At 40.4% G+C, this 144,179-nt stretch overlaps 2 protein-coding genes across 2 annotated transcripts; both read left to right on the forward strand.

Annotated features, from left to right (window-relative positions):
- Window positions 1-63,051: 63,051 nt before the first annotated feature.
- On the forward strand, window positions 63,052-92,328 carry LOC141794913 (receptor-type tyrosine-protein phosphatase epsilon-like). Its single transcript, XM_074675542.1, has 21 exons — window positions 63,052-63,478; window positions 71,726-71,941; window positions 80,502-80,573; window positions 81,621-81,717; window positions 82,206-82,279; window positions 82,722-82,858; window positions 83,032-83,122; window positions 83,294-83,370; window positions 83,454-83,490; window positions 83,591-83,688; window positions 84,304-84,423; window positions 85,454-85,617; window positions 86,783-86,918; window positions 87,107-87,256; window positions 87,746-87,839; window positions 88,197-88,273; window positions 88,412-88,546; window positions 88,775-88,900; window positions 89,053-89,204; window positions 90,186-90,321; window positions 90,455-92,328. The coding sequence occupies exons 3-21, from the start codon at window positions 80,507-80,509 to the stop codon at window positions 90,527-90,529; spliced, it is 2,043 nt and encodes a 680-aa protein (XP_074531643.1). The 5' UTR covers window positions 63,052-63,478; window positions 71,726-71,941; window positions 80,502-80,506; the 3' UTR covers window positions 90,530-92,328.
- A 150-nt stretch (window positions 92,329-92,478) lies between these two features.
- Window positions 92,479-93,795, forward strand: gnrh3 (gonadotropin-releasing hormone 3). The gene is made up of 4 exons (XM_074675544.1): window positions 92,479-92,607; window positions 92,774-92,916; window positions 93,131-93,211; window positions 93,506-93,795. The coding sequence occupies exons 2-4, from the start codon at window positions 92,779-92,781 to the stop codon at window positions 93,566-93,568; spliced, it is 282 nt and encodes a 93-aa protein (XP_074531645.1). The 5' UTR covers window positions 92,479-92,607; window positions 92,774-92,778; the 3' UTR covers window positions 93,569-93,795.
- Window positions 93,796-144,179: the final 50,384 nt, after the last annotated feature.

A 144,179-nucleotide genomic window follows, 5' to 3' on the forward strand; every position in this document is an offset into this window, starting at 1 on the left:
GAGCAGCAGTTTAATATGTCCACACTCACAATCTTGTAAAAGAAAAAAAAATGCCAAACAACACAAAGAATGACTCAGTGTGACAACCAACCACCCATTCGTGTTTTTCAGTCAGCTTTTCAATGGCACTGCACAGCAGTTACTACAATGTTTTGCACATTACAGACAATATTGGCAATTATTTGAAGTCCCTGCAGCAGTGCTAGCATGCTGTCCTCAAAGCCTCGAGAGTAACAGTTTGGGAATGGGAGCTTGGGGGTTATGATTGGAAGAGTGTACCACCTCTTCATTTGCCGTCATTAAATACATAATGGCCCAGATTCTCTTTGCTCCCAGTGTGTGTCAACACCAACTGCAGGCTCTGGTCGACAACACACTTCAAAGTGAGAAGTGATCTCCAAGCCCCAGTGATGCTGGATGTGCTTGGCTTCCATTCCTCATCATCACACGCACTATTTCAAACTGCAGATGTTGTTTCCATGGCAGCTCATATTGTTGTAACTAATCAGATATTTTCAGATATGAATTAGCTTTGCAGCAGCTTTATCTCATCAAAAAGTATGCCTCTTGGAATAGCACAGAAGACCAGAACATATTATGTGGAATTAGTGGAAAGATTTGCACTGTGTGTTGCTCTGCACGAGAGATGAGCTTCGGACAATATTCAAGAGATCAGATGGTGAAAAAAAAAAAAGTCAATCACACATGTGTAGTCGGGACTTTGATATTTGCTAATACGAGAATGCCAGAACACCCCTTCCTGTGGGTCGTCATCTGTGACTCACCAAATAAGGCTTTGAAGTTTCCTCATGCGTGAAGATGTCATCTCTTCTCATCCAAATTAAATCACTGTTACTCATCAGATTTTCCATTTCAGCTTGTATGCTATCTCAGTGGTAGCTTAGCCCCATGGCCATTTAGTGAACCAGACATACTGTATACTGCTGGAGATATCAGGGGATTAACCCTTTGACACAGCATCTCTAAACCATGATTTATGAAACTTCATTTCCCAAGATGTGCAATAATTCATGATCCTAATATTACCCTAAATGTATTTAACCTTGTAGGTCACACACACTCTGAAGTATATTTACATTAGCTCTTGTATGTCACTCAAGAACAGACTGACCTGTCTGTAATATCCATACAAGTTCTCTTTCTAAAATCCAGAAAACTGGAGCCACAGCTTTGACTGGTTGTGAGAGGCTTCACTATGGCTTAGACTCAGCATATAAACGGCAATTCTGCCCTTCAATACCAATGAGCAATATAACCTACAAGTAAATCTGATGCTAACTAGGGAGGTAGAAGGTAAACCGTTGAGCCGTTTTAACAAACCCATGTCTGATTAAAAATTGTGTTCGCATCATTTTCTAGTTCAATTCCAGTACTTGTAGAGGGCTACATCATCTGCTTCTCCCATGTAATGGTCTTTTTTTTTCCACATGTATGTGCAACACACACTTGAACCCTACTGAAATGGTGTGACCTGAATCCTTGTGTTCCATACAGTACTCACTTGCCCTTTCCTTCTCTGTTGAACTTCTTCCAGCTCAGCTCAATGTCCTTCATCATCTAAAGAGGTGGCCATTGCAGGCTGAGGCTGTGCTGCAGCACTCTGGCCCTCGCTTTTTTCTTCTTTACTCAAATTGATCTGCTGGACTACATGTATGCTGAAGATTGTAGAGGCATTGCCATTGCCAGAAACTTATGTTGATTTGTGCTATTTTGAGGTCTTCCATTTTTTAGCACTTTTTTTCCTCAGCTTTTCCATTCTTTCTTTGTATATATATATATATATATATATATATATATATATATATATATATATATATATATATATATATATATATATATATATATATATATATATATATATATATATATTGTGAATTAGTATCCAAATTATCACAGTGCCAGCACTGACTTCAAAACCAATTATAAATTGATATTGAAATATTGAGTATCTTGATACTGGATATCACATAGATCAGAAGCAGGGATTCAACAAGGGTGGGGCCTGTTTGAAATCATGGATTCACAGTACTTTAACGCTATGAAATTATTGAACAAATCTCAAACTTGTGTAATTCCAGTATTTCCTGAGTTGCCTGTTTCTGATATATTTTGGGGTCAGATTTTTATAGGCTGTGTTACAGACCCACCCTACACTGTGCCGACGTATTTGACTGATACCAAAAACCAACAAGATATGATTGGACCAAAATGCTGATTCCTCATAAACATTTCTAAATCAACTTAATGCCTTTTTGTTCGCTTATTCAGGAGAACTATATTCACTTTGGGTTCTATAATGTTTGCAACATGTATGTAACAGTGTGCCTTATTTACTGCCTGCATCACTTATTGCAAAAGAGACACCATTTTAAAAGTGTTAAGTACTGTTAGCCAGGGGCCACATATCTTGGTTCACCTGTTGTTGTACATTCACATATGAGACCTCCAAAAGACATGGTATCAAAATGCCCCCTCCTAGCTTATATGCTAAACTGTTGTGTTTTGTACTTCTTGGAAAGATCTGTGCATCTGTCACTGACTTGCTAGGTGAGGACTGAAGTGTTTTCTGTCTCCCATAACTGTTTTGTAGCATCATGTGCACACAGGTATTGATCAGTCAGTAGGTTGGCCATTAATGTTGGCTCTGTCGGTGAGGTAGTCCCACAGGAGGCACCAGTGGCTGTTTCTGTTCAGTAGCACAGGATGCAGGGATATTCTTTTAGAAAATGACTTACTGTTGTCTTTGGTAGTGGAAACGTAGGACCGGTGACTCTTTCTTTCAATAGGAGCGGAGGATTGTGCTGTATAAATGTAAATGAACGACATGTACACATCTTATTGACAGTCTAACCATGGACTGTGTGACATATGGATGTAGTCTCTGGGACGTCACCCAAGTGTTCCTGATGCAGGGTAGTGAGCCCTTTCATTGGTGGGTGCATATTGGACTCTCTGTCTCAAGAGGCCGGTTTTGAGCCTCTCATTAGCTCATTGGCTTAATATCTTCTATTAAGATATAATAGACCCCCCCCCCCCCCACACACACACACACACACACACACACACACACACACACACACACACACACACACACACACACACACACACACAGTGTGTGCCAGAGACATTAGCAATTCAGACCTGAGCCGTTTTTGAAAACAGGCTGTATATTTTTTTTACTGCTGCAAAAGTCTGTTTCTTTGGCTTGATACTTATGTGGTCTCTGATCTTTCTGCAGACAGCCTCTAGAAAACAAGCGATGTTCTGCGGGGTTTAGCATTGCTGCATAAGCTTCTTTTTGTGGACTGGAGCTTGATGCTTGCCCCGCTGATACTGCCGCCTAGTGGAGAGGCAGCTCATAACGTTGGCTTTCTCCTTGACTTACAGAGCCAAATTTACCCACTTGATCACCAAATGTTAGGAAATTCTAGTACCAAACCATTTGGTAGAAAAAGTGTAATAGAATACTGGAATTTCAGTTCATCATGACACACAAATACTTGCTCTTTCTCATGAAATTGTAACCATGATAACCTCCTTCCAAATTAATACTTCTAATGCTTTTGCCACTTATTCTTAGATGTTTATTAACCCTTTTATTACCCCCCCCCCCCCCCCCCCCCCCCCAGATGAGGATTCTGTGAATGTTCACATCTTTCTCAATGTGAAAAATTGGATATGTTTTCTTACTTTAAACGTGGTTTATCTGTAGCATGTACCTGTATTGTGTTAAAATGTCACTTGATTCAACTAAAATGTACCTGTAAGTTCGTCAGTAATTCAGTTGACAGAGTGCAGAATTTCTTGTCCAAATTCCATCCTGGCTTTAATATTTTTACTATGAACTTACTGAAGGTTACTGAACCAAACTGCAACATCTAGAGCTGCAAATTCTGTGAAGCTTTGATTTTTTTTTTCACTAAGCCCCTCAAGCTCTTGTTACAAATCCCAATTACTGCTGGACTACTCACCGACATAGAGGGCCAATTATTTTGGGGCCAAATTACACTGTTAGGGAAGTTTTCTGAGCTTCTCCATTGTCTCTTGTGAAATTGAAAACAGCTTAAGTCAATGGAGTGTGTTAGGGGTGTTACACAACACCCTTTCTAGCAGCTGGTGTTCAAAAATAATAGCGACCAAATGCATGAAAACACTGTCTATGTAATTTGTGCTGAAAGTTAGAAATAATCATATGATGTCTTCACGGCTATAATAATAATGTTCAGCTCACCATATGGCTGTCTGCTTCAACTAGACACTTAATATGATGCGTGATGACCTGGAGCCAACCAAGCATTAAGACATGGTGAGCATCAGGCACAGACGCCAACATCACACAAACACATCCACATTCACCTCACAGACTGTATTAAACATCATATAATATGCACACAGGGATTCAAATGCATACACATACCTACAAATTCACATTACCTGGAACAGAACACATCACGGTTAGTGCTGCAGTAGCAGAATAGAAATTCTAATCACGCTGAAGCATGAATATATCAGCTGCTCTAGGGTTGAAACCACTTCCCCCACCACCTTTCGAGCTTGCTTGTGATTCCTTCGTTTTTTTTCAATTCTCAATCTGCCTGCATTCTTCACATCCCACAACTCAGTCATGACAAACTGTCCTACAGCACATGCAGCTGAACATTGATTTTACTCTGAAATGCTCCTTGCTCAGCCACATCAGCTGGGAGTGATTTCGGACTTTGTCTCACAGTACCTCTGTTCAGAGACAGTCCCATTGAATCGAAGCAGATTGCATTGAGGACTTAATAATGACAGCTCTGAATCGCTCCCCAAATAATCTGTCTGAATTCATACACCCTTGAGATGAAGCTGCTGCTCGGTACAGCTGAAGAGAGAAGCTGTCAGACCTGTCAGGAGCAATAGTGGAAGTGCTTACTCATCACTGGGTTTACACAGTGTGCTCTTCAACACCCATTGCTGATCTCTCTACACACTGGACATACAAACTCTACTTATTTTATTTTTAATCCAATGTCCATTGACTTTTATTGGCAAAATATGTAGACTGTATGACAGCTTACAATGTCATGCTTGAATGATTTTGTTAAAGCTGCCTTCAGTAAGTAGGCAGATGGAAATAAAAGAAAGCACACCAGTATTCCTTTGGCTTTACACTGTGTTAAAATTCAGGCAGATGTTCAAGTCTTCAAAGTAATAAACTTGTAACAAATTCATAGTAGGGTATTAAATATTAGAAAGCTGTATTACACTTGCCCATCTATTTTTCCATCACCCATTCATACTCATCTAAAGGTGACTTTCAGTTTTGAACAGCTGACTGATCTGCAAGTAAGATAACACTTGGAGCGGTCAGAAGTAGCACTAGAAGTAGCGCTGAAATGCTACAACAGAGTCTTCAAAGGAACTTTGCAAAATTGGTGTGTGGCTAAAGACAGCAGAGCTCACAGTACCAGCCTTCAGTCCTCCTTGCAGGTTGATGTCTTCATGATTGTGCTGGTTCCTCATTGCTCTGAGTGGTTATACACCAGTTTAACCAGACACAGCTGGTTATAGTCACAGTTATTAGGTACGCCATCTTTCATCTGTGCTTGTTTACATCTGGGTAGTACAGCATTGACATATTATGGCCATTGACCAACTGGTGGTGGATGGATGCACTAATGCTCGAACACAACGTTACGCTTATTTTTAGCCCACAAATAATTTGAAATGCTAATCTTGTTCTAATTGACTTATATTTCTTGAGGATTTTGACATTTAATATTTAATCTGTCGAGGGATCACCTCTGATTTGGGGGAGAAGTCCCTGTGCTCCTCAACCCATTTCCAAGACTGATCAAAGCTAGTCATCAGGAGTTTCTTTATGGATAGATGGAAAGATAGATGGATGGACGGATATTTTATTGATCTCGAGGGAAATGCAAGTAGAGGATGGTAAAGTAGCTCCATTGTTCTGGCTCAGTTCAGTTTAAACCAGAGGGTAAAGATCCACTACAACCCCATGTTACTGCTAACTCTGCACAAATCTGTCGGTTGATCTTGCCTCTTGCCCTTCCTCATGAACAAGACCCAATTATACCGTAACTCCTTTGAGCAGTATCCTCCTTATTAACCAGAGTTACCAATCCAGTGTGTTCCAGCAGAGAACATGGTCTTGAAAGGTGAAGGTGATGAACTCTTTAAGCGACTGTACGCTCAGCTGGGAAACACTCCAGCGTTTGTTGAATTTAGAGATCGCAACTCAAACACTGTCTTCCCCAGGGCTGTTCTCAGTGATCCTATACATGAAATTCACAAACTAAATCCTTGACAAGGAACAACCCAGATGGAGGCAAACACCTGCCGAGCATGATGTAATTATTCAAGGCAAGTCAAATTTGATTATGTAGCATATTAAAAACAGCATGAGAAAAGAGAACAGATGAAAAAAAATAAAACAGACTATCCATCTCAGGTGCTGTTTCTTTCTTGCTGCAGTGGACTTGTTAGCCATTAACCACCAGTTTCTTTTTTCCTGTTTTTGCTGTCCCTATAAATTTAGAGTAATAGCAGGTATTTTGTATATGCTATTCACTAATGCTGTGAGAGGTAATGATTTTTACAATAAGGCAGTGTTTCTCAATTCCGGTCCTGGGCCCCCCTGCCCTGCATGTTTTAGATGTTACCCTACTCCAACACACCTGATTCAAATGAATGGCTCGTTATCGGGCTCGAGCAGAGCTTGATGACGAGCTGATCATTTGAATCAGGTGTGTTGGATTTGGGTAACATCTAAAACATGCAGGGCAGGGGGGCCCCAGGACCGGAATTGAGAAACACTGCAATAAGGTAAGATAGGGTAAGGTAAGGTAAGATAAGAGTCCTTTTTTAATCCGCCAGTTACAGCAGAATACAAGAAAGGGTATAAGTACAAACATTGCATCAAGAATTTTTCAAATCAATGTCTATCCAGTGTTTCCTCTAGGTTTACAGCCTTAGAAGGGGCCGTTGTCGGCACTAAGGGGGGGGTGCGATGCGAACGCAGGAAAGCAAGTGTTGCATCCTCACAGAGAAGGCGCTGGGAACTTGTGGTGGTTTTCCCATTTTCCCAGCTCGCTATCCGCTATATAATGGTAGGGGAAACACACTATCAAAGACAACAGTTTTGCCATCATTTTCCTGTCAGCCACCACCTCCCAAGGTTCCAGAGGGCAGCCCAGGACATCACGGACCTTTTTCACAAGTCTGTTCACTCTTGCTGTTCACTCAGTCTGCCTACAGCAGGCGAACTCCTTCCAATTTGAGGTTTGTGTCCGGTGTTATGGTGATGTTATGTTATGACTTTGTTTTCACTTGTCAAATAAATTTTCTTTTTAACAATGGACTTGCTACAGATGTCTGCCCTCATACACATTTATATTTATAGTCCAGCTGCTGTGACTCAGCAAAAAAACTCTCAAATGTGACTTTTTAGGAGGAGCAATCCTGATGAAAAGACATAAAAATCAAAAGGGAATATCCCTGGCAAAGGAAATTCACAGAACCGGCTGCAGGCTGAACTTAAGATCTGTCTCTCTAATTGGGTAGAGGTAATTATAGCTGTGTGACACGGGTCGCAAGCAAATTGGCTGTTCTGGCATGAGAAGCAGGAGCTTTCCAATTATATAACCAAAGCAGTGTTTCCCCAGCCTTTGCCTCTCTCTTCTGCCCCCTTGTAGAGGGATGGTGATTTTACAATAAGGTGTAAAACGCTAACGTAAGACAGTGTGCCACAGAATAAGGATCAAATAAAAAAAAGAATACAGTAAACACTGTCCAGCCGTAGCAAGTTATCCTCGAGTGCTGAAAAATCCAATATTGAAAAACACCAACATCATAGATCAGAGACTTGCTACAGGGTGCTTAAGTTAAGCTTTGGTCCAACAGAAATATTGTTCTGGCAGATCCACCTGCATACTAATGTCAGTGATCCTAGGTTTTGAGAGTTTTTCCTCAGTGGTGATGGTACTTCTGTATACAGTGCTTTGCCTCTGTTGGAAAAGAGGCCAGAGAACCAGCTGAAGCTTGAATATTTAGGGGTGTGTTATTTAAATTGGGATTGTTTTCAGCCGCCAGATTTATCAATACCTGATCAGGCATAAGCTGTGATTGGCCTTGGTATGCACATTTCAAAAAGTGTTTCCACACCAGTTTTCAAGCAAAAAAAGCTTAAGATTATCCGGGAAAGCCAGGAACCAAGAAACAAGATTATGTCTTTAGAGCTTGATATTTTATTCCAGCCTTGGCTTCATAAGCTAACACATTGTAATTGGACAAGGTAAACATATCATGTGCACCATAGGTTGTGTCATTATGATATAAAACAAGGCGGTCCAACATTTAATTTGATCATCAATTGTAAATCAGCTTTTCTGGTTTAACTCTGAGTTCTGATCAATGGAAGTTAAGTCAGTATCACAAAAAAACATCCAACATTAGTGTTATCTCCAGACAAAGAAGTGAATAAAATGCATGAATGCATGCCACCTGCACTGCATTTTATAACTTTTTCAATGCTGCTATAAGTATAAAGTTCTTTCTTCTATGACTTTGAGACAGAGTAACTGAATTGTATTTTCTGTTCTATACAGTGGAATAAACATGATTACATTAGAGCATTATTTGATTTCTTCTCTGTAAGATTTAATTTAAAGAGGCTGCGAGAACTTTCTTTAGAAGCTAGTGGTTTTTGGGTTATGAGGACATGACTCTCATCAAGGTTTTTGTTTTCAATAATGAATAGAAATTGTATCTTCATTTTACCTTTTATTCTCTTTGTTCAAGACAACTTTTTACCGGAAGACAAGGTCATGTATTTATTAACAGTCACATAGTGCTATTGTTTGAGACGTGACAAAAAGCAAACTTTCTAACCCCAGTTTGTATCGTATAGTAGCTGGCTGTATCTTGCTCTCAGGCGTGTGTAACTTGTAACTTTATTGACTCCTGGTTATGTCCTACCCGTATTCATCTACCAACTCCAACCTCACTTAGTAGAGCTAACGCAACCTCACTCTTCATTTTATTTGACAATGTTCATTTTGAAATGAACATTGTCACAGAGAGCCTGAGTTTTAGCCTTTAGACTGTGTTTTAGCCTTTAGCTTGTGCTCTAACACTCTCTTGTTGAGCTTTCTTCTGCTCTTCTGTCCTTTTCTTTTTGACAGTTCAGCTCCAGTGTCCACCATTACTACAAAATATATCAAAGAAGTCATTTTCAGCAGAGTAGCACACAGATCTCTCTTCTCACTGCTAAACTTTGCTGCCCAGCATGGTGTTGTCATAGAGACTTTGGTGTGCTGTAAATCAATTCAGTCTTGTCCAATCTCACCTGGAAGCTGAGAGATAGAATTTAGAAATCACCTATTTTAAAGCTGATAATCTAATTTTAAGTTGCGGATTACAATTAGACATAGATCTAGAAGAGAGAGTTTTTCAAGATCACTTAGAAAGTGCTCACAGCCCCTTCAGGAAAAATGAATACGATGAGAAAGAAAACTGTGTTGATAGTGACAGAGACCAAACTTCACAGGAGAAAATGAAGGTATGGTACTTTTCTGAAGCTAATAGCTCCAAATCCTGCTTTAGCAAGGGGGAGTTGGATGAAACATAAAAAAGCTCCTGCTTAAACCTCTGTCTCCTCCGCTTACTGTATGCCAAAAAAATCAACGTGTGCATGGACTCCTGATGAGTTCACCTAGGTCTTTGAACTTCCTTTGCAGAGACAGGTTGCCACAATGATCAGTGTGCTACTCTTCATTCAAACCATTATACAAGCAGACATATATGCATCAACACAGGCACACAAACACATAAACATGCATCACTCCCTGGTACTCTGATTAGCTGTCAACCAATATTGTGCGGTTTTATAGGAATCTCTTCATTTATTCAGCAGATGTGGGGATGAGAGCTGCAGAAGAGTCCCTGGCTGCTGCATTTACACGTGACCTGTTAGGCCAGCCTGGAAATACTGCAGCTGCTCTAATTGCCTCCTGTGGTGTTGTCCTGTTTGTAGACTTTTATCTACCTGCACTCATTCATACAGGAATAAATACAGATGGAAATGTGCTGTATGGAAAGTATAATGGACATAGATACAGAATTCTCTGAAACTAAGAACCATCACCGTTGTGCAAGTTTTATTTTTAGTCTTTTACTTTGAAATTGTCATACCATTGCAGTTAGTATCCCTGATAAAAGGGGCCTTTTGTGCAAAACATAAAAAGACAGTCTACTGTTGTTTTTATGGTGCACAGTACTGCATGACAATTACACACATAAGCTACTACTTTTATATTTATACCACATTGTTGTTTGCATTATGTCAAGAACCCACCAACAGAATAGCTCCCAAGGAAAAAAGAGCATGTTTGTTCCAAAAAGCTTGACAGTATCATGCAAAAAAAAATACAAACACGGGGGCTATTTTAGCTCTAATAGGCTCCCCAGATGGAAACAAAGAGCATCCTTTTTCATCTCCTCTTCCACTTGCTCCCCTTGTGGCTGCATTGATGTAAATGAAAGGCAGCCTTTTCATTTAGTCTGCGTTGAGTAATAGCCCACTGAGCGTACCCTCCTAATTGTTCCTGTCAGGCTTGTAAATCATGGTAGTCTACCCTCCTCTCCATCACACGCAGCCTCTTCTTGCATAATCCTATTAGGTGCAACACTATCGGACAGAAGGGAGCAATTTTGCTTTCAGCGACTGGGATTTTTTCCATTTTTTTATTTTGTAAATATCCCCCAGTGGCAGTTGCAGCATGCCAGAAACACTTTTTCCTTTATTTTCGGAGATTGTTAAATACATAGAACTTTCAAATATGTGGATAAAGATCAGGTCCTAAAAAGTTAAACTTTTTCCTGTTTTTTCCTGTGCCTACATCAGCTTACTTTTTGGAATGCACTGATTTATCATCTTAGCATTGACATTGGTTGATACAAACTCAAGAGGCTTTTGAAGCAGTTATTATAAGTGAGGTGTCTTATCTTGACAACAGAAGGTTGAATCAAGACTGTTTTGTGCTAACCTGTTTTCAGTAAGTTTGAGAAACTGTGTAAAATGTAAACAGAAAACAAAGTGTGATGGTTTGCAAAACATGACATCTCAAATTTAATTGAAAATAGCAGAACGTTAACATGTTAAGAGATGAAAAATGTTATTGTTTTTAGCCAATCAGTTGCCCCATTTAAGAAAAAGGGTTGGAAAAGTTGTAGGTCAGTGACATGACAGGGTATCAGAAGGGTATTTCAGAAAGGCTGAATCTAACAGGAAATATGGAAAAATTCCCCACGTTCACCTGGTGCAACCATTGAAGAGTTATGTTCCTGAAAATGGTGAAACTACATTTGAAACGGCCCTGACTCTGCAGTGGAAGTTGCTGCATGGGCTCAAAATAAATTCCAAAAACCAGGGTCTGATTTACTTTTATCTCAACACCATTGTAAATGACAGAAACCCCAATTTGTATTCAAGAATCAAAAAAGGTTGATGATGATCATGGACACCGTGTCCCCCATTCCAAAGGGAGGGGGAACCATGAGACAGCGCACACTTCAATTTTTTTGGCACATATTGAGTTAAAGTGATATCTGAGTAAGGAGACCGAGCTGAAATCTTATCTGAAACCAGCATGGGGAAGCATTTTACTTTGAAAGTGACAACATTAGATTTTGATTCCTGAATGCTTTGGAATGTCTATTTTTCTAGAACTTAGTTTCTATTTTACACAGTGTCTCAAATATTTTTTTTAAACAGAGTTGTTAAATTTTTTTTATGGAACCTGAGCTTGCTTAGCTCATGTATCAAGGCCGAAATGATAATAACAATGTTTGCCTGTATCTTAATAATGGATATTATCTGGGATCCGTGTTCCAAATATGGAAGAAACAATGGTCCAATAATAAAAAAAAACACTAGAACGAGAATTTGTTATCCTTTTATTTTTTCACGATGGTAAAGATAGTTTTAGTGCAGACAGTTATTAAGCTGTAACGATTTTAAAAGTTTGAAGGTTAAATGTTTTTATTATAGCTTTGAATGATGTGGTTGATATTGGCCAGATAAGATAGAGTTAGATCAGCAGATGGCAAGAGATCCATGAAATATAAAGAGCCAAAAATAGTAAATACAGTTTGTTGTATTTCAAAGGAAGGCTCAGCAAAAATGTGGCTCCTGTACTCCTGTATCATCACTCATCAGTACTGACCACTACTGTCAGCCCCTAAATGGAAGTTTTTCTGCAGACTCACTGAGATAAAGAACAAACTCAAAACAACAACAGGATTGAATGAGGATGTTAAAACAGTCAAACTGTACAAGCGGTTAATGATTGGGTTTGCTAATATAATGACCTGTCCTGGCTCCAGATTTCTATTCTGATGACCTGCTCTGAGTCAACTTGATCCAATCCCATCCTGATCAGTAGGCAGGAAATTGCGTTAGGATATTGGCTGCCCCAGACAGTTTGTGACAGGTCAGTTTTTTCTGCTGTTAAGAACTCCAAACATTTAAACCATTAACCTTTTTTATTTAGACAGCTAAGACAGATTACACTATCTGCCAGTCTTCTCATTACATCTTCTTTTCTCAATGTGTTCTACTTTGAGTCGCCTCAAGATTGAGCCAGGCTTTTATTGTTTTATGCCAAATGGGTAGACAGTCTTAAAAATCCCCTTGAGCCATCTCCTGGAGACAGGCATGTGCTTGGACAACCGAAGAGCCAAATGACTCCATTTTGAGTCCATTTGAGCCAATTGTGGAGAAAGCTATTGGATGCCTGTGCTGATGTTGTTGCAGTGGGTTTGTGTTTTAGCTCCTGGGCTCAAACTAATCACTGATTGTGGAGTTTCAGGGGAAAGCAAACACCAACTAAGGCTTGGGTTCATCTGATACTCTCTAATACTACTTTCTGTAAAAGATCTTGTCTTTTCTGCTTTGTTGTGTCTAAAAGTGCTTTGTAATTAAAATGGATAAGAAAAAGTAGTTTGTAATGATGCTCTGGGGTCTCTTAAAAGCAGTGATGGTACTATGACTCTCCCTGTGAGAGGTATTTTCATCATTTGCACCAGTAACATTTCCTCCAGCCACGAAATCTCAAGGAAACGAGCGGTTTCTTTTGAAGACTGAACAAAGACATTTCTTTGAAATGAAAATCAAAACAGGGAGAAGGCTACTTACTTCATCATTAAAGTCCATTATTCAAACCTCAGTTCTTTCAAATGTGCACCATACCATGATTACATTGCATATTATTGCTGTGATGTTATTGACTTTGCATAAACCAAGATGTGACAGGTATTCCATTTCATAATAACCTGTTTAATCCACTATGAGCAGGAGTTCAGTAAACCATGATGAATTTTTTACTTTGCTTTCATTATTCACAGGGCAAGAAAATCAATGAATACACTTATTACATTCAGCACCACTTTGTAGCACCTGTAAAGTGATATTCTGATGAAATAGTTCTGTTTATGCATTAACTGGTTTTGACCGCTCAAGGTTACAACCTGTTCATCAATATGGAGTTTTTTAGTACCTTTCATCATGAAAAGTTCTGTTGATCTCCTTCATAATTTCATCAACACAAACAAAGAGAAGGCTGGCTATATTAACTGGTCTTTTGCATCTCTGACACTATATTCTGAAAGAAATCAATCATGCATGTCTTTGATATTGGAAAAAACATTACTTCTGAGGCATCTCATTTGCTATTCCGTTGTAAAATGGTATATTAAACCAAGTCTTACTTAATCATTTATGAATAGGGAACACTTCTACTGTTCAGTGTCACAAACAACCACCTGCAATATGAACAGATACCTTATATTGGGGTTATAAGGGCAAAGATTTTGTGAAAATTAGGATCAATACTAGTCCCCTGGGTTATGCACATTCACGTCTTGGAGTAGGGTGCTGAAATTCATATTGATGGATCAGTAGAACGAAGTGTTAGAACCACATGGCCCTTCAAACAGAGATTTGTCTCGGGCACACTCCAGTGTTATGAGTGTTACAGCTGTGGCTACATCACTCCATGTGTGCATGAATAACCTCATCAAGTAGTAGTGTATGTGCATGGTGGCTGAACAAGTGAGGTTGGGCGAAGGCCCTCAGGTTGGGCCTTCGCTTTCTGCTGCAAACAACGGGAGCTGATAGGCTAACGATCTATATCAGCTGCACCAATCACAGAGAAGTACTTCTTTCAAGACTCCAGTGTCCTATGGAGTCGTTTAAGACCCATAATAATGAGAGGCACAAACGAACACAGGCATCCTCCACTCTCATGTTTTATTTGTGTTATGAATTATACAGTGCGAGTACTCAAAAGTAGAATTGTGAACTGTGGTGCTAGTGAACATTTATTGCAGTGTGTTTGAGTTATAAAGACTGTTCAACACGTTGCATTCAGTGAACCAAGCAGCTCTTCAGTAAGCAGCCATGCTTATCTGATGTGCTTGCACTGATGAGTAAAAGTTTATTATAAAACTGATTCATGGCTGTAAGTTCCCTTCCTCTGCCCAAGTGGCTTGGTGCCTTGTTAAAGATCATTTGTTGGAAATATATAGAGCTGAAACTGTGATTATTTTGTTCCTGGGCTGGACCAGGATTGCTTTGATTTTCTACAGGGTTTTGCTTCTGTTACTCATGCAAGGTCAGGGGTGCTGTTCATTTGATGTTTTTCAGGTAGATGGGTTCATCAGTACAGTTTTGTTTCCACTTTTGCTCAGGTTTAGATGGATAAGTGGCTTTTTCTCATTTAAAGTCCAGAGGCCTCATTTGATCATTATTTGTGTTTTGGACAAAACTTAACAGTCCTCTCTTAATTACATTTCTTTGTTTACTTCTTTTCACTAGATACTTTTCTTGGATGAAATCAATATGTTTTTTTCCTTCTTTTTTCTCTTGCTGAGCTGGGTTGCAACTCTAAAAAATATCAGAATGCCCTCAAACCATCTGCAAGATGGCTGCTCAAGCTACCAAAAAACATCTAAATGTTATTATTTTTTTAACAAGATTTTTTAAACTGATAACTATTTTATTGTCTTGGTCCAATGTTAATAACGTCTCTATAAAAAGCAAGTTAACCAAAGTTGTAACTGTATACACAATTAGCTTTGACATATTGGGGCCTCGAAGGGCTGAAATTAAAAAAAAACAAAACAAAAAACAAAACAAAAAAAAACATGTTCTCCTCACCTCCTTTCAACTCTGTGCTGGGGGCTAAGAAGTGAATGAGAGGTGTAGGCGTAACAACGAGAAATGGGATTAAGCTAAGGATGTTAGATAAAATTACGGCTTTCCTTCAACACCAGCAGCTCTGTCTGCTTTCCTTTATTTTTTTTTATGGTCCATGTGTTTACCTCATGCTCCTTGTATTGCTATTATACTAGCCAGTGAGTCCTATCAGTGTGCTGATGGACTGTTTGTTTGTGGTTTGATGCTCCCTCTATGGAAGGCACCAGATGGTGTATACTGGTATGAATGCAGCCACTCAAATGCATTTCTTGAGCTCACACTGGTGATACAGAATTGATGATTGCCATATTGTGTTCGACCGCATCCAAGGGCACTTGCAAGGACATTACATCTGTAGAGCCTTTCACAAAAAAAAGCCTATATGTGGGAAATGATGGATGTAAGGCAAGACTTGAATATTAAGTAACATTAAATTGAAAACATTGTCAGCTTGGAGATGTGCAAAAAGCCTGTAAGGGTATTCATGCAACCTGCAACATGCAGCACTGTGATAAAAGCTATTTACTTACCAAAGTAGGATTTCTTATAAATACTAAATAACTCCTGCATATTTCTCTTAGGAGCACTCACATGACTAACACACATCATTTGATTCTCATACAAAAATAAAACTCTATTAACTGCTCAATGAGGACTTTTCTTTGACTGCATTTGCCTTTCCCTGATAAATTTTGCTGTACAGATTAGTTAGACTGTAAAATAGCTCTGTTGGTCTGATTCTCAATTACTCAGTAATGAAGTGAACTCCATGGATAGCACAGGGTTAATTATGTTTGTCTATCAAATTGTTCAGTGTATTGTTGAAGCCAATAATGGAATGCAAGTCTATTACTCTATACTGTATTCTCCTCTTAGTCCCCTTTTTTGCAATTATGGTGCAAAAATATGGAAAAGGTTGTGTACAAGTTAATTTGATCAGCCATAACATAATTGTCAGCACACACACACACACACACACACACACACACACACACACACACACACACACACACACACACACACACACACACACACACACACACACAAACAAGCTGGTATGTGCTCTGATGGTGTACATATGGCACATTCTACCTAAACAAAATCTGAAGCCTACATTTCCCACAATGCACATAAACCACACACATAAGAGTCACCAACAAAATTTAACATGTGATGGCAAACCAGTGGAGAGAGCAGCAGCACTAGTGTGATGTGGTTTCTACCTTCCAGTCTTGAGTCAAGCAGCAGCTATGATAGGATTTTTTTTTTTTTTTTTTTACAATTTTTCTGTTATGCGTCTTGTCGTATTACAGTTGGAGAAGCACCTGAGTAAATTATTTTTATTTCAGGGAGATATGAGTTGAGTTTTCATGGTCAGGAAAATAAAAATGTGAAATGATTTGATTGTAAAACTGACTAATCGAAATGACAGAGGACAGTTTAAGGAAAGTATTTATGTGTAACAAGATTCACAACTCTCCATAGGTAAAAGAGCTTTACTAGATTTTTGAGGAGGTGGATATGTTGTATGTTGTAGTTTTACAGGAATAATCTGTGCTTGATGTTGCCCCATAGAAGTTAAGCTCTTGCTGAAATTTGAAGAAAATAAAGAGTCACACTGAAATCCAAAATGGACTTTTGTTATGCCATGAGTGGCTCAGCAGCTTATGCTAACCTTAGCAGTTAATGCTCAACTGCTTATGATGGTCCTTTTGGTTTATGCCTATTACTAAAACAGCGGTAGGTGGTAAGTCACTGGTTATTCTACAGTTTGTGGTGCTCTGTAGTGGCATGTGCATGACATAAAGCTCATAAATAAAGGAATGTATACTTTTTTTTGTTTGTTTGTTTGGCCTGCCCCTTCTGATGTAGCTAAAGCTAACCAAAAAGACAGTTGAGCTACTAATGGCATACCAAAAGCCAATTTTGGATCCGTGTACTACTAGAAAATTCTGTCCAAATAAAGGGCATATGCAGATCGAACGAACCCAATGTGCTGAATTATCTGAAACATCTTGTTTATCCAGAGATCCTTGGTTGCATTGCTATGGTTTGTTTTTTCATCCTCTGGCTGTTGAGGTTGGGTCAATTTCAAAGTATTCCTGAATATAGCAGACTTTGTGAGTTGTGCTGTTTGGATGAAGTAAAAACCAAGGCCAGGCACATAAATGTATGCACACAATTGTAGAAAAAAGACCCATCTTGGAGTTGGTCCTCAAATAGATGAAATATAACAGCAAACTTTCACAAATGGTTTATCATAGTCAGCTAACTCTGTCATTAGTTTTGGAACAGAACTCAAATCTCAGTCCAAAGCTGAGTGAGAGCTACTTTATGATTTTGAACAACACTTCTTCACATCGCCCAGTTTAGGAAGTAAATTACACAGATCCGACTACACATTTTTTCATCGCTGTAATCTGCAAAAAGTCAGGCTTTAATCTGCCTTTCACAGTTGGGTACAGCATATTGAAAGTCTTTGAGGTTGTTGGAGGATTTACTATGTGATTGTGAAAGAGAAATATGAGAGGAAGGCAGAGGGCCGTGCTGGAACAGTGTCTGCGGGTGAAGAGTGAAGGGTGGCTCAGCCAGGCAGCAGGCACAGCTGCAGGTTATCAGGTTGATTAGCAGCCTGATAAATAGCAGCCTGATAAATAGGCTTTCTCTTGGCTGGAGCTGCAGGCACACACACTCTCTCACACACACACACACACACACACACACAGATATATAAACACAAACACACACATAATGACGAGCAAGAAGGGAAAGGATGAATCTAAGCATTGCATTTCATGTTGTTTAGTCAGTGATTGAATAAAGTCTGTGTATGCGTATTACCCTTTATGAGTCTCGAGCTCATAGATCACCTCATGTTAGACCTGTTGCATAGTTCAGCATGTTACAACACCATAAAACAAAGCAGTGGTTTTTATTTTCTGGCTTTCGACTGCTACAGAATGTTGAGTCCCAAATCCATAACATCAAAAGGCCTACTTAGATTTGAAAAGTAAGACGAGGACAAATAATCACAATTTAATTTCCTTTTTTTCCAAGTTTTTATAATCAGCTGAGGCTGAGAGGTTGGGCGCTTGTTGCGACTTAGTACATTAAAAACAGTCTTGGCATATAAATCAAGAGTTTTTTGGAGCATGCAACTTAAATGTCCTATCAGGCTTTTATCCACTCAAGAGAAAAGATTGCATATGAAAACTGTTGAGTAGACTCTTTATACATTGACTTTTTTTTTGACATCATTACAGGGTAAACCCTTGACTGTGTGAAAATTCTTACAGTACTCTCAATACAACCTAGGTTTAGCTAATGTACACTGTCATTTTTTTTTTTATTTACAATTTAAATTTAAATCTTACAGGTGTCAAAATTAACTCAAAATCCTGGTCTCAGGGCCATGATCTGTTAGGATCTAGCCATTAGCTCTTGGTTAGCATGTTGCCTTTGCAGGAGCAGGAAAAGATCTGATGTTGCACATCTTCTCATTTTTATCCTCTTGAACCACACATCTACAATAATGTGCATAACTACAACTCCACTTTGCCACTGTTGTTCTCCTTTTTTAAGGTCCTGACACACCACATGTGTGAAGGTGTTGTGTGAGCACACATGAAAAGGGGTGTTTGATTTGGTTTTCTGTCCTCCTGTGAAGCAGATACTTGAAGAACTTAATCTGGAGTAGGGAATGAGATTGTTGCTTTATTAGTAACAGTAATGTAATGACCAAAGTAGCAACAGTACTGCCACAGGTGTTGTCCAATCATAGTAAAGTGAATCTACAGTAAATCTAAACTTCTCTGAAATGTGAACATCTGGTATTTAATCTGCAATAAAAACCTTTTAAGACAGACAACCTGTTCATGAGCAGAGTTTTTTTTTCTTCCAGACCAGCATGTGTGAAAGAAAGCTATGCTGAGAGACAGGGTTTGTGTGTGCCAAATGCTGCAAAAACCAGAAATCAATGTAGTGGCCACTGCATCAAGGGCGATAGCCTCTAAGCTGAGCCAGCACCCTAAGAAAATACTTCATGATTCACTCTTTATTTATACAGTTGACCTTTGTCCCACCTGTCTATATGGAGAAGATGGGGTTTATAACCCATGGTGCAGCTAATCTTGAGGAGTGGCTTTAAAACTTGTGGCTTCACTTTTGAGAAGCTGTTGTGTCAGTCATCATTATACAGTCTATTACGTATCTAGTGTTCTGTGTTTCACTGAGTTTATATTTTTGTAAATATTTTACTATATTTTTAAATATTTTTGAGGTATCTAACCAGAACAAAAAGTTAACAATATAACCATGCATTTTACCACTAAAGCTCACATGCTTTTATGATTTCTTCTTCTGGTGTTCCGGGGAGGGTCTATAAATATATTACATTTACATGTAACGTTGACTATAGTGAGCCACTGAACTGACTTTAACATCCCTACAAAAGGAAAAATGCAAAACTTGTTGTCCAAAAATAAATAAACAATAAATCTATTAATAAGTGTTCCTTCCTCTTCTTGAGGGTGAGGGATTATATTTTATACAGATTCTAGGGCTTTTAACTTCACACTGTTTCAGCAGAAGTTGTTGTTTATAAACCAAGAGCCAGTGTCTAGCCTGAGTTACAATTGCACTAAAAACACACATCAGTGTATTTAAGTAAAAGGTAATCGAAGGCAGAAAGGTATTTGTATGTTAGTAGGTGTTGAGCCATATGAACGAATCCAGATAGTGACCTTTATCTCAGAGGTTCTTCTGTTGGCTGTGATAGCCCAGAGTAGTGGACTTTCAAATGTCACGGAGGACTCTGCACTTCATATAAACTAAGTCCTCTTCATTACTTGAGTTTGAGCTTGTAGAGCAAGCTCAGATGAACCAACCTGTCATGTTTTTGTTCTTGTCGCTGGGTTATTTAGTTCCCAACAGTCGATTTTAATAGATTTTTACTGCACAAGTGATGAAAATCAATAATCATATTCAAAGATAAGTATTGATTTATCCCTGGCTTGACTGTCACTGCTTTGACTCCATCAGTTAACACATGAGCAGACTGCTAGTCACTGACATTTATCCTGCATCATAAGACAATGAGGTGTATACGGTCTCACAAACAATCAACACTTCACTCAAGACTTCAAAGTCGTGGCAGCTGAGAGTGTTTCACTTCTGAGGTACGAATGTTTTACAACCTCGGCTGGCATAGCAAGGGATCAGATTTGTCCCTTTATCTTTGCAGTTCAAGGCTGGATTCTCTGTCAAATGCAGACAGGCAGTAAATTGAACACTCAGAGCACTGTACAGAGAGAACAAAGAGAGGAAACAAAAGTGGGAGAGTGGAAATGATGCTAAAGTTTAGTTTACTTTTGATCTGTTTGTCAAGAACATTGATACCACTGTCACTGAGGTAAGTGTATCTCAGAATTCATGGGGCAAAAAGACCCATTCATGTCTGTGGTCTTGGCAGTTCTATGCAACAAGATTATTTGGCACTGCCAGATATGTTGAGCCTGAAGCTGGAGTTTTCAGTGTCATGAAGTGTGCTCTTTTTTAACCAGGTGGAACTGCAGTGACAGTGTGAACATGTAACCTGGTGGGGAGGAGGTTATGGTCCTAGTTTTAGATTTTATTCGGCTCTATGGTGCAGGCCTTTAACAATTTCTTTTCTGGCAAAAGTAACTGGGATTCAAAGATCCCTGGCTGAGGAGTAAATGTTAAATATAAAAACTTGTTGAACTGTTTTATTAAGGTTAGTAAAGCCACAGGTTAAAGCCAGGCACTGGTGGAAAATCTTTTTTTTCCTCCTTTTTTTTTCTATTAGACGAGTGGGGTCTATAAATCAAAGTATGTCTTGATTTGAATTGTCTTGGTTTTAAAATTCCAACAAGATACTTTAGAGATCTTAGAGAGATCTTGTGAGTTTTTTTTTTTTTTTTATCTGAGCTGTTCTCTGTCAGTCCTATGCATGACCTTTCATGTGCAGGAAACCAGTGACAACTGTAGAAAAGATACAACAGATGTAGGCCTGAGTTTAAAGTTGTATTTACTGTTGCACTTCACTGCTGTTTGGTATCTCCAGGAACTTTTATCACCCAAAGCAACTGCTAGCATTTTATTTTCACAAGCTGGATAAGAGGAGGAGGAGGACAGTGATTTTATGGTTAGGGTCTCCTCAGTTGCCGAGTCGTTCACACTACACCACGCAGCAATTTCACACTGCACAACTCCGTGCCTGTGATAATCTGTGTTTTGAAATGTCCAGCAGAATATTTGTTGCCCCTGTATTAGTTTTGCTTCCAAACCCAAGATCCCGTGAGAGAAAAGTTTTAGACATGCATTGTAAAACAAATGTGCATTGCATTCAACAACTGTCAAAGCTGATGCTACACAACCTCAGATCCACTGTCTTTATTTTTTGTGTCTGAAACTGAGAAGACCCGGACTGACTTCTTACTTCAAGTCAAATCTGATACCATGCAGTTTGTCCATGCAGTGTTTGTTATAACTCCCCATCAGCCATGACCAGAGCTTTTATTTTGTGTTAATTTTTTTGTTTTTTCAAACACTGCCCCAGTCTTTTGTAACTTTTTTTTCTTACTGTCAATCCTGCAGCTTTAGATATCCAGTGAAAGAGATCAATTGCACAACAGTCTGATCCCTCTCCTAAGCCAGCCACTCTCTCTCTGACTGCAGCAAAAGCAGAGCTTAGCAGAAAGCAACACTGCAGCTCCTCTTCTGGGCTGCAAGGTGCCTCACTTTTCACACTTAAATGCAAATACATAATCGTAGACAATACACACCGTATTCATAATGTTAATGTTCACAAAATATCATCTCGTCATAAAAGTGACCTAGACTTAACAGTGTAGATCAGGTGTACTCAGTTACCATCAAACTCAGGGCATTTTGCCTTTTGGCAGGGACTGGTCCTTTTTTTATTTATTTTTTATTTTTATTTTTTTGTCGATATTTTTGGAAGCTCTATAGATGCAGTTTTTGAATTTCTGTTTCCTTCAATGTAATGCATGGTTCAAAGGTTTTCTGCCACTAGAAAAACATTTATATTCAGTTAAACCAGCACTTTTTGTGCAGACTGAAATGTTGATAAAAAATGCTGGACTGACTGATGCACCTGTAAATCCCCCATCCTGTTAACCTGCCATAAAAATATAAATGCAAAAAAAGGAGGGTCTATGGTGAGATCTCTGTACTAGACATCTAAGAAAACAGCACAGTTCTCGTGGTACAAAGGATAACTCAATACTGTAACTGTTCATTTTCTGCACTGTAACTGCTGTAACACACATTTGCATACCAAATTTGTACTTGTTTACACTGCCTATGAACCAGTAAATTAACATTTGATCACTGTTGTGCACATTTCTGAATTCTTTTGCAAATGTGTTAACTTTATGTCTTGAATTTATCTGCATGTTTGTATACCGTAATGCTGAATTCAACGCTGTAATATGCACTTGTATACTATGTACATGTGTAAACTCTGTTTGCACATGTACATTTGATTTTTTCATTTGTACACTTTAATGCAAATCCCAAATTCTTTGCAAATTTATAAAAAGTCTTTTACAGTTTTATTTTCTTGGCACATTCATATACATCATTTGCACATTTGTGCACCCAAATCCACATGTGTACACTGAAACAGCACATTTGTAATTTGTATTGAATATTTGTAGACTGCTTCTGTTTTTCAATCTGCACTTGCACATTTGCACATTTGTATTTGTGAACTCTTTGCCCATTTGTGAACAATATGTTTACACATATACTTTTTATTTTACACATTTGTACACTTTGTTGCCCTTTTGAACACTGCTGCTCAAAAACCATAAAAGCAGTGTCTATCTTGCAATTAGTTAAGTCCACCTCTCTGTCTCTCCATCTATCCATCCATGTCTAAAAGCTTACATTTTCTCTTGTGCTACAAGCAGCAAAAGCTTTTTTCTTCTCAGGGAATATCTCAACAGTACATACATTCAGTATGTATATCTGTCAAGTACATATAATGTGCCCTTGCACAAGTATAAAAGCCCATTAAAGAAATGTTAGACAACACAAAAATTGCGTTCTTCCTCATCTTTACAGAAAAACTACAGTCGCCAGACACTCAGGCTAGTTGAAGGAGCACCACAGCAGTTATGAGGCTGTTTTTGAATAATCTGTTGTATGGACAGATTTCCGTGCTTTGCTTTGCTGCCATTTCAGAGAGCCCAGGAATTGAAAAGGGACACATCTCCCTCTCTGTTCATACATGAGGACACCATCTTTGTCTTTTCAATTCTCCTTGACATTTAGAAAAATACCTCGTCTAAGCTGTATATCAGGGGCGATAGACCTCTTATAGAATTTCTAGGTAATGACAACTCATCACCTTCTCAGTGGAACCAACTGTAACATATGCACACCCCTTTCAAGAATATTCAAATGAGTCCATCACATGATTTAATGATTTTTAGATCAGGTCCTCCTCTGTTGACACACCAGAGGAAAGAGAGATGGAGTTATTTTCATATGTACGCGTTCATGGTGAATTATACCAAGTAATCTATTAAAGCATTTGACAAGACTTGCAGATTGTGTTACAATACATAAATCACTCACTCCAACTCCAAGGGCTTCCCTATCAACAGAACAGCTGATGAATTATACAGCATGTTGCTTTGTGAATGCATGAGGAATTCTGAAAGAGCCGGCCAGGCTTAGCTTCTGGCTGTGGTTGACACAAAGGATGTTTATAAAGTACTACGGGTGTGCCAGCATCTTTAGCCCTGGAAATGTTCCATTATTCAATCAATGCAAGAGTTAAAAATGCTGCCTGCCTCTCTTTCTCTATGGAAGATGTTGTGTTATCTTTTAAAAACATCGAAAGATGGCACACATGATACTGCACATGTCAGCTGTTTCTCAGAACTGTAGGTAGCTGCTATTTTAAATGTGTCTTAAGATATCTTTGGTTATTTGAATAACTTTGGCAGCTATATAAATGAAAATCTATTTATTGATTGGTGAAGCTGCTATCCGAGATCAATGCCAAAGATGAATTAGTCAACAGGTAAGGTCTTATGAGTGAAGTTTTTGTGTTCACTTTTAAATTTTGCCACAATGTGAAAGCACAACAATTCACTTTAGTTCTCAAGGATATAATGGACTTAGTTGAAATGAGCTCAGCTATCCCTGATCCCCTTCGAATATATTATCTGAAAATGATAAACATTACAAAAAGACTGTTCCAAAGAGCATTGTTTCAATTTGAAAGAACTTTTAGCTGTGAACTGTTTCCAAAAACTCATCTAAAATATGTGGCTCTTTTCTCTTTTTCAGTGATAAAAATGTTGTCCAACAACAAAATTTTGATTTATTAGTGTATAAAAAAAGATTATTAATTGTAGACCAAGAGAGGTTGGTGCTCATTTCATTATTGTTTATATTGTTTTTAACAGAGAGCATTTAAAACATGTGATGTAGCTCTACTGTAGCTTAGAAGCACTAGTTCACAGCCAATGGATCACATGGGATATCTGTGATAAAATGATTAATGTTGCAGGGAAGAACTAAAATGAAGCTCAGCTATAGAAGTCTGTTTTCATTTTTTTGTTCTTGGTTCTAATCATTGCTTTTTTAAAATGATGGATAATATGACCTTTTGGAGTATCAGACTGGAAGAAAGAAAATGTCTCCTTGTTTGAACTGCTAATAACTCATAGAAAGTGTAGAAGTTGGCTGTTTTTTTTTGCCAGAAATGGAGGAAACAAATATTTAAACATGTCATGTGCTGTGCAGCACTAACTGTCAGATTAGTATGTGTAGTATTTCTCCTAAAAAGGTAACAGAGCTCTTTACAAACAGTTTTGCAGGTTGATACATAGACAAACAAACATGAAGGGGATCATGAAACACTTGAGGATGTTGGAAAGGTTTTATAAAGTAGGATTATGAAGCATACAAACAAGTCATTCAAAATGCTCTCCCATAACAAACTTTGAAAGGACATGATTATTGTAGCCAGTGTCAGATAGCAGAGGACTCGTGTCCTCAAATGTCTCTTAGGAAGCACCAGCAAGAGAGAGATGGAGTAAAGGAGTTCTGAGTGATACATCTATAAAAAACTTGAGATTGTTTCAGAAAAGGAAAAGTGTGTTTGACCTGTAGTACATCTTTGTTTTTGAGTTTTTCTTTCGCTCGAAAATGTCTTACTTAAAAACTTGCCTCCGTGGGACCCCAAAACAGAGTTGTGCAGCAAATACTACATCAAAATTCCCCCACAGTAGGCTTCAGACTTTACAGAAGAAACTGAAATATCTCAAAGATATATATAAAACTACCTGGATCGAGCTGATAGAATTTTTGGACCTTAGTATATGACCTTGAGTAAAGTCCTGGGACATACAAATAACATTAAAACTACAAAGAGAGGCAAACTGCAGAGTAAAATTTTTAAGGAGTGCAATAACAGAGTTTAATTCAATCAATTAAATAGGAGGAAGGAACACATTAACCAAAAACAACAGTGAGCCATGACAAGAGGAACACCAGAGTTAAAATGATTACGGTGGGACTTCGACTTGACCCAAGTAACTTAAGAATGGTGAAAACAATCCAAACATGAATCATTTTTAAGCCCATTCCCTAACCCTTATTTATGTTAAGGCACAATGGCTGAAATGTAAAATCCCTTTAGCTCTTGACAAATCCTGCACACATGCATTGGAAAGACAGAAGGATTTATTCACCAGAAAGGGGATTTAGTAATTGGGTAATTTGTCTGTCAAACATGTCTGAAATTAATGTGAGTCTTCCTCATGCTTCATTCATTAGATTAATTTCCCTCTGTACTGTACCGTACCCTTTGATTCGTCAAGCATATAAAATGTTAAAATGTTAAAATGTTAAAATAAATTAAAAAATGGGGAAACTCAAGAGAGAGATGTTCGTAACTTAAGGGGCAAATGGAAAACGAGCAGTCCAGACAAATGAGGGAGAAGAGACCTCAGCCCACAGTCTGGGGCTGAGGTCACACAGACCACAGAGGTTCCTCAAGTCTGTCTCTGTGTCTGGAGTTTAAATAAAAGTCAATTTCTCTTTCCCCATTGCAAATTCATTACTTTCTATTTAGAGTGCCAGTTCCCCAGCTTACACTTTGCTCAGCAGGTGTCTACCTCATAGCTGCTATAAAGTGGCACCTTTTATCGATCATTGAGAGAGTCTCAAACTTCCAGCTGCGGGTACAAAGGGCAGGAGTGTCTGCAACAGTCAAAAAGAAATAACAAAAGGGCATGCTAAATCTTTTCCTCACTTTTCTTATTTCCTTGGGTTTGGATGTGGGGTGTTTGCATTTGAAACAGTGGCAGTATTTGGCTCGTGCAGTCCTTGAAATGTAAATGGTACAATCTGCAACACCTTTTGAAAGTAGAAATTTATGATGATTGAACACCACACCTCTAAACTCACTTACTCTGCCTGTAGCTTGCTATCATCTGACATTCTATTTGCAAGTCATTGTGCTAAATCAGGATATGACAAATGTTAAACATTACCTGCATCTGAACAGAAAAATGTAGCTTTGGGTTTAAGGAGAATGGCTAGTTGGCTAGGTTGTCTTAATGTTAGACAAAAATAGTGACATTGATTCAATCTGAGGGAGTATTTTTGACCTTTATCATATGGCTATCTTATTCAGTGTGAGAAGTACTACACTCCATTTGGTTCTGTCCTCATAACAATGAAATACCTCTCAGCAACATAGGGACAACGCGGTCACATACATTAGATCAAATCAGTTCCCGGAGATAGCAGGCACGTTTCCCATCTGCCTGTTGACACTGTGGTTCAAAATGTTACTCTCTGTCTCAGGCTGGTCTTAAGGGTCAGAATCATAGGCTGTATAAAACATGGACAAAGCATCCGTGAAGTCACCTGTCTGTTTCTGAAGCCAATCCGCAGACGCAGCCACAGCCACAGCTATGACCCTGGCTGTTAGTTTTTCTTCAAGCAGCTACAGAGTGCCTGACGGTCATGTGACCTGAGCTGTGCCTCTGATTGGAAAATCAAACAATCCTAAAAACTTCTAAACCGCAGAGTTAGAAAAAAAATCACTCACCATACAGTGTGTGCCAATAGTGAAGTCGGCGTTTTTGACCCAAGCTGTTTTTTCTAACCAGGCTGTAAATAAGCTTTTTAATGCCGTAAAAGTCCGATTTTATGGCTGGCTGTGTAAGTGGCTTCTGGTCTTTCTGCAGCCAGCCTCAAGCGGATTCTCGGTGAACAGCGACTTTTAGCACTTCTGCATAGGCCAGATGTTGCCCCTTCGTCAGAATTTGAGAGCACTTTGAGGAGATAGTGGACCTCAACCATCGCAGTAAGGAAAGAGATAGTGGAGATAGAACCAAGTTGCTGCCTCATGTTGGTTTTATTGAAGATAGAGCATACAATAAAGCTTTAAACAACTCTCAACAGACGGACCCAGACCAAACTTTCTTCCTCTCTTTACAACCTTTCAGCGATGCAATTGTTTTCTGTTTGGCCCAGTTCATCACTATAGTGACAAATTGTCATCCCTACATATCATATTTGTCCTTGGTATGATTTTTAGTTCATACTCTCCATATTTTTCCCTTAGATTCAGTTTGCTCCTTGTTTTTCACAAATCATTTGGCTGTAACTGTCTGAGTTGTGTCAAAGTCAGTCCAGTCAAAGTTTTAAAGGCCTCTCTAATAAATTAATAAAAAAAAACTGAGTGGGCATGTGACCTGTAGTTATACACAGCTGCAATTTTTGGTTGCAGGCTAAAAGAAACTTTGGTCGAACTTTGGGTGTTTCAATTAGATCAAAATAACCAGAGTCGTCTTCTATGCCCTTCACTCGAACATCTAACGGTTTCTAAGCAGTTTGGTTAAATAAATAGCCCTGAAGAAGAGTTGGCTGCCATCTTCGATACACTTAAGAGGTGGTACAATTTACAGTGTCTCTTCTTCCAAACACTGTGTTTTAGTTTTGTAAGAGACTGGAGTTTCGTTATTTTTGAAAGCCGGCTAGCTCTGTTGGGGAAAATTCCATCAGACACATTTCCTTATAGTTTATCATGAATTCCCCAAGTCTAGCTCTATTTCAGTAACGTCTAAATGAGGCTATTTTTCCATGAGACCTTGTGGCATTGGGCCTGCAATCGCTTGCAGAGGTGCGCACAAACAAATCAGCAGCTCAGTGAAATACACAGGGTAATTTAGAACCTGCATTTTCAGGACTAAATTGATTCAGATATGAAGCAGTTTGTCATTAAAAAAGAGAAGATCTGTTTCATAATATGCAACAGGAACACAATGAGGAGACAGTCCCTGAGGTGAGATATTGCACTCACAGTTATCAGGTAATAGAATAAATCCTAGGATGTCGATAGAGAAAATAAAAACCTGACTGATTGTGGGGATTTAGGGGACACTTGTGCAAACTCAGGGTCTGTGCATTTAATTCCTCTGGTCCTCGTTAAAAACGCATGTGACCTTTACAGAATTATGTTAAAGGTGGATTTTGCATCAATAATTAAGAATCTGCAAACCTTGATCTACATTGAAATAATGCAAAAAGTGGTCTGCAATCTGCACTAATTTCCTCCTATTTCTGGAAATAGGACAGGGATAACACCCAATGACTGCTAGAGCATCATTATAGCTCATTCTGGAACAGAATCATGTTTACCAAGCAAGCAATGAATGCATGGCTGAGCTGCAAATATGTTCCAAGGATATTAGATGAAGAGATCTTGTTCCATTTTCTAATTCATAATGATACATCTTGTAAACTGGGATGCAACCAAGCATGGAGTGTTTAATGGTTAGTGAGGGAAATAAGCAAGCAAGACTCAGTCATGGGTGTGTTGAGAGCCAGCGTGCGGGGTCGATACACAGCACAGTCCCAGTGGAAATACACAGCACTACAGATCTCGGCAGCTCATAGTCAGCCCTTATTAAAAACCAGGGCCAGGGAAGTCTCTGTTGAATATCATAACCCTTTATCTTCTGCTGTGCTGTCTGAGCAATATACAGCATTTAGCCAGTCCAGCCAAAAATGCAGAGTCTAATTTTAATTATGCCATTTTATTTATTTCTCCTTTTATTCGAGGAAACCTTATCACTAGTAAACACAGGACTGCTGAATCCTCACATTACAAGCTGTTTATTTATTTCAAAACGAAAGCTCCTGGTGGGGAATTGCAACAGTATGAACAGCTAAACATTGGTATTTCAGATGCCACCTGTGTTTTAAATGATTGTGGCTTCTTCTGAGTGTTGGATAGGATTAGATTGCCAATATAAACTGTCGACCATTACAAACACTGCCACTGAAAATGTGAAAACACAGATGCAGAAGAGCTAAGAGTGTCACACTTAGAGCTCTGCACCATTTGTGTTAAAAAAGGGAAATTGTGAACTACAGGTTTGTTAATGGATTGTTGAAGCACTTGTAAGTCATTTCAGCGTAGCAGTCAATGACTTGCATTATCATCTTGGTAACTCGTGTCTTTTATTGAAGAAGGTAAGTGAGCATCACTTGCAAGTGCAAATTTTCTATCTAGATCTTCTTTAACTGAAACCCATATTCAGTGCATACAACATGTATGCAATCATAAACTGTTCTTATTTAAACACTATCTATCAAGTATGTTTTTAATACTTACCACTGTTGTACTTTTGTGGATTCAGTTCACTTTGCTTTAAAGTCAGACCCACAACAGGCCTTTCATTAAGCAGCCAGGCATCAGACAGAGGAAATAACTGTCAGGACCATGATTCAAATGACATGTGAGCAGTGTTGGCTGTCTCAGTTCTTTCAAGCTTCAGAGCCAATGGCTCGCCTGTGTCCATGACATCTTTAAACTGCCATCAGAGTGCTCTCTTCATTATAACCACCAGTAACTCCCTCATGCCACATTGGAGAGCAGCCACATTATATATGACTAGTACTCAACAAACGCCTGGTGACTGCCGTGAAGTAATAGATAGGAGCTAATGTGGAAGTCATTTGAATGTCACTGGTGTGGAGGTTATGTTTATTTACAACAACAATGAAATAGGGATAGACTGATATGGATTTTTCCAGGCTGATACAGATACAGATTATTTGTAGTCAAGGAAGCTGATAACCGATATTTGAAGCCGATATTAATTTGCAGTCAAAGTGCAAATATTGGTGTCAAAACTTTGAGCAATACAAACTCCAACACTTAACTTCATTCAAATACCTTTAAGCATGAGTTTATCAAACAGCGTCCAGGCTTAGCAGCATGTTCTATAAAGTTAAATGAAAACTTAAAAAAAAAAAAAAAGCTAAATTTTTCTACTGCAAATAAAGTTTTCCAAAATTCCAATGTAACTGCAATAACTGTTATATCTGCACTGCTGGTTGGCTGTTTCCCAAGCCATAGGTCTGCTTGTAACCAATCAGATGGTACTGTGAGTGGGACAGTCCTGGGAACTGATTAGTGACTGCAGACAGCAGAGCGGCTGCATTAGAGCCACAACAATGCAGTTTTAAATTTGTTTCTCATCAGGCATCACATTAAAAAAAAGGCTGATGCCTATATGCCTGAAAATGCCAAATATCAGCCCAGCCGATCGGTCTATCCCTACAATTAAACAGCAATATCCAAGCTGCATTTCTTCCAAAGTTCAAACTTCCAGGTTTTCTTTTGCTTGAGGTCAAGGAAAAGAGGAAATAAGATAGACAGCATGACACAACCAAAGGAAGTAAATGATTGAATTGTACAGTTTGCAGCTATGCATTTATTGTGATGCCATGGACGGTGGCATATTATGGACATCTTGACTGGTAGCTGCCACATGTTTCATACAGATTAATAGTTCTATTCAAGGTCAGATTTCATTTTTAACATTATAATATGGCATTTAATATTAGTATATTGACAAGCAAAACACATTGAAGCTTATAGTGCAACCTACGAAGCCTTAACATGCAGCTATATCTTTTAACTTACTTTTTCTAAAATTATTGAAGCCTAGCATACTTTCTTTGAGCCTTGGGGTTTTCTTAGAGTGATAAACTTTAACTGTAAGCATGTTAAACATAGGATAGATGCATTCTGAGAGTTTTCATTTAAGCAGTCTTCACCTCTCAAAAGAGAACTTGTTAAGCCTAGTTTAGATTAGGGCTGCAGGATATGGCCAAAATCCAATATCTCGATATTTGTAGGCCATATCTCGATAAACGATATAAATCTCGATATCCTGATTTCTCCTCTAAATCACTGTATTAATGTTAAATCGAACCCTTTGATGCATAAAATGACATCAGTATAATGATTTAAGCAGACCTTTTAGTTGGATTTTTGAAATTTTAATGCAAATGGGCAGACTGCGCAGAAAAGCGAAAGTGAGAGTTAAAAACATTCTGCGTTTCTCGTTGTGGAGAGTTGGGAGATAATCAGGGATCATACAGGCAGCAAAGCAAACCTAAATAAGCAACTACTGCACTCTTGAAAACAAGCCCCAGGAACCCACAACAACAGCGACTACGACGTGTAAGTGACTTTCTTCTCTCCTCTCCTAATACCAAAACTCGCATGCGCAGGAGAATTTTTCTGAGTGGGCGGGGGAGCGTGGTGAAACGAGTGAATCACCAAAGAGATTTACGTTATGACGTCTGAAAACATTTAGGTTACTGGTACACGATGGTTGTGATATAGTCATTTTATATATCTCACATGCAAAAACACGCGATACATTGAGTATATTCAATATATCCCCCAGCCCTAGTTTAGATATAAGAACATTAATATTGATAGTAATTTAAGAGTACAGTATGATATGGTGTGATGACACACAAAACAATATGAGGTGTTAAAATACAGAACAATACAATAAAGTACAGTAAAATATGATACAATACCATACAATATAATAGGGTACAGTGTCATACAGTATGTAAGGATATGATACAGTATGCAAAGATGCAACACATTACAGTATGATACAGTGCACTATGATTAAGTCCTAAGCATTATGGTAGAACACATCATGATAGAACATAATTAAATGCAGTATAACACAGTACAGAACATTATGCAACAATACAGCACAACATTATACAGTATACAGTTCAAACAATATGATATGACAGAATGTAATACATGAAACATGATGCAATAGCATGAAAATGCCATAAAATGAATTGTTTGCTCCCTGAGGAAAAATTTGCCATAGATATTGGTGTGGGGAGGTATGCCGCATAAAATATTCAAGGATGTGAATGAGCTAGCCTCACATATGTTCAAATGTTTGTGGAAACTGTCCAGTTTTACTGAGTTGGTTGTATACTCAAAAGCAGTGTCTCATGTAAAAGACTTTTAAAATGAAAAATTCAAACACTTTTCAGATAAAGGGCAGAACATCCACAAGAAGTTAAGTTGCTTTTTGGATTAAACTTTTTACTACCATGAAATGGATAATTCAGAAACTTCATTGAGAGCAGATTAGTGACCAATATAAAAAGCCATGTACAGAATATTAGTCAAGAGAAGGCCTTGTAAATTTTGCATTAATAACATCAAAGATAACAGCACTGTGCGCAGCAAAGAGAGTTGTAATGCTTTAGCCTCATGTCAAGCCATTTTTGAGACAGATGCAAAACACTAGCACTAAATGTCATGCTCTCTGAATGGCCTGTGTGTAGACTTTATTACTGTCTCAGTTACAGTGAGCACAAGCTGACACAATCCATCCCCATCCGCTAGGCTGAGGTTGGGTGATGTTTATTTGAAGTCTCAGTACCTGGGGGGACTTGCTAATGGAGAATAATCCCTTTACAACTTCCTGTGAAAATCAGAAAATGAATAAGGCTTTTTTTTCCCCTCATCCAGAGTGTCCTGATATTAATAACTCAGTCGACCCATATGAGAATGAAATATGTCTTCTGAGTGCAATCATGAAATGACAGGGTGCATCGTAATCCGTTCCAATTTGGGCTTTCTAAACCTTCAATCTCTGAATGCAAGGTTGTGTGTGTGTGTGTGTGTGTGTGTGTGTGTGTGTGTGTGTGTGTGTGTGTGTGTGTGTGTGTGTGTGTGTGTGTGCGCGTGTGTGTGCGCGTGCGTGCGTGCGTGCGTGCGTGCGTGCGTGCGTGTGTGTGTGAGAAAGAGAGAGATTGGTCTGCTTTTTCCTCTTATTTAATATTCTATAGAAAGGACTCACTGCAGCTTTGCAGAACATCCAGGCAACCTAAAGCCCCCTACTGTTTATATATCAGTTCAGTGCGTTTAGCCCTGTAAGTATCCATCTCCTTTCTCCATGTCTAATTCCCCCACACTGTGATCACACCCTGCATTCAGAGGCAGCCTAACATGAACCACTGCTTGAATAATGTCTGCTGCTTTGCATGAAGTCAGACAAATTGTACATGTGTGTGTGTGTGCGTGTAAACAGGGGGGAGGGGGTCACACCTGGAAATTCCAGCACTCTGCTGAGCCCCCTTCAATCTCACAGCTTTGTAAAGGGAGGTGTGTCTGACAGGGGCATTGTTGGTGCATTACTGTCCATTGATTCAAGATGATCCATGCTGGCTGAAGAGCAAGGGTCTGAATACAGATTAGAGGAAAAGCAGGCAACTGGTTGTTGATTTGTTTTTGCATCCAGCGCGTCGGTTGCATATTAGATTCTCTGTTCAGTGCTTCATTTTCTTTATGCTGCAGTTAAAAGACACGTGCAGCTACCTCCTGGGATAAATCCTTGGTTGTCCTATTGTATCTACTACAAAATCTGTGCAGTCGATAAGTAACAGTAAGTGTGAAATATGCTTTTTTTTTTTTTTTTGCAGAGGCATAGTAACATATCAGCCTCATACTTCCTCATAAGATGTATTCCATTGCTGAGGGACTCTTTCTTTTTAAATCAGTAAAATAGATACTGCTAAGGCAGGTAGAGTTCGTTTTAACATGCAAGCTCCTATCCAACCCCCCACCCTCCTGCTCCTCCTCATCCCCGCTCTTCATGATGAAGAATGGAAACAGAGGACATGTGTAATGGTGTTCTCGCTATCACTGAAGATCATTCACAGAGTAAGAGAGTCTATTAACTGGAGGTTTGTGGTGCATTTCGGTCTCACACTTTATCTTTAGGTTCTCCTCGCTGTGTTCCCTGAAATACCATTAAATGTTTACACAGTGTGATAGAAGTAATAATCCTTCTATTTCAAAATCCTGCATACTGGATTTGGTTTGGTTTGTCTAATAAAAACCTGCATTTTACTTTTTGTAAAATGTCCTTGCTGCTTTCTCTTAAACAGCCTGCTTGATAGTAAGAGATAGAAATCAGTTCATTTCATTTTTGTCACACCAAAGATGTACTGAGTGCTTTACAGGGCAGTCCCCTTTATATTTAATTCAGATTTTATGCTCTCCTGCTGCTGGTTGACTTGATATCCCATGAGGTGCAAAAAAAGAGAGTTCTGACTGTAACATTTGCTTTCTTTTTACTTTAACTGCATCAAATTAGTGACTGATATCTGTAAGCATAAAAGCACTTTAAGAGGAGGATCATCCTGCTGGGTCGTCTTGATTAGATTTATGCATTATGCTGTACAGGATGGATTAGCAATACTAATCTGTCATGTAGGTTGTTATGTTGCTTGGAAATAATATGCTGGTGATTTCTGTCTTAAATAGGTCATTCTGTGTAGCGGTCTGATTACCATTTAATGCATTACACTGCTCTGATGAACAATAAATTACACTTTTCAATAAAAGCAAATGTATTTTTTTTATTATTCAAATGAGCCAGAGAGTGGCTTTATATGAAACAAACTTTAAATGACTTGAAAACTTGTTTGAAATTTGAATTTGGATGATAGTCAAAATGCAGCATTCTCTTTTGAATTGGCACCAGCACTGGACAGATGTTGAAATTTGGTTTGGTGTCAGAATGTGGTGTTTGCCAAAACTGAACAGAAAGGTGTCTGAAAACACCGTGACACATTAAAAAAAAACTGATTACAATCTGAAACTTTGTTACTCCTTCTTCCCTTCATGGTTTTTATCTCTATTTTTCGCTGCTTTATTAAATTCCTTCTTTCTTCAGAGACTCAGAGCTGATAGAAGTGCTAATGTAACATTTTGGGATTCCACTTGAATCCTGGAGTCATTCCCCGTTGATCTTTGCAGTAACTGCAATGCATGGGCAATGATGCAGGCCGGGTTTAAAAGAAGTGGTTGCGGGTGGTGTGGCCAAGGGATCGGTAAGAATTAGCCCACTAAAGTGATGTGCCCAGGGTGTATAATGAACGAGTATAGAGCTGTGGGAAGTCACACAATTGGGAAAAAGATTCCTGATTGCCTCTGTCGGTCATCATTTAAGTGCTGACCTTCTGTTCAAGTGCGAGCTCTCTCAACTCTGCAGTGCTGAATCAATGCCATGTGGCTTCTTAGTTAACATAAGGCTCGTTTTCAACATGCCATGTGAGCGTGTTTGGTTTATTAAAACTGTTTGACCTAGCAGTATCTTATGCCCTTGCCAGTTGCTGTTTCAAGTTAACTTAAACTGCACTTAAATATACATTAAGAGAAGTGAAGAGGTTAAACTTGTGTGTTTTGTGAGTACCACCCTAGAAAAGAAGAGTGGGATTGGTGCAAATTGAGCTCCAGCATGCCATGAATTCCCACTGTGCAGGTAAAAGGGCCAGATGTATTGAGATGCGAAAATGTTATGCATAATGTGATTACTGTCTCACCAGAGCGAGCAATGGAAACCCATCTCATGCCATTATTAGACTCCCCATTCAATACACCCAGTGAGAATTATTTGTTCGCTGCATGGCAGAGTGTTGATTGTTTTCTTTTTTGCAGCATTTCCATGCTGCTGACGAGCTCTTGAGGGAGCAGCAGGTGCTTCTTGATCCCAGCTCTGCTGCTCCTGTTCCTCAGCGTGCTCCCTGCCAGAATGACACCTACCCCTGCTACTTGTTCTCTCTTCAGCAGTCTGTTTACCTGACAACAACTAAATAAGGCCTCACTGAGGTATCTGCACACCTGCTCTGGAAGTCTGTGGTTAAGCCTAATGCAGGGGGAGTTTTACCTCCCTTATAATAGATTTACAGTAGAGAAATTAAATATCCTCAAGCGCATTACATCTCACCATAATTTATACACCCTTAATTCAGGCAAATTAATTTGTATCATAAAGTTCACTATGAGGCACTGATTGAAAGTTAAACTGAAAGCCAAAAAATAAATAAGTAAATAAATCAAGGCAATTCAAGCCACTGGATGTTTGCTCAGCTCCTTCAGTGAAGAGCAATTGTCCAGTCAAAACTCAGCAACTTCAGGTTAGACTGGGCATTGCCATGTCCATAAGCTGAGGTAGTTCCCCTTTACATAAAGCTTTGAAAAGGAGGTTCCCTTTTAGGTTTAAAACAAACATACAAAAGCAAAATTAATAAACCCCCTACTGGCTGAATTAGTTTACAATTATATAAGAATATCATCAATGTGTGGTTTTGAATTCTGTCAGATGCTAAATTCAGTAGAGCTTGTGATTTTGAATGTAGCAGATACAATATATATACCATAATTTCCAGACGATAAGCCGCTACTTTTTTCCCACGTTTCTACTCTGAAGCTTATACAAAGGTGCGGCTAATTTATAGATGATTTACAGCAGCCAGGGGACAATCTTTAGGTTTGTACTTATTCAGCAACAGTTATCTCCTATGATCTTCGAAGAAGTGCAACAAACAGCGTCCCGTGGTGAGGAGAAGAAACACAGGAAGGGACAGGTGAGGTCAGAGCACACGGTCACAAATTTTTATTAATAAATAAGCAAAAACAAAAATTTGCACAATTTTACCTTTAATCTTACAAATGATGTAATTTTATGCAAAACTAACATGCTCTGACAGTTGTAATCCAGCACCCAGGTTACAAAGGTTACAGCATAATTTTTTTAGATAATTAACAGTACACTTGTGGACTTGGTCAGAGAGAGTAGGTTTCCAACATATACAGCTTGGAAGAACAACGGTTAAAGCTGCACCAACTATGAGTAGGCCTTGATACAGTTACATACTTAGAAGTACAATTTGAAGAAATATTAGATGTGCAGTATTTACAGATATCTCTGGGTCCTAAATAGTATAAAGCCTGTGAAATTACAGAAGGGCTACTTCTTAGTCTCTGGCTACAATTCTGTAACCTTGCAGAGCAGACGGACCTGCCTGATTCAGTTTCTGAACTCCCGCAGGTCCATCTTGCCAGGCTTCAATGACCAACGATTTCACTCGGCTAAATTCTGACTGGCCCAATCAGGGAAGAGAGGCGGGAGCTGTGGGAGCAGACATGACGTCAGCAGACTTTCGTACTTGTCGGCGTTCCTTTGATTCTTAAGTTAAATTTATAAAAATGGAAGCTGTCGTCCAACGCCTTTTTCACAGCTGTTTCTCGTGATTCAGTAGTTGTTCATCTATTGTTTCTTAGAAGCATCGGCTCACATAAGCTACATCATACCGTGGCTTGATGTGGATTGGTCCGTGGTGAGTGTGTTAATCAGAACGGTCGTCCAATCACCAGCTGCGGATTTTTTTTTAAAGTCCCGCCTCTGAAAACAAATCGGAAGAGCTGCTACCCAAATGGACTTGTGAAATAATTCCATGGCGGATATATGAAACTGTCCGTCTGGCGTGTCAGGTTAACAATTCTGGTAGAAAACCACTAAATGCAAATACACTGCATTTAACCTGCACTCGCTTGGCCATTCTGTTCCACCGGAGTAACACAGCGATGCAGAGCGGCAGCCTCCGTGGATAGGGTCCCACTCTTTAGAAAAAAATACTTATTGCAAATCAACAAAATAGCAAAATGTACCTGTACATTCTCTTTCTACCAGGTCTTTAAATACTTCAAACTGTACCTTCAAGACCTTATGGTGTGCTGATATGATTGTTGAGTGATTGCAGGGGCTGATAAGGGGCTTCCAGGGGGTTTTATTCACAGCATGGCTCTGACATTGCCTAGCTTGTACAGGTGGATGCAATTTTGACAATCAGACACACACTACAGGCCACTGCGACTATTCCAGTAGTAGTATGGCTGCGGAGGATAAACAAAGCCGTTTGTTGTTCTAAGTTTTTTTTTTTCTTCAGTTCCGCCAATCAAATACTGGATATACTCTATAATGCAGATACCTTTCGTGATTTTGGTTTATAGCTAATGAAGAAAAGACTAGCTGATGCAGCTCATGAGCTACAACTGAGGAATCATCAGTTAGTGACTACAGAAAGGGAATTTTTTTGAAAAAAGCCTTAAATTATGTAACCTTTGACTAAAATCAAGGACACTCATCGCAAAGTGGCTGTTGCACAAACAGTCTGATACATAATATATGCAGTAAATGAGGCTTTATAGGCACATCAATAAGAAGTAAGAAGGGTAAAGCTTAGCATACTAAACTGACACAGAAATAAGTTTAAGATGTCCTTGTCAAACATCATTCTCGGGACCTTGAACCTTTATGAAAGTAGTGCAGTTAATGGTGTGGATATAAAATATAACAAGACAGGAAAATAAAGCTTTTTTGGATGTGTCACTGGCCAGTTACCAAATACTTGGCCCAATATTAGGGCTTATTACACACTTTTAGAGCACTTTAAGATGGTGGAGACGTGCTTTTACGTCAAAAACCTGGCAATGGACCAAACCATGGGTTATTTATAGGGAAACAAATCTCAAGACATCCACTGATGGTCAGACATATTTAATTATGTATGACCTGATAAAAAGACATGCAGCATTCACCTGTAAGTTTTGTTCTGATGACTGCAGGCAACCGCATCAATCTCCTCTTGGTAAAGTTCAATCAATATTGAATTGCCTTTCTGTTTTGTGTGAGATATTTTACATCCACCTTAAGTGTATACCAAGGAGTTTTGTCTGGATACAAGATCACATCTCTCTGGAGTGATGAGCTCAAACATTTAGTCTGAACAGTCAATCATTAAGGTTTGAACAGACTTCACTGGGGGCTTGTGATTTCAGTGGAAAAAGAATACAGTGATTCAGCATTAAAAATCAAAATAAGAAATTTCCTTCCTAGATGCTTTAGTTTCAAAAACTGGCAAATAAAATTTTATGTGCAGAACTCTCCTGTGTTGTTTGTGAGGCAGCTCCGGTTGACCAGTGCAATGTCATCAAACTACAACAGCAATCCAAGTAACAGCCCTGTGATCAATAAAGCACATATTGTAGCTGAAGGGGAAAAGGGTTACGGGTGGGCGGGGGAGGCGGCTTTCACTTTAATGGACACGTGTTTTGAAAAACACACTGGCTTACAAGGAGGACTGAGAGAGGGGTTGTACAGTTAAATCTCAGAAGATTTCAGTGATTCTAAAAACAATCTTTTTTCTTTAACAGAGCACTCAAGCAGTATTATATTTTTTATCCGGAGCCCTCACATGTCCATCATTATTTCAATACTTTGCTGACCTCTAGCCTCAAAACATGTTCACTTTACATGACACGACTCACACACTTGACCTTCACCAGCAGGTTCATGTTACATTTTTGATACACAGTAGCAGAAAGCTTTTTGATACTGTTCTCTGAGAGCATTAGTTGCCTTTAATTTACCTCAAAAAGGACTGCACAGATGGCTAACTAAATAAATAATCTTGAATATTTTAATTTAGAAAATGTTCTGTGAAGTCACCCTCTACTGCCAAATAAGGGCTCACTGTTGTGACAGACACGATGCCATGCTTTGGCAAAACTATCAACTCTGTGTCAGTAACGAAGCTCCAAGAAAAAGTCATTGGCGCTGCATAGTGAAGTGATTTCAGAGGCAATATGAGATGTTCAAAAAAAGGCTGTAGGTGACATTTAAAAAAGGAATTTAAGTTTGCATTGGCTAGAAACATGGATGAAACATTGACTAAAAGAATAAGCAGGACCACACAGTGACCAATAACTAAGTGATTTTTGTAACAAATATCTCTTTGCCAATGCCAAAATGTACTTCCGATTGTGTCATACATACTTGTCCTCTGCACAGTCAGTCACAGATTTAACTCTATTAAATGTGAACCCCTTAACAAAGATGTTTAACTCAATAATAGTTAATCCACTAATTATTTCTAAAACTTCCTGCTGTACCAGAAGGATCCCCACGATCCAAGTCTTGTCGAAAAAGATTTACGGATTTACCCAAACAGGGTCACCCCTATGTTCCCAGGGTTCTGACTAAAGCAGAGCTTGTAAATGCCAAACACTTGTTTTTGTTTCCTTGAGTCAGACAAACAAAACTTGGTTTTGGAACAAAATCTTGGAATTGTGGGAACATAGGGCTGTGGAACAAAGGCACGCTCCCTTTCAAACCTACCTATCCATCTAACCATGTAAAAGCTTGGATTTGGATCTTTCTTCCATCCTTCTTAGGTAAATGGCCTTAACATGGCCTCTAGAGATGGGAATTCTAGCTCTTCTAGTGATCCAGGTCAACTAGAACAGGCTCCTTCAGCTCCCAAACAGCTCTTAGCTCATAGCACCATTTTTTGCTAATGATCCAACTCTCAGAGCCAAGTCATTCTCTGCCAACACAAAGGCTTCTCGTCATAAGTTTAGATGATGTCTACTGCCACAGCCACTGCCCCTAACTATGAGGGTGGGCTGAAAAGTTCATAGCCAGACTAGGAAGGGGTTATGCCATAGTGATGAAACTTGGCATGCATGAAATTCAACATTTTCTGACACTTATGGCATGATTTATTTTTCAACATGGTTGATGTTTTCTTGGGTTGTTGCTGTGGCAGGACGTCCGAACTTTAAGTCATCTTCAAGGCTCTTTCTGCCCCTCTTGAATTTAGTTGCACACTTTTTCACAGTTGGTGAAGCTGGAGCATCATCTCCTAAGATCCTACAGACTGTGTAAGTATCAGTGAACCTGAAAATAATAGCAGAACTCCTTCCTAGTCAGGCTACAAACTTTTCAGCTCTGCCTCGTATAACCTTAACCTGATTGACAACAGCAACCACAGGAAAAACCTGTTAAGAAAAAAAACAACATGACAAAGTCTGTAGTGAGCCAAGCCTACCTCTTATCGACTCCTCAGCACTAGAATCAAAATATATTTAACTTCGATGTAGAACCACTCTCTTATGAATGTAGAGACCCAACAGGGCACTGATTTATGCTGGGGTGACACTACACATTATCTTCACCCCACAGGTTGTAGTGCACTCAATTGTCATTGTGTGAGTTTCTCAAATGTTATTGTTTCCCCTTAAATTACAACAATCCTTTCCTTCTCTTTTGAAATTTCGAAATTGCACTTGTTCATCACCTCAGGTGAAACACCAGAATTTTGAAAATTGTTATTAAAAGAGTTGAGTTTTCTCACCCACAACATGTTTTTCAGAGGCGTCACCTTAAGTGAGAATTTGTTGTAGCTCCTTATTTGGGAGGCTCTTAGCTGCATCGTGTTGAGAAAAAGGTGAATTATTTTTGCTGTGGTGGGACAGAGTTTTGCCCTAACTGTGGTAGAGTCACACTTGAAATCCTGCTATGCTGATGAGGGTTTAAGGGAGAATAGCTCATATAATGGGGTGATCCTGGGTGACTTATCCAAATCCCTCACTCATCTTCTTTTATTGCTGCTTCCTTGGTCCCCTGTGGCCGTGTACCACACGGTGGCTGAGCAATGCTAGGGAATTCCTCGGTGTACTGCCTGTTAATTTGATCTGCTCAGGTTATGTCTCACTGGGATAGACAGGCAGTTACTAAGAACATCATTTGGAGTGCAAGTGTGATGATAACCCCAAAAATTGTTAAATAAAGAAAGATTCTTTCAGACATGTTTAAAGCCTGTAAGGTCCATCAATCATCAGATAATTCTTATTTCCTTAAGTCCCCACAGGGATATTAGTTCAACCATAAATGACAGTTGAATTATTTAAATCAAATATTTCATGCTTTTATTAGTCTGCTGACAATCTGAAACACTCAATGAGCATACATCTTAGTAAAATGTTGTCTGTGCTTCTTGAAAGAGGAATATTTTGAAGTTGAATATCAAACAACTTTCTTTTCAAACTCCATATCAAACTATGAATTTGGTCCAACTGCATTTCAAATAAAAATTATGAAGACGATCTTACTGTTAAACCATATTAACCAGAATAGCATCTCTTAGATTAACTGTGTGTTAAAGGTATAATACATTTTAATACATTGGAACATTTACTCACACTGAGAATAGTGCTTTGGTTGGAGTTTCTTTAGTTTAACTAAGTTTAACAGGTTGATCTGACCCTGTCTGCAGCTGTTTATAGCCTACATTATGATTTCTTTACATTAATAACAATTTTCTATTCTTTCTTTCTATCCTCTCAGTTTAAAAACCACAACTTAGTGATACCACAAACAGGGTAAGCCATGCACTTAAAACATAATTTCCAGGGCTGCCAGGTGTCACAAACCGTGTCATGACAGCTCTTCTTCTCTTTATTTTGCAGCTAAATTGGCTAAAATGTGCCAGGCCTTGGCATGAGTGACAGTGTTTGTCTTTCCTCAACAGGCAAACAGACTCATTGCTCTGATCACAGTTTGATGTTCTGAAAGTCATATCCCCGTGGATTAAATATTCATTCCAGCGATGGCAAATAGTTTGGAATGACAGACAAACGCTCACAGTTAATGTTCTGAGTCTGATTGTTATGTTTGTGTAATCACACTTTGCAGGCGTTTACCAAGCATGGGATGGTGTTTCTTTGTATCTCATTATCTGCTGTAATTTCATGAATTAATCATTTTTGCAACATATCTGCCTGATCCAATTACATTATTCTTTGCATGACCAGTATTCAATTTCTCATCCTAGCCTACCTCAAAATTAGGGCATATGGTCCTGAATGATGGCTCAGCAAGTTTGTAGAGGATTAAAATAGCTCTAAAGTGTTCATCAGATTTATGCTTTATACAGAACCCTCAGGAGAAATTCAATGTCTGAAAATGTAATCTTAACAACTTTTAAATCTTTAACAAAGTTGCTGTTACACCCACAGTAACAGGAGCTGACCTTTTCTTTGAAAAAGCACTTACTGAGTTAAGAGGCGTTTCAACGGTACATTTTTGCTTTTTAAAGAATAGTTTTCACATGAAGTTGAGCTGTTCAAGTTTCCTCAAGATTTTTTTTTCAGGTCAAGGTGTTGCTCGCCCTATCTTGAATCCCCCATAAACCCCCATAACCACCCATTCACTATTCATGATCCCTTAAATGACCGAGATACACCTACTATGTTTGTGGTCTAAGTTATTTTTTAGCAGTCATCATTTTAGAGACTCATTTAAACAAACAAACAAACATGTCACTTACTGTGAATACTTGTTACCTCCGCCAGGGAGGTTATGTTTTTGGGAGTTTTGGTCCATCTGTTTGTTTATCTGGGAACAACATTACTCAAAAAGTAACAAACAGATCTTGATGAAATTTTCAGGAAATGTTCAAAATGGGATAAGGAAAAAGTAATTAAATTTTAGAGGTGATCCGGATTACTGCCTGGATCCTGAATTTTTTAAAGGATTCTTTATCATTGTGAGACAGGGCCATTTTTACCATATGTGTATGTAACCCCACGATAAATACTTGGATTGCTTTGCAAAACAATACAAGACAAGGTCACCATCATTTCTGACAGATGTTAAAGTACGATCCAGATCCTGCCAGTATTCTGGATACTAAGATCCGGAATATGAAATATGTACTAGGTCATCACAATTTTCAACACTGTCAGGTAACAAATTATGGTACAAACCTGCAACTAACACAAACTTGAAGCAGACAGCCTGCTGAAAGGGAGTATAACATTAAAGTAGGACTAAAGTGCTGCATGACAATCCCAAAATGCTTGGCGGATGTCTGCGCTCTCTGAGTGCTTTTCTAGTACAAGCACATGCAACAAAAAAAAAAAAAAAAACATTGCTTCTGTAACAAACTGCAGCTCACTTTGTCTGACACCCATATGGCAGTGATTTCAGGCATTAAATATTACACCACAGAGACAATCAGTTCTGTTTCTAATGGTCCTGTTTGGTTCCATAGCTCACACAGAAGCATCTGTATAAATATCCTTACTCCATGGGTTGGGTATTCGTGTGCATGGGGGTTGACGGGTTGACTGTTTGAATGCAAGTTGTATTGTGCATGCACTGATGCTCTGCACAAATGAAGTTCCTAACGGATAAATAAAGTTTTTTGAATTGAATTGAATTGAATCCTTATAGTAGCTTTAATTTGTGTTGTTGTCTGCTTTGATTATAATGGATTCACACATTATTGGCCGTTGTGTGAGAAGCACATTTTAACTTTTCTGCAGCATTTTAACGATAAACATTTTTTCTTTAGTGACAAGTCTTTACATGGTGCTGTAGTGAGTTGGTTGTGCTTTGGCCACCCAGCTGTGCTGATTATTGTTTTCCGGTCAATGGCTTTCACCAATCCATCATGTAATGTGTTTCTTATTGGAAATGTTGACCTCAGCAACAATAAACCTAAAGAAATATACTGTATCATTTTTCCCTTTAGCAAAAAATGCTGATCTCTTTCTGCTCTCTCACTTTTGGCAAAATCTCAATTTTAAATCATTAAGAGTGTTGTTTTTCTGTAAAATATAGCTGCAGTAGAAACAACGCAAGGGTTTTAATCTGCTGTTTTTACATAATAAAGATGATGGAAAGCCCCAATCCAATAAATGTAATCCTCTCAGGGTCATCAGAGTTAGCAAATAACAAAAATAAGTTAAAGTGAGCTGAGAGTAAAACAAAATGGATGAAAAAAGGATATAAGGATTAAAGCATCTATTTGAGGGGATTACATGGGATGACGTAGCCGCTCAATTACCATGTTTAAATTTATAGTAGCTCACAGACGATACAGTAGCAGATTGCTGCTTTGATTGTCTATGTGAATGTTTGAGTGTGTTTGTGTTAACTTTAAGTTTGATTGGCATGAAAAAAAGGCGCTAAACCTATAGGATGTGGTTGGATCTTAAAGAACATATCCCTTCTGATTAAAAGTTAACCCTTAGCTTTTTTTTTTTTTTCAAGAAGACGGGGTTGTGCATATTCAAGTTTTTGTGTGAATCATGCTGGTGTCTGTGCATTGTCTTACTGTAAAGATCTCTATTTATAGAAGTTATTCCACAGCTGGATTGAGCAGAAAAACTCTGCCAAATCGGTTATAACTGACATGTTTGCGTGTAAACAAACCAGTAAAGATCAAAACCTTTTCCCCTTCAGACATACAATCAGAACCAGACTGAGTCTTTAACTCTCATGGGTACCTTGGTGGTTTGATTCTGACCCTCCGCCCCCATTTTTCCCACCAGTCAAGTCTCTTGCTGGGAGAATGTGAGTGGGAGGCACATTGAATGGGATGCTCTCACACACCAAGTGTCAGACTGGAAGTGATACTGACACATATGCTGCAGGATTCTCTCTTGTTCGTCTTCTGTTTGAGCATATTCGCTGACACATCCTTTACATGAGTCATGCATTGCCTGATAGTTACTTTATGGGGTTTAACACCTACCCTGGTGTTATTAGATGTGAAATCCATTCAATATTTAAACAGACTCTAAAGCAATCCTGGATCTGGCTGACAAATATGTTAGTGATGAATAATTTAAAGGGAACAATTTACAAAGGCTAGCCACAGCAAAGGTTATGGTGACCTCTTTTCAGTGTCTTTCCTGTTAAATCTGAGTGAAAGGAAGAAGAGGAGGGTGTGCATGGTTGCTTGTGTGATTTTCTGTGTGCACATGCTTTAAACTGTATGCTTACATGTCTGTGTGTGCAGGAAAAATGTCTTATGTGGCATTAAGGGAATAAAGGGAAACCCTGCTGTTTGCTATGATGGCAATTCTATAATGTGTTGGTGTTGTGCATCAGTGATTCCCTGTTTTGTTTCTGTACAAATATTGATGAAAGCAAAAATGCTCTGTTTTGTTATAAAAAAAAAACAGTGTTTTATATTTTTTGCATCTTTATGAAGTCGAATGAAAACTGTCATAACTGTGTAATCAACACTTTTTATGCAGGGATGATACAGCCAAACATTTTCCAAGGTGAAATGCAAAATGCTGTTCCTCACAGCGGGAGTACGAGCTCAGCCAGGAAGACAGTTGCTTACCTGTAAAATTTATATTTGTCTCATTACATGCCAGGATTTCTCGCTTGTAAAGTTCCCAGTAAAAGCAATCCCAGTGATGGAGGGAGTCATGGGCCAGTGGATTTATAAGAGACAAAAACAGGCACAAGGTGGGAAGAGAGGGAGATCCTCGTGTCTATTTCTCATGCCATTGATTCGTTCACACATGGAAATGGGGGCGAAACAGTATTTCATCAGAGTGATTAAAACTCAAGAGGAAGATTGAGCCCGTGTGTCTTTGGACGTCGTTGCATATTCATTTAGTTTCACATCGAAAGAATAATTACACATTGATTATCCATGGCGACACTGTGGACCAATCGTTACCATGTGAGAAGAAGGGCATCTCTTTGAGCCAGTATCTGCAGACTCTGAAAGAAAATTACATCCTCATCTGTGGGAAAAAAAGGCATGTGATGTATTCCATGTTGTAGACGGTAATAATGGTTTTCTAATGATTAATTATTGATGATTTATTCATATGCGCAGTCTCAAAAAAGGACACTAACATAGAATATTCCCAAAACATTAAGTAATATGATGTAGATTTGTAGCTTCTCAAAAAGAAAAATTAAATCAAAGTGAATATTGTGTGTTCAAATAACAAAAGCTGTATTCAGTGTTTTCAATGGCCTGAGTATACGTTTCACCATCTTTTTGGCAAGGTGACCCATTTAGTAATGCAAACAGAGCGCTGATGTAAAATGCAAACTTCAGACACTGGTCACACTTCAGGCACTTGCAATTAAAAAGTTGTTTATCACAGCTCCCAGTCATTGTATTGAAAAGCATAGCAATGAGCTGTGGAGCTTTAATCAGACTTAGGCAGCACTAAGAATTAAACTATCCAGGGTGAAAGATGATAGCCGCTGCAGCTTTTTACTATTAGCTTTATGACATGGGCTGAATAATTAAGAGGTTTGCTAATTACCCTGAAAAAGCTTATCCCATCAGTGATATAGAAGAGAATTCACCTCTGATCTTATTTAGAGTGATCAACAAAGAGTGTGTTTTGTTTGCACAAGTGATAAAGTAATGGAGACCAGCAGAATAAGCCAAGAGAGGCAGTAGTTAAGAGGTCAATGAGGCAAAGACTTAATATGGTGCCTCCGTAAAGATAGCTTAATGATTTGGAGTTAATCGCCATTAGAGGCAAAGCTATGATATGTTGAACACTTAAAGGGTCTAACACATTTATTGTGCACATTTTTTAGTGTAGATAGGAGAGGGGTAGCGCACTATTTGGAAAAACTTGCTCATTTACTGAGAAGAACCAGATGAGTTGAGTGATACCTTTCTAATATGGAAGCAAGCGCTAACAGCTTGTTGACTGAGTCAAGCCTAGCATAGTGGCTGAAAGCAAGATGAAACCAGTGTTTGTTCAAAGTTTGCAAAAATCATTATATAAGATCAGTTTTTATTCTTGTTTTTTGTCAATGAAACTTCAGCTAAGATGCAAAATTTTAATTAGAGGCTACAGCTAATAGTGGGTTAGCATCTGAATCCATAGCTGCCAACACTGCGGGAGTCACATGTTTTTTAACCCTCTCTCCCGCTGAACTCCCGATTTCTGATTTTTTCATGATTTTCTCATGAAAATTCACATTGACGGACTGGATAATGGGAGCGTTACTGTTAAGATGCTTTATTTTGTGTTTGAGAATTACAAGGATTAGTGAATGCATCACCCGAGCTCAGCAGTTCAGCAGCCAACGTTTGTGCGTTGTGTGTGTGTTTTCTGAAAGAATTGTGGGACGCACTCGTCAAAGAATTAAATGGTTAGAATGGTTTACCAAAAGGGTTCTCTTGAAAAGTGTGCTTGTTTGATAGCTGTAGAAATATTGAATGAGTAGAGTGATGCTATGCAGCTAGAGGAAGCCACAACGTAGCCAGCTAGTTAGCTTAACTAGCAAAGCCTAGCATAGTGACTAAGAGTAAGGTGGCACAGCAAACTATTTTTGTTTTCTTTTTTTTAAACAGATTTCCTTACATGAAGTCCAAAAATTATTTTTCAAAGTTTGTGTTAAATCAACTAAATGTAAAATTATGATAAAGTCTCATGCTTTTTAATAGTTAGCTTAGTTAACTGAGTGGAGTGCAACAGCTGAAAAAAGAGTAAATAGCTAAAATGTCTGTTTAAAAGGGACAAAAAGAGCACTACAGTGTTAGGGTTTTTTTTATGCTCCATTTTTTTAGTGCTAAACTTCTAAAATATTTCCTCATAAACAAAGGAGATTTTGTTCTTGGGGCTAGGTTAAGTTAACAGATTGACTCTGATTCATAAGGAAGTTTAAAAACCAATCTATTGTTCATCAAGCTGCTAATTTTATCTAGCTTATAACTTACTTTTCAGTATTTCAGTGTTCTATTGAAGTACTGCAGTTGCTGTATTTTACAGAAAGAATCTCAAGATGCTACATTCTGGTGTTTAAAAACATTTTCTGCCTTTCATCTTCATTTCTACCTTTCACAGATTTATCATTTAACTCCAGATCTTTGTGCAACACTCTGACTTGCAGCATTCTTAGTTTCCCATTCTTTCGTCAAGGACACATACATCATCTGATGTGTCTGTGTGAGTGTGAGGTGAGGTGGGGTTGCGAGGGGAGGGAAGGGTATGCAAAAGTCACTTAATCGCTCTCATTTTGTTTATCTGCCTACATTTTGGGATTTCTATTTTTAGCCTGTTGCCACCTCACTTTGTCATGACACTCAGCAGGGTTTTTCTCTCAGCCAATATTCTTCATTACTTCTCCTCTCCCCTGCTGTTTTTGCCCTGCAGATATCTTTTTCTTCTTACCTGGCTCTCCTTGTATTGCTCACCCTTTCCTTTTCCAGCACAGAACTTTCACCTGCACGGCTCAAAGCTTCGACAAAATGACTGAAGAGGGAGCCATTTATAACTGAGCTCTGCAGAGCAAAAGGCAAATCGTCATCTGTCACTGATTTTCATTTGAAGTTAATTGACATTGTCAAGAATATTTTGCTGTGATTGGCTGAAGTCCGGATTGTAACGACAAATTAATCTATTTTCAAAGCAAGCTGTAAATTGTTTTGTAAGAAACACAAATTCCTCAGTTAAAGATGATTATTTTACCCCTTTCCCTGCTGTCTATATAGTCCTGCAGTTGATGTTTTGACACATTTGATCATACTTTTTGATTAGAAAGATGTTTACGGTCGACTTTAAAGTAATAAAGGATGTTTAATACATTCATTGTATTTGAAGACCTACACCAGCCTTAAATTTCACCCACATCTGTATCTGTTGAATACAAAATGAATGAATTGCGTGTAAAGAACCCAGATACTGGTTTACATAACAAAAGAAACATTTTCAAAAAAAAAAATTTGTGCTCTTCTTCACTTCTCACAGCATCTGTACAGAAGCATAAATATCAAGGTTGCCCTGCCTTTTTTTCTGGTTGTCAGAGGAAAATGTCAAAACTACAATGAAAAGAGATACAGAGGTTAGAGTCCCAGAGAGCCCCGCACGCACACACAAACCTTCCTCTGCTATATTTAATTCATGCTGACTGAACAAACTGTCCAAATGATGCTGCACCTTTGTTTATTTATGTGTCCTTTGAAAGAAAAAGAACAAAAGTGGGTTTGACACAGTTACAGCTCTTTCATCTCTTATCTCAGATAATACCAGATGTTCAAGTTGTGATTGCGTGCCATATGCTCCATGATGCCAATTTTCATTCACTCACCCTACATCAATTGTAACACTTCGCTGTTGCAGGGGAAAAAGTGCAGATTCAAGTTTGACTTGAGAATTTCTAACTCTGAGATAACTGCAGCATTAGAGGGGAAGTTTCAGGAGAATGCTTTTAAAAACAACGGTGTCACAATCAGGGAAGAGCTGTGAGATCTTCAGTGTGGACAAGCTTCTTCTCGCAGGCCACTCGACGGTGTTACTTCTGTATTGGGTTTAGGCCACGTGGTGACAAGCCTGCTGATGGATGAGGTGATTATATCCCTCTTTTGCTTCACTCGAGGACAGTCCCCACTTCCTAATTGGTAAGAGAGGAGACGACAAGAGGAAGAGACGTCTCCCTCTACTTTCCTTCGCTCCCTCTCCCTCTCCTACTACTTCCCCCAGTTCCCAGTCATTTAACTAATCTTGTTTTATCCCCTTGTCGACAGGCGCGGGACTCGGGCAGTAAAATGGAGTGCAGTAGAGATAACTTGCATGGCAGGGCCACAGTAATTTAATGGGAACAGATGTTTTCCCTGCTAGAGTGACAGCAGATCCTTCTCCAGCTCCCTGCAGGGTGGAGCGGACACATTACAGATGGTTGTTGTGCCTGTGGTCATCATTACTAAAGCCCAGGTTTAGACTGGGTGCCCATTCTGTTTAAGATATGAGAGCATTGATGGACAGAAGAGCCCCTGGATACAAATCTAAATGGCTTAAAAAAGGCTGTTAGTTTAAACCTCAATAGCTACACGGATGCAAACACATGAGGGATTGACAAAGCAACAGAGATGTGTGTAAACTGCTCAGTATGTGCGGGCATTTGGGAGACAGCCTGCACCATCTCATCACTAGAAATGGCCTCCACAGACAGACACTGATCGACCTGGGCACTGCACAACAAACACCAGCAGCAAAAATTATTTACACTCCCTTATGAGTGAAAAAAGTGTCTCGAATGTATTCCTCACAACTTAATTTTTCAGATTCTGTCTCTAGCAGTCAAAAGAAGAATCTCTTTGTATAACCTTCCCAAGTCGAATTGTTCCCCTATGTGTCGTGCAAAAACGAGAAACATTTCATCAAGTCTTCACTTTTGCGTCACACTTGAAATTCAGGTTGTACGCTGTGCTCTGTAGGTCAACCACACAGCACATTTCAGAGACTTTAACACTGCCTCCCATGATTTTTATCCTTCTTTTTATTTTCTAAGGATGAAAATTAAGTTTTTAAATTTCCCATTTATTTGTTTACTAAAGCTACAAATGACAGGATTTTTTTTAGCACTGTTTCTTTTTGTCAGGTTTCTTACATTTTCCAAGTTTCTTCTCTAATTGAAAGTCCCTAAAAGAGAGAACTTCAGTGCAGGAGTGCTAGTAGCTCAGTCTGTAGGGCATTTTACAGCAGGATTGTCATTTCAAGTCCTGGGCCCGTACGCATGTTCAGCCGTTAAACAAACGGGACCATTAGTCCTGATGTTCTGTTATGGAACAGCCCGTTTGGATGCCGTGTTGGCTGCATGCACGACGGCAAATAATCAGCCAGTTAACTAATTACACCATGAAAGCGGTGCAGGTGCAGATTTTGTCACAATTAAGGGGAACCCGCGGAAAAACCACATCAAACAAATTCAAACTACGCATGCCTTTCACTTGTAAACAGCAATAAACCTGGCGAGCAGTAACAGCGTGGCTAAAAGAAGATCAAGAAAAAGATTTTCAACAGAAGAAATTGAGATTTCACTACAAGAAAACACATGGAGTAATAGATTTTATCAGTGAGTCAATCAGGTAAACAAAGAGAAAGAGAAGGTTTGGCAATCTTGATTAGAGTAAATGCGTGTGGTGTTTCAGAGTGCGCAGTAGAAAACTTCAAAAATAAAATAAGCAATATGGAAGCTGCTTGGTGGAGCAAGTGCCACAACAATGCCCCAGTCCCTCAATAAAAATCTCTGTAAGTAGTTTATGAACTCCACCATTTTACCACACACATCTTGGAAGGACCCAGATGTAGAAAAGCAAAGAGCTAATCAAACTTGGAAAACTGATGGCAGCAAGCCTCACCGGTTTGAGACTTTGATTGCCTCCCTTATTTCATCTGTTCATTAAAAAAAATGTTGTGTCTCCTAAATCTACATTTGCTGTATGGCTACACATCGCCACCTTTCCAAACGATTTTCTGCTGTCTGCTTATTTTGTCTCAAACGGTAATGCATGTCTGCCTTTAAACAGCCAAACAGGTGCTGTCAACACCTGTAATGGTGGAGTATACCTTCATTAACTTTAACGCTCTTGTGGGCTGTTAACCTGGCTCATTCATACCTCTAATCTTTTTTTTTTTTCTACTGTTTGTACAAACAGTCTGTTTTCTTCGCTAATGGCTGGTCATGCATGCAGGCCCTGGTTTTGGGATTGACCTGGTAGATGGAAAGGCGTCAGTTCACTTCCTGGGCAGTCTGAGGTCTGCTTGAGCAAGCACCCAAGACCTAACAGCTTGGGGTGCTCAACCACGCGCTTGTTCCCTCACTCTAACACTCTCCATTAGTGCATGTCCATAGGATCCTGATAGTGCATGTTTGTGTCCACGTGTATTGCAGCCTAAGTGTGTGTAACATGTTTAACACTTGAGTGGAAAAAATTGAATTTTCTCACAGGGAACGATAGAATGTACCTCTGGCTAATCTTTGAGTTTAATGTCAGTGAAATGTGGAAGGATTCTGAAGTTTACACATCCATTGTACATATAGAAAGTTATGCTGTCGTTTATTTAGTTACATGAAAGATTTGCACTTTGACTTGTCATGTGCCAACCAAAACAGCATGTATTCTACACCTGTGTCTCCTATCATGAGGAAACAAGCTCCATATAAAACATCCACTGGAGCCCTTTGTTTTGATAGTCCTGTGAGTTCATTCTGCACTGAGATTTCCCGGTGATTGCACATCCTAACAGTTCTGCTGAAAGGTAATCCATTCAAGTAAACAGTGATTTTGGCAATCACTCTGTGTGCCTCTATACCCAACCCCCTCTGCACAAATGCATTTTTACGATACAATCTAACCACAGAGTACAAAGTGGGAGTGTGTGCGTTTTATTGGGTGTGCTGTAGATGCTGTTTTTTGCTGTGTTTCCCATGTGTGTATTTCTCACAATATGTGTCCAGAAAATCACATCTTTCAGACCCGTTGTTCACACTGGGTTTCAAAGCATTGGAGTAATTTTACTTGGGCTTTTGTGCAAGTGTTGACACACATTACATTTTGATGTTGAATAAAGGTTCATGTGTTTTTGTCCATATTGTTACAGCTGCAGCATGTGTGCAGGATGGATTATTACTCCACGAGCATCTGCATTCAAACAAAGTTAAATACTCCTCATTCTGCATGTACTGTTAATATTACATGGCTGTTATCATTATTGATTCAACACCCAGACATTGAATTGAGCCATATTTCAGCATAATCAGAGGCATCCGTTGAAATCATTTGCCAGAAGGCGCCTTTTCTCAGAGAACCGTGCAGCAGAAAGCCGAACACAATGACACCGCTATAAACTTCCACCCACAGTTGACACATCCAATGTCAAAAAGCAGCGTCACACCGATTGTACCGTATGTTCTAGCTCCAAGCAGCTCCAACTGAAAATGCAATTTATGTGCATACTAAATGCAAGATCACTCCTGGTTTGAGGAAAGAAAAGCTGTCATATTTGTAAGAGGATGTGCCAATTGGAAAGGTCACAACTGTCTATAGAGAACAAATGAGGCCGGTAATCGTTTTTCCTGCCAGCCTTCTACAGGCACATAAAAGACCAGGTGCTTGTCTGAATCTTGATGATCCCCTCTAAGTGAAATCACTGACGCACATCCAGCTCAATTAAGCAGCCACTATGGTGAGCAAGAGATGATCGCATTCAGTGGTAGTTGATGAAAAAAGTCTCAGTGTGTGATGACAGCATCGTAGTGAGAAGTTAAATCGCTGGTTGTGATCAGCTGTAATCTCAGTGACGACTCTGCGAGGGACTGTGGAGTTAAGAGAGCCCTTTGAATCCTGTTTCCAAACAACTTTTTTTTTCACCTGCAAAGCCGGCAGCTAGAGTGCTTGCGACATTTACTACACCTCAGTGGGAACTCAGGAGCGGTAAAACAGTGTGTACTGTTCCACCTCAAGGTCATGCGTGGCAGCAGTAGAGGAGGATTACGAGGTCTTAATGGACAGTGCTCGACCCTAATGAAGAGCACTGATGAAGAGGCAGATTGGGCCCCATCGACAGATCAGATACTGCCATCTCCATTTTCATGGGTGCTCTGATGCATCAGGGGAGGAATTTCACGGCTGAGAGCTGATCCCTAAGGACAAAGTCTGCCTTTGAACATAAAGTTTATGTATCAGTGTGTGTATGTAACTTAAGTTTCTGTGATAACAGCAGAGTTCATTCTGATGGTAGCTTGGTAATAAGGCAAAAGAAAAAACGTTCTATTCTTTCTTTACTTAGAATAATCCAAGATTTGAAAAAATAAAAAATTAAGTTTCATTACGAGGTGGTTTACGCCTATGCAACATTTCACTGTCTCACATTTGGTATCCGACTTTGTTCAGACATGTGGTTTTTTTTGCAAACAAAGGTGGGTTTTTTTGTTTTGTTTTGTTTTTTTTTTGCTTAAACTGAGGTTTTTGAAAACTAAGGTACTGGCATGTTTGCACTGAGAGCAAAAACCAAAATTGAAAAACATAAAAATCCCAAATGTAATAGTAGAAAAACTATATGTATATGTGAGGAGATTGATTTACGTTATGTCCAAGTCTCTGTGACAAAGCTACGCTGGCTGACAAAGTTTAGAAGTGAGAAGAGAGATCTCGTTTTTACTTTGCTTGAAAACAATTTTTAAATTAGTTTTGTAGTAATGGTGGACACAAGAGCCTAACTGACAGATAGAAAAAGGACAAAAGAGCAGAAGAAAGATACGGGAGAGTGATGCAGCCTGAGCTAAAGGCTACAAAGGCTAAGCTGTTTATGATAATGTTCATTCCAACCCACATGCAGCAGTTATTCTGCAGTGGTCTGTTCAAACTTGAGAGACTATCAATAAAATTAAGACTTAATTTATGTTAGCTCCGCTTGGTAGTTGAGTGCTGGTAAGACATGACCAGGATTCACAAACATTGCACATTACAGACACATTTCACAGAATCAGGCTGTCAGCGCTACATACGGCTACTAAATTACTGTACAAACTGACAGTCTACTTGTTGACATGTTAGCCTATGGATAGTTGTAGCGCCAGGCTGCTAGTTGCGCTGCATATAGCCAGCTACTGACACACAGTACAAACTTACAACATTTGGTTGTTGTTATGCTTCAAACAGCAGCGCTGCATAACTTTACTGTTAAATACCTTACATTGCATTTTATCTGGTAAAAAGTTGTCCTGAACAAAGAAAACTGGTTCTAAAACAAACACATGCCTCGTTTAAAGACACATTTTTACTATAGTGTGCGTAAGACTCCGGGCCAGAAGGTGGCAGGGCAGTCCAGTTAAAACAGATCCTCCTCATAGTGTCTTTAAGTATGAACATCCAGTATTGTCCGTTTGTTTTATCCATGTTTAAAATATAAGGGTGGCAGAATATCTCTTCTTAAATGTCCTCTCAGTACTAACAGGTTTATTTAGTTGGAAACCATGCTCTACTTCACTATAATACATCTGAAAAAGGGCAAATAATTAGAATAGAATAGAATAGAATAGAATAGAATACAATACAATACAATACAATACAATACAATACAATACAACAGAATTAATCCCCAAGGGAAAATTATTCACACAGAAACACGTGGCTCATTGACTGCACATTCCTAGCTGTGGTGCTTCCACAACACAATAACACACTCACAAACTTTCGTGTTGGGGATCGATAAGGAAGTACAAAAGAGTAAGAACAACAAAGCTGCATCAGAGGGCTGTTGCAGACTCATCCTATGAGCAAGGCTGTTCTGTTGTAACATCATGTCCAGGTAGTAGAAGGTCTTGCTTTTGCCGAACTTCAGCTTGTGTTGTGTTTGACTACTCTTTGGTGTTCATCACTCAAAAGTAGGACACCATGAATTTTCCCACAGTCCATTTGTTTGACGTAACGTCACAATTTTTGTCAACAATGCCCTCATCTCAAAAGATAACAGCACCTCACTTTCACTGTCTCTTTGTGCCCCTTGGTGCCACTTCTTTCCCTCATAAGACCTCCCATTTCTCACCTGGCAGCAAGAGCAATGCTTGCAGTCAGAGGTTTATGTGTACTCTGGGGTACTTCACCTGCAAGCAGAAACTGCAGACAGACTGGCTGATATCTCTATTTCTGCTGTTGGTAATGTTTTCTGATCCATCCATATCCACAGAAAATCTGTGAGGTTTACCATCTATGTTGACACGAGTTTCATGGCGAACCACAGTTGAGATTGGGGTGTCAAATAGATCTGTTTCAGATGCCAGTTCGGCCTGATTTGTCACATATAAGTCTCTGATCCTTGGCCACTTTCACTTTCCCACAACCTGTAGGAGCTCAGAAATGCTCTTTTTACAAACATAATATTCTCTAAATGGATTCCAGACTGTAGCTAAGGCAGCTTTTCACATATATGGTATATATGAAGAGCTTTTGTAAAGCTGTAAAGACTTCCTGATGAGAAATAAAATGCCTCTGACACAGCTTTTTTGAACAACCTGGAACATGAACTGGATCGTGATTGTGTCCATAATACTTAATCATTTTCTTATCAGTGGTTGCTGTCAGAGCCCAGCTAAGGAATGACCCCAAAAGAAAGGAGGAGAAATGAAGGACGGTGGACTCCTCCTGCTCACCCGTTGCCTCCTTTTGAGCTGAGAGCAGTGACACATCTGCCTATTGACACCGGTGCTATATTCCACCTGAAATCCCCTCCTGATACCCGCTCTGTGAAGGTTAATGGGGGATAAAGCGTTTTGTCATAAAGCTCACAGCAGCAGCACCTTTTCTTTGAGCCAACAGGCGGGACAGAAGAGAAATTTATATCACCACCAGCGGTCACTAGTGAACAACTTGTCACTGTGGCCTATTTTGGAACAATGTACCCGCTAGTGGCATGCTGTGGATGCTTCAAGTACAAGGGCACAGCTTAAGATGTGTAGTGCAGCTTTGTCATTGGGTGCAGACGCAATATTTCTGCTCTGTGGTAGACATTTTAAAACAGATCAGTGTGATCATTGACTACTATGAAGGAAAACACAAGAGATGTGTCTTCAAATGCTTCAAAAACACTTGAAGAATTACCTCTCTGATGTGATAAAGACTAAAGTGATAAAGGTCAGATTGGGTTGTTTTTCTGTCTCCTTGACATGCAGGTGGAAAACATTTTCCTCTCTAAAGGTCTCCTGAGCCTTGAGGAAGCAAATGTACCTGAAACACTGTGCCACTATCCATCCAAGAACTACCATTTTCTTGATAAAACTGTAGGTTTTAATGTTATCTGGTAAAATATTACTAAGAGAACACTGAGGTCCAGAGAAACCAGACACTAAATTGACTCACTGGTGGTTTAAAAAGGGCACAAAAACACCAGATTTCAATCAAGAACAATGCATTATTATTGCCAAACTGATTTTTAAAAATGCTATATGAAAGGCATCAATGATTTTATTCTTTCAAGCAAGATAAAGTGCATTTTATGGTAATTGACTTAGCAACCCACCATTAACTCACACTGCATTATAGTTTATTAAGGCTGAGCATGACGGTGAGCTCTCTTTTGACTCCAGCATGGACTGAAACTAAACTAATTTAATTATATGATGAGGTAAATTAGGTGAGTGATTGAATCTCCCTCTCTCTCTCCCACACACACACACATGAAACTTAATAAATCAGGAGCGTGTAGCACTAGCAAATGTTTACTCAGTATTTATGGAGCAACACTGCCCCCAGCTGTAGCATGGTGTGAGCTGCTGTAGTGCCACAGTTTGACTGGAGTGTGATTTTCAGGCTGATAACTCACAGCCAATGGTGAAGTGATGCAGTAAATGGAGCAGAAATTCTGCTATAAGCGTAGTTGGCTGGTAAAAGATGTCATGTTCTCTCTGCAAGTTTTGACAGTGTACGTTTTTTTTTCCTCCATCATCTCCAGAGCAGCATGTGATGGAGTCGCAATATGGCTGCAATAGACCCAGCTGACTGTGACAGGGTCATACTGAGGTTATGTTTGATAACTGCACTTTGTGATTGATGAGAAATGAATTGGATGAAGACTGTGTGACCATTAAAGATCAATTTATTTGACTCCAGATGACCAGCTGCTCCCCTCACATGGAATCCCATTCATACTTATTATCAGTGATTTATTTGCAAACTTTGATATTTGAAGTTTACATTTTATTTTGTTAGTGCTCTTTTTCATGTTGTTTTTGTAACAATGGGCTTATTGCATATTCAATTCTGAAGGCCCAGCTTTGTACTCAACATTACATACGATCTATGCGAAGCTGCCCGAAACAATAACCTTATTTTACAAAAGTATTGATTCTCCCACAGGCATCTCTTCTTGGGCATCTGAGCCTTAAAATAAAATTGAATTTTCTCACTATTTAGTTCCCTCCATCCAAGAGATGTGTGCGGATGTTTATACCTGAAGTGCACTTTTCTTATAGGCTGCAACCCTCTTTAGATTTATGAATCTGGTTGCTTGGAAAGACTGTGGAAAAAGGATGACCTGTCCAAGATACACAAATTTCATATTATTTTTTGTGTGTTTTCATTTTTTATTATTCAACTGGGGGATTTGCATTTATCTATTTGAATTTTGCCTGTGAATCCAAACATATCAAAGTGACTGATAAGATGATGGCTGAAGTGACATCCTTGTAAAAAGAAACAAACAATGCGATTCACCTATTTTTGATTCATGCAAGATGTCATAGAGGTTAAATTTGTAGTCAAGGATCAAATCTCTTACAAATCACCCCATCATTTGTAAATGATTTACCACACCTTGATTTGTTTAGCAGAAGTCCATCCTCAAGTAAAGATGGGCTTCATTAGTGCAATGCAGCTTCCACAAGAGGTCAGCAAAACAGCCCACACTGAATGATTTGTTTCCATGTCTGTAGGAAGACAATGAAAGGCACAACGAATGATTCCACTCATTTCAAATATCTATTCACATTGTTGATATTAAATTAATTTTTGTGATATTTACCAGCCTGCTCGAGCCACACAGTTGAGGAACACAGTGGCTTTTTCACCCAGCTGCCTTTTAATGGATCTGCCCTCCTGTGTGCCTTGAGGCTCATGAATCACTCATGGAAATGTTGCTTGTTATGTATGATTATAGCTTGATTGTGTGCTAAAGCTGTCATACTGTAAAGACAGAAATAAAAATGATGTAGATATTGTGAAGATATCCGATACCATATAAAAGCCACTGAGGGGCAACAGCTTCAATGTCAGTGTCACTGTCAGTTAACAGCTGGGATTCAGTTATCAAATTATTTACAAGCCCATACATAAAAGTCCATTATCTTGTAAGAAATAAATTAAAAACCATTCAACCTTAAAATTAACTCCTCCTTTGCTCCACTCTACTATGGTCTTGTAACTGTTGGCCTCTGAGCACACACCTGACTGCAGACCCCTGAAGCCTTCACTTATCCTGGATTAGTGTGGGAAATCAGATGTATGCACAGGACTGACACTTAGTGGTTCAAGCACGCAAAAAAGTATCTTTTTGTTTATGTATAACTAAGTTAATTCTTTCATTAATTTTCTGAACTGCTTATCCTGTTCAGAGTTGCGGGTGGCTGGAGCCTATCCAGCTGTCACTGGGCGAGAGGCAGGGTACACCCTGGACTGGTCGCCAGTCAGTCACAGGGCGCATAACTAAGTTAAGATAAAATAATCAGAAAAACACTGCAAAATCATTAAAGATCATTATAGAAATACACTTTAATGCACTATTTAACACAGTTGCCCATAAAGTTAAGATAAATCATATTTTCACAATCATTTCAAGAGAAGAGCTAGAACAGGGGTGGGCAAACTTTTTAATGTGTGGGCCACAATGGGTTCTAACATTTGACAAAGGGGCGGGACCAGGAGCACATGGATGGAGTGCTTTGGTAACTATCAAGGTATGATTTGTTCATTCCATATCCGTTTTAGAATCCAAAATGGGAAATATGGATAACGACTTGTTATTCAATTTTTTGTTTTCAAATCAAAAATCAGAAAACAAATAACGGTCTATTTTTCACTGTTTTGATTTTGTTTTGAAATTAAAATTAGAATATGAGAGAATGAAATTATAATGGAATTTCTAAATCTGTCAATCCTTTCCGTGTCCGGACCAGGTGAGGTTCCCCGTGTATGGTTCGTTCTTTTGTTATTCTGTTTCAAAACAAAATAATAATAAAAAGTACAAAAAAAATGAAAAAATTGACTTGTTTTTTGTTTTTCTGTTTTAAAACCAAAACAGAAAAACAGCATAACAGAAAAAATGTGTTTTTTTCTGTCCTGGTTTCAAAAATGGAAAAAACGAAAAATAATAATAGATTGTGTCAAAGGTGTTCGTGTGATATTTTGATATTAATTGTGAACTTCTCTTTATAAAAACTAGATGAATAACTCACATTGAAGGTTTATACAGACATGTTCCTGAGCTTTTTTTTTATATATAAGTAACAGATCGCTGACGATCCACTCCATCTTATCCACGCACATATGGACACTTCCATGTGTTTCAATGAGTTTTGTTTTGTCCACTTTCCTTTTCTTAGGTCCATTCATCTTTACGGAAGGGCTGATGGGTCAGAGGGTAAAGTGCAAACGTGGAGTAATAGGCCTACGCTTCACCTCAACGAAGCCAATGTATCTACAGTGCGCCATCTAGTGGGAAAACAGAATTGCAGGGAAAATAAATTATTGACAAGGTTTATTCATTTAATTTTTTCAAGTTTGGCGGGCCGGATTTAAACGTTTAATGGGCCGCGTGTGGCCCCCGGGCTGTAGTTTGCCCATGCCTGAGCTAGAAGATATTTTATTCCAACTTTATGGGAAACCTTTAAATTGCATATTTCAATTTTTATTTCAGTTTCTTACACGGAATGCAGCAAATAAACTTACTTTATAGTAAACTAACCGTATTTACAACTTTTTATATGCACATAAAGGCAGTACGAGATTGATGTTTACCAGCAGATGGCTTTACTTAGAACAATTGCCTAAAAGTAAAACGTCAAGACAATTCTTTTGATTAGTTATCATTATTATCATTAGTGTGATTATAACACTGCAAAGATTCTCTGTATGACATGATGTATGTTGTTCTAAGATATCTATTTTTACCGAAAATTGATCTCATATATGACACTGTAGGGGAGAACGGGGTAAGTTGAACCTGTGGGTAAATTGACCCACCCCCTGTCTCTGGGAAACTGTATGCATCAGTGGTCACATGACTCTGGGTTTAGTTGGCCCACCTCATTTCAAGCTCTCTGTGGTGAACAGAAACACAAGTTAAAGTTTTAGGTAACTTTTATTCTCCAATAATAATAATTTGAACTATATTAAAAAACATACGTCAAATGTGTTGCTGAACTATCAATGTATAAAACCATGTGAATTGTGTAGCTAGGTATTAGCCTGAGTTGCTAGGCTAGGTTGTTTTTAACAAAATGGTGGCTGTGGGGTAAAGTGAGCAAAACTGCTTGGGGTAAATTAAAATTGACCCAGTGATTTAACTTACCCCGCAATGAGGCACTAAAGTGTCAGAGGTAAAACGTGTTTAAGTGTAGTAATACACTATATATATATATATATATATATATATATATATATATATATATATATATATATATATATATATATATATATATATATATATGTTGTTGTTGTTTTTTTTATATGTGTAACATTGTGGACAAGCTAGAATGCCAAGGAAATACAGCAGGAAGACAAACTGGGGCTCAACACCCTTTGAGGAGATGCAGAGAGCAGCAACCGAAGTCCAGGGTAGAAAATCCCTAAGAAAAGCGGCCACAGAGAGAAATATTGACAGGTCAACCTTACGAAGATTCCTAAAAAAGAAAGAGGGAGGGGAAGTGACAGTGGCAGGCTACACAGGGACAGTAAATGCAAAGAGGGTCTTTACAGAGGAGATGGAGGAAGACCTTGCGAACCATGTGAAAAAACTGGCTGACCAGTTCCATGGCCTCACGGCAAAGAAATCCTGTGATCTAGCCTACAAAATGGCAGAGAGAAACAATATCCTTTTCCCCGAAAGCTGGAAAGCTAACCGTTCAGCGGGTAGTGCAGATTACAATTCAACTCAGGTAAACAGTTGGTCTTGTAGCTAAACAGATTCTTAAAAATGTCCCTACTCTTTTAGGTCGAGATTGGTTCATCAACTTCAAGGAACGCTACCAAAAAAGTCAAGAGGTCAACTTACCCCCATGTGCTTCAATTTACCCTTTGAGGTGGAGCAATTTACCCCTTAGCTGGGGCAAGTTGAGCCACAAAGACCATTTTTTGACAGGTTATATTTCCATGACCAATGTGTTCTAATTATTTCCATTGACGTGAGACATCGTGAAATTAATTTAGTTTACCCCACTCTTCCCTATGGCTTAAAAAAATGTTAGCACACAGAAACATGCCCCCTTATTGAAAAAAAAATAATAAGAAGAACACGGCATCAAACATGTTAGTTTGTAACTCAGAAAAAATACTATAAAAGTTAATAAGGTTGCAGTAAATCCCCAAGAGGCACACTGCAGGAATGCCACAGCGTAAGCTTGTTATTCACGGAGGCTATTGAACAAACGTCACATGCTATCCTAAATGTCAGCCGTGAAAACTACCACAGGAGAGGAAAACAGAAAAGCCCGAGTCTTTCTACACACATTTCTGCCCTTTGCCGTCCAGTGATGCAGGAATGTGAAGGATGCTGAGTGTCCACCTGATACACAGCTCTGCGCCCGGGGGAGGGTCTCCGCTCTCACTCCGGCTGCCATAACAGTATCCGCTCAGCTCGTGCATGCAGGCAGGCGCGCGGGCATCCTCAGAGAGATCTGCCACGAACATGATCACCAGGGGATGCTAAACACATTATTCGGCTTCGGTCAGATGATTCGACAGCTTCTTGTGTTTTGTGTGACACTCTGAAGGAGAAAGAGAAACATCGGCGAGGAGCAGGGAAGACAGAAACCGACATCATCAGCTGCTGCGCCGTGTGAGGCGAGGTCACCGCAAAGTACCACGGTAAGATGCTGGGAAAACAACAGCACTGGAAAGCAGCCGGGCTACTTAGGCTATCAATCTGTGTATTTACGCGTAAACAGCGACCGATTTCTCTGTTATTTGTTCATAATCCTTCCTTGGTATTCTGTGTATCTTTCATGCGTACCACTCCTTTTTATCATCTTATTATTACACCTACTGCGTTTCGCATTAAGCAGAAAATGCTTCGACAAATCTCTAGGGAGGGGGGAAAGAATGCGAAGATGCATCTTCGTCAATGCAGCCATTCCTGAGCACAGAGCAACATGGACCAACCACATATAGTAAATATGGGTTAGTGGAGCAAATCCATACGATCTGCGACCACTATGCCCCATGTGATCGCCCCAGCCTTCTCTTATAGCCCCTATTCTCATTGATTATGCGGTGATCAGATAAAATTTATGTTAAAATCATATAATGGGTACGCGGCATCTTCACAGGTCTAGACAGAAAACGCGAGGGGGCGAGTACACATAGTGTTCATGTAGTAGACAGGCCTGTGGGCTGCATGCTAAACACTAGATGTTGCACGAGGTTGCAGTGATATGATACCTTACCCGTGATACTTAAAACATGACAGCCATTATTCAAACAAAAGATGATTCAAAGACCTGTTTTTGGGCTCATATAAAACAAAAATCCTCAAATTAAACATCAATCTCTGCAAAAATTCCTGACATATGTCCTCTCTTTAGTGTGGCACTGATGACAAATACATTCAGTAAAATGTAGGACACATCAGATTGATTATAATATGCATATGAGTGCCATGTGCCATGCCACCTGCATGTGCACATGAATTATGTCTACATAACCTCATTCACAACAACACCTTCAGCCCTATTCTTGATGAAATGACCCAGTAAAATCTGCTGTTAATTATAGAATTACCTCAGACTGCACATCTGTGATCTAAATATTGGACTACATAACCCACATCTCCTCCACCTTGGGAATACATTGGCTATAGTTAGGCAGACTCATTTTTCGATGAGGACTCCAGGTGAGAAAGACATTGGCCTGTGTCCAACTGCTGTGGCTTAGCTGCAGATGCCACATGAGATAAACCCTGGCGCATATGAATGCAGGATACTGATATGACAACAGCTCAGATAGAAAACCTTGAGTCACTGTTGAGTCAACGTGATACACTTCTCTTGGTTACGTGATATCCATCTGCTTGGGAAATAATTCAAGGGTTGCTATGGATGTTCAGTCAGATGACAGTCATAAAACTTAATTCAGTGCTTCCCTGTTGTGATCCAGTATGGAGTCTATTTTGTGGTTCTTATTTTAAGATGCTTTAGAGAGATTTATGTGTAGTATCTTAATTTAAAAGAGAGTGTGAATACATGGGCATGTTTTGTTTTGGAGAGCATTCTCTTTAAACTAAAGCAAATCTGTTATTCGCACTGATTTTTAATTTAACATTTACCATCCTGATAACACTACTACATTGTCCTTGGCATATTCATTGTTCTTCCGTGTGCTAACCAGAGGTTAATTTAGCTGGATACATCTTTCAGTTGGTGCTGAGGTAATTATTTTTTTGTGATTCACTGATCTTAACTGTCTAACTTCTGTCTTCTTTGTGCGTTGTCTGTTGTCATTTCTGCTGCAATGGCTCTTAATTGTGCTGCAGTCTGCAGTGTTGATTATGACAGAGTGCGTAGGATGGAAATTAGTGTATTCATCATGCATCTGGATGTGGGCCAGATATCTACTCTGTTTTAATTTTCTGATACAATGCAGTTTCACCATCACAACCTTCACAAATGTAACCTGACTCATGCCGAGCTCTCTTTTTAAAATCAGATATCATGAATAAGCAGCCCCTTTTTGGTGCTTAGCTGCTTGCCATGCTCACTTGCTAGGTCAGTGTTTCATAAGTAAACCATGACTTGCTCTGACGAGAGGAAGTGTTCAAGTTCTCTGATGGTGAAGGGAGATACTGACTTTTCATTTTAATGAGAGCTGCAGCGCTTAAACTCCAGAAGCTGTTTCAGTAAACACTGACACTAAAGGAGACAGAAAGCAGCAAACTAACAGGTCAGACCCAATCAGCTAAATAGTTCCATCTGTGCAAAGAACAATCTGTTTAAAGGTGTTACTTGTCTTTTTTTAAAGTACCAATTCTTATACTTGAAATAGCATAGTCTAAAACTAAGCACCTTCAAAAGATCAGAGTTAACTAATAGATATGTGTATATGTAGGTTACACACAGCTAACCTTTTATTTGTCTGGTATTATATTTATCATTATTGTATTGTGTATTGTAGCATAATTTCAAAGGCTTGCTACACATTGAGAAAAAGAGAAACTAAATGCAGAGAATGAAGTCTCTTTGTTATGTAGTTAGCTATAACTGAAAGACTTTAAATGAGTGGTTGTAGCAGCAAGGAAGAATCTGTCTCTTTTTAAATTATGACAATGTTGTATAGTACTAAGCTGTTTGTTGTAGTTGTTGTGGCAGATTGTAACACCACCAGGGTGAGCAGGTCCCTGACATGATGTGGAGACGTCTGTCACACAAATTCAGAAATCAGTAGAGAAAAATGTTTTGTTTCAGGTGTGTTGGTCTAGATCTGTAAGTGTGACCCCAGGGTCCTTGTCCCCAAAGGATGCGGGTTTATTTCCCAGCCACAACTTTTTGCTGCCTGTCAAACCCAACTCCAACATTTTCTGTCTCTCTTCAGCTGTATTGGCTTAGTTTCTTTAAAATAGTCTGTTGTACTCATAGATCAAGCAGCAACCATACTGTAAGAATATTTTCTGACGAAAAATATTTAAAAGATGCCACCATTGACAAGACTTTGATAAGTGGGTACAAAGAGAAAGCTTTATTTCAGCTTCCCTGCAAAATGTTGAGTTAATGTGTATCCTGAGGTCAGATCTGACTGGATTTCTGCTTCTGTCACAAATTCACCCCAAGCTGAAACATAAGTACTAATGGAGATTTTTTAAGTATGGGTGATAACAGCTAACTCTGTAGCCTTCTTAAAGTGAGGTAACTTTTCCATTATTGCTCACAGTAATCTAAACTATTCCACTCTGATGAAGTTAGCAAGGTTGCATGAATCAGCAATGCTTCTGAATGAGCTTCTCTGCTTAGTCACCATCAGATTTTTCTACATTTATCAGCCCCTGGACTGCCACAACCCAGTTCTTCAAAATTACAGATTTACGTCTCGATATTTTTATTCTCTGTTTGTCATCATCTAATCAACCAGGCTTCTTTCATTGGTGTAAATTCAGCTGGTCAGCTGGAGTCTATGATTTGAGCTGTTAGCAATGATGCCCTATCGAGAAATCAAAGACTGGGACTAGGAGTGGAATGATTATTGCTCAGGATCAAGTATTTAACACAGCTGTGCCACAGTTAATGTGTAAATGTTGCATATCTAAGGACTGCTTTAGGACTATTAGCTTGGTTCTCTCCCTAACCCACTTTTCCTGGACTCTAGCAAAAGAAACAAACTCGTCCCCTGGCCGAGCGAGTGCTGAAGCTGTAATTGCAGAGATTATTATCTCTCGTCCCTGGTTTCACCTTTACTGTGGCCCAGAAGTGTCATTTTCAAAGTCCTCAAACTTGAGGCTGGAGATTACTCTGCTCATCTTCTGATATGATGGCGTTAAAATAATATTCCTCAGCTATTTCCCTCGGCGATGGCTACTTATTTCACGGCATGAAAGCTCTGACACGCTCAGTAGAGCGGTCAGTGTGGGTTCAGGACTCAAGTGGGTACTGACTTAGCTTATATGGACTCTAAAAGTGAACACCAAGAGATTCCCTTTCATTGATTGAACAAAAGACTGAAGAGTTGTTTCATGTTTTTCAGCAAGTGAAGTCTTTCTCTTCTGTTTTAAATAGCAACTCTTTGTATTGTTGTCAAGTCAGCTTCTGTGCAGAATACCCCGCACATCAAAACAAACAGATACCTGGCACAAATCTGATTCTGCGGCTTGACTTACATAACGCAGCCTCATTTTGCTCACCTCATGAAGCATCGTGAATGGAGGTTCCACTGCATGCAACTGTGTTAGTAGTCCAACCCATTACATATGAAGCTGCAGATTTGTCATCTCAGGAAAGCCTGTGCTACTCCCGGGTAAAAGCCATCAATATTGAATGCATGCATCAGGAAGGGAGCACATGATTAGCTTGCTTTAGCTTCATTTTAGTCATTAATAATGCAGAATGCTTCACTGGCATTGATTCAGGCAAGGATTTGAAATATTAGTTTAAAAAAGGATAGAGCTTAATCTCATCTCAATGCTAAGCTACAGTAATCAGTGTTGTCTGTTGTTGTCCTATGAAATAATGATTGAGGCGCTGGGTGATGACTGCACTCTCATAAAACTTTAATGGCCTGCATGTTTCTCCTCTTAGTCAATGGACAGAGCGAGTGGCACAGAAAAGAAGTGCTTGTGCCTGCAGTATTCGTGTGTCGTGAGTGTGTCTCTGTCTTCTTCAGGCGGAATGTGCAAAGCTGAGAGGGGAGATGGCTTTGTAAAAGTTTCCCAAAAGACAGTTTAAGTGATTAGAATAGTGTGAAAATGAATGGATGTGTGTAAATATTTTATATCTATTATCATTTAGCCTAGGAATCCTTTGCATTCATAAAAGTGAACCACGGTATCAAAGAGCCCATCCCTGTTCTCTGAAGCGTGTTAAAACTTAAGTATAGCATGCTGCCTTATTTATCTATTATTCATGTTTCTGAAACTCTGCTTTGTAACTAACTTTTAGCTGTGTGTGGAGCGAAAATGTGCTCAGATCTGGAGAACAGAGCTTTTCCTGTGACTCATCTTTGATTGACAGGACTAGTAACAAGATTAGTATTCGCAGGCTAGAGGTCAGGGGTCATGTGAACTGTTTTTTTTTTTTTCCTTTTGGCGTGTTTTTTCTTGACCTTTTTGTGTCGTTTGTATGTTGCCAGCAGTGTGAGACATTACTCTTCTGTTAAAACCAGGACAATGTATTTTGTTTTTGTTAGCATAAGGAACACCTCATAAATCTCTATGTCATAGACGTGAGCATTACACTGCCAGTGAAACCAGATGTATATTGTTTTCTGTGGTTCAGGGGGAGCCCAGCCTGAGAAAATTACAGAAATTACATCATTTGAGTCATCGTTGCTTGGGTGTGGACTTTTAAATACACGGCCGTTATCCTGCCAGGGACTTTCTATAAAGGGATTACATTACATTAGATGCTTTTGGGCTGTAACCCACTCCATAGTCTCAGAAGCAGTACAAAGCCCTTTTCACATATAAGCTCCTGACATTTTTTAGATAACTTCAGGACACTCAGACCCTGATATTTTCAAGAAGCGCCTGTCCACACCACCACCTCACATCCCTAGATTTGCTACATGATGTGTGAGGGTGTTCCCTCAATAATGACATGACAGTAAAAAACCTCATACTGACAGCTGAGGCAAACAGCAAAAAGTAAGCAGAGACACTCTTCTGAAAGTGGACAACATTATCATTACACCCACTCCCTCTTGCAAATTTTTCTACTACTTTCTGCATTCTCACATTAGCTCACTATTGCCTTTGTTACTATTAATTAAGATGCTGCTAGCAGGAAAAGGTTGGGTGAAAAATTTAGTCATTAGGTTCACACATGCAGATGCTCATGCCTGGGATGGGTACCTTTTACATTTGAAACGATACGGTATCGATGCCTAGTACTTGGCAATCGGTATCAGTACTTCACAGTACCAATTTTGGTACTTTTTTGTGTATATGTGGTAAAAAGAAATAAAATTTGTTTAATACAAAATCTTTTTTTTTTCAATTTAACATATTTATTCTTCAATATATAACCTAGCAATGCTGCATTCATGTCCAGCATGGAAAATCACCTACTATTCCACACCCTCACAGTCGCAAGGATGCATTCAGGTACCCAAACATGGTACCTTTCTATGTTACATGAATTATTACCCAGTACTTGTGTCTGAATTCAGTCGGTACCTATAAAAGTACCTGATTCAGTACACACCCCTACTCATGCCTGCAGCTGCTACAGGATTTGTGCAACATGTGCAACAATAATAACTTGTGATGTAGCACGAAAGACAAGGGATACTAGTGACTATTCTGACTTGATTATTTACTGTCTGGGTGCAGGAGTAAGGTGTTTTTAATGTGCTTCCAAAAAAGTCTGATGTCCAATCTGTGGTTATTGTGGGGTTATTTTTTTTTACCATTTATTAATCCAATTAAAAAAAGACTTACTTTGAGGGTGGTATGTGTGATGAGGATTATTGTGGTGTCAGTGTTTATTGAGCACTGCTTCACTTGTGCCCTTTTTGAGGCATTCACCTGCCTGTTTACCTGAAGTGACCCTTGAAGCCCCCCCCCCTCAAAAAAAAAAAAAAAAAAAAAAAACATAGTTGAAATGGCTCATATAAATGCACTGAGAAGTGAACTGTCAGTCCACAATATTTTCTGGATATTTTGTTCACTAATAAAAGTTGTTCACTACATTCTGTTTATTGAAGGACAGTTGCCATTATAACTGTTTGACTGAGGCTCACAACCTCACAGATTATTTTTTAATTAGGAGAGATGTCATTGTTAGTGAGCAATCTTTTTTTTTTACAAGCTCAGAAAACGTGAGAAATATGTTACATCTACAGTGTTTGGACTCCATTGGGTTGTCTTCATGTACTTAAAGGAGTAGCGAGACTGGGAGCAGAAGAGGATCACTCCAATATGGGGGTTTAGTTATTGGTGTTAATGGTGGTAAAGATAGGATCAAAGATGAGCTGGTCAGTGAGTCGGTGAGTTGGCATCAGTGGTAGGATGATTGGTGGATAGAGGTTGAGGTTGTATGTGGTTGGTTAAGCACTAAAAGGGTTAATCCTATAGGTGATTACAAGAGGGATAGGAATAGAGAGAGGAACTGATGTGGATCAGAAGTGACTGATGAATTAATAAATGATTGATGAAAAGTATGAAAAAGTCTTCCGGCTTTCATGGTGAAAGCCATTTTTGTGTTGGGCCCACCATAGACTGTTTTGTAGTAAAGCCCTGCCACTTAGCAATTCATCAAAAGGTGAAAAAATTGCCATCATGTCTGGCATATCAACCATTTTCAGTGTCCTCTGTTCCACAAACTGGCACCTCTGGCAACAGAAAAGTTCTGTTCTTAAGTCCCATTACTGAAGTAAAATACCACACCACATCTTAAAGCTGCACCCCTTAAGAGCCTTTTAACCAGCTTTACAGTTCTAGGGTTAAATGCGCTGCTTTTAATGGCAAACATGTTTATGTTCGGATGCCAAAGACTTTACATCATGTGGAAAAGTTGAGCCAACCTCGTACAGCACTTCAGGAAAAAGAGAGGTGTTTTCCATACCTTGTTCATTCATTCTCCCCAGACTCGTGGGCTCGTCCAGATGGGTCTAAGTGACTGACTCACCTCTTCTTCTCTGTTTTCTGCTTGGCTTCGTCACAGTGCCCAAATGTTAACAATATGGCTTTGTGTGTCATACCTGTGGGCAGTGGGACTCTAAGAGAGTAGGTGTGAGGGGGCATCAGAGGCTTTTTTTCATAGGCCCAGACAAGGCGATGGAATAACATCACAATAAAGTCTTTGTGTAAATACCAACAAACTCATTCCTAAACACTTCATCAAACTGTGTTCGTGTACAGTTGCATTCAGGGAAATTTGTGAGGTCTGGGTTTAATTACAATACACTGTTGGTGAATGCCATTCTTCTGTTTACTTTCATTAGATCTGAAGGTAATTATTACCATAACATTGTAGGGAACAAGAGGCAAATATGTGCAAACTTCTCATGTGTGTAGGAACTGATTTAGAGACTAATTTATGAACAATTAGTTTTGCATGGTTGAAGATACATAGCTTGTTAATTTTATTTGTTTTGCAACAATGGGCTCTGTAAGTTAATACAGAGGGGGCTCTTTGTAGAGGGGAGCTTTAAACAGTACAGATCTTTCCACGTCAACACACTCTTACCCAGTTAATTAAACGCAGTGCATAGTCACTCAGACATGTTGTGCACAGATGCAGACTCCCACTCATCCCTCCTTGCTTTGTGTATTCATGCATTTCAGGGTTTCTTTTTCACTCAGCCTTAACATTAAGCCACAGAAATTTTGCCTCATTGACTGTTAAAAATGTGAAATGTTCAGCAGTGGTTGATTTTTGTATAAATTCTTATCTGTTTTTTATATTCCCCCAGGTTTCCACGCTCCCCTCTGCGACCTCAAGCATCAGAAACCTTTGTCTTCATCCAGTACTTTCATCGACACTTTGATTGTTGAGAATGTGAGCAGGAGTTATCCCGAGGGGTCAAAGAAACCCTAACAAGTCAGAACAAGAGAGTAACGGGGACCACATGGCTGCTATGGACTGAGGGGTCAACTGATACCAGATCACACTGGCCCTGCTTGGAAGTGTAAGTCTTTTATCTGCCCCTCTAACCACACACCAGGTCAATTCTCTGTCAAGGAATCAATTGAAATCCAATGCAGTAAAGAGTCATGATTCAATATTTACTCTATTTTCTTTTAGAAAGATTCCTTTAAGTATGCAGACGACACAGAGCAGGATAAAGGAGTTAGGAGATGAGACAAAGATACAGCACCCATCCCAATGTTATGCATCATGTGTTTCTGATAGGATTTGTTGAAATATGATGATAGACAGATATATTTTGAAAAGGTGTCTCATTGAAATCCTCTATCTTATCTGAAATACAACAAATTGAAGAAATAGCAGGGACTTACAAGGCTATACAGCTTGATCTTTTTTACTGCCTCTGTGTACTGAGGATGTCTACCATTATGGCTGTTATCTCTGAACCCAGAATCTAGACATTTATCTCCTGCAGCTCCTCTCCACTGCTCTCCTCTCCCCCTCATTTCTCATCTCATCTCCCCTCTCATCTCTCCTCTCTGCTGCCACACTTTACTGACATGTGTTTGTGCTCTCCTTCCATCCTTTTCCCTGGCACTTGAGAAGTGGAAGTGGTGGCTGTCTCTGGTTTTCTGCTTTCTTTTTTGTTGTTGTTCTGCCTTTGTTCCTCCTCTCCTTGGAAACACAAAAGGAGAGGTTTCTTTATCTTTTTTGTCTGCAACACATGCCGTCCTCTATCTGCCAAGCACAAAATGTGGATCTGTCTTTGAGGCCGTATTGATCTGTGAAGAAACTGAGACATGATTGGATACAGCTATCTATTTGATATATGTTGTAGTGTTAGAAACCCATATAACCAGAACATTCTTTACCTTTGTTATAAATCCAATTACCAGCCTGTAGTACCAAATGCCATCCATTTCCGTCTGTGTTCTCTGTGTCGCACTCATGTTTGGAAATTATCAGTCATGCATCCTGGCGATATGGCTCCCATTGTTACAATCACAGTTCAGTAAGCATTATAGGGGGATTATCTGTGAATGTCTTCTACTGTGTCACTGCCGGAATATGGTGAATTATTTATGTTGTGTTTTTTTATTCCCGTAGTTATTTATTTTGCTTTAAGCCTGCAGAAGGGTCAAGCAAGTGAGGCCTCACTTTGGTGCTTGACCACGTGTCACAACCCAGCACCTATTGTAATTAATACAAATCAGTCAACATGTGCTATGTGTTTCTCATAGTAACTGTGGTGTTTAAGTACACTAGAAGAAATTCTTAAAGGGAAACATCATTTTTTTTCAGTGGGGTTCTGTGAGTTACATGCAAAAACTGTATAAGATGTAGACATAGTGTCTGTGAAGCTACCCATTTGTTTCTGATACAGTGTAGAAGCCCATTGCCAGCTGGTCTCTTTTTGAAAATTCTGAAATCAACATGTTTGGATGAGGCAAGGGGGCAGCCTTTAGCCTCCACACGATGCCTGCAGCTACACGATGCCTGCCTGTCATAATAATAATAGTTATAATGAATTTCATTTGTAAAGCACTTTTCATCAAAATGATCTCAAAGTGTGACAGTAAAGCAAGGTTAAAAACAAAACAAGATTACAGACAGGTTGAATGCTTTCAGAGAAAGCTTTATTAAAAAGAAAGGTTTTCAGGCCCTTTTTGAAAGAGTCTGTTGCTTGTGGAGCCCTCAGGTGTTCAGGGAGGGTATCCAACAAGCGAGGAGCGGCTGAGCTAAAGGCCCAATCACCCATCGTACAAAGCTTAGTCCTGGGGGGCAGAAGTAGGTAGTTGTTACCCAAGCGGAGGCGTGATGAGGTTTGTTGTGTGAGGAGTTCTTTTTGGTATGGGGGGGGGGGCATTTCCGTGGATGCAATGATGAGTTAGAAGGAAGATTTTGTATTGAATCCTGAATGAGACCGGAAGCCAGTGGAGGGAGTGAAGGATGGGTGTTGTGTGGCTATACTTCTGCACCTTCATCAGGATCCTAGCAGCGCTGTTTTGGATGTATTGGAGTTTTTGTAGGCTCTTGCTAGGAGTCCCGATGAGGAGTGCATTGCAGTAGTAGAGCCTCACGTGGTGTGTTCTGACAGAGATATGGGCTATTTTGAGTCCGTTTTTTAAACCAAGCTGTATACATGGTAGAGCCCAACCGGTATGGGATTTTTGGGGCCGATGTCGATACCGATACTGGGGGCAAAAAGAAGCAGATATCCAATACATATCGGCAGATATCAAATAAATTGACTGATATCTGATATATCGGCTGATATATATAATAAGTTCATTGATATACACAGGATAAATACTGTATATGAACACAAATTATGACTAGCTATTGAAAAGTTTCATCTTCCATTTAATGCATGGGACTAAACTAGATTTTAATGAACAATGTCGCTGCTTTCAAAACATGCAGTAAACACAATTACAATAAAACACATTGAAACATTTTCAAAAATTATTTCAATGAAGACAATAACTTGTGAATTTATAAGCCCAGGTTAATCCTGCATGGCATTATGAAGTGAGACGCTGTGTAGTAGCTTTATATTAATCAACACACAGGAGCAGGAGCGACAGAATCTTAGCGGAGCAAAAATTAATCGATTAATGGTCATTTTTGCTGTAAAAATCATGTTTTTTGGTTTGGTGTGTATATAGTTTTCCAGGGTTTCTGCAGCCAGCCCCTAGTGGAATCTCAAAGATCTGCAGTTTTAAGCATTTCTGTTGCAGCTTTGTTACCTGTAACTCGTAATTATTTTGGCCACCATGTCACCTCGGCTCCTTTGATGAGAAAATTTCCAGAGGAAACAGCAAACAAGCTAGACCACAGTTCACTACACATGGAGTGAGGTCTGCTACATAATTTAGCTCATTGAGAGAGCGTGCAACATTAGCAGTCTTCTTAGTTTATGAGAGTTTCTCAGTATTTCTCTACGCCATCCATTTGTTTTGGCACTATTTGTGTACGCAGCGCAGACTTTGCTTCTGACTGCACCATACACCAGCATAGACCAAAAGCAGCTCATATGTAGCGCTATTGAGCAGTATTTTAATCCATAAAAGTAGTGTGCATATCAAAACTGGCATAACACCAAAGCTACACTGCAGAAACTGAAATCCAAGCAAGTGCTTAAAACTTACTTTCAGTAAAAAGTGTCTCAGTGGACTTTATGTGAGCCATTGTCACGTGGAAAGTCTTAGGACAATTAGACAATGTCTTATTTCAACATATCAAGAGTCAACAATGATGCCAGTATTGCTTGTTAAGAGAAAACTATTACACTGGGGGAAAAAAATCTTATTCTTAAGCTTAACAGATGGTTAATTATGTAACATTTTAGCTACAAACAAGCAGAGTTGCGATGGATCTTGGCTGGCTTACAATGAAAATGTGGAGTCAGTGCTGTCATCTCACACAGATGTATGCATTATGTACAGCTCTCCTAAGTGAGAATGTAATCAATTATTTACATGACATCTTTATCCAAGGTTAATGCAGAGTCATAGTATTATGCCTTATGTAACTGCACCAGTTTTGTGCTTTAACACCTCTTCTTAGCAGTCACATTTTGTTTTTCTTTAATTCAGCTGCTTTCTGGGTTATGTCTTCAGGTTACATCTGTTGTTTTCAGTCTATCAGGCTTTTTAATTCAGCTCAAGAAGGTTTCTCTCTTACCTGATTTGTTTCACATTTGATGTTTTATTTTGGATATGAATAAAAAAAACCTCTTTCCCCTGCACAGTTTGGTGTAAATTAATGTTAAAGAAGAGTGAGCATGCAGCAGGATTGGCACAGGGAAGGAAGAGAGACATTTCTGTGGTTGGCGTTTCTATTTCTTTTACTCTTAGGTTCTCATGTGAGTGCCAAGGTGAGGGAGATGCTGAAGTGAAGCAGAACAGATTCATTTTATGGTGCTGTGAGTCCTGGGATTTAGGAGACTTGTGGTGTATATCACCCTTTTTTCTTAAGGGTCTTTGAGTTTCTGTAGTTCATCATGTGCTTATTTCTCTCTCTGTCCTCACAAACACAAAAAGCAAAGCCAGTCAGTGTTTCATTATGCACATGTGTACACAAAACATTAACACTAGCCTTGAGGGTTTGAACAGCATGTGATGCTGCTGAACTTATCGTTGCATCATGCATGGATGAGATGTTTGCTCCTGCAATATCAGCTCAAGTGATGCAGTATAATGAAATTCACCAGCACTGTTAATGTCAAGCAGGTGCAGGAGGTAGAAGTCAGGTGTTCATTAAAAATATACAATAGCAAAGATCTGGAATGAATGATGCAATCTCTGGCCTATAATAACAAAGAGGGTTTATCCTTATTAAAACAGAGTGTGATGTAATATACTAATTAAGCTTCATTAGCTATGCCTGTACAATCAAATGAGATCCACTTCAAAGAACTCTACTTTAACATTATATGTCTTTAGTTCTTATTTCTGTGACACCAGTAGAGGGTAAATGAATCCACCTTACATGTTTAGTTGAGGTTGAACTGGAATAAATCATATTGGTTATTAATTTAGTTACAGTTTTACAATAACGTTCACTAATACTGCATTGTGCTGCAGTGTTGTTTCTGGTAATATTCTCCTCATTAATAGACTACTGGTTCCCAAATTTTTCAGCATGTAACCCCCCAAAGTAGAAATGCTGAAGACATTGGATCCCCTGCCATGGGGAAACACCAAGCACCAACCTGAGGTCTCAAAATAGGAGGCAACACTGAAGGCTAGTACCAGAAACCACATACACAGCAAGGCAAAAAAAAGCCATCTTGACAGCAGAAATAAACAAATTTATAGGCCAGTACAAAAAATATCTCTATCTGACTAGCTAATTTTTCTATCTGCACACACTGAGGGGGATTTTTTTTTAACTAATTTGGTAGTTTAGAGGATATGAAGATCGAGAGTTCACCCAATCAAAGGCAGAGCTCAGGTGATTGACAGGCAGGCACTCTATAGATAGTGTGGAGGCTCAAAGCCTGTCTCATTTCCGTTATGGCTCCTGTTTCTGAATTTGCTTGCTCAAAAATCTGTCACAGAAACAGACATGTGATGTCGCAGACTGTCCAACTACTATACAGTCTATGGAAAACACCAATAGTCCAACCCACAGACAAATACAAACAGAAAAAAATTGAGCTGATAGAAAATGTGAACAGATTGCTTTGTTTCCCAAATTAATTTTTCCATCACTGATATTGTAACTACCCTGGCTTGGTCACCGTGGGGTCTTATAGCAAAAAAGAATTTCCTGTTTGTGTAGTTTTGTATAAAATGTAACTTGGTTTTGTTTTTATTTTTACAATAATGGATGAAATATGCGATTGTAACTAGTTATTGATCCCCTCCTCCCTCAGTTAGGTCTTATCATGTTGTTCAAATCATGTCAGTCAGTGTCACATTGACTTTGCAGATGTTATCAAAACACAACTCCAGAAAACCAACAACTTGTCCCACACACTGAAGCCCAAAATGAAAACTTAAGATCTCTTCATTCATCTTTTTACTGGTTGTGCGCCTCATGAAAAAAACAAAATCTTGTATTACTTTGGTCTGAAAGTAGATGGAGAAATATCCCAGATCTCTTTCAATAATTCACAAAACATGTGTGTAGCTTCTTTGGACAGTGACTGAGACAGTGACAGTGAATGAGTTGATTCAGGATAAACAAGTGGTCCACCAGTAATCACTACAGAAGAGATTATTACTGCTCCAGGCACTGCCTGCAGTTGCTTCCTCCACCATGCTGTGTTTTGAAGTCCCCCTGTCGGTCAGAGAGCAACACTGCAGTACAAACTGTATTGACAGGTAAATCCCAATGACTCCCTTTGTTTTATTATCAATTTCTAAATCTCTTATCAGCTGTAAAGGAAATCTGATATGTAGATCACAGTTATTTTTTTATTTGCTTGAGGCCTTCAAAGTGACAGTGCATTGGACTTCTGTTTTTTTTTTTTTTTTCCATATTTCACTTCTGTCATTTCTTGGCTATATGCTGTGTATACACTGTGACTGCCAGAAGCTGACAGATATTCAGTGGCCTGTGCTGTGACCCGTACACCCAGCATGCCTTGAAGCATAGAGCTGTAGGATGGCTCGGTGTGAGTGAATGTGACTTGCACAGTGGGGTAGAGTGGGGAACAGGTGCCGACACTGTCAGCTTGTTAACACTGGGAAGAGAATTGGCTCCTCCAATGGAGTGTGGCACATATGCAACACATAGCCTTTGGCAGTAAGACGTATGTGCTGGCATTCATACATGTGAAGTGAGACAAGACAGGATGTGGTTATGTGTGTGTGTGTGTGTGTGTGTGTGTGTGTGTGTGTGTGTGTGTGTGTGTGTGTGTGTGTGTGTGTGTGTGTGTGTGTGTGTGTGTGTGTGTGTGTGTGTGTGTGTGTGTGTGTAAAACGGGCACAGTTTGAAGTCTGGGATATTAAATGCTTGTGAGGGGCATTAGATTCATTTTTAAGGACGATCGTATTAATTGAAAAAAATATTCTTATCAGTATGGACTGTGGGCATTTGATACTGTTAGCATCTTGGATGCAGAGCACAGAGCCCTCAGTTTGTTGCTCTTCATAAGTTTGGACATAAATAATGTTTTGAGCTCATTGTTAGCGCATTATTGTATTATGCTCCAATTTCTACAAAAGCCTTGGGAGATATAAAACCCCCTAGTGTTATGTGGAGGGATTCTCTCAAAGATCACAAATTAGGCCCCTAGATGACCCATTTCCAGAAGAACTAAATTGACACGATGAATTATTCCATCCTGTCTTGTGGCCTCTATAACAAGAAGGGGACTAGGAACAGAAGATAAATTAGGACACTCAATTCTTGCTTCCTTCATTTATTCCATCAAAACCATTGAGGAGTATTTGCCCCGTTTGCCCAATTTACTCTGTGATTTCTTACCCTTTCATTTGGGGGACTTTGGGAAAAACGACATAGATGTGATTTTGAAGAAATTGGCTGCTATATTTTGGAGATAATAGGACTCCAGTATAATGTGTCAGAATCTATTTAACTCTGCTTTATTTGAGCAGCTGACATATCCTTTTTCTTTTTTGGATAGATACTTGAGGAGCTCTGCCCCAAATAAATCACTAATAGCTGCCAGGCGTAAAGTAAGAGGGAACAGTGAGAATGTGGTTTGGACTAAAATGATGGTTCGCTGCAGAGGTAGAGAAAAAAAGAGAGACAGAGTGATGGAGGGGGAAAAGGGGAGATGCTGCAGTAAAAGGAAAACAACACCATCTGGGCTTTTCAGAAAGCCAACAGTATAACCTATATATGTATGCTTGTTGTCACACAACACTCAAAGCCTGTTAATCACTTTTACCATCCGCCCTCTAAAAACTTAGGGTAAAGCTATAGACTTTATTCACACAAAGGACATTTTTCCTGAGGTTTTGCTCTGAGTGGGCAGCTTTAATGCCCCGTTTCATGAATCAGCATAATCAATTTGATCTTTGTTTTTAGATTTACCTCCAACAGAACGGATCATTTCTCTGGTAAATATTTGGGACATCTGGCCCTCAAGCTGGTTAAAAATAAAACATTTGATAACCCTTTAGCTAACAGTAGAAGAAAGCTAACATTAGCATTGCTTGATGATATTAGCAATGAAGAGGCTAAATGCTAACACTGGTAAATACCTGATTGTGCAACACCATATGGTAGGAGAGGCATACATTCTGTGCTAACGTTAGCTATGCTATAACGCTATTTTTTCCTTATAATGTAAAACAGACTGCAAATCAGAGAAATTATTATACTGTTTTCAAATGCACCTCCAAAAAATTAAATTACTCTTTTGTCAGTCTCAGGGGTCATGCAGCTATCAAGCTATCAACTCCCAAGCTGCTATCTAAAAAGCTAACGTGAATTGTTTTCTGAAGATAGCTAACGGGTTTTTTAATGTGTCTCCTTGCAATTCCACCATATATATAGTCATTTCAGTTGCTGTTTTTTGTGAAGGAAATGGATTTGTCAAAAAAAAATATTTTTCTGTTTTTAAGATTAGAAAACAAAATATTTATAGCACATTTTCACAGCATTTTGATTTTCTTACCAAAGCTAAACATCAAAAGGAAAAGTCCATTGTGTGAATATGGTAATTGACTATGTGAAAAAAAAAAGAGCTGACAACTCGATCATGCAGGCTGGACAGTGCTGCACATCAAAACAATAGAGCAAAATGAGATGGCTTCTAACAAAAACGGCGTTGAGCTTTACTCCACTGCCAAATGTCCACAGGGGATGTGGTTACTGTCACCTGTGGGTTAAAGCCTCCTCTGTCGTTTGATGTCTGAATATCAGGTTATTTGATATGCTGCTGCTCTTTTAAGTCTGCCTGACAGGACAAGAGTGCAAGCAGATTTCCCATAAGGGTTATAACTGCTCAGCAGAGAGACAGACACGGCTCTCAAGCCTCATCAAAGCTGAGCTCTCTCCCTTCTACCAGAGTGTTTCACCATGCCACGACTGTTTCATGTAGCTTTAGTTCCCTCTAGTGGAGCTACAAGTAATGACACTGATAACTCAGTTTCTTTTTCTTCTTTCATCTGTAGTGACAATGGTGTTGTTTCTGGTTGGGATCTCTATCGCTGTGAATAATTCATCTCATGAGAACCAAACTGCAGGTGAGTGTTGCAATGAGTGGAGACTGGTTACAACACACACAGCAAAGATAAGATGTTGAAATGAGAGTGCAACTTTTGAAAGAAGAAAAGCTACAATTTAATGCGCTCAAATGAGAAGTTAAGTTTTAATAATAATAGTTTGAGTGACTCGTGGTTTTTTCCATTACAGTCATATGTCTCCTGCTATTGCCAACACTATAAAAGAACTGCAAAAATGTTAGCTCATGTTAGCAAACTTAAGACTAATACTCCCATCCAGGTGACTGCAAATTTACAGCACTTCTTTTCATTTATCTTTATCCAGTTTTTCTGTTTTTTTTTTTTTGAAGCCACTATGACTTCTTACAGCAAAAGTTACATGTTCTTGCTTTTAAAGTAAGAGTTCCACAACTCCAAAATATTGATTTTTTTCCCACTTATTAGGTCATTAAACTGATACTGTATTGAAATTGTATCCTGCAGCTTTCTATCAACCATACAGCTATCAAAGGCTCTAAACGTGATAAATGAAAAGTTAAGAAAATAACTCACTCCTACTAGTTTTAAAGAAGAAATTGCCCTTGAAAAATACAAGTTCTCTGCTCATCTTTTTCTATGTTTGGGTCTTACAGGGTTAAAACTATACTCACAATCGTCAGTCACACTCTGAACTCTATTTCACAAGACAGAGAGAGACGCCCTCCTGTGGCTGTGTACAGAACTGCAGCAATGACAGACGTGTTGGATGTATCAAACTGAAGCAGCACAAAAAAATTAAACAAAAAGCCTGACTCAGCCGATTTTCTTCTATTTTTTCCCCTTAATTTTTTTTATGTCCAATGAGACTTAAATTAAATGTAATCCTTTGAGAAGGTGGGCTTTTTTCACCTTTGGACAGGGTTCCTCGCTGCCGACAGTCTTCACTCCAAACTTATCCAGCTTAATGAATGGATGGCAGGAATACTGGAGCATAATGTTGTTTTTCCTTTTTGAAACACTTGATCCTAATGGGTTAATTTGTCTGAATCTGTTTTGAGAGAAAACTAATATTCTGTCTGTTCTTTTCAGAAAACCCCACCCATCAGGGTGCCCATGTGCTGCCCTCAACGCTGATCATATCCTTGCTGCTTATCATCGTTGTCCTGCTGACGATCTACTGTCTGAGGTGAATTAACCTGCGCCTATGTTCGTTACTTACTGAATAAGCCTGTCCTTGAGGGAGTCTCTCCTTTCTCCTCTCTCCAGCTTTCTCTCTTTTAGCATATGTGTGGACATGAGAGTGTCAGGTCAGGGCATACAGAGGGGGGTGGTTTAGAAACAGGCGGTCGGCTGAGGCTTATGGGTAAACAGCTGCACCTCCAGTAAGACTGCAAACAAAAACAGCCAGGTCAGGTCAGGCCACAGACACTCATTCACTGACCGGCAGCTCAGGCGTCCTCTTCCTGACAGCGACATGAGGAGGAACAGCTTTGCCTCTCTCAGATGGTTGATATTGGTTTTGATATTTGTTGTTTGCTCGCCTTATGTGCCTAACAGCTTTATTCTAGAGATCGGGGTCAGCTCATTTTTGCCTTTTCAGCACAGGTATCTGCCCTTTTTCCTTCTTCACCATTTTCACTTCTCTTCTTCTCCTGCTGTCTTTTTTTTCTGTAGGTTTAAAAACCACAGGAAAGCTCTGGTTACCTCTGTGGATAAAAAGATTCCAAATGGCTTTTTGGAGGAACAAGGTACTGTTGTGCTGTACTCAATATAACCACCAGTGCATGAAAATATAAAGCAGCCTTTCACTTTTTTATGTCTTTTTTTATTTTAATTGCAGATTTACAGTCTTTATAGACCAGGAACATTTCATGATGTGGAGTCCAAGGTAGCTGGAAAGGGTTTTGGAAGGCCCTTAGGTTTTCAAGCACATAGGGAGCCATATAAGCTTTCACTTCAAGTAAAAAATAAATAAATAAATAGAAAAGGCCAAATTCTGAGTTAAGACAGTTTCATGCAGCAGCAGGAGCACAATGTTTATGACTCAAGAAATCATTTTTGTCATGTACCCACAGAAGTAGGAAATCTTAATGGCCATGAGGCTTGTTTTTGCAGGTGCAATGAGCGCTTGTAATGTTCTCTACTGGGAAACGTTAGCAGTCTGACCGCAATATATTCCTTCAAACACAGGAGAGCAGACAGTGGTCCTCCTCCCTAGATCTCCCTCGCCGTCCAAGAGGTACTTCCCCATCCCTCTGGACTCGCTGGAGGAGGAGTACCGGATACGCTCTGCAGACGATGGCAAGCTCTTCAGAGAGGAGTTCAATGTAAGCATGAGAATGTGTGGTGTTGGTTTTCTTGTATACTCTGTGTCTGACAGAGATCTTTGTCCTGCAAGCAAGAGAACAAGTACAAAAAATAGCAATAAAATGTTATGTTTGTAGGCTGTGTACCTGTAGCTTTATTTTGATCTCATGAGGATTGGGTTCTTGCTTTATAGTCGCTGCCGTGTTACTACCACCACGGGTCCTTTGAGGAGGCGAGCAGAGAGCACAACAGAGAGAAAAACAGATACCCAAACATTTTACCATGTGAGTGAGGATCTGTGTTCTGCAGCTGACAATTTTTAATATCACTTTTCATGTGGGTAGCCTGCAGAATAATTGATTCATTAAGTTTTAAGGGAAGGTGAGGGCTGGAATGAAAAAGAAGAAAGTTGTTAATTTACAGTCTTTCTCTATTTTTTCTTCTCTTTTCCACAGACGATCATTCCAGAGTGCTGTTAAATCATCTTGATGGACATCTGTATTCAGACTACATAAATGCATCTTACATAGATGTGAGTCTTAATCAATAGTGTTAATGCATTTCTCTGCTGGCGTTTAAATGGCAGTGTGTCATGAATGTGTTTTTTTTGTACAGGGTTTCAAAGAAAAGAGCAAATTTATTGCAGCTCAAGGTAGGAGGAATTTTCAGCTTGGTTTGGTAGTTAAAGAATTTAAAGTAGTTTTGCATGTTGTTGACTTGATGCTGTTTTTTAACGCTTACATTTCCTGCAGGTCCAAAGCTTGAGACTGTGGCTGACTTCTGGCGAATGGTTTGGGAGCAGAAAACAGCAACTATAGTAATGCTGACAAATCTAAAAGAAAGGAAGGAGGTTCGTCTGAGATTATTCTGCATTTGCATTCCTCTAATTAGCAATGGGGTGAACTTTTATACAATCTATACAGCTCCAATGCTCCATTAGTAAAACCCTTTTGTATTCTCATGACCCAAAGTCATGGGCATAATTTATTTGACCCCTTACCTATCTGAGAATCTATACAAAGTGTCACCCAGCAGATTAGTTAGCATTGCATTAAATTTAGCCTCAAAGGGATGATCAATTGAGAGCTCAACAGCAGGTTTGATAGGGCAGGATAGAGGCGTTGGGGATCAATGACGAAATAATTGTTGATAAGATCCTGAGAGGCTCCTTGATAATTAGTCTGAGAATCCCGTTAATGAGTTGAAACGTCACCGTGAAGATCTTATTGACTGACAGAGTCGCACAAAGTCTCTGTGATTGCTTTTGAATTAGATTGTGAAATACACCCGTCAAATACGAGTTTCTATACGTAAGGATACACAGGTCAAGATCAGCCACTATGAAAGTCATTATGATAGCACACATTTTTGGTCTTTATAGCTATAATTCTTGTTTTTAGTTAGCGGCAAATCATCTTTAATTCTTCTGTTTCTTTTTCTCTCTTTTTCTTTTTTTTCTTTTTAGGACAAATGTTTCCAGTACTGGCCGGAAAAAGGCTGCTGGATGTACGGGAATGTGAGGGTGGCGATGGAGGACTTTACTGTGCTGGTGGACTACACCATTAGAAAATTTTGTGTTCAGTATGTAAGTAAAATTTGCTGGACTACATATCAGTTGATTTATAAAGTATCCAAAATTAAAAAGGGATCTATTTCAGTATCATTGTCTCATTTGGCTCAGCTGCAGCTTCATTTCTGCGCACAAACTTTATTTATAATTAAATTAAATGGAGACATTTACACAAAACATCAGATGAATTTTGCATTAATTTAGACACATACATGTACAACAACAATATTCCTTTTCAATATTGTCCCTAATGTAGTTCTTTATTGCTAAAAAAATAACATAATCATAATAGATTCTTATTAAAAATTAACAAGAAAGAAAGCTGCGTTCAGATAATGTAAAAAGTAATGTATCCCATGGGGAAATGGGAATGTTTTGGTAAACTGTGAGGATATAGAAAATATCATAAATTCTAAAAACAATATGAAAACACATTAAAGAATATTAAAGAATGAATAAAATAAACACAGCATGATAGCATGTAGGTGTATTTAATGTACAGTGCTTGAATGTGCTCATCTTGAAAGCGTAAGAGCTTCTTCCACATCGAGTATCTGTGTTTCTTCTCCTGTGTCTTTGACTGCCAAGCCGGGTTCCTTCACTGTACTGCGAAGCCTTCAGATTTAAAAAAATTCACTTTGTTCCTTCTCTATTTGAAGCCAGAGCCGAGCAGATATCCTTTCTGACTGCGACTGAGCCGCAGCTCTGCAGCACAAGCCGACAGACCGGGTGCTTTCACATTTAGCTCTCTGAACATAGAGCAACCGAGTGTTGAACAGAGTGAAAGTATGATCTCTTGAGAGCTGCGCATTCATGAGATATGAGAGCATGGCAGCGGGGAACCAGTACACATGTTTAACAATGATATTCTGTCACACATAGCAAACTGGAAAGAAATACAAATTGTTCTGTTAATTTGAGGTTACCTTCCTGTAAATGAGAGTTGTTTTTTTAACCACACTCAACGCTATATGACCAAACCTCAGGTGATTGATGGAATGTCGTTCAGGCTCACGGATAAACTTAGTGTGTTTTTGTTTTACAGCAGGGCAGCGATGGTCCCCGAGCTCCCCGGCTGGTCACCCAGCTCCACTTCACCAGCTGGCCAGACTTCGGGGTGCCGTTCTCACCCATCGGCATGCTGAAATTCCTCAAGAAGGTCAAGGCTGTCAATCCATCCTATGCCGGACCTATTGTGGTGCACTGCAGGTAATAATGTGAAGCATGATGGAAGACAGGAAAGAACTTCAGAGAGAAAAAAAGAACAGAAGGGAGTTCATTAAACCCATTGCGTAAGATGAGAAATGGCTAATGAATAAAGCTTTATAAAGCAAGATTTTAATCAGATGAGAGTCAAAAATACATTCTGATTTTCCTTTTTTGAAATTTTACCTTGAGAAATTCACAAAAAGAAAGCCTCCCTTTTTTCGCTGTGACATACAGTTACTTATTTTTTCCAGGTTTTGCCCTGTTTTTTTAAAAGTTCTCCTTAAAATCTTTTAAAAAGTCATATTTCTCATCACAAAGTGTACTTTACCAGTCTCCTCTTGTTTTCAGAGGCTTGGGTAGGTCAAGTCTGGAACACTCTATCATTTATTTCTTTTATCACCAGCAATTAAATTTTTTCCCCAAAGCTACAAATCTCATTTTGTGATCAAAGTCTCATCATTTCACAGAGTTAGAACATCTTGACAGCATTGCGGATAATAAATTCGACAGTGTTTTCTTTTACCAGCATAATATTCTCCTCAAGAAAACTTTTTCCATCATGCATGAAAATATTGCTGAGGTTGGTGGCCACATGCTCCCTCTCTTGTCTGTTTTCACCTCTAGAGAGGTTTAAAATGCATTTCTCTTTTCTTTATGACACTTCATACTCAAAGGTAAGCCTCTTTATCATGCTTGCATAGGTAGAATGTTAAGGCAGGGTATGTTCATCCTGCCAATCAATGAAAAGCCTCACCAAAGAAATCTGCAGCCGATTGTAGCAACTGCAGCAACAGGTGCTTGGGGAGTGGGACTGTTGTTCTTGAATGGGGCCCATTGAAGAGGCTTTAACACCCCGCTGTGGAATCCCTGCTCTGTACTCCCCGAGGTGCTGTCCGCTGAAATGACCCCTGTAAATCTATTAGGAGTGGGTTTGAGCACTTTTACACATGCTCCAGGCTGTCCACAAGTGACGTCTTTGTTAAGAACACAGGCAGGTATAGAGACAGTGACAAATAATGTTTTAATGTCCTCAAACAGTACCTGGAGCTCTGTATTTGTAAACTTAAGTAACTTCTTGTATCTAAGAGTTTTCTTTTGTTTTGTAGCTACACGTGACTTTTTGTTCCAGAGAAGACCTCATGTCATGTTGTTTGTGTTTCCACAGTGCCGGGGTTGGGAGGACCGGTACGTTCATTGTCATTGACAGCATGATCGACATGATGCACATGGAACAGAGGGTGGATGTCTTCGGCTTTGTGAGCAGAATACGAGAGCAGCGCTGTCAACTCATCCAGACAGATGTAAGTGTTGACCCTCTCCGACCTGTTGTTCTTTGGACTGACAGCTCCACTCGCTGCTCTGGTCGCGGCATAAACAAGCGAGGACAAGGAAAAACAACCGAGTCTGTGATGCGAAAATGCGAGGAAATAGTTTGGCAAACTCCCTCTACCTTTTTCCTCTGCTTGACTTTATGTGTCTTCCTCCTCAGATGCAGTACTCCTTCATCTACCAGGCTCTGCTGGAGTACTATCTGTATGGAGACACGGAGCTAGATGTGTGCTCTCTGGAGGGCCATCTGCAGAGGCTTCACAACACCAGGGCTCCCCACGACAGGCTGGGCCTGGAGGAGGAGTTCAGGGTAGGAAGAAAGAAGCACACACTCTTGAACATTTTCAGTCTGTAATGAATCGTCCCCATCACCCTGCACCCTGCACGGGTGGATTTTCATGGAAAACTTGCCCAGGGTGCCACTGCTGGCAATAACAACATAAATAACAATGCTTTGGATCAACTAAAACGTTATAAGGCTCCACCATCTGCTGCACAGAATTTTTTGTAGCAGGCTGAAATTTTGTGCAGCAAAAAGTAGCTCACAGTTCCTACACAGTGAATCAAATAACTCCCTGTTGCCTCTTCTTCTCCTTCTTCTTCCTCTTCTTCTTCCTCTTCTTCTTCTTATCATTTTTTTCTGATACCAAGTGTTTTTGTTCTTTTTACTTGTTGAATCTTTAGAATACCATCAGTCCTCACATTTTTAGCTTCAAAAACTTCACAAGCCCCATGCTGCCTTGTACAGATCACAACAAACTTTCTGATCAATCAATCCACTCGTGTTTCCTCCTGTCAGAAGCTGACCAACGTGCGCATAATGAAGGAGAACATGAGGACTGGGAACCTTCCTGCCAACATGAAGAAGAACCGTGTGCTTCAGATCATTCCATGTAAGGACCGCTCGTGTACTCTGATCACTTTCATAATACATCACTTCCAAGGAACATCAAAGTAACACACTAGTGGTGGTTTAATAGATGCCGTACACAGATATCTGTCTAATCAGTCTGCGTCTGTGTGATCAATGACATTTAAATCAGGCTTGTATTTGGCTCAAAGTTAAGGGAAAGAAAAAAAACAAGGTTTGACTTTTTTATGGTGAAAGCTGATACAAGCTCTGGCGTGTTTGGCCTTAATAACACAGCTAAAGTTTTACTTAGCTGTTTTTCTTTCCATCAGCCTCTTCAAACTTTTATTTTATTAGGAATCACTTGTGGAAAGTTTCATTCCCCTTTTTTCTTTCACAGATGATTTCAACCGAGTAATACTCTCAGTGAAAAGAGGACAGGAGTTCACCGACTACATCAATGCCTCCTTTATTGATGTAAGCACTCCCTCCTGAACCCCTGTATAGATTTCCCATAAAAGTATATATAAAGCTCATTGTTTCTGTTACAAACAATGCAAAATATTATGTTTGCCGCACTCTCAAGTGTTGTTTACCGGATGATCTGCCCTCCAGGGCTACAGGCAGAAGGACTATTTTATCGCAACCCAGGGCCCCCTGTCTCACACAGTGGAGGACTTCTGGAGGATGGTGTGGGAGTGGAGGTGTCATTCAATCGTTATGCTCACCGAGCTCAAAGAGAGGGAGCAGGTACAGTATGCTGCTCCTGCAAAAGTACAAGCTAGGAAGTAGAGTTGCACAGGAAAAAAAATCTTTTTCATGTTGTTATTTCATGGTCTTGTTTCCTAAGAGTCTGTGTAAAGATTTAATAGTTTTATATTGTTTTTGTGGTTCACAGTGAAAATGTAAGAATAAAAATAGGACATAAATCAGTCAAATTGAGCCTAATTGCATTTCCATCTGACCGCTCCAAAACAGGAGAAGTGTTTCCAGTACTGGCCATCAGAGGGCAGTGTTACATTTGGAGATTATGGTGTGGAGCTGACTGGAGATACACAGTGTGAAACGTTCACGCTCAAAGACATGGTGCTCACCAACAGATCAGTACGTATTGCTTTGGTATAACATTAAAAATCATGAAAAGAGAATTTTTAAAATCAATGCATCTGCCCTTTTCTGCTGATTTTCATAAAGTAGGTAAAAGTGATCATTTCTATCTGCATAAAAGTAATGGAGTAGCCTCTTCATCTCAACAGGAGAAGCAGTCACAACACGTCAGACACTTCCACTTCCACGGATGGCCTGAAATCGGTATACCAGCCGAGGGAAGAGGAATGATTGACATTATCGCCGCTGTGCAGAGGCAGCAGCAGCAATCTGGAAACCGTCCGATAATTGTTCACTGCAGGTGAGGACCTTCAGTTTGACAAATCTGCAGCATTATTTGAGTTTTCAGATGAAAATGACGAACAGTATGCCACATAATTCTTCGTCCACTCCTGCTTTTAATTCAACCTCTTCCATTTCCACTCTGATTTTATTACCTCACAGCTCAAATCTCTCCAACTGATAATGGAGGGAATTTCAATTTTTCTTACGTCTGTTACAATAAATTTAACATTTTGCCTCAGTAGACCTGGTGTTCTCTGCCTAAACCACTTATGTGATCCCTTATAAAGACTTAGCAGTGAAAGCTTTGATCAGAACCTAGCTTCAGGTGAAGTGATTCTAAAGCAGCATGCCCCTGTGGGATTGATCCAATCCACTGATTCACAGTCAATTAAAACCTCTCAAAGTGAAATCTCCTCTGACTCCCACTATGATTAATCTGATAAGATGAGCTAACGACAGGAAATGGTGTCATCACTCTCTTCTATTCCTTCATCACCACTTGTCTAAGAAGGGCTTTTTAAAGCTTTTTCTCTGCCCATGGGAAATGGGGCTAACCCGATGCAATCCCAAACGTCTCTCTACACTTCTCCTCCAAATCGCACATCACTCTCACACTTGCTCTCTTCCTCTTTCTCTCTCCATCCCACCATCATTGTAAACATTGACTCAGTCAAACACTGAGCTTCCAAACTGATTAGTGTTAGCATTTGGATTAGCCTCTCTTTAAGTGGGGATGATTATTAGCACTATTACACAAAGGTCACCTTTTCTCCTGCAAACTTCTTTCACTTAAATAAAAAAGGATGTGCTGCTTGGAGTTTCAGTGCTGCATTTTTTTGAGAATAGAAAAAAAATGTGTTTTTTTTCTTCTCTACGTTTCTACATTTTTCTGTTGCTCTTCCATAGCTGCAGTTCTGCTACAAATCTCCCTGTTTTCATTCAGTCTGTGTGCGTTATGTGATGTGGTTGCTGATGGATTTGTTTTTCTGTTTTTCAGCGCTGGTGCAGGTCGGACTGGTACCTTCATTGCCCTCAGTAACATTCTGGAGAGGGTGAAAGCTGAAGGCCTCCTGGACGTTTTTCAGACAGTCAAGAGTTTACGCATGCAGAGACCACACATGGTTCAGACTGTGGTAGGTGGAAAAGGAGATGATATCAAAGCTGCTGTGCACCAACTGTTCCCGTTTGTACTGTTCTGAAGCCATTTCTGCACATTTTTACACACTAACACCTTTTCCTTTTTTTTTTGTTTGCTTTTTCTTTCAGGAGCAATATGACTTCTGCTACAGAGTGGTTCAGGATTTTGTGGACATCTTCTCTGACTACGCCAATTTCAAATAAAAGAGGCTGTTGTGGTTATGTATGTCGATTAACTTATGCATTTTTGTCTGAATGTTATTTTCTAAAGCAAGCTCTTTTTACATTTTGCACTTAATAACAGATTTAGAAACTGTTGTAACATAGTGTAATATAATGTGGAAACATCTGTGCTTCAGGAGAGTCTGTATCTACCAGGAATGTTTGATTTTTGAGTAAAATTGAAACATTAGAATGGCTTTGTTGAATTTTCGATTGAGTAAAAAAAGTTTTATGTTGCACAACATTATGAGGGTCAATGAAATGTTAAAAAAGGGAATTTAAAAAAAACTATCTATTAAACTTGTGTGTATACATTATAGTGCATATTGCTTACCACCTGAATTGCATCACTTATATGTTGTAGAGTAAATGCTTACTCTTTCTTTTTGCTTGGTTTTGTTACAGACCACACTGCCTTTGGTTTTGGTCTTGTATTTTATGCTTCCCACTTAACATGTTTGATTGCCACAAGGAGAATAAATGTGTTTTATAAGTAGGGTAAAATAATTAATGCTTAATGTGCTGTCCGACATGTGTTAATAATATTGTGATCTAGTTTTGGCTCAAACAAAAACACAAAACTCCAGATACATTACATTCTGCAACACACTGCAAATGACTTCACTTCTTGTCTGTGAATAACTTAACAGCTGCTGCCTGTTGCAATTTCATTCAACTTCGACAACTTTCTTCTGTTGCCTGTGGCAATATTACTGAGTGGATTGGCGCCTGACGCTGCAAAATGCAATTAGCCCACATTGGAACAGGCAGGAAATAATGTGGAGCTCTATGAATCCAACTTTACCATTATCACAAATGTTTGCAGCCAAGCTTCACCCTGCTTTAACGAAATAACATTTTTATACACAACAACTCAACCCTTGCATGTTTGCATAAAGCAGTGCCATAATGATTAGAGGGACACTTCTAATCATGACAAACTTGTCACCAAGTGACACAATTTTAATACAGATAATACAGATGTTTATGTTTAAGCTATAATATAATGTACACATTTTTAAAAGTGTATCCTTTCTCCTGTTTGGATCACGTTTGTACAAACACTTCTCAGAATAATATAAGAATTACAAATGTACAATAACTTGAAAAAAGAGTGTGCACGATTCAGTGGAGAGGATCAGAAATACATTTGTGTTTTGCTGAAAGAGTGGAATTAAAGTGTTGCAGCTGAACCTTGTTCATCCTGAGGAGCTGAGATGAAAAGTGTCTGGAACTGTGATTTAATATCAAGAGCCAGTGCTCAGCCAAAATATGAAATATGCATGTAAAGGCATTTTGACATATTTTGACTATGATAGTCTTAGTTTCATATTTAAACAGGGGAACCCAACATTGCTGCAAAATCAAAAGCATATATTTTTGCAAGGCTTCTGCATACTTCTTTTTAGAAGAGTAAGACTCAAGTTTGGGTGAAAAAAACTTTCTACTCTGTTTGTACTTCCATCACTACAAAGTCATAAAATTACTTTATACATGACACTCTGCTCATTTCCTTTTAATGATTGTACATACATTCCTGTGGTCATTAACTACGCTCAGTTTACCGCATTGTGGACTTTGTTTTAATGTGTTTTCATGCTGAAAGAATAAGACATGGGGGTGATGACAGTGCGGCCTTGCAGCTGACGTTACATACACGCACAAGCATCTTGTTTCAGTGATGTTTCTGCCTTTTCAATCTGTACGGATCTGAACTGCTGTTTGTTTGCTAAAAGCTGATTCCAATAAATTATACATGGAGAGAAATGTCAGGTTTCATCTTAATGTTGCCTTTTTGTCCAGCTCCACACACATGTATCCTATACACACAAACATTAACGTGTTTAGGATATTTATATTTCATGCCGTTTGAACCCTTGTGGTGATGTCAGCATATGTGAGCACTTAGCCGGCTCCATTAGTCGTATTTTGTGTCCCATTAGTCAGTTAATGTGTCACACCTGCAGAGAGGGGATTATAATCCTGACAGCAGCCTTCTGCAACACCTATAAAATCCCCCTCTGGCTAATGCACCACATGCTAACAAGGCAAATACAAAGGTGAGTCAGTGTGTGTTGAAGTTTGTTCAATGTTCATTAAGTTAGAATTATCCTCTTATTCATTACTGTCCAAAACGCTGTTTACTTAAGCTGGTCTTGCTCTGTGAGAGAGGAGAGCGTGACTTCTTTATTGTTTGTGTTACTAATTTGGCCTCTTCCTCTTCAGCGCTAATGGAGCTGAGCAGTAGAGTGATGGTCCAGGTGCTGTTGTTGGCGTTGGTGGTGCAGGTCACCCTGTCCCAGCACTGGTCCTATGGGTGGCTACCAGGTGGGAAGAGGAGTGTGGGAGAGCTGGAGGCGACCATCAGGGTGAGTGATTTTAATTTGTTTAAAAAGTTTCAGGAAACTTGGGGTTTTTGTGAAATTCAAGATACTTCACAGAAATTCTGCTTTAAAATTGTCTACTCAGCCCATTTCTTTCTCCTTTGCCTCTTCTTTTATATCAGTTTGAATGTCTTATTTGGTGCAGATGTCATCCCAGTGTTGAGTTTACCTCCTAAAATCTGAGTTTTATTGTGTTTAGATGATGGGCACTGGAGGAGTGGTGTCTCTTCCCAATGAGGCGAGTGCCCAAGCCCAAGAGAGACTTAGACCATACAATGTAGTAAGTGCATATTATACATAATTTATCACCAATGTCTACTTCAATTGTACAATATTAATGTACACTACACCACTGTGTGCCACTGTGTTCCACAGCAGCAATGACAATATACAATCTGCTCAGTGACTGTTTTTATTCCCTCTTTATGCACGGTTATGTTTAATTTTTATAATTCGAATGTTAGCACATGTAATGCTTGTTTGTTCAGGCTTGTTTGGCATCTTAAATATGAATGAAAATTAAAGCATTTGCCTTATTAAATGTCTAACTGAGATTGACCTTGAATCCCTTCAGATTAATGAGGATTCCAGTCAGTTTGACCGCAAGAAAAGGTTCAAGGATTACTGGAGAGCTTAAAAAAAAGATTAAGAAACAGACTGTATTTTCATCAACACCACTGCTGGATCACCAGACTTCAACAAATCATCACATTTATTTCCAGGATGTCAATGATTTGCATGTCTGTATCATTTAAATCTATTTCCAGTTGTAAAAAATGTTCTAAATCTGGTAATTCGATCAAATCTTTTGACTGAAAGTGTAATCTTTGTGCAGATGTGGTCATTAGAACTGAAATGATGCTGCTTCGGAATAAAAAGCTGCTTCAAAGCCTTTAACAGGTTGAATTGTCTTTGTAAAGCAGCCACGACCGACAAGCATGACAAACTTGTGACACAACAATCTTAGCATGACAACAGCTGGTGATTAAGCCAATTTATTAGAAATCAATGACTTAATTGAATTTGTTACAGTTTTGTTAATTCCATTTTCTGCCACAGCGGTCATGTGCATGTGTGATGTGGAAAATTACTCCAGCTGATTGTTGTGTTCGTGCCTGAATGTTGATCACTGAACGACTGTGATGTCCACAACATCTCCAGGCTCATTCAGGATAACTACAGTCATTCAAAACAGAAAGAGCGTACAACTTTTCCCCCCTCTCCTCCTCGCAGGAAATTGGTGTTCATTATAAAAATTGGAATTTCATATCAGGAAAGGAAACGAATCAGCAGGGGGCATATGTTTTAAAGAGAACTCATTTTCTGGCAAAGCCCCACAGACGGAGCACCATACTAATCGCCTGGTGCATTAGGGGCCAGGATTCATGAACTGTGCTGACACCGTGGAGGCCCCGCATTGTTAGAGCGCCGTTGTAATGCACACCAATGAACCCCAAACTCTGCATGCACTTCAGGGAGAAGGTGAACATTATAAAAGCACATAGAATTAAAGAGAAATTAAACCACATTCCACTGCACTGCCAGAACAATGCTCGCTCATTTGTGATACTTCACATCGTCGGGTTTAATATTCATGCTCGTAATTTGCATAACACAATCATTCCCTTTGACGGAGTTAGACTTTTTGAGAAGTGTTACATCCTGCTTCAACTTCTTTGACAAAGTTAAAGAAGAAAATGTGTTCTGAGCTATTTTATTCTGAAAGACAGAACAACCCTCCATTGAATTGATTTATACTTATCTTTACAGAGTTTTCAATAAGTTTGCAACATCCTCATAAAAGATAATTATGCTTTTATAACATCCCCTCTAAAATATTGTTTTAATTCAATTTGGTGTACTTGTATGTGAGAATAATTAATGTTTACAGATAAAGCATAAAATCCCATAAATTCCCTTCAAATAATCCCAAAGCGTTTGGCGTGAAAGCCAACTTTCCCCCTCCCAGTGTCCTCATCAAGGACCTGCCTAATTGCACGTATATCAGGACAACAAAACCTGCTGGTATCTATGTTTCCAAATTTGATTTAACCTCACTTTCTCCTTCCCGGACCCCCAGGTGGATATTCACTTTGTTTACCTCAAATTAAACTTCATATTGTTTACAGCCTCCTGGTCCCTGAACATTTTATAGCATTTTAGAATTATTTCTTTATTTATTTTTTGTAATGATTGTAGAGTTGGGATTCATTTGAATGTTTCCCTCATCTGCATGAAAATTATATAATTAACTTTTGATTAACCAGCTCAGTTGAGTTGGTTCCCCCATGCACACTGGTGAATAGTACCCACCGCATTTTAATGACTGTTTTCCAATTGAGTGGCGACCTTTTCATCAAAGAGCCACAACTGGGGCTAAACAACGGTAGAAAATAATCACGGCGAAGACAATAGCAAGGGCCGACAGGCTAGGATGTCATCCTTAAATATAACAACAAAGAAGAAAGCAACCTTGCTGCACGTCGTGGCTGTGGCGAGGAGCCAAGTGCTGGTGCTGTTGGATGCTCCATTGTTAAAGCTGTGGAGGTCACGTCCACTGGCTTCTAGAGAGGGAAAGCACAAGAAGCTGAAAATGGCTTATTGTTACATGTCCTTGCTCTAAGGGAATTCCATTATGAAGGGTGATACATTTTTGATACTTTGATTTTTGTGCCATTCATTTGTTTGTAAAACAGAACATATTTGGATAATGGCTTCAGGAAGAAGGGGTCTCAGAGCTCCTCCATCCAAGGCTACTGCTCTGCATTAACAAACCTGCCAATCAAGCACAGCCCAGCAGATGTGCATCCTTGCACCGCCTACCATCACATAAGCATTCTATCATATGCATAATATAGTTTTCATTTCATCACAATTATGCTCCGTGCTCTGTGTGTGTGTAAGTGAGTGTGTGTTTCCGATGGGTCATAGGAAACTTTTATTGAAGCGCAGTGTATAATAATAAAGTCATTTTCCAGGTGCTTGTTGTGGCTCTTATTATGAACAGAATGATAATTTCCCCTGGAGGAATCCGGCACTGCATATCAATTGAAGTTTAGTGTGGGTCTTATTATGTTCCCGCAGGCTATAGTAGAAGGCAAAGTCATCTTCAGAGAGAGTCTAAATGTCAGGGAGGTCTTCAAACACTTTTTTTTCTCCCAGAGTCTTAGTGAAGAGGGGTCTTTGGAAGTGCTACGTCTTGGAATTGATATTGTGGAGGTGAGGTAAAGAGGGAGGCTCGACGTAAAGCAGTTGACATGAAATTTAATTGGAAGGAAATGTTTAAAAAACTGAGGCAAGGGGTCGTAGGAGAAATGAAAATACGATTGTGTTCCCAGGTCCAGATTTTACCCAGCTCAGTCACTGCTGTGTCGTTTCCACTCCTTTCCACATGGTGTCACTCTTGAGCTGTGAGTTATGAATCTACTGCCGGCTGTCGGACTCTCAGCAATTCCATCACTTAAGTTGCAAAAACTGTTATGCCTCTAAATCTAACAAAGACTTCAATCAATCATCTCAAACTCTGCAAAAGTAGTTAATTTTTCTGCGTGCTGATGGATGGTTGGAGTTTGTGTTTTTTAAGAAAAAAGCTTTTTTTTGTCCAGCTTTGCATCGCCTGGAACCACACTTTTTGTATCATGTGGAAATTTATGTTAAAGCATTTTATCTTCAGAAAGTCATGATTTTCCAGGGGTAAGTTTGAATTTGCAAGGCGTTAATTTCACATTTCCCCCTTTTTTCCTGTGACTGAAGTTGAAGTGCAGCATGCTATACGGTAGCATGTACTGTTCTGCAGTGGATTGGCCTTCCTACTCCGTCTTTGGCTGGCAGGGAACCTTCCTGTTGTGATCCGACTTCTCTCCTTTGATCAAAGAACAGTGTTAAAGCACTGGGAGAAGGAGAAGGTATGAAATATGAATGAATACAGCTGTGTTTTGATGGATATGTCTCAAAGTATCCCAGTAAGAGACTGCTAAAGGCCAGGAAATCTGTTTGTGTTGTGGAAATAGGCTCCTTCCTCGCTCGTTTCTTTAGCAGCTTCATCTTGGGTAGCTTTTCACTTCATATTTTAAAGCTCCTTTGTTAGGAGAGAGATCAACTCCTCATCCGTGCATGTGTCGGAAACTGTTCTAAGAGGGCTCTGGTTTATAATATATATCATTAATGACACCATTTCCTTTGTTTGGTCTTGAAACCACCTTTTGAAGAAAAATGAGCGTCAGCCATGAAGCGAGGATATTTATTATTTTTCTGGGGTAGACCCAAAGTTCTCACAGATGGAATGAGATCTTATATGAGGTGATGGAGGCTTTGTCACTAGTTATGTCTGTGATTCCACTTCCTTTTTCTCAAACCCCAACGGGGACTGTGACTCATTTTGAAGATGGAAGTTGATACTGTGGTGTAAAACTCGCGTTCCCATCTGAATTAGGAAACTATCAGAGCTCAAACAAATCTGAGATTTTCAGAGAGCCAGATGAACTCATCTCTCACGTTCCACTTCTTTAATAAACACAGATAATAAAAAGAAGGAGATGCTCATAAAAACACAATTATTAGGAGGGATTGTAAAATGGAAATTGGCGCCTATAGATGTCTTTTAAACACACCGGGGCTCCTCTGTCTTATTAACAATCATTAAAAGACCCTGTGCAGTCATTTAGGACTGTATTAACTAAGACAGAGCCTTTGGACCTGTGGCAGGACAGTGTCTCTGGACTATACTGCAGGTTCAAAACTTTCTGCCCAGGCTTTATTAGCCTCACTAATAGCTGGGCTCCCCAAATGCCAGGGTCCACCTCTGCTGGGAGGACAGGGGCTCAGATCCTGTCAGAGAGGGGTCGCATTAACCAACTGTAATCTTTAGGGTACTCCACTCCTGCTGACCTACATCTAACGCCGGTTCCATCCCTCCCGCTTACCCCCGACCGCTATCCTTTCCCTCCCCAATCTGGTCTACCCATCCCACTCCAGTTATGCCACCCTTGGCTCTCCCTCCCACGTCTTACCACCCTTGTGTGATAGTATCCCCCCCACCTGGACCCGCCCCACGCCTGTTCCAGCCCGGTCCGGCTGGCCACAGCGAGGAGCACGCCTTATCCTGTGGTAACGGCAATTAGCAGCGTAAAGCAAGCTGTGGAGAAGACCGGATCCCTGTCCACGTTTCAACCCCGGATCACGAGTCTCCAGCACAACTTCAAGGCAAAGCATGCAATTAGCTACAATAATGATAATGTGTTGTAGGGGAACAAAGAGAGGCTAAAACAGACTACTGGTGTGAGGCAGAGTGGGGTGCTAATAGTAGGGGGGTTATTTGAATACCCCGTTGCAGATAGGAGACCAAATCAGACTGATTATCAAACGTATGATGAATTATATTTTTCCTCTAATTATCCGTGCCTTTTATGTGCAAACCAACTGAGTGAATTTTGCATTCTAGACATCTCTGGTCAGTGGTCTTTGGGCATCACACTGAGGTTACATCTTTTATTTCCTCCAAGAAACATACAAGGAGTTGCTCATGTGGCTAAGCTGATGGGGAGAGGGGAAAGATGCACCGACAATTTCTCTTAGTTGACTTAATTAGATACTTTCAGAAATATTTGGCAGCAGTACAGCGATGGAAATAAAAGGGGGAAGTGTGTGGTTTTGATGTTTGACTATCGCAGATGTGTTGACACAGAGTCAAAACACGCTGGAAACAAAACCACAAAAACCCAGACCGCAAATAAGAAACATTTCAAGTCAAGGTTGTGAGTAGATACAGTGGAGAAGCAGACTCACTGGAACACAAAAAGTGCAGCCCGTATTCTCTCCGCTGTGAGCAGAGACCATTCCTGCAGTCTTACATCCAGAGGTTTATAGAGGATATTTCGCTGGGTGTTGTGCAAAACGAAGCGTGTCCCCAGAGCAGCAGCAACTTCACCTTGGCGGAGTAATGCTGTGATATTCTGTTTATTCTTCACTCACTTCATTTTACTCAGAGGAAATCCTCTGGAGATGGCTTATCTTGGAGCTGGAACAGGTGCACTCTAATTTACTCCTATTGCTTGGGGAGCCCAGGGGCCCCTGTAGAGAAGAAAGTAGCGATGTAGCACACTCCACTGTAAAACACAAACAGCCAGAGAAAGAGCATTTAATCGAAAGAGAAGAAAACTGTGAGCTTTGAGTGCAGCCGTATCATTTGGATGCAGAATTTTTTTCCTCTTGTTGTTGTTGTTGTTTTTCCTGAGGAAAAAAGGACCCTTCATTTCATTTAACTTTCATTTGTTCAACACTGTTAACTTTGCTTGAAACTGTCATGCTACACTTGGCAAAGCAGCAGATGACGTGTGGGACCTGTTGTATTACCCCTGCATAATAAAACAAGTCCTCGCCAGTCATTCCTGGAATATCTACAGCTTTTAAAGTCAAAATATGCCTTATAGCATCTCTAATATGCACCACTTATGCTAAAGTGCACGTAAATTCGACTGCTATGGCCTATTTGTTTCTGTAATGCTGCCCATTTTCAGCCAGGAGAAAAAAAGTTTGTTTCATCTTTCACCCTCATCCCTGCATCCACTGCGAACAGCTAAGCTTTCAACTTTGAATTTACTCTCCAATTCCTTTTTCTTTAGAGAACTATGGTTTTGAAGAGTGGAGCTGGTATGTTATTTGTTCGGTATATTATAAGTCTGAATTCAGTCAGTATTTTTGTTTTGTGTTGTTCATCTCTGGGGAATTATGCAATCAAAGCAGATGCCTCAAGCAGTCTAGAAAGCGCCCCTTGTGAATAAGAGAAAATCTTGTACACAGCATTTTTTTGTATGTGTGTATGAAGAAGGGGGGGCATGACAACAAAGCAAATATATGGCATTGTTCTCTGTACACTATACCCGCATGCTGCACCTTTTTTTTTTAAAGAGAATATAAGTATCACACCTGTACTCGTTTTTCATATAATGTCAACCCGTTTGACTTCATTCATATTCAAATTCTGCCCCGCTGATGAGTTGATAACTAGAGTCTGTGCACCACTCTGACTGATGCAATGGAGGTTCAACCGTCAATGTGCTGCATCTCTATCATGTAAAATAAGGTTTGAAGACTGTGTTGGTGGTTGAGTTTCTCAATCTGTAAACAGACATTTCTCACTCAGAAAAACTGAAAGACAAACAAACAGCAGAGAGACAAAGGCTCTTTCAGCACAAAAAGGAGTAAACACAAAGAGAGAGCCACACAAGGACAACAGGAGAAAAATCATATACACTTTTAATGAGTGTGCCTGCCCCGAGCTTCTGTTTTTAATCACCTTTCCGTGTGACATAATTTGCTGCGAGATTGTATATGCTTGAGGGACTTTCAGTTCTTGTCAACTCAAGAGCATTTGAACCAATCAATACCTGTCTATCCTGTGGCACACTCATAGTTGGCCATTAGGAAAGAGCTGCTTAAAGTAAGCTCAGCCAATACCATTAGCCCTAGCCTAAGGGCAGTTCCATGCCTTAGTCAGGGTAGGCACCTGCCCCCGTCACCCCCACCTCACCCCCTTAACCCCCCTCCGCCCCTCCCCCCACCATTAAGAACCTCCCCTGAGACATCATTTGGACACATCGGCCAAAGAGCACTTCTTTATTCCCTCTCTTTTCTTTCCCCGGCTCCACCAAAAATCAATACATCTCCCCTTTTTCTTATTTTCACAATTTTGCCTCAATATTATTCTCTCCTCTTGCCAGAAACCAACCGACTATTCGCTCTCTTTTTTTTTGTCTTTTCATCTACAATTTCCTGTGACTAATGTCTTCACACCTCATGTTTTTGGAGGAAAAGAATTGGAAAATAATTGAATTATCTTGTCATGGTGATACAAAAAAAGAGGCCTCTCCATGTGCTGAGACATTTAAAAACAGTGAGCTCATTCTGCATGTATTTGCTCCTTTTTTTTAATCTTATAGATTTTTACTCTTTCTGTTTTTCTGGCTTTGCAAGCTCAGCGGATTTAGTAGTTGTGCTTAAAACTAGTCATTGGTTTTTGACACTCAATAAGGGAGACATCAGCGCTCAAATATCTCCCCAGTAATGAGTGAACTTCCTCTGTGTCAGTGTTTTTCTGCTCCGACCATGTCATAACACCAAACCCAGGAGAACAGAGCGCCGTTCACAGTAATGCCTCCTGACTGCTTCTAATTTTATTGCAAGGCGATGACTCCACACAGTACAAAGTTTCAGAACAAGTGATACAATATACTGCCCTTAGAAGAGGCCTGAGTCAGTCACTTATTGCCCTCCCACACCCACCACTTCCAACAGCAAAAGTGGGGTTCAGCCCCTAAATCTGGGCCTGTGCTGTTTACGTTAATAACTCTGAAGAGTGATAGCTGGTTCCGCAGCGCTGGCGATTTCTGTGGCCGCCTATATCGATCGGGGGTCCTAATGAGCAGCCGCGGAGCTGTGGCTAATGGTGTTGTGTCTGGTGTCCGTAGTAAACGCCCACGTTGAGATTATCATTCCCAGGGGGGGCTGAGAAAGGTTTTGCCAGCCCGAGCCCTCAGGGTGCGAGCGACACACTTCAGGGGTCAAGGTAAACTATCAAATGAACAGCCAGGCCTTTCCTTCCTTTCCTTAAGGGCTATACTATACTACACTATCACAGTACAGCTGCAACGCAAACCAATGTGATGAGGAACTCAAAACGTACTCCAACACCAGTCGATCCTATCCTCTGTTACTAAAAACACAACTTGTGTTCGCTGGCTCCCTGCACAGTTTGTTGCTCTTGAAGAAAAAGCTAAATTGGGGAACTAAAGCTTTAGGTTTCTCCATGGCATATTGATCTCAAACTTCCAAACCAGTGAAAATCTGTTATATGCAGGCTGTATATGAGTATGTAAACATTTGAGCTTACATCTTAAACTTTGAGTTAAAGCTTTTTCAAGACTGCAAGGTCTCTGATTTAAATAAGATTAACATCCTTTAGAAAGGGTTAAATAAAAAAATGTGTCTCTCTTTCGAGTGCATTAATAAGAAATGCTTTTTAAGATAATTTTACTTCATGCTTAATGCTTCAAATCTTTGGTGAGGTCTACTGAAGCCAGACTGTTATCTGTAAAAATGCTTACACTGATATTTTTATTTTCCTTTTTTTTTTAAACCAGTCCTACGAGTTGTTGTTGTCCTACATGTTTATTTTTGAAACTGTGCGCAGCTATTCTCCAGGTCTCGCCAAAAAAAGATTCCTTTGATCTTGTTGGGACAAACCTGATTCATTGTAGCTCTTAATTAAGCTTAAAAATATATATGTATATTTCTTATTTCAGCTCATAAACAAGAAAAGATCATAGCATGAGAAAGCCACCAACCTGCTGTAACTTTTTTCAATGCTTAAGCTCTTTGCTTACTCTTTTACAAGCCTGTGTTATGAAAAGAAATGTTTCTGAAAGGTTACATTTCCTTATTGTTTAAACAAATAATTAAATTACAAACAACCTGCAAGCCTCAAGAAAAGAAAACACTCAGAGTATAGATAAAATTCATCTCAATTTCAGTGCTGGTATGGCCTAGTGGTTAGGTCGTGCACCCCTTGAGGTTAGCCCTCAAGCAGTCAGCCTCCTTCTCGCATGTCATTCCCCACTTTCACCCTGTCTCATGCTCTATCTGCAGTTCTCTCTAAATAAAGGCATAAACGCCAGAAGAAGAAAAAAATACATAAAAGGGGGAAAAAAAATCTTAATATGTCAAACTCTACCACAGGATCACAGAGTCTGCAGGAAAGTGATTCTGAATGGGTTTTCGGAGTGTGGCTAACACTAAGTTACTAACAAGTTACTAACCACGTCTGTGCTGGTTACAACTGCTCCAGGTGAATAGTTAGATCCCAGTTAGATCCTAGTTTGATCTTTAATGTCAAACTGTGCCTTGTTACAAGGCTCCAACTGTTACCTTTAGCGTGTTTTTATCCAATAATGTAGCAGTATAAACAACTACAGCTCAGACAAACAACACTTTTGGCCAACTTTCTTCAACCAGCAAGTAATTCTGGCACCTGAAGAGAAATAACAGCTCTGGATTGGCTGGATATTTTGTAGTTTGTAGTTATAAAAGTTTGAAACTAAAGGTTTTCCTTCTATAACCTTCAAGCTACATACTAGTGTTAAACTTTTAAACTGACTTCCAGACTGAATTTCCCACTGAATGATTTTTTATCATGTCAAAGTGTGTAATGCTGCTGGTCTGGTCTCCTTTTAGAAGAGGTATCTAGTCTCAATGGGACAAACCTGAATGAATAAAGGTTTGACTAAAATAGGTATTTTTCTCACTTCAGTGCAGAAGCAAGAATAGGTTTGAGTGGAAAAGCTCCACATTCTGTTCCAACATTACTTCACCACCTCAGCTCTTTTCTAATTCCTCCACAGTAGTTGTAAAAAGCTATTACCGGAGCATTGATAGAGACTTTACTAAACTGCCTAACTGTTATTAAGAGACCTCAATGAGACCTGGCTTGACAGACTGATAATGGCTTATTTGACTTCAGAGATCGCCCTGGCACAAACACTGTAGCCCCCTTCACACACCCATGGCAGCCATTGTCCTTTGCTATGTGCGGCCGTTCTGCCGGTCTTGAGTGACATCCAACAAGTTCAGCAGATTCAGGATATAAGTGCACACCAGACAGTACATATAGTGTCTTCAAAGAAGGAGCTGGAAAAGTCTCATTGCGATGGAGGGGAGTTGTTGCTGCCTTCATAAACCTGACTGGGAAATGAAACCTGCTGTCAGCTCACACATGGGGAAGGGAAACTCTTTATGTGGACAATTAAGTTGGGATAAAACAGCAGCAAAAGTGCATCTTTATCACCGCAACCTCCTCTGTGTTTCAGCAGACGATTCCTCCATGGATTATCTTTGATGGTATGCAGCTCAGGGTGTGCGCCGAGCATTAGCAGGGGCACAGTAATGAAGTCAACCCAACGCACGGCACCTCTCGGAGTCATGCCCTGTTTGGAGTCACACTTCCATGTCCTGGCAAATGCTGAGCATGTAAAACAGAACTGTCAATTATTCAACATGAACAGGAGGATGTATGGAGTGACACGGGGGGTGGACAGGGGCCGACTAAGCCTCGGGCAGATAGGGGGTACTACTTTGATGTGAGTGTGTGGGCCTGCAGAGTTGAGCAAGGTGCACTGGGTAATCTGCTAGAACAGCCCCTCACGCCCACCCCACCTCCAACCGCACCACTCACTCCTTCACTCTCTTTCCCCCTCCCGCCTGACGCTGAGCCTCTCTGCACCCTTTATGTCCTGCTTCGTCTCTCCCCTCTGACACGCTCTCTCTTTCTTCACACATACATAAACAAACCCACACAGACATACAGATACAAGCACATGTGAACACACACAAACACACACGCGCCGACATGAAAGCCTTTGTCTGTTAACCAAACAAGAGCTGGCAGCACTTGTTACAGATAATAAAGTTGTGAATGGCTGATTTTTTGGGAGAAACCACGTTGTTGCAGTGTCACAGGACTGGCATTACTCATTTATACAATGAACACTAAAAGTTCCCCTCTCCAGAGCCTCCTCTCGTAGTCATACAATAGCAAGCTTAATTACATTAAGTTCTGAGAAGAGGCAAGTTAATGGATGACATTTTGCTACACCATGAGTGCTCCTTCCAATAACAATAGAAACCCAAATAAGACCTAATTAATATGCATAGCAGAGCCAATGAACTTAATTGTCAAGTTGCTTTTATCAACCTGTCAAAGGATTGACAATTAAAACAGCCTCCGTTAAAACTTTAATGAGAAGCAAGTAGGAGAGAGGGATGATGAGGGAACAAAAAGACGCCAGCTTCATCCGTCATGAAAGACGCTACAAGACAACTACCCATTATTATTTCCTATCAGGATAAAACTATGCAAATCATATTATGCATTTTTAAATAATGAGTCAATGAGTAATATTTAATTTATCACCTATACTCTTAGAATGAATATTTAACGCTGTTTTTAAGCTGATGAATTCATTAGATAATTCAGTGGTGAGCTTTAACAGCAAGTTCCTTTTTTCTGTTCACTTTTCACAGCGTCCTTCACTTTCCGTCCTGAAATCCAGAGCAAGAAAGTGTCAAGTTCAACAAGTAAACTTCTTGAAATCTTCTCTTGAGGAAGACTCATCATTCTGGGCGCTGCCTGAGCATAACAGAGGTCCAAACCTAGACCTGAGCTGAGAAAAATGCAGTGATTCTGACTCGAGTTTTCATCCCCAACATTGACACCAGCATGTCTGCGCTCCAGAGGGGACTTCAAAACTGCTGACTCACTCCCAGTGCGCTGGTTGTTGTTCTCCCTTACAGATGTGACCGTTAATAGGCCTGCATCCATAATCATTAGTGTGTCTCAGTGCACAGGTACCCGATGGGCCCCGTGCGTCTGCCATTTGGTCTCGGTTCACTGTGCTCGCCTGCAGATGTGAGCGAGACACACACCTGCTCGGGGGCTCTCAAACAGACCGCCGCCATCCGTCACAGCTCACGCTACGCCCGCTCTGTCGGAACAAGGCCTTGGTTCTGGTCCAGCAGCCCTCAGACTGTAGGTCAGCGGCCGTCTCTCGTGATGAACTCACCCTACCATGAATCATATCCTCTCGTTTCCTCGTACCCACTCCTCTTCATCCAACCCCAACCCTCATTGCCCCCGCTCAGGGTTTGCTTCCCCCTTTACACAAGCACTCAAGTGCACTGAGGTAGCTCAGGTGAGCCAGGTAAAGACAGCACCTTAAAGAGAGACATAAACTAATGATCATGTTTTCCCACATCATACACTCCCCCCTGCCCATAAGCCACAGTGCACTCCATAAAAAAATGAAAAAAGGAAAAAACTTCCGTGTGGGTCTTTCACGGGCATCAGGCCACGCTTCACACTACATTTGTTGATGTGTGCATGCATGTGCACGTCTCATGCCAGCCCGCCTCCCATCAAGTCCTAATGAGGCCAGCTGGCTCTGCGCTCGGACCAAACCAAACTGGAGAGACGGCACAGTCCTGGCTCTCTCTGTCTTGTACACCCCACCTCCCCGATGCCTCCTGCCTACCCACCCACCCACCCAACCACACACACCCTCCTCCCCCCCTCCTCCAGATATCTTGGAGAACCATGGACGGCTGAGCACACACGGCAGATTTGGAAATGGACAGTGTGTTTGTTAAAATCTCCTCTGTCTCCCAGATCCCCTTGGCCGGGGCCTGAATTAGAAAGTCCACGGCTGCAGCCCCCAGACCTGCCTCCTTGGGTTGCTTACAGTGTTTCCTGCTTCTACAACAGCAGCGGTAGTGTTGAGGTCTGCTGCTGAACAGCGGAAAGGAGGAGATATACCCCGAGGCGCAGTCAAGGGAATATTGCTCTTGACTATGGAAACAGAAACACAGCCAGTGTTACATATACCTACAGTAACTACAATAAAAACTCAGACAGATAAAACAGATCCCAGACAACACGTCACAATGTCCTTTTTTAAAGAAAAATAGTCAAAAGTGCACATCAGTAGACATAGTCACTTAAAGTTAGAGAAAGGTTAAGCCCCTAAAACTAACTTTATGCAGTTTTTGCACCACCTTGCACATTCACATTTGAAGACACTTACTCAAAGATATCTTTTCATCTGGTGTCCGCATTTCCTATAATCTTTCCATGGCCATTTCTGTAAATTCCTTGCATCTGCAAACTTCTTTGGCAATAAACTTGATTCCTATTCATATTTCAACTTTAGTGTCCATTATCTCCGAGCTGCTGTCTTTTTAAATTTTTTATTATCCAGGAGATAATTTCTTATTAGGCTCCAGCAGTTAATTTCACTGCAGACTAATTAGAGGCATTTCCCGTTATTAACAAGCATTATTGTTGATAAGGGCCGAAGAGGTCTGCAGAGAGACTCGTATTGTCCAGGCTGTTACTTGGCAAACTCTTGTGTCCATGTGGGTGAGCAATTCCAGCTCCCTCAAAATGTCTCCTTGACAACTAACAATAATACACTTCCTCTCAGTAACACAAGAAGTCATGCACAGCATTTGTACATGACTAGTAGCATGTGCATGCATTAGCAGCACAAACACACATGTGGTTGCTCTCACACATGCATAATGTGGCCACATATGCATAAGCATGTTTGCATCAACATTGATTTGTGTAAAAATGCACATAAACAATGCAAAAACACACTCTCTCTTCATCCAATCAGCTTCCAGATCTTGTTCACTGCAGACATGTGAGTTTTTTTTAATTTTTTATTTTTTCTTGCCCAGGAAGAGAGACTGGACCAGGGGGAACACCTTAACAGGTAGCCCTGGGGTGCTTAGCAGAGTTCGGGCAGCCAGGGGGAGACTGTGGCTCTGGGAAGCCCTACCACCACTATCCTCTCTGTCCACTGATTATGAAGCAGGTCCCAGACGGGTGCCTTTAGGAACCCCCCAGGCTACTCACAGTCTCCCTCTCCTCTGTTACAGGATCTGTCGCTGGGGGATTCGACTGAAGTGTGAAGAGGGGTGTATGTGGGAGACGTGCGGAGAATTCCAAATACGTTAGTGCTGATTTCATTTGTTGTCTTCCTCTTAAGTTTTCTCCTGGTTACAGATTTGATGAGAACAGTACAGTTTAATATCTATTTGGGTTTGATTTCAGATCATTTTGATTTGGGTTTCCCCTCGATGACTCCACATGGTCCAGCTGTTGAAACAGGCCTCCACCAAATCAGAGGTGTCCTGTTTTGTATATGCTACAAGAGCAGAGAGGAAAAGGTCTCAACACTTGGGCTCAACTCTAACCCTGTCTTGAGTTATGATGGCATCCCAAGTTTGCAAAAGCCCTCTGGCTTCAACTCTCTCTGACATGGTGTTCCCGTGCATGTGTGTTTGTATGTGCGTGGAAAAAAAACTCCTTGCAAAGTCCAAAAAAAGAATGAAAAAAATCATAACTAATGAGCCCATTTAGCGCCCAGCACCTGACTTTGGCCCGTGATCTCCAGGAGACATTAGAGGCAATTTGCCATCGACTTCAGGGCTCGTGTCCCAAACGTTATCAATGAGCTTGTCAGGTAGAGACCTAACCTCCCTTTGTTTCCTCCTCCAGCCCCCCTCCTCTGCTCTGGTCCCCCAGCCTGCTCCCTGGGCCCCTGAAGAGGAACCAGCGGCATGATGTCACACACCTGTTTGGCTGGAGGCTGCGGCCCGGCGATGCTCGCAGCCGTGGGTGTCGCGTTGGCACCCCTCGCTCCCCCCTTGTCGCTGCCTGCTACGCCCCGTGGATGTGTCAAAATGGCAGATGATGGTTGGGGTGTGTGCAGCTGCTTGGGAAGAGGAGTGCCAAGGGCGCTCATTTCCTGCGGTGAGTTTTAATTTGCTCTACCCGCTTCTTCAGAAGAACACTACCCCTCCCAACACTCACACACACACACACACATTCATCTCCTCCTATAAACACAGATCTTCAACAACATACACACATTCGCAATAAACACACACATACTGTATACAAATCTGCCACCACCCAAGGGGGCAAACAAAACCCCCACATGCCCAAATAGAGGTGAGTGCAGGTGGGGGAACAGGATGGTGCCAGACTTTCTCTCTGACTTCTGCAAGCACACTTTTCTTGAAACTTGAATAAAACTCCAAACAGAAATGTGTGCTGAAATGATCTAACTGGTGCATGTACAAATCACTTCTCAAAGGCGTTCAGCTGGGTAAAAAGAGACAAGTCAGAAAAGCCTGCTGATAGAAAATGCGGCTAGCATTGCAGCAGTATGCGAGGGGTCTATGTCTCTTGACATCTGCTGTGCAGTTGTCACCGGTAACTTAAATCCCCATTGATCAGACAGCTAGAGTGAATTTGTGTTGCTGTTTTTTTTCTAACTCCCACTTTGCGAACAAACCCATTTTCACACGGGGCACACGCATATACCTGACAGTTACACCCAAACAAGCCTCGCTGTTTACTCGAGAACAAACACATAGATGCCAACCAGCAAATCTATTCTCAATACACACATCACCCCAGACGTAAAGAGATTCAATTTTCGCCTACCGGGAGTGTTTCCATTTTTTTACGCAACAATTTTTTTTCTTTCTCTCCTGTGTCAAGACAGCTAGCTTTGATGTTAGCATCTAATATACAGGGCTAAAAAACTATAGTTTGCTGTGAGCTGACAGATAAAACAGTGCAAGACGCCATTACCCTGCAAAGCGGAATAATGAGGAGACCTGAACACACAGAAGACAGGAGCCCAGTTGAATTACCGTGGTCTCTCATCCAAGGTGGGAGCTTTTTGACAGCTTTCCAGGCAGCACAACACATTACCATACTGACGCTGCTCTGTAGTGCCAAAGAAAAGCTTTGATGAAAACATAACTGGGAAACTGGGAAATCTTTATATGTGTGTGTGCGTTTGTGTGTGTGGATGCGTGTGCATGCACGCGTGTGCCGCTGCGTATGTTTGTGAGTGTACATGCGTGTGTGCTCATGCATGCGTGTGCTCTCTACTAGTGTGTTTGTGCGTGTCTGTAAGTGCATGTGTGTGCGTACGACAACAAAGCCAGGACAACAATGGGAAACCAAGCAGTGTCAAGCTGCAACTTTATGTTCTCTAATTACTAAGTGGATACTGTATTCTTGAGTGTGCTCCTATTGGCTGAGATACAAGGGCTTATTTTTTGATTTATATTCATGTTGATGATTCAGTCAAATTATCAAAGTATCAAACCCGACTGACAATATGTCTAAAAGAAATCCTTCAAGTGGAGAGTGAGGCTGCCAAATTTATTCTGCCGTTTCATTAATGTGGTTAGCTAGTTAGTTATCCATATTCTAACAGAGTAGGCTTGATGTTAGATCTTTGGCAAGGACACCCTGTACTGAGTTTTGGCACAGTACTGTGCCGCAGTATGCTGCTGACTCTGGGTCTTAACGACAGGCTAAACGAAGCGGGCGTTACGGCCCCCTGGATAGGTCATTACTCGTCCGTGGCCAAGAGCTAAACTGGAGCAGGGCTTTTTAAAGAGGGGAGCAGGTGTGTTTCACCATAGGGGCTGGAGCCGGCCCAAGACCAAACAGCCTTAACGGTCTTTATCTCCTTCATAATGAGGCCACGCTCTCCACACACCCCAACTCTGCCCACATGGGCTAATGCTGGAGGTATGGAGACCCAACCCTCCCCCTGGTTAAATGGTGACACTTTCAAAATGACCCATGCCCCAAGCAATGGAGGAACAGTGGCATGTCATAAGGAGTCTATAGACACAAATTGGTAGGGCGCTAATGTGTGTTTCTAAAGAATTTTCCTCAGACACAAATCAGAAACTGAGCTCTCAGATAACAAAAAATAACTTTTATTATGTAAACAATCTGTTCACCTTTTCTTATTCTAAAAGAAATATGCAAAACAAAATGTTGACTGGATAAGGCATCCAAAAATCAGCTATGCCTTTAATAATGGAGGAGCAGTGGCATGTCAAAATGTCCACAGGGACAAACTAAGAGTGTTGCAATGTGCATATCTAAGGAATCTAGCTTTTTATTACAGGGTGAGATGGGCTCTAATTTGTAATGTACTTTAAGTTTTTGAGTAATTTGTGCACTTTTGGGGGGAGATAAAAAAGATTGGTTTTATAATTTTTTGAAATGCATGAGGAATTCCCCAGAATGACCCCTGTCCCAGAGATGCACTGTAGCATTTCATGCAAAAACCTACATTATAGAATTAAAGAGAGGTTATCTTTGTGCCATAGGAGTTTTGAGTTTTGTATAAGTTGTTTCCAAAATTTTTTTTTTTAATCAAATTTACTCATCAGAGAATGATGGATTCCAAAATAACTGAATTGTGCAAGCTTTTTTGGTGTGTTCAAAGCAGAATGTTAACATTTCTTTGCACAGGATGATGCTGCATCAAACTGTCTCGCATCATGTGTTTATCCCAAATTTTTCTATCCATTATTATCTATACAAGTGGCTTCTGAAATGCATTTTGTAATAAAATACTGGTTAACTTAACATTTCTTAGTGTTTTTAAATTCAAAATGATTCAGTGAGCTGGAAAAGGCCTCCTCAGCGACCTGAACATCAGAAACAGTCGTAAATGTCATCTAGAAAAGCAAGTTTTTAAAGAACAATACCCAATGAACCTCAGAATATGTATTGGTTCCAAATAAGATAAAAAACCTTTATGTAATGATGTTTTTTTTTTCTTGTTTAAAACAAGAAATAAGACAGTAGGGTAATTTTCTTAAATGTGAGGCCTCAAAACCAACCCAAAGAAACAGAAAAACTGAGGCCTATCATAACTTTGTTTGGCCACAAAACTTAAGGTTACAAATGTATGTTTCTCATAAATTTCGCAATGAATTTTTTTATTAAAATTTGGTGATAAAATTCAATCACCAATCTTTGATTGAGCATATATGCCATAATCTTTTCTTGAGCTTAAGTGATATAGTTGAATAACTCTTCAGGGCTTCCTTCAAATGGCCCACTAACAGCGCCATGTGCTAACAGTGCCGTTATCATCTTTAGCAAAAAGAGACATCTGAAGACTCTGGCTCTGTTCATTATTATTATCCTTAACTATGAAAAACTGGGCTCTAAATTGATACAAAATACTCTAAAGTATGGGAGTCATGTGCTCTTGTTTAAAAGTAAAATGTTTCAATAACTCTCTGAACTGCATTAGGCCTCCTCTGCATGTGTGTATGTATGTGAGGTTAGGTGCATGTGTGTGTATGTCTGTGTGTGTGTGTGTGAGTGAGTGTGTCTGAGTGGTATTGTCCCTCTCCTCTTTCACCTGTCTGAGTAGGTTCTCTAGAACGGTCCCTGCGTTCCCCACAGTCTTCTCAGCCCTGTCAGCCGAGTTGAACTTGATCAACATCAAACGGCATAGCATTCAAAAGTATTAGTGTTCTCTGTTGATGGGCCCTCTTGCTATCACAAATCAGTCCCCGAGCTACTTCATTATTTATCTCTAATTCATCAGTGTTGTCTCCTCGCACACGGGCAGCAATGCACACACACACTCTGAGTACACACACTCACACAGAGGGCACACAGTGCACATCAGCACATTAATCTCTGCTTACCTTCAGCAGAGCTTTTGTTTTTGTGATCCTCTGTGTCATCACAGTTTAGCTAAAAAATAAAAAAAAGGAATGTTTTTCTTCTTTTTTTCCTCTCTACCTTTTCCCCAGGTTAGTGCACAGCTTAAAAAAATCCTGGGGAGTGATTAGGCTCATGCTTGTACTTTTAAAATGCTGATTATTGCACAGACCCGACAGGCCTTGTGTTTTTCTCCAAGCATTCTGGGCATGTGAGTCCGAAAGTAGCCCCCATGGTGCCGTGACCCTTGACCTAGCGTGGGCGATCCCACCAGATGTGGAGTGTGTGCTGGGACAGTGGCGAGGGGCAGCTCGGTCTCACGCGGGGAGGCCCTGTCTCCCCAAACTGCCACAGAGAGCATGGCCAGAGGGGTTCTGTCAGCACCGTTATCAATCATACTCCCTCCCTGTCTCTGTCTCTCTCTTTTTCTCCCACTTTTCCTTTTTCTCTCACTCTCTCTTTCACACTGTTTCCTTTTGCCACTGTCTCTCACTTTGCCTTATTCTTTATTCTACTCTCCACTTTTGTTTTTCTCGCACTTTTTCCTTTTTTTCCCTCTCAGATATCCTCTTTTCCACTTAAGCTCAGCAGCTCTTTCGTTTGCAGTCACACACTGTACACGCCTCCTACCCTTCCCCCCACTTATACACACTTTAACCTTCCTAGCGTGACTTTTTTTCTCTTATTCACCCTCTAATCTGTTTCACCCCTGCCTTTCTTAAGTCTATGCGCACGCTTTTACTCAGAAAATGTTTTTTATTTGTCCTTTAGATTGGCAAAGCAGATGCTCCAGAAGACCGTGATACCTTGTTCCAGCTCCAAAAGGAATACATACACCGTGATTTATCATACCCAGGGAATCTGATTTAAAGTGCAGAGGAAACAGAGAAGTGGACATAAGAGCAAATAAAAAGGACACAAATCAGCATCAGCAGAAATATATAGAGGACACCTGGAGGAAACCTGCGCGGATTAAGTTTGAAAATAAGTTTTCTTTTTTTCTGTGAGTAGTGATGCAGAGTAAGGGGGGGATAGAAGCAGGGGTCACAGTTTGAGGAATAGATGCCAGTTGTCCCCACCATCCGGTGCGAGGTGTTCTCTGACACATGGCACTTTGAAGGCCCTGGTCCCTCCTATCGCTGCGATCCTTTACATCTGCAATCAGGGCAAATGGGTTACAGCCAGCACAACAGACAACAACTAAATAAACAACATACCTGGGGTGGATCCCCTCCAATTCCGGACTGCCAGTCTGGCTTTGGTGCATTTTTAAAACATCACTAGGTAATTGAACTCGAACGTTCACACTGACACATTTGCATGGGGTAAAGGGGGGTTGGTGTAAGCAATGGAGCAGCTGGTACGCACCAGTACGACTCCGGCTCAACTAGTCCTTCTGACTTCATATGTAGCACTTAATTGGTTCCCAAGGCAAGAATGAAATATTTAGCTCGCACGTCCTTTAAAATGCGATTGATTTTGATCTGACAGCTGTGCCTGTCCCGCGCGAGGGAGTGAGAGAGAGAGAGAAAGAAGGAGAGAGGAAGAGGAAGAGAGAGAGTGAAGGCTGTCTGGGCTCGTTGCCTGAGAAAAGCGCGACAACACCCACTCAAGCGCACACAAACACCAGTATATGGCCACTGAATGTAAAGGATCACTCATGGATGCCATATGCTTTCAACTAAAGCCTCCTTTTAAACCTCCCTATTTAACCTCCAAGATAGAACAAGCTCTGAGCTTTGGACCATCATGAGTGAGAGCTGGGTTTTCATCTGTGAAGGTTCAAAGCACAAATGCACAATGCATGGTATGCATGTGCGATATTATATCTGAACAGAAATTTCACCTGATGTCATATTTGGTGTCAAAATCATTAGGCAAAATTTAGCATGCAAAATAGAAAGATGAGATGCTCTTTAAATAGTCATTATAACCTCTGAGGGAACTGATTACACCATGAAGAAACCCTTTCCTCTCGGAGCTTTACCAAAGCAGTGGGATCACATGTCATAAAACACAAATAAGTCCTAAATGTAATCTTAAAATCAAACATATAAAAGTCAAATTCATAACAAGAAATAACTTATTTGTGTAGATGCATAGAATAGAAAGCTAAATTTAAAAAAAAAAAGGACAAAAAGAAAAATTGACTTTATTACACCCAACTGGAGCACTGCGTGTTTTTGCGCTGATTATAAACTATTTACTTTTTTCACGTATTTCAACACCATGGAGACACACTGAATTAGCAAACTTGACTATGTGATGCTTTTCTTTCACTTTATGTTTGTGGAAGAACATCTAAAATCTATGTCAGTAATAAAAGAAGGAACTAATGTGCTTTAAAAGTGTTCAGAAAACTTGTCCATGCAGGTGTTAATTTGTTTCCTCTTCTTTTACTTTATATGAAAGAACACCATAATCTCAAGGTAAAGAGAGGAAAAAACTGCATGTAATTTTGAGTTACATCAATGGACTCTAATAGACTGAGCAGGATCCTTGTCTCTGTAGGTGCAGATCCTAATGCTTCAGCCAAAGTGAGGCAGATATCCAATCAAATTGGATTAATGTCACTAATTATGTGACAGAAATGAGCGTTGAAAGGCAATGGTGTGGTCACGCCATAACATGATAGAAATGCATTAAAGGGAAACCTGCACGGGATCCATGGCGGGGAACCTCCCCCCTGTCAAATTGACTAAGCTGCAAATTACGTACAAACGGATATATCCTTTATATAACAGCAGTGATTTTCTCCACTTTATCCTACCTGTCAAGCTCAGAACATCACAGGCTAATTCTTTATTAAGTGAAAGGGCATCAGGGACCAGATGATCCAATTTAAGTACATTGGGCAGAATAGAAGACTAATTAAAACCCATATTTTTACATTATTAATTTTGGAACTTCACTTTTAATGAATGTGAAAAGACAGGCCTTCCATTTATACACACATACTCTTTGGGCTGCTCAACAGGGGAATAAGAGTTACGGGTATACTGCAGGGGCTGAGGAGAATTTTTAAGCATCCATGACAGACTTAATATCAAAGTTTAGACAAAGGTGTGTATAGCTAACTTCTGCATCACAAACACGGCGCGTAATCGAGTACATTGGTTTGGAGCCTTTTGCTTTATTTGGGTCCGCTTTTGGGCTCGAGACAAAAAAGTAATCAGGACGTCTGTTGCCGGGGGTGCAACCTTGTCATTTAGCCCTCATTCTTCCTCTCAGTACCTGGAGAAAGAAAAAGTGCAAGAGGAAGAAAAAGAGAGAAAAGAAGAGAGGCACAAGCATTTAATGATGTGCCCCATTTCCAGTCACCTCTCCTCAAAAGAGGTCCACTTTTTTAGCAACGTCACTCTTAATTGTCCATCGTGCCCTCTAATCAGACCATCAAGAACGTGACCCTGTTTTGGTGCTGACTTTAATTATCTTAGTGACAAGCGCTGAAAAAGTTGTTTCTGGATGAGGCTTTTTGCATAGTCTTCACACAAATGAGGGTAAAAGTCAAAGGCAAAGATGAAAATGAAAGTATTTGCAATGCATATCAAAAGCTGAAAAATAACTGAATGGGTGGATGTGGAGTGGAAAAAAAAAAAAGCCAGTTGGAAAATGGGGAAGGTGGGTCTTGTGTTTACCCTTCGTAAAACACGATTCTCTCCGTGCACTTTTCATTCCCCACAGGCGCTCGCATCCTCACATCCACAAATAGGCACAAGTCAGAGGGCAGCGAGTTTGTAAAATTGAGTCAAATATACAAAACAGCAATATTTAATGACGTTTCTTTTTTCACACCAAGTGACCCCTGCATGGAAAGCGATCCGTTTTTTTTATTTTTTCCTCCGGTTTCAGGAAACTCTTGGAAGGCAAAAGCAACATCCTGAGTTGGTGAGGAGACAGGAGAGGTGCTGACATGCCGACAGGCAGGGGATCCTGGGAAAAGCCACAGACAGGAAGAGCCTGACTGACTTTGACCCCTGAGGTCAAGGCTGGGGGCTCGGCAACTGAAAGATGTTTCCAAGCCACACTCAGACTATCATAGAGTTTTACAGGAAATAGCTCAGAAATACTGTATGCTGTGAAAATGTGGGAGATCTTTTTTTATTGCTTGCTCTTTTGTTTTGCTCTCTGTGACATAAAATGCATTTTGGCCTTGAGCTATATTTGACTTATTTGTTTGAGGGTTACCGTATGTAATTGAGTTGAGCTCAAGTCCATTTCTCATCTGTATAATGTGGAAAACAGTATTTGTTAAGAGTGTGGATGTGCTGTGACTAATAGAATTACAGATAATGGGAAATGTGGAGATTTAGACTGGGACAAAAGTAAAGTGTTTCTCCCCTGCTCCAATTTCTGACATGTGTTTCAAATAGAGTGAAGTTTCTCCACTTTTTAAGGCTTTGTGCAGTTAGTCTCTGAAGGCCTTTTACAGTTAAACCAAATTGGGTGAGAGGAGATTGTCCTTTCCCCAGCTTTGCAGAAGGACCCATAAATCAAGGCATCCATCGTTTGTCACACCTCTGTCTCCCAGCTCGTGGCTCAGGCCTGCCGCGTTCCAACTCTGAGTTTTTTACGGCACAAATGTATCCATCAACCCCACCGAGTGGCCGCCAGCCGCCAAGCCGCCTCAGCGATCGATGGGTGCGATGTACCCTCCCTCTCGGCCTGCGCGCCGCTCTCTCTGCGTGGGAAGGGGTAAGAGGAACCTCATTTTAGCTGGTTTTAGCCTCGGGCCACTACTGTGATTTTACCCCATGCTCCTGGCCTGACGTCATTAAAGATGCATGATGATGGATACCATGAAGTCAACCTCTCCGAGGGGGTTTTGAGGTGAAAAAAAAAAAAAAAAAAAACCTTGCTTGTTTTTCAGATCACACTAAGAATAAATCAAGACTGTTTAAATGTAGAGGTTGCAACTGGATGCATGTGACTAATCTTTCAATGCACATCAGAGGAGAGAGGAGGCAGGTATTTAACGGTGAGGAGGCACGTTTTGACCAGTTGGTGGTGCTCCTGTCACAGAGAATTCACCAGCTCTCCTCTCGCTGTGGTTCAGATAATTTCTCTCTCTGCTGTTTCCAAAGCCGGGCTGGAGAAACACAAGACAATGGTGCAAATTTAGATTTGAAATCAAGACATGCTTGAGAAAATTGTTCCTTTTTACCCTTTTTTTCTGCAATAGAAACTTGTATTTGCTGTTGCTAATTTTAGACTCTTTCACTCCCACTTTTCATAATCTGATCCCCATCTTCTCCTCCCACTACATGTACATGTTTATAAGATGATGGAGGATATTCATGAGGCCCTGCTGCACCATATTCTGAAGAATTAAGAAAAAGTGAATCCATATTCATGTGCATGCTAAGTTAGTTTTTATCCAAGAATCTCAGTATGGCATTAAAAAGTTAATATTTCTCCACGTGTAGCACAGACTCCAAGAACTGTAACCTTGAATTTGCTGCTTGAGATGTGAGTGCCTAAGTTCAATGCACAAATTTGATAAAAGTGTGTGTGAAGTGTGTGTAAGTACTTCTACGGTAGCTGGGTGTGTGGAGTCTTGTGAAGAATCAGTGCGTCTCCAAAGGGACTGACAGGGGAGACATTTGACAGCTGTGCTCCTCGGGTTCAAAGGTCATGTCAAGTCCTGGATGAGCCCAAGGTAAAATGCTTCACAGGGCTCGTACCGGTCAATGGGTATCGTTTGCCTCGCTAGCAAACGGGGTTTGGGCGGTAATGGGACCTCAGTCAGATGTCAGCGCCTGGAAGAAAAGTCAAATACCATGAGGCCACATTTATAACCTCCCAAAACAAAAGGAGAAAGTGAAAAGATTGAACTTTTAAACTCCCCAATTTATAGCTTAAGGTGTCATATGCATGGGGAGAGTCTCTAGGCAGCGTCCATTATCAGTCAACACCTCTCTCTTTCTCTTCTTCTACTTTCCTCCTCTACTTTCTCCCTCCCCTCTCTCGTGCATTTCAGCTCTAACTGCAGTTTCCAGCGTCAGCCTTAACCGGCACGTGGTCCATGCCGTCCCTGCTGGGGGAGTACAATCCAGCCCCCTCACTGGAAGACCCTGAAATAAGGCCTTTATCAGCCAACCCCACACAGTATCAGGGGGCCCCCCGGCTCCTCCAACAGCCTCTGATGTGAAGGAGAGATGGACGGAGCTCTGTGGTCCTCTGGTCGAGCACCAGAACAGGATTCAGCCCATTGTAGCATTCAAATTAAGCAGGCATCAAAAGGGAAGAGGAAGCTGTTGTTGATGTATTGTCTCGTGTTATTTTAACCGGCTTAACTCAAGCCTCTTCATGGTGGAGTGTTGTGGCGCTGGATGCCGATGATGATAAGTGCTGGATTCTCTGTTAAGACTGCTAAGCTGCTGTGCTGGCTGAACAGGGGGGCTCTGGCTTGGTTGGCTGTCGTGGCTGATTTTGGCTGTGGTTGAACCGTTTCAATAGGTTACCACGGATTTATCCACTCAAAACCGCTGACTTGGCTGTCCGCGTACAGCCTCTTCATGTCACCAGTGGGACCTCTGTTTATTTCATAATGCTGACATTTTTTAGAGGAGATTTGATGAAAAATTAAAGTTCAACACAACAACACTGAAACTTTTTTTCCGTTAGACACTTTTCAAACTGCAGACGCTAAAACAACATCCTCATGTTCAGAAAACTTTTCTATTTTGCATTAGATTAAAAACTACTCCTTTTTTGGAGTGTCTTTGCTATTTACAGTGTTATAAAAACCAACTCCAAGCTTTCTGGGCCTTCATATTCCAAACAAACATGGGCCCGTCTTTTAATAATGACACCAATAACATGTAAATAGCTGCCATAAACATACATGTGGGAGGAAATATGTTTTCTATATAGTTAAATTACAGCATTTTATTTACTGGATTGGTGAATAATCACCCTGTAAAGACAGTTCAGTCAGCTCTGAGTACTTGTGAATCGCTCTCTCCATTCTGCGCTGAAAGCTGTCTATTTAATTTCTCTCGTCTGTCCTCAGAGCAGTAGCTATTAAGTGCCTTCATATGTCAAGCCACTGACACCTCCTCCATTCTCTTCAGCTTGTTTAAGCGTGCCCCTGCATTGTTGCCTGCCGTGCTTGACGTGTTAATAGCTTAATAACGTAATCTGGCAAATAATGACACCTCATCACAAAGAGCGAGGCCAAATGTTTACAAGGAGAGCCGTAATGTATGATGACAGTAATCTGAATAAAAATGAATTTACTGGCATCGTCTCATTTGCAGTAAATTTTCACTTCTTCCATGCACAACTGATGCTCCGCGGACACCTTTTCCGTCTTTGCTCTCTAGCTGTCTCATTACCCGGGCCTTTCAAGTGCAGGGAGAAAAGGGAGAAAAGAGATGGAGAAAGGGGTGAGAGTGTGAGAGAAAAGAAGAGGAGGAGGGGGGGAGGAAAGAAGGGGGTAAAAGGAAAGGAGACAGAGAGGGCAAGGAAGAGAGAGGGACTGATAGAGCTTGTTATTTTCAAAGCTCCTCTCCTCTCTATTGTTTGGCGGAGGAATAAGGAAAAGAAGGGAGAAGTTCACACCGATTTCAAAAAGTCTCACTTCCTTTTTGACAGATGTGGTGTCAGCTTTGCTGTTTAATTAAAAGGAAATGAAGGTGATGATTGCAACACAGACGTGATCTGATATGATAATGTATTTACAATCATCAAGATGATCGTCATTAAGGATGTGTCAAGGACGAATTCATTGTGGGATTTGGGGTCCTGAGCTGTCAAGTGTATTTTTCTGAGGCGGCGGTGAGATTGTCAGGAGGATGCCACAACGATGACAGTCACAATTAATAATTTGCAAAAAAGAATGTGATTGAGTTTTATACATAGTTTTGTCGTGGCTATTTCCAAAGCTCGGGATGTTCACAGCAGCAGCCTGTGAGTGAGTAAGAGAAAGAAAGAAAGAGGGAGAGAAAGAGGCCCGGGCAAGAATGAAACAAGAGACGAAAATACCCTTGATACATATGCTGCATGGGATTCTATTATTAAATGACTTTGAATTATTTTATGCACGCTAGCTTGCATTTTTCATAAGAGGTGCATATGGAAGGTTCATCAAAACAAATTGTTCGATTTTGACAATTACTACAACAATCAACGCAGTCTTTGGCTGCACCTGTTTGAAAATGAATAATTTGAAGTCATTTTAATTGCTTATGTGACAGCTAATCATCAAGGCATTAATTTATTTATCGAGCTTCATTTGAACTTCCTCCTTAGTGATAACATATCCAGCCTTACTCTCTAGAGTAACAAGATACTGATTAAACTGTAGCAACCTCCTTCAGTATTATGCAGATGCCGGGGAGTGAGCCCTGGAGTGGATGCAATAATAAGATGCATGATCCCAGCTACGTTAGGATGAGCCGTGCTTTGGTCAGAAAAATGCAAGGGGAAAAAAAAGTTGTTGATTGAAATCACAACATTTTAAGTCCAATTTGCTCCTTCCAGGATGCAGCTGTCTAGTTGTTTTGGGATAAAGATTTCAAATGTGCTTTTAATGCTGTTTTCATCAGGTGACCCAAAAAAAATCCAACATTCCTAAACACTGGATTGTGTTCCCTAAATCAAAAGACAAACTCGATAGTGTCGAGTTATGTGACAACACACACAAAGTGAGGAACATCTGCCCCAAAACTCTCAGAGAAGCGGAGCATTAGCCTGAATGTTTCTAGCTGCTGGTGGCTCATCTGCAGTTGGTGGTGTGCCGGGATTGGTGCGATGGCTATGGGGAAATCAGCCACTGTTCTCTCTCTCCGGGTCCCAAGCATGGCCATTAACTGACTGCCAGCAGCTCTGGGAAGAGGAACAACAGATGCCAGCAACTGAAAAGCCTCCAGCTCTTCAGCTAAACCAATCCCAACTGAGTCGGGACGGGCCTCTGTAGATTTTTGGACATACAGCGAACAAATGTGGACATGAAAGGGGGAAGAGGAGGGCTGTTCTGGAGGTAAAGATTTGTTAACCCTCTTGAACTTGACAAGAGACGGGACCGAGGCACAGATTAGCCCTCTCAAAGCTGGCTTTTTTGCAAAAGGTTGCTGTGTGAATATGTGAATGTCTGTGTGAAGTGGCGTGTGAGCGTGCACATATGTTTGTGTGCAGTTGTGTTCAAACAACTTTGTCTGTTTGCACATTCTATATGCAGACACGTACAGACGTTATGGCAGCGGCACATTAAATGGCACATAATTACACCGGTGAAACCATTTAATTATATCGTAATTACATTTTACTTCCCTGTCATTATCATATTGGTTGTACAGTAAAAGATTTCCTTTCCCTGTGTATTTCATTGTAACTAAGGTTGAGTGTTATAAAGCTCCACCTCACTTTCATTTCTTCCTGAGTAGAAAAAAAGTGTCTCCACATGTTTAAAAGATTCAGAAACTTGTCTTCTGGTTGGAAATACGTAATGAGGCCTAAGAATTAAGGCGCTAATGCTGCCTCCGGGTGCAGAGTTCATGTGCTTGAACATTACATTATACTTAAGCAAAGACACATGAGGGAAGTCAAACGATTCTGACCACATCAAGCTGCACAGCGACAAGGAAAAACGGGGAAATGACGGGACGGCGAAGTAGGAAGTGGAGGTGGGAGATCTGGGGTAGGGTGGTGGTGGGGGGGAGCAAGAAGCACAAAGCCTGGGTAAACACAGCTAGGTCTGCATCTGGAACCAACTAAAAAGATGCTTAATAATGCAGAGCCGTGCAGGCGGGCCCTGTGCAGCTGTTGTGTGCGCAGGACCATGAAAGACTCTCCATCTGACAGCTGGCTCCATCTAGCTGGCTCCATCACCCTCTCTCCCTCTCTTTCTCTCTCCTGTTTCCCTCTCTCCTCTGTGGTCCAGAGTGGCAAGGAGACAGCAGATTAGGGATTAGCCAATCCCTGCCATCCTCATCTGTCCCATCTGCCTGCCTGCCAGCCAGGCTTCTGATTCCAAGGAGAGATGGGACATTACTGGGGGAAGAAGGGGCGGGGGGGTGGAGAAAAAGAGGACGTGGGACAACAGAGGAGACAAAGAAGGACTGAAATGGGGAAGAAGAAGAGATGGGACAAGGAAACGACACAGGAAGAGGCAGAAGAACACGCGGGCGTTGGACTCTTGAAGACTGCAGGACTTGACTGGGAAAGACAGAGACACTCTCTGGTGCAGTTTGGGGAATTAAAGATTAGAGACCTCACCCTTTCCATGAACTTCAGGCTACTTTAACAATTTCAGTCAAAGCCATGATACATGCCACGAGTCTGTAACCTCATGAAACATTCAGAGAACCTGCCACTCTGCATATTCAACAGCTTTTGGACATAACCGCTGTATCTTAATCTGTGACTTTTCTCGCTACAGGCAGCACATGAACGTACATTATTTTTCCCGTGCAGAAATTTCACCTGAACAAAGCTGGCAACCCTTTATAGTTGCTAAAAATACACCCTTGTATTTTGTCTCGCTATCAAAGAGACCACTTGTCTTTTTAATAATCTGCCAGCTCACATTTGGCACAGACCAGAAAGCGCACTCAGAGAAATAATTGCTGTTATCTGTTAGAGTCAATAAAACCTCTACAATCGCACTATTTGAGATAGGAGTGCACTCTTTGCCATGTGTTCCCCCTAAACAAAGTCCCTCTAAATGATTTAGATATACGCTCACTAAGTATCTGCGTATACATTATGAGTGTAATAAGCTCCAGGCAATTGGAGGCTATTGGAAGCATCACTCATTGAACTAAATAACAAGGAAACAAACTCCACACAAATGCAAATCTGCTTTAGAGCCAAAAGAATTCAGACATCAACACTCTGGGCTCTTCATTTTGTGCACATTTTGCAAGCTTCCACACTCTCTGCACATTGTGCTGCAAATGTATTCACTGTATATTTTCAAGTGTTAAGTGAACAATTTCAGGTCGCAGCAGCATTATGCCTTTTGTTTCATATTATAACAATAACGGTTCAAACTTAAGGGACCAACTTCTGCTAAGCAACAGGGGAATAAAAGAAAAAAAAGTTAGCTCCTTTTTCCTCTAGAAAGGCACCCGGTAGCTTAACAGGCCCTCTGCTCCAGTACCTGGTTCCCTCTGTGCACACCTTTAAATCACACCCAGGATAGTTGCCTTGTCAAAGCTCTCTCAGTGAGCCAAGCATCTGAGAAACATTAAAACACTTCCTCATGCAAGCCAGAGCCTCCCACAGGGCAGCGAACGGGAGCAGAGCCTTTCTCTCAGGCCCAGCATCCGGGGAGGATACTGCTCAGTACCGCTTGGAAAGTCCCAGCTCGGACAGCGGTGGTTAATATTTTAATAGCCTACGGCTGAGGCAGTTATCATCCAAGAGTATTCTTGTTGGTGGATTTAAAAAACCCACCCTCTCCCTCTCTCCCTCTCTCTCTCTTTCTCACAGTTAAAAACCCGATTTGAGTTTTTAATTATTCTTTTTTGAATTCCCCAACCAGCTCTCCTCTGTTCTTTTTCATTTGTGCTGTGCAGTTTTTCCAAGACTTGCACCCAGGGAATCCCTGACAGTGTCCTACTTAACTTTTCACTTTCTTTCCTGTGATTTGTTCTTTTTTTTTTCCACCGGGTTGGGGACTATTACTGATCAATCCACCGGCTTCTCTCCAAACACCTGCGTTTATATTGATCAGTCGTCCGCTTTCCCTCCTTTTGAACTGAGGGAAGACTTGTCAGCATTGCAGGTAGAAGTGATCAAATCCCCTTATGAAGCCACTGCTCTGTACTGCGAAAGCCTTTACATGGGAACAATGTTTGCCCGCGAGTGCTACACAGAGGAGTTAACTGGGCAACAAATAATTCCCAACATTGAACTTTGCAGCAGTGGAAATGCTGCAACTTTTGTTGTTTCTCCTTATCTACATGTAAAGCCTCAATGCTGCGCTTCTTTAATTTCACCCTGCTCAGAAACAGAAGGAGAATAAAGCAAAATGAAGGGAATAAAAAACAGACGTGTGCATGTTTGTGTGTTAGTGCTTACATTGGCATGTGTGCATATTTGCATATGTATGCATGTGAACATTTGTGTCCATGCAAATGCAGGTCTACAGGTCTTTTTTTCTATGTGTGTGTGAGTGTGTGTGTGTGTTTGCATGTGTGTGTGTGGCTGCTCTGAGCCAGCCGTCAGCACAGCCTGCAGGGAAGAGGGGCCGGGGTTACGGCATCAGCTGCAAGCAGGAATGAGAATGGCTGAGAGTCAGACAGACACCGCCGTGGGTTATTATGTTTGAGTCAGACCAAACACTCCTGGGAGCACCGAAAATATTGCTGTTACAGTTGTAACATTATCACAACAGAATAAATAAGAGCAGACCCGGGACACCCAAGGAAGGGTTTAAAAAAGGGAATATATGCAAGGGCTTTAAAAAGGAAGCAGGAATAATTAATTAAATAAATCTCATCACAGCACTCCTCTGCACACTTAATTGAAGTGTGCTAAACGTGGCGAGTGCTTTCAAAATTGAGAGGACGGGTCAATCCGAACCTCTGCACCTCCATAATGAAAGAGAAAAAGGAAGATAATAGCACACATAACCTCAAGCAATTAAAGGCCTCTAGAATGTGGTGAACAAGCTTTGCCCTCTTGGACACTGTTGACCCACAGTGCCCAACACGGCCCCCTGGGAAATAAGCACTTATTAAAAATGGAGGAACGGCCACAATCCCACCGAGGCTGTAATATGCTATAGAGTAATTTAATTCTACTTACATGTATCACTTCAGCTTCTGCGCCAAGTATGAAGCAATTCAGCATTTCATTTGACAAAATATGACCTGTCGAGAGGCTGAATAATAACACAGCTGGATCAGATGTGTGGACATGTGATATGGTGGCTCCAGAAAAAAACAGGGGGTCTGTCGTTCATGGAGATAGTATCTCAACATAATTGTCGTTTCCTGTGCTATCTTAAAACATGCTGCATTTTACAATGAAAAGCCAGACATAAAAAAGCCTCATCTACTTAAGGGATTATTTTGAAAGTCTCTCTTTACCCTCCAACAGACTGATGAAACACACTTCCATGCTTGATTTGATCATCCTTCATAAAGGAGAAGAAGAAAGTCTATGCAGTGGAATCACAAGTTCTGGCATGGGTTTGGGAATATTGGTTGTACCCTTCTCCAGAGTCGAGAAAATCCCCCGGTGTGGTTGCTCTTTCTTTGTGCTGCGCAGCTTCATCGCAAATAAACATACTGTCTGTTATTGTTTTCCCACAAGAACGTCAGAGTTAAAAAAGTGTTGTTTTTTTTTCTTTTGCTCTTCAAAATGAAATACAGGTCAGTGTCCTACATAAGTTTTCTGCAGTTTGGAAAACATTTCTACAGCATGTTTAAAGTTTTTGCTCAATTTTCAAATTCACCTTACAACTTGAACAGACTTGAAACAGAATCTGGTTAAAAAAAAAGAATCTGCTTGTTGTAATTAATGACCATTGTTTTAGATTTAAGTATAAACGTGAAAGGGAAAAAAGATCTTAAATGCATCCATGAATAAAACAACCGCTGTAGGGGAACAATTTGGGACGTCTGATTCTCTCTGTGGGTGTCGAGATGAATAAAAAAAGGCCCTTCTTGAGCATGCATGTGCGGTTGTCTTTGGGAGAGCGGCCATGCCTCGTGGACAGATAAAGGAGTGATAGGACACCGGGGGATAGGGCAAGGACACGTGGCGGCCCGCCCCTGGTCATTGGTGACAAGAGCAGGGGGACGTTAAACACACACACTGGGCTGACTCCACACTTTGATTTAGCGCTTTTGCCTAATGTTACAAAGGGGGGTTACTGAGGCCCGCTGGAGATGGGATCAGCAGATCTCAGCGACTGTCGTCATAAAGAAGCCTGCGGAGGGCTCAAACCTCGACTCACATCTGATGCACGAGCCACTTTAAAGCGTGTGTGTGAGACAGAGAGGGAGAGGGGAAAAAGAGGGGTGGTCCGTAGACCATAGAGAACAATACACAAAGGGCGTTTAATGATTCCATATTGATGCTCTGTAAATGGCTTAATTTGTCTGAAGACTCGCAGCTAAGGCAGGGCTGTGCTGCAAACTGTATTGACTCAAAACACATGATTTAATACATATTAATATTAGATGAATGACTCATTAATGGATGCATCAGACAAATCATAATACTTTGCCATAAATAGATTGAGGCCTTTTTAAGAATTTATGGAACACTGGATCATTTTCCAAACATTGCTGTGCTACAGACCCAACTTCCTCGCCTTATGAAAACTCTCACACTGTGGATGCAGGTAAATAATCTCCCCTTTTTTTTCCAGCTAGTTACTCTCGCTGTGGGCTGGGAGCTGATCTCTGCTCCAGACACTTTCAAGTCTACTTAATGTAGCCTACACGGGGCTTCACAGGCTGTTTCATGCTCTTATGGAAAACAGGCCTTTGAAATCCCTCAGCAGCCCAATCTTAATCTCATTTGTGAATATGAGCCAAGCCACGACAGGACCAGGAACATCCTCGTCTTCCTAAAGCACCGTTTCATTTGTCAGGAGATTTGGGGCGGTTGACACCAGAGGAGTGATTTAATTGATTTTAATCACACACCTGAGATAGGGAGAGCGAGGGGGCTGCCCTTAACGATTATTCAGAGGGCCCATCCCGAGCTGTATCTCTGCTCTCAGCCCTCTGTTTGTTTTGATACATCAGCATTTTGATGGATAGGACTTAGATTATGAACTCACAAAGCAGTCGGGAATTTCAAACGTGACCTTGGACCTGCATATGTGAAACAGGTCTAATAAAAGCATTGTTCGTCAGAGAAAAGCACATCCAAATCCTGCTCACTTGTGAAAAAGCTTTTCCTGAGAAGCAGTGTGCAATATGGATTTCCTATTTCCAAATGTCTCTGTCATCCTCCTGACAACATTGACTTATTATCAGCAGTTGACTGCCTACTCAATGTTTAACGGACACACACTGTGAAAATGTTCCACAGGCAGCTCTCAACTTTGTACCGCTTAAAGATGAATTTTTCCCCTTTGCCTCTTCAGGAAGTTGGAGCTTTCTCCTCCTTTCCCTCAGCGAGCCACAGTAATTTGTTATGAAAATCAAGACCAAAAGCGGAGGGGGGAAGCGCAGGTCCACGTTGTTGCAAGCCATTAGTTGGGAAAACTGTTTGGTGAACATTATAATGCAAACCAACGCAGGATAAGAAAAAAAGGGAAAGAGAGAGGAAGACAGCCTGGGGAGAGAGATTTAAATATGTAATAAACTAATATTTCATTTATTTCCCTCACATGGGAACCTGACCATTTAGCTGCAGCATATTCAGATCAGAACCCCTCTCCTTTAATGAGTGAAGCCAGCAATTAAACACATCTCGGAAAATATTTGAAAATAGATCTGAAGTAACCACGCTAAATATTTTAACATACAAATCACTGTTAGCAACTTATTTTTGTTATTCCTGCACATCAATTAGTATGATTCCTGCATGCTTTGAGTCACAGGGTTCAACCTCACTGTTGCAAGAGAATTAAAAACTGAAGTAAAAGTTATAAAGCTGCATTTTGCTCTCTTTTTTCCTGCTTTCTTTCTGCCCTCATTCCTTCATTCACATCGTTTCTCTGAGCTTTGGTTTTCTCCCTGTTACTGACGCACTGTGGAAGCCTGTGTTTTATTATCATCTGATTTTTTTTTCTCTCCTGCTCCGTGTAGAATACAATGGCATTCATTCTTGATGAGGTTGCTGTCACTTTTAATTTCTGTTAGTTCAGGCAAAATGAATGACAGTCGGCCTTGTAATAAATATAACATGCGCTGCATTAATTTTTCAGAGAACAAGAATGGGAGGCTCCTGTTACTATATCCTTTTCAAATGTTTAGATTTATGGCGTTCTCAATGAGTGCGTCTTTTCCCAACTTTGCTGCAGAAATATATTTCCATCTCATTAATGAGCAATTAAGGAAAAGCGCAGTATACAGTCAGAATCTCCATACTAAAGGACATGGCTTTGATGACTTTTCAGGGCTGTGTGTGTTTGTGTGTGTGTGTGTGTGTGTGTGTGTGTGTGTGTGTGTGTGTGTGTGTGTGTGTGTGTGTGTGTGTGTGTGTGTGTGTGCACATGTAGGTGCATGTGTAGCTACATTTTGGTGCATATGCGGAATATTTGCTGAATTTTTTCATGTAAACACATATTTTGCTTCTGGAGCAGACTGTAGTTATGAGCAATGTTTGTGCACACAAGTCCATCATGTTATGCAGGATGTGTGAGTATGTTTCTGTGTGTGTGTGTGTGTGTGTGTGTGTGTGTGTGTGTGTGTGTGTGTGTGTGTGTGTGTGCACACGCGCGCGAGCATGCATGTGTGTTCCCACCTCCCCAGATAGACTCTAATTACTGTTGACTCTTATCCCTGAGTTTGCACTGTTCCTGCTGTCTGGATATCATCATTGACAGGTCCGCTCAGCTAACCCTCAGACAGACGAAGGGAAAGCCTCAGCATCACCTCAGCTTGGAGCCACATCAGCGAAAAAAATCCAAGACATAATGGTGCTTCTCAGTCAACGTTTTTCAAGCCAAAGTGAGCGTAATGATGGTGCCTTAATAAGCCCTTTATCAGCCATCTTTGTACTCTGTTAGGCAGGAAATTCACTCCAGCAGTTTTTATCAGTCTGAATTAGTTTGTGTTGAGTCCTTGCTTTATGGCAAAAATAGGTTTAAAAAAATGAGAGGGAGATGAAAACGTTTGGATATGCTCAAAAGAAGTCCTCTCTCAAAGGCAGTACATCCTCAAAGAAGTTGGGGGAATCTGATATTCTTTTTAATGTCTGGAAATCTGCTGAAGACATGAGCTACTGTATGTCCTTGTAGTGGCTGCACCGTGATGATACATTACAGGGGTCCAGGTTAGCCACAGGGTATCCCTAAACATCAAATAAAAGTCACTGTTTAACCTAAATAAATGCTCATTGTCACAGTAGGAGGAAGAACTAGAAAAGGGTGGAATAAAGTGGTTGAAAGGAACAAAACTTAAGCACATTCTGAAGGTAGGATTTGTCACCTATCGTTTATGTTTTCATTTAAAACTGACAAGGTGGCCTTGACTCCTTCTGTGCTTCACATAAAGGTAATATAGACCGCAATATGCAGGCCATATTGCAGATATACTGCCCCATGAATGCCATCTTCATAGTGTAGAAACTATGACTTGAGGCTATGCAGTATGTATGAGTGGCAGTAACGGTGATACTTTAGTTAGAAGTTGGCAATAACCAGGATGATTTCAGGAGTGTCCATTTTGAAAAAGGGACCCACTTCCTGCTCAGAAACATTAATTTAGGTTATAATGGCCGTAAAGAAAAAGGCATTAACTTTAATTTAAAGGCAGAGGAAACTAATAACACAGACTAAATCATTCCCATCCAGCCTCTTCCTGGTGCAAATGTCATTCATATTTTAACCCCTTATTAGGAATGTCTGCTGCCATGGCTCTGAATTACATTTTCAGGCTTTCCACTCATCTTGAAAGACAAAATCATTTGAATTCTAAAAAGATCGCAGACGTTGACAGAGGAGCGACAGAGAGTGGAAAAAAAAAATCTATATAAATCCAGAGATACTTTTTCTTCTGGGCTTTTTTTAATGAGCTAAAATCCCCACTTCTTGCCATTTTCCCGGCCTTAATTGATGATTATGTTGTTACACAGTAGAAGCGCTTCCCTCTCTCCTCCCAGTCATTATGATATGGACAGGCAGCTCTTGAAGCTTCAAAGGCAGGATGGAGCGATTTAAGCTCAATTCAGCCATCCCCTGGCCCACAGGTAAAAACCCTTGTAAACAGTGAATGCTAATTGCTAATTAGCCCTGTGGCTGAATCACACAATTTCTGTTTGAGCTGACCGCTGTTACGGTCCTGCTTAAGGGCATGTTGTATCTCTTTTGACGGCCCAATTAGAAATTCAGCTGCAGAACCATAAGGCAACCTCGTCATGAATATTTAAAAAGACTGCCACAGATGAGCACGAAGGGGGCACTGAACCGCATGTCATGGAGGGAATATTCGGCGAGTAACCACAATCAATAGTCTCTTGATGTTACCCTGTATTAACGTGATGATCGCTGTTTTTCTTGAGAAAGACTACAGGTCACGTGATGAGGAGGTGAAAGTAATAAGGGTCGGGTTCACACCGCTGAATGTCCAAATTAAATCTCCGGTGGACATGATCCTATCTGACTCGAAACATAGCAGGCACCCAGGAATCAAGCTCCAGCCTCGGCGGTTCAGCTCCATCTGAGGGGACTGGCAGGTCTGTGCCACTGCCAGGGAATAATTAGGCTACTGTCCTTCACAATATGTCAGGCTAACTGACTGAGGAAACGCTGCATGCACTCTCCCTCTGCTGCTGCACACCCAGGCCTGAATATAGAGGTGTGCTGACTCAGTACAGAACCAGGATATTGTGGAACATATACCGTGTCAAATGCAGACACATCGCAAAGGGCAATAAAGGTACACCATTATCATTGCTGCACAGGTTGAGAGCGCAGCATGCCATATTGGCAGGCGTGACGCCAATCTGCTACTCCAGTGTGTTTTGTCAACTTTTACTTCTTTCACTGAATTTTTTAGAGATCATTTGTTTTTGCACACATCAGACATTTTCCTTTCAGGTGTATCGCAGAATAATGGGCTCCTGCTTCCTCTTTCCACAATCATTATGATGCAGGTGTCAGGTAGGTGTTATGTGCTTAATTGGTATTTTAATGCACTACCTGCGACACCTAAAATTGATTCTTCATTTTCAATAACACCGTAAAACAGCGTGCGACCTCCTATAATTATTTCTGTGAATATGAAAAGTGCCTGTTCAAACATAATTCAGCTCTCACCTATCCTCGTGCACGCCGAGCTGTGAAAGCGGAACAAAACAGAGGAGTTCTGGCGGAGCATCAACAGGATTGTGTTGCCTGTCACTGAATTACAGAGAGGTTCAAACACCTTTCTCAAGCAACTAAGGTAAACATGTTTTTTCAGCCTGGGGGCAAGAGAATGAATTACCATTCCTCATCATTTCATTATAGTATACTGTATGGTAAATAGCTGCATACTGAGCGTTTGTGCTGAATGTATGTTCCTTTCTCTGACAGATCTTACGCTCAAGAGGATGATGCTTCCAGATTGCCTTTCTTGTCCAGCTCGTCACGGATAAGTGTATTCCTTTGCTTTGATTTTAACATCATTTGGATGAGCGGGAAACAACAAGTGTAAAGCTCTTGCCCTCCACTCACTTACCCCGTATCACTCCAGGCAAATTGTTTTTACTCCGGACCCCACGACAGCAACTAAAGACCCACCTGCTCATCCAATAACAGCAAATCAAATCACATAGGCTTCCCCTTTCTTGGTTTCAAAGGGACATTCTCTAAGTTGATTCTTTTCATTTAATTCCTGCAAAGGGATAGACCCCCCCACCACCACCACCACCACCACCAACACCACCAACTACACCACCACCACCTCCAAACACAGCCCTCCACCCCCACACTCGCCCTTTATCTGCTCGTGAGAGTGGGGGGAAGAAACAGAGGATTATCGATTTGCACTCAAACAGTGGGCCAACCTAAAAAGCCCCAATGAATTGTCACTCATTATTGAAATTATCAGGCACTAATTAAACTGGCAACCCTAAGCCCCCTGGGCTGTGCTCATCTCCAACTGAATTTCAGCTCCTCAGACAGTAATAGGGAGGCAGCATTAGCCGCTACTGGATGCTAATGAGACCTGGAAGCTGTCTCTCCCTCTTAGGGTTTCACAGAAGCAAGTGCTGAATGTGAACCACAACTACAGTGCAGTGCTGTTTGTGAGCGCTTGATTGGCAGAATGAGAGAGAGAGGGAGGAAAACAGAGGGAGAGGGAGAGATTTAAGCTGGCGACTGCGTGGTCCTCAGAGTACGGCGTCAACAGTTACATTCAGCAGTAATTTTAGTACATGGATTTGAAAGATTTGAGGCTTTTTGCACATAATACCTCCCCCTCAGTCGCTGCTCTGCATATTTCCGCCTTGCTCTGTAGCTGCACTGAAGTTGTTGACTTACTCTTCTCCTCTTTTGCTCTATATGTATATAATATATATATAAATCAACAGACGTGGTACCAGTGAGAGTCTGACTGACTTTATCACATGGTACACAGCTTGTTAATAACTTCCTCTGACAATTCCTCCTCATCTTTGCTGATGACCAGAGGGACAGCCGTGATTGTCATGTTTGTAGGGGAAGAAAGACTCTAAACAATGATGTCACGTCAGCCTCTCTATTAAAAGACTTCATATTTTGAGCGGCATAATTAATACTCTTGGGCACGTCGCTTCCAAGTTGGCACTCCAGGCAAAGGGCTGCCACTCACCTGATAATTATTTTTGGAAATGGAGCCCAAATTACAGTGATTGACAAATGCAACAAAGCAGAGACAGCCTGGAGCATTCATGAAGAAAGGAATGAGGAAATAGTTAAGTGGTTAATGCACTTTCACAGTGGATTTCAAGCTGGAGTGGCTTGTCCTTTCATGTCTGAAATGTAACTTTGGCTCGGGTCAAACTGTTTAGCGGGGGTATCCTCTTAAAGGGACAGACTTCACTGCCTTTTCAGGAGTAATTAACACTTTAATTCTGCAGTTAAAAGGTTTTTAGTGCTATTTCAGTAGTAGTCATATGCTCAGACAGTCAGGGAAAAATACAGAGCTAGCCAAGTGTTACTGTGTCAGAGAGCTCCTCACAAATCAGAGTCAGCAATTCATATGAATCCAAGTGTGTCCTCACTTCACAGTTGTCTGAAAAAAAAGGCAAACAGTTGTTAGCCCGTCGGGTTGCATCCATTAGATGGAGGATAGAGAAAAGCGGCATGCCTCCATGCTTTTTACACCTCTCGCCATGCGTAAATCAGCCACTCTGTCATTCTCCTCGGCAGAGAGGGGGAGGAATTATGTCAAGTTATTTGTTTTGTACCAAAATGAAATATTTATCGGGAGTGAACACCTACCAGGAACAGACGATAGGCCAGGGTGCTTCATCTTCTCAGACTCATATTTGGCTTCCACCTCCGCAAAGGCCAAAGCATGTCCTGAGGGTTTTCAGTGATTCAGGGAAGTCCGCTAGCTTTGAATCCACATTTCAAAGCCTGTGCTGAACTGGAGGACTGTGCTGGAACTGGAGGGAGACATGTGTATACACACTCTTACCAATTATGTGGTGATCTCCTGGATTTCTCCCTGTGTTTGATGGGCACGAGATACATAACTTCATGCTTCCTTATTTCCCTGAATGTTTCCTTATAGGCCCCAAAACAAGATTTAATATTTCTATAATGAAACGTACAGGACGGTGCGGTTGATTTATGCCCTCATGGTCAGGAAGTTTTCCACTTTACCATTAGGCCGAGAGGGAGATGTTTGGTCTAAGTGCAATCATCAGGGGTTGTTTTGTTTCCCTTCACAACACCCTGAACACACATCATTTGCCATAATTTAAGTTTGAAATACTGTTTTCTGAGATGAAAAAAGAAAGATTGATGGGAAGAAGTGAAGGAAAATTATGAAGTGGAAACCTTAAATCCTGGAAGTAAAATCAAATCTGAGTTCTTTTTTACAGAAGCAAACTCTGACAGGAAAACCTCGACACAGAGGTGCGGTTTCCCCGAACGAGCGCTCGAAACAAATTCCTTCACAACGGACCTCATTGGAGAAAAGACTTTTCACAGGGTGGTAGAAAGGGAAGTATTATTTGCCTATGCTCCAAGTGGACCACTTAAACAGTTGTATTATTGATAGAGGCAATAACGTGAGCCTCTGCTCTACGTCCTTCGGTACGTCATTAAAAGTGTTTCAACAACAGCTTTCACTCTCCCTCTTTCGCTGGGAAATCCATTACGGACGCAGAATGCTAAATGCATTAACAGAAAAAGGTCGGAAGGCAGAAAGAGAGAATCATTGTACCTTTGTCCAAACCCATTACAACACTGACCTCTCTGACTTCAAAGCAACAATGATTGAGTTGGTGTCATCACAGACCTGGACTTCCCTGCCAGTAGGCCTACCTGGAAAACTCCTTTTCAGAAAGAGGCCCTCGTTTGATCATGCATGCGGGCGACGCATGTCAAGCCGGGTTATTCCCACAGTTAATATTCTTTCATAACCCGCCATGCAAGCTCAACTTGATTATTTTGGCACCTGGGCAAACAGCTCCAGCTTTCAGGTGGTGCATACAGTATCAGAGACCCTGGTCACAAGGGTGATCTATTCGCTGAAAAGGCAGGGTTCTGGCAAAAGACTCAGCACCTTGGAGTAATGAAGCCAGCCCTACTCTGTGAGCATGGGCAGACCGGGTTACATTAGAAATGCATGAAGGCCAATAGGTGGTTACCTTAGGTCTGCTCCAACCCATTTATATTCCATCAACTGATATCAAAGCAGGAAAATGTTTTTGGAGAGGAGGAAAAGCAGCGAGCGGAGAGGTATATTGAAATGTCTGTGGATCAACAAAACATGCAAAAATGGCTGTCAAATAGCACTGGGCATGCAAAAATGTGCAGTGGTGTCCAAGTCCATTGTTACCACAGAAGGCAAGAGGCGTTTCTTTGGACGACTCAACTGTGGCTTGGATAAAGCCTGGCTTGGATAATGAATCTTTTCCTTTAACAACACTTAAAAAAAAAAAAAGCACCATGATTTTTACTTTGCTGTCTCATTACCAGTGTCCACTTGGCAGAAGCTGGAGATTGTGCTGCCCAGAATTAAGGCCTGAACCTGGGCAACTTTCCTGCTGTCCACCCACCCTCTCTGCTTTTTGCTTTCCCTCTCAGAGACTTGGTGCTTACTTAATCATGATTAATCGCTGCCTGGATAATCAGATACAACATCAAAAGGTTGGAGATGACAGTCCAAGGACGCTTGGGAGGAAACAAGGTATACCAGGCATTCATTAGCTTTGGCATGGCAGTCATACATTAGCCCATAACCCTTTATTGTCCTAATTAGGCTGGAGAGGGGCTGCTAGCATTAACACTACCAATATTATACATGTATATGCACAGAGATATCCTCAACACCAACTTTTGGCCACACAGTGAAAGACTCTAGATGTCATTCCCTCAACTTATATTTTATTTTCTTCCTCTTTCTGCCCAGGTATCAGTTTGTCTGTGCAGTGCATTATGTTAGCTCACATCCAGCCCCTAAGCTGGGCAGTGTTCTTGATTTACAATCACTTGCTCGGGACAAACATAAGACAGGCTTCCCCTTCCTCCATTATTTTACTCATCTCACTTCACACTGTGAGGTGCAACCCATACTGTATATTTCATTTCTTTTTTCCCCCTCCCTCCCCTGTTTTAAGTCTCCCTGGATGGAGCCTGGCTTGCGGTGCACCATTTTCCCAGCTACAGTAGCAGTGGTGCTGGGCCCTGTTCAACCCCATTATTTCTGGGAGCCAAATTCCCATGGTCCCAGGAACAGGCGTGCCAGCTCTGCCTTCTTGGCTCTCTTCCCTGGTATTGTTTCCTTTGTTACATCCAGAGCTGCATTTCAGCCCGTTAATGTTTGCGCTGGGAGGTCCAAATTCCCAGTGTTCAGCTTTAGAAAAGGTAACTTGAAGTTCAGAATGCATCCACTTTTTTTCCTCCTCTGCAAATTATGTTTTTTTTTTCCCACTTTTATTTCTTCCATTTTTTGTTCTTTGTTTTGATATAGTATATAAAGTGATAGCAACACTATAAAGTTGCTCAAGATGAAATTCTTGCATGCAGCAAAACAATAAGATCCCTTCCTGAAAATGGTTTTCTGGCTGCCTAATCTGCATTTTTGTTATTACGTCAGATCAATTAAAGTCCCTCTTTCTTCCCATGCACCTCTTCGTAGTAAAGATAATTTTTTTTGGTAAAAAAGTAAATCTGCCAAAAAAAAACTGTGAAATATCTCCACTCCTGATTCCAAAACACATGCCACTATCTCCAGATTATGCAAGGAGGATCACCAAATACCACAATCACGATTATTAACATTCTGAGTCTGACTTACTATTCAGGCATGATGGCATTTCCCCGTCTGTAATCCACTTTATCAGCCATCATTCCAGCCTTAGCACCCTAACTCCTTTTCTCTGATGTCAACTCATGTAGCCATCATGGCTGCTCACACATGGGATTAAATGCAGGGTTTGTTGGCTCAGCGCAGCATGGAGGGAGCATTTCCGACTGATGTTGGCTGTTCCACTCCGAGCCACAGCACTTGTCTCCCAGAGCGCAGACACGACGGTGTCAGGTAATTCTCTGAGGAAGAGCCACACGCCCCTGCAGAGAGCAGTGGGGGAGCCTGTATCGCATCTCAGGAGTTGTAATAGCAGCTTTGAAGACTCCAGTCCACTAATCCCACATCATGTGATCATGTGTCTAATAGACCGCTTCCTAATTCACAGCATTGTGGGGGATTTTTAGCTGTCACTTCCACCAGCGGCAGAGGTTTACACTGGGAGAGGGTTATGTTTTGTGAAAATAAATATGAGAGACTCCTGTGCGTGGCTACACATGAGCACACTCACACACACACAGCACACACACACACACACACACACACACACACACACACACACACACACACACACACACACACACACAGCACACACACATCTACTATATGAGGATCATAAAAGCTGGAGCTGACATTCTGTTAAATTTTAAGAGCAGAAGTAAGAACAGAAATGATTTCTATGCTTCTGAAGTCATGTGAAGTGTGGTCCACAGTGAAATAAAATGATCAACAATGAATACTCTGTGTGCAGGACCAAAGCTCCCTCTTAATAAACAGTTAACAGAATTTATATTAGGTCGGCCTATGATCAATAATAGCATCTCTGGTGACTCTGCAGACAGTCTGATTATACATCACAGAAGATATTCCTTGTAAGAAAATTTGAATCAAATACCTTGTAGACTAGTTTCATACAGTGGAAATTGTCTACTCCATAGTCATAAGCTGTCAAATCTTAAAAAAGAGAAAAATGCAACAAGACCCTCAGAGTATAGTGTGTGATCATTGCAGAAGCCCAGGTCTGCAGAGGTTTGTGTGACATTTTTAAGTCCTTTTTGAGTGATTATCTCCAAGGTACTATGCACATTAAATGCCTGAGTTAACCTTAACACATGTAAAACCATTACGCCTATTGACGACAGCAGTGTGTAATCCTGCTTTGCAGTTTGATATTGACACTCATGATCAAATGCTAAGCTCCGCTAGCAGATAGGTTGTCCCTCTCTGGGGGACTGGGAGACAGGCAAATGAAGCAGCACCAGATTGATGAGAAATGAGTGCTCTGTAAATTGTGTGTGTGTGTGTGTGTGTGTGTGTGTGTGTGTGTGTGTGTGTGTGTGTGTGTGTGTGCGCGCGTGTGTGTGTGTGTGTGTGTGTGTGTGTGTGTGTGTGTGTGTGTGTGTGTGTGTAAGGGTGGGTGGGTGGAGTGTGTGAGTGTGTGTGTACACTCTCCTCCTGTAAGGGATACTGCAAAGCCAATCAATTAATACTTAAAGTGGAACCAATTCTTGTTTCACTTGGGAACTTACTGAGGGCTTTGCCCCTTCATTTTAATACCGAGGTCTGCATTCCTAATTATGAACAGTGCAAATGGATGTTAAGCCATGCCAAATTAAATCTTAGTTCATTAGATATAAGCTCTTTAAAGATTGAAAGAAAATATTTGAATTTTTAAAAAGTTTCAATGTGCAGTGTCCCATTTTTAATGAGGACGTTGCAATGTGAAGGGAGAGAAAAAAAAGGGAAATGTCTTTGTGTGGATGAATAATCTAACCAATATGAAATATTAAGTCACTGTTTTACCCAGTGTTTCTCCTCAGGCTGCAGCGTTAGGCTGGATAATAGAAGATTTTCCTTTGGTGAGGTTCTGCTTTGAATAAAATACAGAGGTGCATGAAGAAGAAGCTCAACTGTCTAGAGGCAACTGGAGTTCTGAATTACATTGTAAATATATTCATTATTCTCCAGGAAAAATGAGACATTGTTGACAGACGTCAGTTGCATTAGAAGTCAAAGAGTAAATAAGTAAACTCTTGTTTTCAGCAGGAAATTGCACAAAAGTTCACAATTTTAATTTTTAACACTGTCTCTCTCCTCTCTGAACGTGGGCTTCATAATGATGGCTCAATCTTTAGTGAATGTTAGACTTGGAGCAATGCTGGAGCGGTGCATTAACGCTTACCTGTAGCTTTTAATGTGCTCTGTAGCTCAGCTTGTAATGGAGAAAGCAGATGTTCAGTGTGGCAGCACCTCCGAGCCGCCATCCTAACTCAGCTTCCTCGCACCACATGAGGAGACCGTAATGAAAATCTATAGAAAGTTTCACACTTGAGCTATTAAGGGAACATTTTCTTCACAGCCCCTGCTGCCTGCATATAGCATCAAAAGAACACAACCTAACAGGCAGTTTGCATTATAGATAAACTCCAATTACATTTTCTTGTTCTTTTCTTTACCCGTAATATCTTCCTGTTATTTGTCTGTCATTGACTGCCTTTCAGAGATGGATCCAGTTCTAAAACAGGCCACTCCAAGGCCCCGTAGTCGTAAGAGGTTTACACAGTGTCCATTGTGTAACAGCTGTAAAACACAGACTAAATTATTATTAACTCCGCATGCTGCTCTGCCTCTGCCTCTGATAAAGTGGAATCCCAGAACAACCTTTGGATTTTGGCCAATAACCTTGGAGGGAGATGGTGATTGAAAACAGTAGTATGAATCCAGGTCGGTCATTATGTCCACACTGCTGAGAAGAAAGATACAGGGCAAAGCTGCGGGTGTGGCGATTACATTTCATCTTTTAGAGTAAAATGTGGAACGAGAAACACTTCCTTTCTTCTGAAATATTAAAAATCATGCAAAACAAAAAATGAATAAATAAATTTGAAAGAAAAAGAAATGTCTCTCTCTAACCTGGTGGATTTTTGAAAAGAAAACTCCCGCTAAGAATTTCCAACCTCTTCTAATTTCACTATCACTCGCTTTTTTGATTCTCACTTTACCTGTTGGGACAGACGGGAATGTCGAATTTGCTCTAGCATCTTTCAGGATGATATGACACCCAAAACCCAGGAGTGACGGTGTCTCTTTCCCCGCAGGAGAAACAAGGAAGATGATTTGTTGAGGGGCCCCTGGGAGCGATTTTGCCTTGAAAACAGGTGGCGCAACATCGCACTGCAGCTTGCCTTCAGGGAATATTTGTAGATATTCAGGAAATGCACAAAAACAAAACATTCCCCTCCGACAGAAGCGAACGCCACCTACAGTACGACACAAACCAGGGAGGTGATTAACTCTGCACCTGACATGTTCCCCCTAATGTCATTTTCTCTGACTTGAAAGATTTTCTTTTTAAGTAACTCAGAGTTTTTCATCATGATGAATGCTTTGTTATGACTTTGCCTATGATATATTCAACGTGAGCGGCTGTAAGCATGAGCAATATGTCGCCCCGTCCCGTCAAGTCTCACCAACTGAGTCACTCACAGCTGAGCGAGATAGGTCAGAGAGAACAATTTCTTCATTTTGACAAATCACTCCAAAATGTATTAGCGGAGAGGCCAACTGTCAATCCAGCTGCCCAAAGGTCCTTACAGGGGCCTTTTGGTGGCTCTGAAAAATGATGTAATCAGCCCGTCCTTCCTTCCGACCAGGGCTCCATCCATCCTCTCTAAAGGCCCGCTCCCCTTGGCCTCGCTCTGGATCAAGTCCCCATAAGGCCCCCTGACCCCGTTAGAGGCGCATGATGGGCGGCCCTGTCACTTCAAATGGCTGCCCAGGTCCGGTCTGAGAGTAACCCCTCACTGTGAGTAAACCTCCACGTTATTTCTGTTTTATAGGCTACGGGTGGATAACTGCGTGGAATGGATGTGGACAACTTAGTTATTGTCACTCAGGGCGAGGGAGTGAATGTCGTTACCGGGCTGCGAATGGGAGTCGATTGAAAGGTATGAAAAGTTATGTGGTGTAGTTTCACAGTGTGAGAAAAGTAAGCCACATTTCTTATACTCTTCTGTTCACGATGGCAACGACGACACCGACCAGGGAGTCTGGCAGAATCGTCTTAGATGGGTGTTTGACATCGCAGTGAAGCCGGATTACATATTTGGCCACAACTTACCGAAGACAATGTTCAAAGGAGTTATTTAAATTTCAGGGAAGATGAATGGCTCATATATGATGTGTATTTTCACTTCTGGAGAACTGTGCCTTTGATGGCGCGAGGGGGGAAGACGTGGGTTTGTTATTGAAGTAAAGAATAATAAGGCCACTGCATGTTGGCCGACTCTCCCTGTACAAAGACCTTGATATGAATCCAATGCACTATGTATGCCCCCTTAGAACAAGCAGGGCTACAGGAAAGCATGTGGCTTTTGATCCTGCTTTCCTTCTGTTGTCTTTCATCTGACCCATCCTCCAAAATTGTCACTAGAACTCATGCAGAAGACGGTGCAGAGTTCTTGCTAATCTAACCCTCTGGGGCTACGCTTGTTTTTCTTGCTCACTTCCACTTTTTTTTTTTTTTTTCTGAATGCTCCTGGACATTTTTAGTCATTAACTTGCAGAGGACTGCGCCTTAAGTCTTAAAAACCTTCTACTCTGTACATTGTGCACCAAGTGGGGATGAAGTGAAGCACAAAACACATTTTGGTTTTGATTCTAACATTTTTTTTTCTGTTACCTTAAAAAACAAAAACTCCTCTTCCATGAGTAAACTGTGCTGAATCTTTGAAGAGGTGCCAGGTTGGCTTCAGTATCAGCTCCGTATCGTTTCCCTCAGAGGTAGAGAATGTTCTCCTAAGTCTCTGCATGGTGAGCATGTCAGCGAATTACACACTGTGAACAACTGATTGAGGCTATGAAGAGGAGGGCACACCAAAAGATAATATGTTTGGTTTGGAGCCGATCCGCTGAACATACACTTTTCTCCCACATAAATTTCCCTGGTCCGCCCTCCACAGTGGAGCAAAGTAAACCCCCCTCCAAACTCCCCTCCACTACTGTAAGAGCTGACTTTAAATCTCTGGATTCAGCATTTCGACTTTATAAATTTCATCCCTTTCACCTCAGGGTAGCATTTATAATCAGAAATGTGAGTTTATATGTACAGTAAATGATGCATTTGAAAGTTTTAGTGTTTCCATACCACAGGCCCATGGTGGCTCTGCTTATTAGGGAGTATCCACCCCTGGATAGTTACGGTTGGAGACATGGAGTCACTGTAAAATTCCAGGTGGTTGCATGGACGAGCCTGTGAAACGAACCATGACTTTTGGAAAATTGAGCAACAATAAAATTAAGTGCTTTAAAGTAACCCTCGGAAGTCGAAGCTCCTCTGTTGTTGCATTAAATTCTTCCTGGATGTTTGTTTTTGTCCTCCATGGCAACGGCCGGAGCCAAAACTCTTGGTGATTTCTCTTACACACATAAAAAGGGGCTTTTATTCTCAAATGCAACACCCTAGAAAGGCTATTATGCCACTCTTCCACATCGATTTTAAGGCAACCTCGCCACTTCCTAGGTAACAACAAGGTATTCATATGATAATAATCATAATATGTCAAGTATCTCAAGCCATCAGAGATGCTAGTCTCAGTTTAATGACTCTGGGAAATTGAGGATTACCCAGGATATGAGAGCAAGCCTACAGTTTTCATATGGTGTGGGAGGTTGCAGGGCTCTGTATTAGTAATCACAGGGGAGAGCCGAGAGGTGGGAGAGAAAATCTGCTTCTTCTCTTCTCTCATTCATCATAGCAGTCCTCTGGTGAGGAAACATGGCAAATGGCCAAATGAATGCACTTCATAAAGCGCAAATGTCTCCTCTGATGTGCCTCTCACTGAGGATCTGCAGAGAGGGGGAAAGATTTCCACAGATATATTATTGTCAAACTCGGCTGCCCCCGCTTCCAAGTGTTATTATGATATTGTAGGAGATCTTACAATAAGATTTGGTGACTTCACTCACGCAGTTACCATAACAATGTTACAATGATGGCAGCGCTTTTCAGTAGCCGCCTAAACTGAATGAAGCACAATGTCAGGCCGGATGATGAGTTCTCGGAGAGAAGCACTCTTTTTTAATGTTTTATGATGCTGTAATTTAACCGGGTAATCTTAAATGGAAAGAATATTCTCAGCAGGTAGATAAAAGTGACTATAAGTAGAGGAGATGTAAGATAAGATATTGAAAGTGGAACCAATTCACAGCACACACAATAAAGATGGTCAGCACCACAGGGAGGTGCTATGGATCTGTATCCACTATTACATGCTGCACATGTACTTTTTCAGCTACAAATACTACGTTTACAACACTTTCAACAGATGCAAGATCAATTTTGATGCAATGAAATTTGTCACTCTTTTCCTATAAAATATAAGATTTATAATAGAGAGAAGATACATATTTAGAAGTAAGATGAAGAGCTCCCAACCTTACAGAAAAAAAAACTAAGCAGGGACTTTGGAAATAGAGAAGTAAGCTGAGCAGGTCTCTTAGTTATACCAACAATAATGACCTTATTAAAATATAATAATAAGTCATACTTTAGAGACTAAAAGTAAGATGTAAAATTAAGTCACAGTAGAAAAACTCTACAGCTGTAGATGGATGGATGTTTTTTTTCCCCACAGTTGCTTAAAATTTTTTGATACTTAGGGTGAAAATTCCATTAAAAATTAATTTATCAGAAATTAAAGAGTGAATATAATTGCATAAGTCTAAAATATCCACAAGTGCAGCACCTCCTGCCCTGACTCTAAAAAAAAATTCTTGTATAAGGCTTGCTTTAAAGAGCTGAGGGGGAGAAAACAAAATCCAAATAAAGGTCTTCAAGATCCGCATTATCAAAAAACAAAATATGACACTATGTTATGAATGAAAATCTCTCAGTGACACTCTGTTAACATGGAGACTGAAGCTAAAACAGCTGCTAATAAGTTACCTGGAAGCCTCCTCGCCTCTGATGTACTTGTTTACTATCTCTGCAGTGATTACAGTAATTAGGCCTTTTATGTACCGTCCCTTATTGTATCACTGCATTAATTACAGTATTGATTCAATTTAACACCTAATGCCCAAAAAGCATAAATCATATTTTCCTTCTAATTGTGTGTTTAAACTAATTAAGAGCAAAATATGAAGCTGCTGTCTCTGAACGAAATAAATGTGTGCAATTGTTATTTGTTATTTATTCCCTGTGCTGTCACTGTGGAATCTTTATGTGATTATACTGTTTGTACATGCTTATGTATGAATTTATATGCTTTTCAGTTATAGCAGATATCTTGATAAACTGTTAAGGTGTGTTTTAGGATATGAAGTGCTCGATCTCGACAGTGAAAAATGTAATTACGTTTTCAAATCTTCACTTTACAGCTGCCCATTCCTAACAATACTGTACAGTTGCCAATCATGGCATAAGTACAGTATTGTACCACAGCTCTGCTCCATTTATCATGCCAACTTACTCTTACATTTGGACATGTAAAGTGCGACTGTAAGGAAAAACGAGTGGCAAGAGAGGGCAAAGGAGGCGGGAGAAGGAGATCCAAGAAGGCTTGGCTTGTATAATTACACTCTCAAGATGGCATATTTACCGTCTCTGCCAGCGAGGTCATGCCTTCTGTCGTAGTAAACGTAGTGGAGTATGAAAGAGCCAATTACGGCACACTGGGTGACCTTTTAACAACTATTACCACATCCCATCAACACATTATCATGATGGAGATTGTGATTCAGCGAGAATTACAACATTATCCTGTCACATCGGGCTTGAGACGGCCTTGTTGTGTGATGGCAGTGACAGCGTGGCTTTGAAGAATCAGCACAATAAAGGAAGACAAGTGAAATAAAAGTAGGAAAAAAAAAGAGAGGAGAGTGTGAGACAGAAAGAGAGATATGGAGGAGAGGATGAGCGGAGGGGTTAGAACAATAGCCCCCGTACAGTACATTAGCTGTGGATGTCAAGCACCCGAGTCGTTCCCAATGAAAAGCACAACAAATAAGACGTTGGCCTGTTTGTATTCATTATCAGTCAG

Source organism: Halichoeres trimaculatus, unplaced genomic scaffold (genome assembly GCF_033239565.1).
Source record: "Halichoeres trimaculatus isolate MK-OKI-2021-1 unplaced genomic scaffold, fHalTri1.1 fHalTri1_scaffold_8, whole genome shotgun sequence".
Classification (NCBI taxonomy): domain Eukaryota; kingdom Metazoa; phylum Chordata; class Actinopteri; order Labriformes; family Labridae; genus Halichoeres; species Halichoeres trimaculatus.

Bases quoted from the DNA above. Each gene is read 5' to 3' on its own strand.
- gnrh3 (XM_074675544.1), top strand. From the start codon at position 92,779: ATGGAGCTGAGCAGTAGAGTGATGGTCCAGGTGCTGTTGTTGGCGTTG. The intron at 92,917-93,130 runs GTGAGTGATTTT...TATTGTGTTTAG, and splicing joins AGCTGGAGGCGACCATCAGG to ATGATGGGCACTGGAGGAGT. The intron at 93,212-93,505 runs GTAAGTGCATAT...GAATCCCTTCAG, and splicing joins GACTTAGACCATACAATGTA to ATTAATGAGGATTCCAGTCA.
- LOC141794913 (XM_074675542.1), top strand. From the start codon at position 80,507: ATGGTGTTGTTTCTGGTTGGGATCTCTATCGCTGTGAATAATTCATCT. The intron at 82,280-82,721 runs GTACTGTTGTGC...CTTCAAACACAG, and splicing joins TGGCTTTTTGGAGGAACAAG to GAGAGCAGACAGTGGTCCTC. The intron at 90,322-90,454 runs GTAGGTGGAAAA...TTTTTCTTTCAG, and splicing joins CACACATGGTTCAGACTGTG to GAGCAATATGACTTCTGCTA.